General features: G+C 38.7%; 5 protein-coding genes and 1 pseudogene across 9 annotated transcripts; 3 read left to right on the forward strand and 3 right to left on the reverse strand.

Annotated features, from left to right (window-relative positions):
• The first annotated feature begins 1112 nt into the window (after positions 1–1112).
• tspan13b (tetraspanin 13b) lies at positions 1113–11525 on the forward strand. Its single transcript, XM_068704417.1, has 6 exons — positions 1113–1298; positions 2584–2751; positions 3179–3259; positions 9242–9355; positions 9587–9697; positions 10763–11525. Exons 1-6 carry the CDS (start codon positions 1236–1238, stop codon positions 10835–10837), a joined length of 612 nt encoding a protein of 203 aa, XP_068560518.1. The 5' UTR covers positions 1113–1235; the 3' UTR covers positions 10838–11525.
• A 2682-nt stretch (positions 11526–14207) lies between these two features.
• Positions 14208–16259, reverse strand: agr2 (anterior gradient 2). Its single transcript, XM_068704397.1, has 8 exons — positions 16151–16259; positions 15700–15820; positions 15546–15609; positions 15408–15460; positions 15152–15228; positions 14768–14831; positions 14522–14605; positions 14208–14422 (listed from the first exon to the last, which is right to left on the reverse strand). Exons 2-8 carry the CDS (start codon positions 15806–15808, stop codon positions 14373–14375), a joined length of 501 nt encoding a protein of 166 aa, XP_068560498.1. The 5' UTR covers positions 15809–15820; positions 16151–16259; the 3' UTR covers positions 14208–14372.
• A 3776-nt stretch (positions 16260–20035) lies between these two features.
• On the reverse strand, positions 20036–31214 carry ppp1r10 (protein phosphatase 1, regulatory subunit 10). Of its 2 annotated transcripts, XM_068704384.1 has the most exons (19): positions 31195–31214; positions 30746–31024; positions 27575–27683; positions 27399–27485; positions 26582–26717; positions 26437–26488; positions 26255–26350; positions 26034–26162; positions 25644–25749; positions 25414–25517; positions 25193–25320; positions 24004–24163; positions 23757–23900; positions 23089–23335; positions 22831–22906; positions 22530–22748; positions 22225–22348; positions 21774–22139; positions 20036–21491 (listed from the first exon to the last, which is right to left on the reverse strand). In XM_068704384.1, exons 3-19 carry the CDS (start codon positions 27679–27681, stop codon positions 21331–21333), a joined length of 2442 nt encoding a protein of 813 aa, XP_068560485.1. In that variant the 5' UTR covers positions 27682–27683; positions 30746–31024; positions 31195–31214; the 3' UTR covers positions 20036–21330. The 2 variants fall into 2 exon arrangements, with proteins under 2 accessions (XP_068560485.1, XP_068560486.1); XM_068704385.1 differs by lacking the exon at positions 31195–31214 and having other exon boundaries at positions 30947–31026.
• A 539-nt stretch (positions 31215–31753) lies between these two features.
• On the forward strand, positions 31754–37570 carry mrps18b (mitochondrial ribosomal protein S18B). Its single transcript, XM_068704382.1, has 7 exons — positions 31754–31842; positions 34478–34637; positions 34712–34809; positions 34898–34966; positions 36502–36568; positions 36644–36703; positions 37221–37570. Exons 1-7 carry the CDS (start codon positions 31762–31764, stop codon positions 37415–37417), a joined length of 732 nt encoding a protein of 243 aa, XP_068560483.1. The 5' UTR covers positions 31754–31761; the 3' UTR covers positions 37418–37570.
• Positions 37561–59251, reverse strand: abcf1 (ATP-binding cassette, sub-family F (GCN20), member 1). 4 transcript variants are annotated; one of them, XM_068704378.1, is made up of 24 exons: positions 59038–59251; positions 57971–58017; positions 57775–57861; positions 55921–56047; positions 55791–55825; positions 55626–55715; positions 54666–54761; positions 54481–54576; positions 50102–50224; positions 49849–49949; positions 48006–48091; positions 47785–47924; positions 46560–46708; positions 46385–46468; positions 45457–45581; positions 44141–44253; positions 43740–43914; positions 40770–40844; positions 39497–39567; positions 39384–39416; positions 39099–39267; positions 38939–39003; positions 38782–38854; positions 37561–37890 (listed from the first exon to the last, which is right to left on the reverse strand). In XM_068704378.1, exons 1-24 carry the CDS (start codon positions 59096–59098, stop codon positions 37724–37726), a joined length of 2388 nt encoding a protein of 795 aa, XP_068560479.1. In that variant the 5' UTR covers positions 59099–59251; the 3' UTR covers positions 37561–37723. The 4 variants fall into 4 exon arrangements, with proteins under 4 accessions (XP_068560479.1, XP_068560482.1, XP_068560481.1 ...); XM_068704381.1 differs by having other exon boundaries at positions 57787–57861; positions 59038–59250; XM_068704380.1 differs by having other exon boundaries at positions 57787–57861; positions 57971–58020; positions 59038–59250.
• Positions 59252–126679: 67428 nt separating this feature from the next.
• On the forward strand, positions 126680–128378 carry LOC137867921 (putative nuclease HARBI1; annotated as a pseudogene).
• Positions 128379–132923: the final 4545 nt, after the last annotated feature.

Here is a 132923-nt window from a genome sequence, read left to right on the forward strand (position 1 = left end):
AAAATAAGAGCATAGAAATAACATGAATTCACCAAAGCCCAAAGAGACGCAAATACCCTGCTTTTTATACAAATATATATATATATATATATATATATATATATATATATATATATATATATATATATATATATATATTTAATTTATGCCAGTCATTTACTGAAGACGGACACATAATACGATTTTTTTTATTTAAATAATGACCTGTATTGTTGAAACCTCAGAAGTCATTGGTAAACACATTCCGCCAGCATGAAGAAAATAATCTGCTCTATGTCTCTTTATGAATTTTGACTTTTTAATCAAATCTCTTTCTTGCTATAACAAGACACTGTCCAAGCATCCACAATTATGATGACTTCTGTACAGTCCACATTATCATCTACTCGGCTGAACAGCATAGCCCCATGATCTCACCAAATGGATCATCCAAAGCATGAAATGAGACATAAGCAAGTCTGGTAGACGAGTTATTGTCTGCAATATCTTTTCTACAGGCTTTACTGGATCCTATTCTTGCTATAATAGCATATTTAAGCTTCTTGTCATAACAACATATCCCCATATCTTATTTTTAGTGGCATATTTACTGGAATCAGATCAATAGATATGCCATAATAATGAGAAACACTTTCCCTTGTAAAGCCATAAGTTGTTATGTCACATTGGACCTTTTTTCTTATTGTGTTAACTTTACATTTATATTTTCTGGAGAAGTACTTTCAAGGAAATTCCATGGGGAACCATTGACCTCTTATAAGCCCAATTAACTCAAATCTAAAGCTATGTGTAGGAACTAATGTCCACATAATTAGCACAGTAATACAGGTCTGGTGGATAAACACTGACTCATTTATGCATTTAACTTGACCAAACATACTAGTAAAATCTAAATGTACTGATTCTAAAAGTAGAGGAATCCACTTAAAATAACCACCATGTCTACTTCTTTAACTGTAGAATGAACGCTCAGGCTGCTGAAGCTGCTGAAGCTCAATGTGTGCCATCTCACTTTACAATTACATGATGACAAATGATATGCACTTATTTTGAAGGCTTCATCTGTAACTTCCTGTAGTCTGGTTGTAGTGTTTGGAGCTGACGCACCAAGCTCCGTTCTTTCCAGGTTCGACCTGCTGCGGAGCACCCGTCTATTCCTGCGGGCTTGTGTTTGTCTGGATCTGATCTTCTGGAGCTGAAACATTTCTTTCATTCACGTTGATTCATTGACCAAGATGGGCTGCGCTGGATTCACCTGCTCCAAACACTCCCTGTGCGCGCTCAACATCCTCTATGTTGTGAGTATCCGCAGCAGAATATGCCACCATATGGATGAATACAGCGCCGGTTCTATCATTAGACTGTTCCTTTCTATCCCGTAAACACAGCGTAGGAAACGTGCTGTAATCAGTACACTGCTGATGCCAGAACCGGTCCATCCATTATTCACTGTGGTACCAGGATCACATGCTCACTGTGTGCGCCAGAAAAAGCACTACAAGTCCCGCTTCTAAAGCGCAATGTTATTTCCTTCCGTCACATTGTATGGCATACAGAGGACGTCCTGTCTTTGCTGATGGCTCTTATCATCGCTGCTTTCTCTATGAACTGTGTGTGTGTGTGTGTGTGTGTGTGTGTGTGTGTGTGTGTGTGTGTGTGTGTGTGTGCGTGCGTGCGTGCGTGCGTGCGTGCGTGCGTGCGTGTGTGTGACCCCATCAGGTTCCAGCAGGGCTCCATTTCAGAGTCCGACAGACGGGCCATGGTCCGAGTCCTACAGTCCTCTTATAAAAAGGGCCACTCTGCCTCCAATGTGTTGTGTTGGTGTGGAGATTTGACAATAATCTGCTTTATTGTCCAAGTATACATGCACACACAAGGAATTTGACTGATGATGTCATCGGTTTTACCACTCTTGTTTAACTCCAGTAGCGCCACGTTAAAGGACAAATTCACATTGTTTCAACTTAAGGAATAAGTACATGCTCATACAGTATATTCAAAAAGTTATTGACTGCTGTAATTATTCCTCCTGTCCATCCTGGCTGTGAACAGATCCCCTCTCAATGTGATGTCTGTTGGGTTGGCTCGCTACAGTATCTGCTGGGCTGCTGTCTATCACTGTGGTGAGCCACAGGGGGGCCCCCAGGGGACGGTCCTCAGACTTCACATTCAAGTCCAAGTCCTACCACCTGCAAATTCCCCCCCTACTCCCAGGCCAACCTCACACACACCTATTCCCATCAGGGGGTGGCCATGGGAACAGGCTTATTAGCTCCTGAAGGCTGAGACATCAGTGTGTGAATGAGCATTAGATGCTGATGGGCAGGTGGCACCTTGTATCTGTCGTCACTGGATGAATGTGTGAGTGATGTCTTGGAGTGTGAAGCGCATTTTCCATTTTGAATTCTTGTTTCTGTACTTTTAACTTAAATGCTGGACTTTTAGGGTTCCATCCTTGCAGGATTTTTTAAATTCAAACAGCCTGCAGCTCATATTTTCATTTGATATTGAAATTAACTTGATCCTATGAAACTATTTTATATATATTGTAGCATTCTCTCAGTCTGTGGGTCTGTCCTGCAGATGGTGAGCCTGCTGATGATCGGCATCGCAGCATGGGGGAAGTGGTTCGGTCTGGTCTCCAGTTTCCAGGTGGTGGGGGGCATCATCGGTGTGGGCGTCTTCCTCTTCTTTGTGGCCCTGGCTGGCCTCATCGGGGCCATGAAGCATCACCAGGTCCTGCTCTTCTTCGTATCCTTCACACTGCTCGTGCTGTGGCTGATATAGAATGCTCATATATCATAGCTTTGACATCATTTATGATCTTACCAGCCAGGAAAATGACCACAGCGTGTGTGGTTGAACTGGATCGGTATTTCAAAAAAAGTTCATCACTTAATTATACAGAAAGCACTGCTGCTACTCCTTCTGTAGGTTCAAATACGTGTTTGATCAGCTGTACAGATGGTATCCAGTATGAATCTGTGAACAGTCTGTTTTTAATCTACTACAGGATTCTCTCTTCATCTCAATGTTTATCAAATTCATCGTATTTTCCCACTCAGTCGTGCAGAGACGGAGCATGCAGCTCTATTTCCAGCCTTACACACTCGCCTGTGGTAAATGCACTGCTTTAGTGACACTGGGTGTGAGCAGAATCCTTAACAGTGAACCTCAGTACATGGTTGTTCTGTGCATGGTGTTTATTGTGCAGTTCTCTGTCTCCAGTGCCTGCTTGGCTATCAACAGAGAGCAGCAGGTAAGATGAATCCTACTTTCCTCTTGTTTGATGTGAATCGGTAACTGGCCACCTTGGTGTTTTGTACCAGAAATACAAACATTTACACCTGCAGCAGCTTTAAGAGACTGCGGTGTAATGCAGCAGTGTGTTCATACCGAGCGCTGAGGGGATTTTCACTTTACTTTGTCACACAAATTTGGCCCCCAAATGTTTTTTGCGGTCAATATTTATTGGCCTCAAACAGCATGTACCAACTTTAAAAATGTTCGCTATGAACGAGCTAGCTGCACTCACCGATTGTGTGTTTGTGTTGACACAGTCTCTGCCTCTGAGTGATCTCAAAACTCACCAGCAACTCCTCTCCTATATTTCCAGCCTCCATATATTCATGTCTGAAGTCATAAAGCCTCAGGATAGGCGCAAACATGTTCAACTTCCTCACCTCAGATTCTTCCTTCATTCCTTGATTTTACATGCAATTATGCCACCTCTAAAATGTGCTTTGTGTTAAGGATTATCACACATTGGCAGTGAGTGCAATTTCCTTGTCTCCCATAGATAATGACAGATAATGTTTGCAGCAAGAACGATCAGTCACAAGTCACCTCAGCACCCTCAGGGAAGATCCGCCATTACTACTAATTGTCAGTGATGAATATCCTCTTCTCTTCTCAGAAGGTGGCTTTGCTTTTGATTTGTGGGCCACTGTTAAAGCTTTTATAACCCAGTACAAAACACCTCTCCAATGCGACTGATTAGCAAGTAATGAGATCATCACACACACTGTATATAGAATGATCCATATTCAAAAGTATGTGTAAGGCAGCTGTTTAGCAGACAGCTCTGCAAATGGGACACAGTCCAACAATTGCAGCACAGTTTTGCGCTTGACTGACTTCACCATTAATATTCTAATAATTCTGCTATATGTAATTTATTATTTCTAAATTAAAACATCCAGATAATCATTAGGACATATAAAAAATGTGTCCGACATGAAGTTATATTAACTCTTAAAACATTCTTGAAATCACATCTACTTCTACTCCCTTGTTGAAAAATTGAGGTTATGAATATGTTCAAGTTTCTACATCATACTTGTGTAAGTTGTATACTGGACCATGATTGGCTTCCAAATTACTGTGACACTATCACTTATGGGCACTGTAAAAACGGCATAACTAAAATAACACCATAACACTTTTCACACTGATCACATCTAAACCACCGTTCAGAGCTCTAGATTCAGTCTTCACTCTTCTACTGGAGAAACATTACGGCCGCCAGCCTAGATCTCCCTCCCTCAACCTCACAATTAGTTAAATGGTGAATGGACTGTACTTGTATAGTTCTTTTCTAGTCTTCTGACCACTCTAACACACTTAAACACTACACGTCATCATTCACCCATTCACATTCATTCATATACTGATGACAGGACTACCATGCAAGGTACCACCTGCCCATCAGAACTGTAACTAACCATTCATACCCATGTATGCATGTATTTATGTATGTATGTATGTATATCATGCATACACACATACATACATGCATACATACACTCTAAACAATTTCACTGTAAAATAACAGTAAAATACTGGCAGAGACACCAGTATCTTACAGTGCAGCTACTGTAATGTATTTTAACATTATATTGGATTACAGTATGTGATAACAGAATAGCTGGGCTTTATGGTGATTGTACAGTATATACTAGCATGTTACCGTTTGTTTACAAAGTGTGACGGCCTACAGGTCTGGTGTTTGGAGTCACTTTGGTTTCTCTGTGAATGATGAGGGCGATGGCGAGAAAGTGGTGGATAAAAAACCGTCTGTATGTTGCATTTGCTACACGAGTGTAGGTTACATCAGAGGCAATACCAATGTTAACTCATTTACGCCGACGTCACCCCAGTGTGGCAGTGGGTGGAACTAAACGAAAACCTGGAGCAGCACACTCTCAATCAAACTCTCCCCGAAGCATTTAGGCAGCCATTCCCTACCGAGTCGAACAGGGCTAAAGCGATCACCACGGCAATTGGTACATTCATAGCCGCAGACATGAGACCCTACTCTGTAGTGGAAAACGCAGGCTTTGTGAACATGCTGAATGTTATTGAGCCCCGTTACACAATTCCTTCACGAGCCCATTTCAGCCTAACGGTAATTCCTGGTTTGTACAAGAAAGCACAAGTGGAGAATAAAATGTCTGAAGCACCCGCTTTTGCTCTGACAACAGATGCCTGGACGTCAAGGGCTACACAAAGCTACCTGACTGTAACGGCACATTACCTCACCACTGAATGGGAGATGAAAAGCCACGGCCACGCGAGAGTCACACTAGCGAAGATTTGGCCCAAGAGATGACAGAAGCAGTGGAAGTGTGGAAGTTGGAGCGGGCTAATGTAACTATTCCTGTGACTACTGACAATGCCAGGAATATAGTTAATGCTGTTGGAGCTGCTGGAATAGGACCACAAATAGGATGCTTTGCCCATGTCGTTAATCTAGCATCTCGCAAAGCAACGGCAGTGCAGCAGATCTCTCGCCTCCTAGCAAAGAGCAGAAAGATTGTGACCTTCTTTCACAGAAGCACAACGGCGGCACATGGTTTGAAGACAAAACAGGAGTTGCTGCAGCTTCCTGCACACAAACTAATCCAAGATGTACAAACTAGATGGAATTCCAGCCATGATATGATTGAAAGATATCTTGAGCAGCGGACTACAGTGTACTCTGCAATGACAGACAAAAGAAAAGAAAGAACAGAAAACTGTTAAAGTGACTTTGACTGAAAACAACCTGAGACTGGCTGAGGATGTCATCACAGGTTTAAAACCCCTGAAAACTGTGACAACCTTTATGTGCACTGAGTCCCCTCCATCCGCATCCATGGTCCTCCCTATGAAAATGATGATCCTGAAAACTATGGTACTGATGATGACAGCCCAGCAGTGAGGGACATCAAAACAGCCATCAGGAATGACCTGGAGAACACAGACCCTGGTCTTCAGGATTACCTTCACAACAGCACTGCTTTGGATCCCCCATTCAAGTCACTGCTGCACTTGGATGCTGCCACTCGCCTGAGAGTCTATGATGAGATGCTCACAGAGATTGTGAGCATTGAACAACAGGTATTATATATCATTCTGCTGCTTACTATATTTTTTATCAATTTATTTGCATACCATGTCATTTTATTTTATTAGTGTAAGATGTTTTTCATCAAATAATGTAACAAATGTATTATTATTCATATTTCTTCAGGGCCATACCTCTGCAGAGACTCAGACAGTAGACTTGGAGCCCTCAACATCACCTCAATATCACCTTCACCAGAGAAAAAGCCAGCAATGACTGAGCGGTTCATGACCCAGGAGGACCAAAGCACCAAGTCTGTAGCCAAACTGGCTAAGAAAGAGGTGAACTCGTTCAGGGCAGCAGACCTCATTCCCCTGGATGCTGATCCACTGAAATGGTGGAAAACCCATGAGCACTTTTACCCTCATGTTGCCATGTTGGCACGCCGTTACTTGGCTGGGCCCAGAGATGGGCAAAAATACATCAAAATGTATTTTGATACAAAATACCCCTCAAATAAATTTATTAAAATAAAATACAAAATACTGGTGCCAGAAAATGTAACAAAATACAATACATGTATTTTTTATTTAAAATATAGGAAATACTTTTTTCTGGATTTTCCATTTTCTCACAATTTGGTATAGCAGAGCATTCAGCATTTGGGCTATATATACATATATATATATATATATATATATATATATATATATATATATATATATATATATATATATATAATGTACACAAAGCTCTGGTGAACCCCACAAAAAGGAAGAGCAGTCACAGAATGTCAGTGTCACTAAGCAAAGCTATTAAAAGACAACAACTATAAAAATATATATATATATATATATTTTTTTATTAATGGGACTTAACAGCCCATAAACTTTGGCTTTGTATCAACAAGAACATATTCATCACATATGAATAGCATCACACATTAGGCCTATATATACTATAAAAGCAAAATATAGAATTAAAACCAGTTGAAGGTAAAGAGCCTAAATAAATGACTGTACCGAGACATGTTGTCCACCTGGCCAACTGTAGAATGTGTGAAATAATAAAACTAAGAATACTTTCATAATATGCCTTTTAAATAAAATAAATTGGATATTTAATGTTTTTTTAGTTTTTTTTAACAAATGGACATACTGTCATAGCCTGGCTAACTGAACTATATTATCTGCCAGTAATTGATATGGCATTATGACATTCACATTGAGAAGCAGCATCACTTGTAATACAGTGAGATTAGATGGTCAGACGTCTCTTGATGAGGTTATCATGAACATACAAGCTCCCAATCTCACTCTTCCTATAGCTAGCTACTCCACTGATAAGTTCACTTGCTAAACACTGGCTATGCACTAGCCTAGACAGCATGCTAGCGTCATTAGCATGTTAGCATTGATCGCTAGCTTGATATTATAACCGTCACCATGTAGGCTATGTAGCCAGAGCCAGACATAAATTATACATCAAGCTAGTTGACATCTGTCACACTCAGATAAAATATTTACCTTGACAGACAATCCGTTGAACTTGAAGATCTGAAGAATGAACTCGTGAACAGTTTTTGGATTCGTGGAGAAAGTATTTTGAGTATTTTTAATACAAAATTACTCCACTCTAAAGTATTTTGTTACAAATTACGTTAGATGTTTTATCTGCCGTATCAAATACAAATTACAAAATACTCAAAAGTATTTGAAATACGTATTTTATTTTGAAATACGTATTTCAAATACAAGTAATAGAAATACTGCAAAATACTTTTGTATTACATTTTCTGGCACCAGTATTTTGTATTTTATTTTAATACATTTATTTGAGGGGTATTTTGTATCAAAATACATTTTGATGTGTTTTTGCCCATCTCTGCATAAAAACATACATACATACATACATACACACATACATACATAGATACACACTATACATACATACATACATACATACATACATACATACACACTATAAATAGATACACACCATACATACATAGATACACAGATACAGACAGACAAACATGTCCTTTGCTTTATAGTTAGATCAGGATTATATAATATAATGTATGTTATTTGCTCTTTTTATCAACTTATTGATTTCCTTTTCTTTACCTTAGTTCAGATACACACACATGACCTTGTTCTCTCATCCCCTGACAACATGTTGTTAACTGGGCTGTATTCACTGTTCTTGTTGCCCTTTTGTTGTTCTGTTTGTGTATTGTGTTTTGTCTTGTAAAAAAAGAAATGCTTGTAATATCATAAATCCTGTAACCCCAAATAGCTCCTGAAGGCTTTTCCATCAGTGTGTGTGTGTGTGTGTGTGTGTGTGTGTGTGTGTGTGTGTGTGTGTGTGTGTGTGTGTGTGTGTGTGTGTGTGTGTAAATGTGTATCGCTCCTTGTATGGTAGTCTCTGCCACAAGTGTAAGAATGGGTGAATGCTGGCTTGAGTTGTAAAGCGATTTGAGTGATTTGTGAAAAGCACAATAATAGTCTATTTACTGCTCCAAGAGTGAGACACTTTCGCTTCCCCCACAGCGTGTGTTGGCTGTTGCATCACAATAACCGGGATACGGTGTATATATGTATCCAGTATCCCGGTTTCTTTCGGAGTACTCCAGCTAGCATATGCGGGTTTCTCACAAATAAAGATATGGGCTTATGAAATCGTGATACGGTGATTACACATGAACGGGATTCTTAAAAAACCTCAAAAACAGGATATTTGTGTATGTGAACACACTCAATGACTACTACTACTGTTACTACTACTGATACTACTTCCACTACTAATACTTCTGATACTACTGTAATTCAGTAATTTACACACAGCCCTAAATGTGAACATGCTATCAAAGGAACAGTAAAGCGTGGTGTTGCTCCTGTCTGTGTGCTGCAGGATCACCTGCTGGAGGTGGGCTGGAATAACTCTCAGAGCACTCAGAGGGACGTGGAGAAGAGCCTCAACTGCTGTGGCTTCAAACAGGTGGACCCCAACCTCACTTGTGACGCTGTGAGTTTGGATTAATGAAATGTTTCCAGGCCCTTGCTACATTTCAATTCAATTCAATTTATTTTTGTATAGCCCAAAATCACAAATCACAAATTTGCCCCAGAGGGCTTTACAATTTCAGCGTGTTAAAATTGTTGGTCAAATTCTCTAGACGCCTCTAACCATGCTGTGTGAAGTATTTGCTTTGTATTTGTCTGAAGCAGGTTGTGTGTGTCTCCTGTTCTCCTGCAGGCTTGTTTCCCCAACCGCTCCTGTCTGCCCTGTGCAGATAAGATCCAGGAACATGCTGGGGAGGTTCTTCACTTTGTAGGAGGGATTGGACTCTTCTTCAGCTTTACTGAAGTGAGCTATCACAACTATAACACTGCTGAGTTGCTTGATGCTGTGCACAGTTTAATGATAAAAAAAACAAAAAACGTATACAATATTTGCGTTGACGCACTAGTACCCAGGCTGTCTCCACATTCAGACACACACAATGGTTACACTGGCACCAACAGTAAATGAGAAAAAGGGATACAGTCCTACCTTCATCGGAATTGTCGAGAGATTGTGGGTATCGAAAAGGGAAACTATGAGGGAGAAAACAGGACGCAGCCAGGTGCACTGAAATAACATATATTATATGCAGGTGGGCAGTCAATGTGCTCGTCAAAAGGCTACATTCACCAACATAATTTAATGGTTACATCTTAAAGGAAGCAATATACGACATTAAGAGCATTAATATCTCATCAAACGTGACATAGCCACGTCTGAGATTACATCTGCCATTGTCTGAGCTGTTCTCTCGCCTCTACCCCACACACACACACACACACACACACACACACACACACACAACTACATGCACAACACACTCTCTCTCACCAGTTTGTTTGTTGATTTTAGATAGCGTGCTCATGAATGTATAGTTTTGTTGTTAGTTTAGATATTAGTTGATTAGATCATGATTATTGGAACTTAAATACTCTGTTATATTTTAAAGGCAGCTCTCTGTGATGACTTTGTGCATGTGTATTGTGATAATAGCTGATATGTGGTCTGTTGCTCGTACTCTAAACCTTCACTGTTAACTCTGAATGTGGAATAGTACTTTGACTATTGACATTATGAGTGAATACTAATTATGAGACTTAGTTTATAGTTTGGTTATTGGTCCCTGTCCTCAGGATGGTGCCCCATTAGTATTAATAATTGTTAATAATTTTACTGACATTAATAATTCTATTAATGCCAATAATTTAGTTTTCCATATTTGCTGATAACTCAAACACGCTCCTTTTGGTTCCCAACACTAGTAGATTAGTAGATACATTCATTGTGGGTTTGAAAGTTAAACACATACATAAGCAGCTGTTTATGTGTGTCTCACAGTATCTAACGGTTATTGTGTTTTTATGTCAGATTCTGGGGGTGTGGCTCACATATCGCTACAGGAACCAGAAGGACCCCCGAGCGAACCCCAGTGCATTCCTGTGAGACAGCACCAGCTTCAGCCCATCTGCACTGTCACCTCACCACCTCTATGGACCTTCTCTGGGCTTTAACTGTAGATACAACACTGTTCTGTGTGTTTCCACTGATTGTTGCAGTGATGCTCTCTTGACATGATGTGTTTGGTTTGTCAAGAGTGAGATGTGTTCTTAAAACAAGTGGTTGTGTGTGAAGGAACAGCACACATGTTGCCTCCAGTGTGACAGCTCTGCCTAAGAAAGTGTCTGAACATATGCAGGTAGCACACTGAGAAGTTGTGGGTGTAAAAGAGGCAACATTGTTCCAGCAGTCTGCTGTATATTCCAAAAGTATTCATGCAGCCTGCCTGATGTTGACCTGAACACTGTTTTTTTTCCCTTTGTTGCTGTTGTTTGTCTGCCTCACTGAATGCAATAATGTCAACTGCTACTCTGCATATTGATATGACTACGTTATTTTGACTATGTGTGAAAGTATGAATATTGTGTGAGGATGTGTGTGTGTGTGTGTGTGTGTGTGTGTGTGTGTGTGTGTGTGTGTGTGTCTTGCTCCTGGCTGCGTGTGGTATATTTGGCCTTTTGCATGACTCTTTTGCAAATATGAGCTACTATGAGAGCTGCAATGATGTTTCTGTAAACAACCCGTTTGAGCCTTTGTACTGTACACCACAATAAAACACTGATGGATAAAAATACATATTTTTCCCTGGCTATTTGTCTTTTGCTATCATTTGTGTTTTAAGTGTCTAAAATGTTTGAATTCAATAGTGCAAAAAAAAACATGTTTGTCTGTTATTCAGTCCTAAAGATCTTATTTTCTTTAAAAAAAAGAAGTGAAGAAATATGTCAGCACAGTAAGATTATTTCAAGTTTTTTAAAATGCAAGCTCCATAAGGTTCTTATTGAGCTGAGTCAATATCTTGACAATTCAATCAGGAGAGACGAGTAAGATGAAGGAAACATTCAGTCCAGACACTGGTGGTGGTGGCTAAGGAGGATGATGAAGATGATGAAGCTGATGGTAAATGGACTGCACATGTATAGTACTTTTCTAGTCTTTTGACCACTCAAAGCGCTATGAATGGGTATGAATGGTTAGTTAGTCCTGATGGTCAGGGGGCTCCTTACATGGTAGCCCCTGTCATCAGTGTGTGAATGGGTGAATGATGACATGTGATGACCTTATGAATGTTGATGCATAGACATAAGCCTGCTGAAAAACAGAAGGAGAAACGTATTGTAGAACCATAGACTGTATGCGTAGAACAGATTGAGAAACGTATTGTAGAACCTTAGACTGTATGCATAGAACAGATTGAGAAACATATTGTAGAACCATAGATAGACTGTATGCGTAGAACAGATTGAGAAACGTATTGTAGAGCCTTAGACTGCATGCGTAGAACATATTGAGAAACGTATTGTAGAACTATAGACTCTATGCGTAGAACAGATTGAGAAACGTATTGTAGAACCTTAGACTGTATGTGTAGAACATATTGAGAAACGTATTGTAGAACCTTAGACTGTATGCGTAGAACAGATTGAGAAACGTATTGTAGAACCTTAGACTGTATGCGTAGAACAGATTGAGAAACATATTGTAGAACTATAGACTCTATGCGTAGAACAGATTGAGAAATGTATTGTAGAACCTTAGACTGTATGCGTAGAACATATTGAGAAACGTATTGTAGAACCTTAGACTGTATGCGTAGAACAGATTGAGAAACGTATTGTAGAACCTTAGACTGTATGCGTAGAACATATTGAGAAACGTATTGTAGAACTATAGACTCTATGCGTAGAACAGATTGAGAAACGTATTGTAGAACCTTAGACTGTATGCGTAGAACAGATTGAGAAACATATTGTAGAACTATAGACTCTATGCGTAGAACAGATTGAGAAATGTATTGTAGAACCTTAGACTGCATGCGTAGAACAGATTGAGAAACATATTGTAGAACTATAGACTCTATGCGTAGAACAGATTGAGAAACATATTGTTTGCTATTTGCCGTTCCTCCCAGCACAGCTTTTGTTCCCTTAGTGTTGTCTTGAATGACTAAAGTAACACTTTAAACTGTGAAAACCTCTGATTTAAAGCATCAATCTTTTAGTATCAACAATGGATCACAAAAAGGTCTAAGCTCCGTACAATAGCAGACCAGCTGGTGAACATTAAGCTCCAGTGCTAATGTTGCTCTGTGTCAGCTGGATGTTTGAACATGCCACTCCTTCCTTAATGCTAATGCATTAGAAGGTGATAATGTCAGTTCTGGTGTTTACTGCCCCCATGTGGCCAAAAGAATGAAAAGGCTATTTTACCATTTTAGATCTCATTTACTGTCATATAACAATATCTGCTAAAAAACACTATTTCTTCATATTTCCATTTCAAAATCCAGTCATCTTTTCTGCCCCCTTTAAGCGGTCCAATCAAATGCGAAGGATTTTATGTAAATCCCTCTTGGAGCTGTACACCTCTCAACTATTCGGTTTCACTGGGGGATACGTCACAGCACAGACGATAAAGGGACTTTAGAAAGAAAGCGGGTCGTCCGTCAATCAGAGGGTCAACGGTTTGATCCCCGGCTCCACTAGTCCATGTCGACGTGGCCTTGGGCGAGACACTCAACTGCAAATTGTTCCTGCAGGCTGTTCCTGCAGCGTATGAATGGGTATGACTGATTCGTTATTGATTGATTAGACTCCTTATGGGCAGTTGGTACCTTGCATCATAGCCCCTGCCATCAGAATATGAATGGGTGAATGATGACATGTAGTGTTAAAGAGCTTTGAGTGGTCGGATGATTAGAAAAGCGCTATATAGAACATATATATATATATATATATATATATATATATATATATATATGTAGAACATATATAGTACAGTCCTTTTTTTAATGTAGACACTTGGAGGGTGATGATATGGATGAATGGTACAGTATTTTACAAGTTAGAAGGTCCTTACTGTTAATATAGGCTGAATGCAGTACAATACTCTGCTGTTGCTCTAATGTTCAGAGATATTGACACTACAATTGTTTAAAAGCACGTTGATTTTCAGTAACCCTTCCAAATCTTAGGCTCACAAGCTAAGTGGCTGGCAACCTGGCAGGAGGCTATGTGCCCTGCAGGCCTTACTGAGGGAATATAGATGCCTGAGCTCTCTAACACCTATTACTATTTTAAAAAAGCTCTATACTGAGGCTCAAAACGTATTTCCTTCATTTCATCCAGTCCATAATTTACATGTATTAGTATGTAGTAGCAGCAGCAGCATGAGAGCTACCATTAATATGCTGTGTAATATTCATGAGTCGTTGAGTTATATATCTCTTGGCAAATAAAACGGCACACTCTCCATCTTGTGCGTAGGAACAGTTTCATATTTATTCAAAAGACATTCTGGATGTACATCAATAATAACAAAGGTAAGAATCAGAAGGAGACCTTCCCAGTGCTTCGTTTTCCACATGTTAACTGTAGTGACAGCATGTGACTGGCATCATGTCGGTTCCTCGTCCTCATGCTCACAGCTCAGACTTCAGGAGCTTCTTAGCCTTTACCATGTTGCTCTTCACTGAGGGAGAAGAAGGAAACATTTACATTGAATCAGTCTGTGTTTCATGGGCTCAAACAGACACCGCTGGCCAGCCTCAGAGTTAGCTGTGGCACTTACAGAGTGGGACGTCCGTAGGTTCGTAGGCATACAGGCGGTTGGAGTAGCGACCCCCGATGTCAGCCCTCACCGTCATCGAGGGATCTGTAAGGACATTATTGCTACTGGCTGAGCAGGAGTTTTGCTTGTATCAAAGATATCAAAGGTGAAAATGTCTTCTCAGACATTTGCAGCTAATGCCTTGTATGAAAAGTGAATATTAGACAGGATTTGTTAACAGGAAATATGTTACAAGATATCTCTTACCAACAAAAATGATTCTGGGGACATACTGTCCATCAGGAGACAGATGTCTGTCTGTGGTTTCATACTGTAAGGGAGAGAAGGAATAACAGCTCACAAACATACTGAACCATGCCAGAGCATTGGCCCTAAAGTATTACTATGAACGATGGGGTCCAACAGTTATTAGTTATTATTTGACGAGACAGATTCCAGTATTTTGTGGTCCGAGCTCAGATTGAAAACGGTGACAAATCTCTATGCACCAATCCTAGTTTAGCAATATGAAAATGACAATGGGGTCACAGTTCATGTTGACTATTCATGAATAGTTAAGCTAAACTTTTACTTTAATCATTGCTAGTTTAATGGTGAACACTACTAATCTAATGGTAAGTTAGTACTTACCATTAGATTGAGGACGACGAAGTCCTCGTCAAGCATTCTCTGGAACGCGGTGTCCTCAGATAAAGTCTTCTTGAGCTCTGCAGGAGAAACCGGATTTTAATTCAACAACTCAGCCCAGGCAGCTTATTTTTTTTTAAAAGGAAGTCGTGTCACATGGGCAAACAAATGACTGCTTGCCCTTCCAACAGGTTGGGCAAGTTTGGTACATTTATTTCTCTGCATGAGTGAATGAACAGAAACTTGGAGTTGGACTTACCCTTACTGTGTGGACAGTCCTCAAGGTGAAAGAGGACCATCAGAGGCTTGTTTCTAAAACACAAATCAGCTTCACTTACAGTACATTTAATCATCAACTTCAATGAAAGTCAGTGTCAGAGCTGGAATTATTTGTTACCTTGACCTGGACCAGTAGAGAGCCTCCTCATACGTCTGAGCCCAGATCAGCTGATCACCCCAACCTGGACAGACATGGACATTTCCTCAATATTCATCATACTATACTTTAATCTCAGCCATTTAGCCTAAAGAGGTAGATGATGCTCACAGACCTCTGGACAGAGTCTGAGGGATCCTTTTGCCAGATTTAGGGATGTATTTCCCGGAGGTGGAGGACATGGCCACCAGGACCAAGAGGACAGACAACGCCGCTTTGATCATCTTTAAGCTTTACTGGAACACGAGGAGCAGACAAAGGGTGAACAAACAGTGTGATGAATGAAGAAACAGCATCAAAATGACAGAAAAGTAAACTCCCCCTCGTCTCGTCTCGTTCCTATTACAGAACAATCTGCAGCGTTATTCAATTGAATATTTTATTAAACTGGAAGCCAGTGAAGCGAGAGAAGGATATGACAATCTACATGTGGGTGTAGTTGTTATGTGGTATGCAGTGTTCCGTAATTCAATTGCAAAATAAATGTAATTGTAATCAGTAACAGTTACTGAGAAAAAAGTATCATATCCGAATCACATTGTTGGATACAGAAATAAAAGCCTTACCTGTTCCTGAGTGGCCAGGTGAGAATGTAGGTAGACCGCCGCTCCAGGATCTGCTGTGCCTCCACTCTCATCTGTCCCTATTTAAACACCCGTTTACCTGGGGGCCCGCCCTCTTCCCATCCCCCACCTTCTGCTCTGCCGGAGTACCACGGTGATTCATATTTCATTTGGTTTACAAACCAAACTCCCTCGAGGAAGTTGGTAAAGGTTTCCATGTATGTTGCCAAATGCATCAAGGTGTAAGATAATGAGCACGTGACATTTTAAGTTAGGCTAGATTAAACCTTGAAAGCATCACAAGTCAGCACCTGTCCCACTTAACATCAATATCATAAGTTTTATCATAAGTCTCTTATTTTGTTCCTCTTCTTCCTCTGAAATGTAGAAGTGCTGGTGGAGGGAGAACATTAGTATTTATTTATTTATTAGTATAACATTTCTAAATTTAGATTCTGACTATATGGCGAACGTAGCACACTATTGTGAGTTAGAACCTGTGTTAGGCTACGTGTAGGCTATTCTACCTCTGGACGATAAACTGCGCACTCTTATACGATCAGACTTCTTCATGGGATTTGGCATTCCGTTCTGCCCACTTGAAAGAACTGCTCGTGTACAAGAGACACGTATCCCATTGTATAATTCATCTGAAGCAGTTTGGACACTGTGGTGGATATGTATTGGTTTTAGTCATTCATGTGTGACAGGCGCGGCTGGACGACAATGATGATGATGACGATTGGTCTTTATGTGAATGGCTCGAGACACAACGTTGACACTGAATGCGTCTTTTTGACAAAGTCAATACACATTGATCCAGACACGAAGATGCACAGTAAATGATTTGCATCCAGGTTTCCTAACCGTAGCAGTGAGACGGTGATTACTCCTGGTTCTTCTCCCCATACTCACATGTTGGTGTGTGTGTGTGTGTCAACAGTCTCATGCTACGTATCCATATTCATGTAGTATTTCTTTAAGCATGCTTTTCTGTGTCAGTTGGGATTTCATTGTTATATTATTATATTATTGGGCTATGCATCTTCTGTCGGAATATTCCACCGGACACATCATAGGATTAAGGTGGTGTGTTTAATACTTAAAGTGCTTTTCTGTGTTACTTGTAGCCTATGTTGTCACTCTATAATATATTATGGGATGTCTACAGCCTGGAATCGACACCAGTCAGAGGAAGTGTGAGCTCTTCAGGTGTTGCAGCAGGATAAAGAGACACATAGTGAATGTCCACAGCATTAATGTGCCTTAATGATTAAGCATTAATGATACTCAGAGATACTAGGTCTGTCTGTCCTCCTCCTAGAAAATGTGAAGATTTGTGACTGAAAACGAATCTAATTCTAGGTTATTTTGAATCATTATTGTTACTATAGAAACGACCCAAAAAGCTAAAACAACAGAACTTGCTGTGGTTATATATGTAATTATTGCACGTCACAGCCTGGGTCAGAACATTGAATTCTTCAGGAAATGTTGTAAAATCACATTCTGTTAATCAAAAGAGAAGATTGATAAAACGTTGAAGCAATGTCCCCCCCGGTGCCGTGCGTCAGCTCTTCTGATGCTCTCCACATTGTCTTTATGTTCATACGGGTTATAAATCACCCAGAGAACCTGACATGGAGAGGACAAAGAACTGAACCGGCAGCTTGTGAGAAGTGCCAGTGCACAAAAAGTCACGGAACGTTGAAGAGTGACACGTGTAGGAGCACTGAGAGCATCTGGAGTTGTGCAATCTCTCAACATGAACGGACATTGAAACGTAAAGGAGTCCGAGGTTTATCATGAAGCATCTCAACGGTGTCCCGTATCCTGCAGCAGGGCGCTCGGCGAGACCTGCTGCTATGAATGGCAGCTTTGTTTAATGACTCAATGAGTCCTGCATCCTGGAACAGCAGATCCTCTGTCTCTAATCGTCCACACCAGATCCACCTGCAGACTGCTGCTGCTGTAAGCACATCTCTCCTCTCCTAAAGAGCTTCGTCTGTCACAAACATTACAGTTTCACAAGGCAAAGAAGGAGCATGACATCATGAAACACAAGGACAATAAAATTATATCAAATGCGAGTATGCAGGTGTTGACTAATGTGTTGTGAATTGTTATTTGCATTCATATTTGTCAATTAAACTTAGGTTAAAAGAGCCACCCACATCTGTGTTTTTGTTCAAAGATCCAAGCTTTTAGTGGTATTCCTCAAACCAAATGGCCACTAGTTTTATTAATTAACCGCTTATTGCATTTAGAACTGCAGATTTTATGGATTGTTGTTAATGACTGGAACATGTTTGTGTTTTGAGGTTTTCTACTCCAGTTAAGTTACTCTTTTTACAAAATCATGAAATAATCATGGAGGACTATATAACCATGGCACCCTACAGCAATTTCAGTGATTAACAAATATTGTAACAAACGCCACGCTTTGGGTGAAAATGAAAGCAGTGTAGATGAAAGTTTAATGGATATATTCCACATAACCAAAGTGACACCTGTTAGACAGAACAGCCCAGTCACATACTCAAGAATCACACTTACAGGACGTGTTGTTTCAGCAAATCAAAAAATGAAAAGACCAAAACCGGCATGCAAAACCTTCCTGACTTCCTGTCCACAGCTAGGGACTATTTTCAGTGGTGGATTAATCTAGAGTTGGTGCTGTAGTGAGTATTTGTGGCAGCAGTTACAGTGCATGTTGGGTTGAGTCAACCCTAATCCTGTAGAATCTGTTGGCACTGGGACACTATTTTTAGTATGGGAAGCTTTCTGGTTTTCTGTCCAGTCTGAGCGGTATTGAGCAGGCTTTGGTTGAATGCAGGTAAACATTCCGTGTAGAGAGCTAAAGAGGCGCGTTGGCCAAAATGCAATCTTGGAACCCATCGGCTATCATCCGACGATGATTTAGCTTATTACTGGTTTAAAATCACTGTGGAAGTGAATGGCTAAATGCGGACATGTAGTGAACAGCTCTTTGAGCGGTCAGAAGACTAGAAATTCCTACACCATTCAGTCAAATAGGAATCCAATCAGAAAGAGACAATGTTTCTGTTTTATTCCTAAGTGAAGCTGCTTGCTCGTTCTGTTCCCTGTATTACACTCATTGCATTCTTCTAGTCAAAAGCTTGACAAACCAAATGTCCCAACGGACTAAACAAATAATTGTTTTGGATGCTGAGTGCTTGTAACCAGGATGTTGGAGCAGTTTAGTGCTGAGGTGTCCTTAACTCGCTCTTTCACTGCGTGTCTCTGTCTCTCCGTGTGTTGTCACAGCACCAGGGTCAATATTTGAACTACAGGGCAGCGTTAAAGGGCGCTCCTATTAACACTTCTCATTCAGCAGCTGTACTCAGCCCTGCCCTGATAACACACACACACTGCTATTGGCCCGGCCCACTCGAATAGGATGCGACTTCCTGGTTTGTAGTGAAACACAACGCACCTGAGCTCACTGCAGATAAAGCTAAGACGTACCGACGCACATGTTGTGTTAACCAACTGAAGACTTCACTAAACACACAGATCCTCGGCCTTCCCTTAGATCACTTTCCCTTTTCATTATTTCATTTCTGCTTTTGTGACACAATGATGTTGATCAGGTAGAGCGTGGTGAGCACATCACACAGCCTGCTGCTGTGGCCTTGCATGACACACTACTACTACTACTACTGGTATTATTAGTCACATTTCTATTACTATCACTGCTTTTACTATCATTATATCTACTACTGCAGTTACTACTCTGATTATATGAAACATGTATATCACATGGATTGACTATGTTGTAATTCTGTTATGTTGTTCATTCTGTACACATGACATCTATCACACTTCTACAACGTATTTGCAGGAAACAAGAAGGCTGAGGGACAGTTCATTGAATCGTTGGTATATTTCAGTCTTTTACAGATGGACAGACTTCCTCATGGCGAGAGACGTTAAGGAAGCAGTTAACGGCATCTCAGGGAGGAAGTCTAAATGACCTGCAACATGATGACAGGGCGCCTTTACAGCACTTCTCATTTCACTTCATGTTAGAATGATAATCACACAGTACAGCTGAGGGGTTCATGAGATGTGTCAGCAGGGGGGGGGGGCATTCAGTCTGTCCATATAAGCATTTATAGTACAAGATTCTCACAGAACAAATTAAATGGACAAACCCTCTTCAGCACATTCAGTTTCCCCACAGGATGACACAGGTGTAGGTGTGTGTGTGTGTGTGTGTGTGTGTGTGTCTGAAAGTGGTGTACGCATAGCAACGTCCCACTTTTAAATTAAACACAGCGCATTTATGTTTGGACATTTATTCAATACACTGTGTACAAAAAAAACAGAAAATATGACTGTATGAATGTGTATTCTGTATTCATACAAACATTTCATACTGACAAAAAATTGACCCATCTTAAAAAAAGGGCCAACATTCCGATGATCGCATGAAAACAAAATAAAAAAAACCAAACAACCAATACATTCTCACAGTCCCACAAGAGACACAACGGTCATCGTTTTCACAGAAAACAGTCATATGGCTGCCCCCCCCCCCCAGACGGACTACAGAAGACACAGCAGCTCTGGACTGGGACAGCACCACGCCATGGAGAAGCTAATGATTGTCACGCCACACACTCCGAGCTACTCACTGAGATGCACAGAGGCAAGCTTACACATGGTGAGACACGCGGCTGTGGCTTCTTCATCACCTCCTCACATTCAATAGCAGCTGCTGGAAGAACCCAACGTCTGAACACCATGCACCTTTAACAAATCATGGCCGTGTTGGCCTTTTGCTTCATAAAGTGCTTCCTAAATGTTTGTTTCACTTTTCTGACTCTCCTGAAGGAGCCCAACTAAAGGGAATATGAGACATGTACACAGGACAACAGCCACAATCAGAAGGAATTCAGTGCTGTCTGCTGAGTAGGAGACGTCCGTTTGGTCGACCGTGTTAATGGAGTGGAAAGAAACGGATGAGACGGCAGCTAGCTGCAGCAGCTCAGACATAGTGGTTCAGTGTCACTGTTAAAAATGATCCCAATAAAAACACACAGTGGCATTAGTGATCGTGTCCCAGCCGTCACTCTCCTCTCAGGTGAGAGCACAGCTGGCTGCTTCAGGCAACGTTAGAGCACAGCTCTGAGGTGTTCCGCTCGGCAGCAGTGCCACTAGTGTCCGTGCTGTGGGTGCTGGTTGTGTTGGTTGTTAGCGGGGTGGTTGGGGGGCAGCGGGGGTCCGTTCACACCCGGATGGTAGAAAGCACAGTTACTCTCGTACCTGCAGCTTCCCTTCATCATGAAGTGACGACACACGGGCCTCTTGGACATGTCTGACAGGAGGAGACACAGCAGCGTTACAATCACACCAAACAGTTTTGACATTGAACAATTCAATAGTGGATTTCTGATGAATCTTCAAACACATCTAATGATGTCATCTCCCTAAAAACATCAGCGTTTCATTTGAACAGTGGGTGGAGTTAAGCGGCATCTACTGGAGGACATGAGTGGAGCTTGATCACGACTGTGCCAGAGGTGAGAGCCTCTGGTGTTGTGATGGACATTAAGCTCAATATACCATGTGACTCGTTTCCACCCTTTGTCCCACATACCATTCATGTTGTTGTGTCCTCCTCTGGGCCCCCCTCGTCCTCTGCCCCTGAAGCCCGGCTCTCCTCCTCGGCCTCGTCCTCCTCGGTGGAAGTGGCCCCCTCTGTGAGGCCCTCCTCTCATGGAGTCATCTCCCCAGTAGTTGCCATTGTCTCCTCGGCCCTGGCCCGGCGGCGGCCCCATCATGCGCGGGCCTCCGCCGCTGTTGAAAGGTGGGCCGTGGTTGTGAGGGGGTGGAGGGTGGTTGAAGCGAGGACCGCCGGGCGGGTTGTTGGGTGGGTAGCCGCCATTCATGGGCATCTGCATGTGCATGTTCATGTTGTTCATGTTGTTCATGCCTGGACCGTGGCCAAGCAAACCCGGGTTAACTAGATAGAAAAACAAGCAGGTTACATAACGATGAGTAACGGGACCACCGCAGGTGGACATGGTGCTGCGACAGATGGAGTTTACCTGGTGGAGGTCCACCCTGGTTCTGGTTCTGGGTCTGCTGCAGAGAGCCCAGTAGTTGTTTGATCTTGTCTGAGAAGTTAGGCTGCTTGATCAAGTCTTCAGTCGACTGGTTACCAGAAGCACCCTGATGACAGACAGCTACACGTTAGCTTCACAATACAACTAGCACAACGGTCTGACATCCACTGCTCACATACTTCAATCTAGATAGACTTCTCATGAAAAACTAAATGTGAATTTGGTGAACTTTGATAAGCGAGTTTAAAATAGTAAACCAGGATCCAGAGTATCCACTACATACGTACCATGATGGATGAGAGCAGCTCCTGTACGTTGACAGTGGGAGCCACAGGGTTGGTGACTGTGGGTGTGGCCTGCGGGCTGCGAGAGCTGTTGCTCAGGTTGCCCATGAGGTTGGCCAGGACCGGGGGCAGCTTGGAGCTCTCGGTCTGGGCCAGGGCAGAGCCCTGCTGCGACGCCGTGTCCATGGGCTCCACGTAACCGTCCTCCATGCTGGTGGAGTCCTGCGGGGACACAACGTGTTCATTAGGAGGAAGACATATTAGAGACCAAACGTGTGTAAGGGAGTGTTCTGAGGGTACTCACCTCGTCCAGAGGGATGAGACGGGGGGGCATGGGTTCATACGGCTCCGGGTCCGGTTCATGTGGACATTCGGGCACACTAGTGACAAGACAAGATGGGAAATCGTTAGCATACATTGCAGGCCCTCTTCTATGAAGAACTCCGAGTAGAATAAACATAGAAAGGGTCAACGGCTCAGATTCCTGATGAACGCTGTCTTTCCATATATTTGATATTTTCCAACCTGCTCTAGAAACAGCAGGCTGTGTCTGAAGTCCTACCTCTCTTTGCTGAGGAAGATCTCCTGCAGGATGCCCATCTCACGGTCTCTCTGGGTGAGTTTCTCTGTGCTGTTGGCCCCGGAGATGACCAGGCTGCCGGTCAGCGTCAGGGGCCTCGGGGGGGTCCAGGGGACCCTCTCTTCCATGGTGTCATGGGAGATCCGGCGGGCCATCTCAAACGTCTGCCTGTCCATCATCAGCTCTCGTTTAGCGGCCTCACCGAAGTCCTTGATCTTGTTGACGTTGACTGTGAAATATTTGTAATAATATGAGTCAGAACTCAGCTCTAGTGGTGGAACAGATCGTTGTTGATTTGTGATCCGTATGGATCCCCCCTCACGGGTCAACCCGCATGTGATCCGCAAATGAATGACACAGTTTACCTTCACCATCAGTGTGAAATACAGTTTTACTGACTATCGTTATCCACCAGTGTTCAGTAAAATATGCTATCAGGACATCATGAATGCTTTTATAGTCTCTGATCTGATAAATGTTACGTTGTTGACAGAGGCCAAAAAGTCTGGATCCTTGTAGACCAGCTGCTATAATCAAACAAAGGGATCTGTATCTGCCAATATGGATCATCAGTGATCACTATCATTACCTCTACTTAGCTCTGAAATCAGACAGCTGGGGTCTCAGAACAGCTGAGACATTGGCCTTACCTCTCTCTGTCTCATCCAGGTCAAAGTAGAAGTAGTGTTTGAGCTGCTCCTCCTCCGCCCAGTGAACCGTCTTCTTCTTCTTGCCTTTCTTGGTCAAGCTCTCTTCTTCTCCTCGTGGTTCTGCCAGAGCGTTAGGCTTCTCACCTACAAACAACACAAGCGAAGAGAAAGGAGGTGGTCATTTTCAATAGACGGAAAATATAATGTCAAAGAAGTTCATTAAGCTCATCATCATCAAGGACCTTACCGTTGTCCGAGACCTCGGTCTCCTCAGAGGGAACGGGGGTCCCAGGCCGCTCGGGCTCCTGGTTTTCATCAGCAGGAGTGATGGAAGCAGCTGTTTCTGGAGATGACGGTTTAGCAGAAGATGAAGAATACGCAGAGGGTTTGCTGTCAAATGGACTCCCCTGAGGATAAAAAAGGAATGACAATTATTTTACGTGTAAAAAGACAAAGATGTTTACAGCTAAAAGTTCTTGGAAAGTCTGACTCAGCTATTTGCTCACTTATCTCCACCAGCTGTCTACATCAGAGACTGTAAATGATTACGCAGGAGAATACCCTCATTTTCAGAGAAAAACCTCTCCGCCAATACAGAGGGTCATCGCGCACAGCCGGAGTCTAACCAAGAGACTGTGAAGGAGCACGTCGGCCATTAAAAAGCCACCTCACAGTAAGATCACTGTGTGTCATTACCTTGTTTGCTTTGCTTAAGTTACTGTATTGTTGTAACTGTGACTTTATCATTGAAAAGACCAGAACCACCGCTTTCTGTGTGATGAGTTAACGTATTCCACGGCTGCAGTGAGGCTCCGCCTTGCTTTGAGTGAAACTACCCCAACCCTCACACACACACACACACACACACACACACACACACACACACACACACACTCTACAGGTTGTTTGTTGATTTTAGATAGCGTGCTCATGAATGTATAGTTTTGTTGTTAGTTTAGATATTAGTTGACTAGATCATTATTATTGGAACTTAATAAACTCTGTTATACTGTAAAGAGCAGCTGTCTGTGATGACTTTGTGCATGTGTATTGTGATAATAGCTGATATGTGGTCTGTACTCTAAACCTTCACTGTTCACTCTGAATGTGGAATATTGACATTGTGAGTGAACACTAATTATTAGACTTAGTTTGTCGTTTGGTTATTGGTTCCTGTTCGCAGGGTGGTGCCCCGTTATTATTAATAATCATTCATAATCTTACTGACATTAATAATTATATTAATGTCAATAATTTAGTTTTTCATATTTGCTGATAACTTAAACACGCTCAGTACAGCAAAGTCTATTCAAACAACAGCAATCACATATGTTCTGAAGACATGAAAAGAATTAGAATTCAACTCAAATATTGGGAGGCTGCTTTGGACTGACAATGACCATAATACATACGGTCATAATGAGATGAGTGTGTACCTTGTTAGACGTGGGGGAGACAGCCTTGGTGTTAGGGGGAGTACAAGCACTGGCTTTCTTCTTCTTGATCTTGATCCCGGGCACTGGAGCAGAGTTCAGAGCATCCAGGAACCCTGTGCACTCCATCGCTGAAGTGAGGACACAAGAGAGCAGTGAACACCACACTCCACCACCATCTCTCTCACATGCAGGCCAGATATGACCGTGTGCTTCAAACCTACGTTGTGCTGGAATGATCTTGACTTTGATCTCTTTGGCAGAGTTGGAGGGGGTGTTCAGAGGTTTGTATTTTTTCTCCAGAGGTGGCACATCTGATGGACCAGAGCTATTGTGGGGGGGAACACAAAAGGAAAACATGTAAGCACTGTTATCAGCCACCAGAGGGCAGCACTGAGCCAGTGGCCTGAATCCACATTAGGACATGTTCCCTCAGACAGTGAGGCTCCAGTACCTTGGCCTCTTGAGGACTGGAGGCTTGATGTTGTACTTGTCGCCCAGCTGTGGGGCGGTGGGCGTCTTCTTAGCAGGGGCCATGCTGGGAGTGTCCATCTCCAATCCTACACAACGCAGAACATATCCATTATTCACAGTGTGCAAAACACGGGCGTCTCAAGCAAACAGGAATAGTGAGTGTGAGAGACGACGTAAATGTTTGCGTTGTGTAGTTGTTGTCTTTTTGGTAACGACATTAACCTCTGTGATGTCGGTGCAAAGTGTGTACAGCCCGGTTGCGGCAACTTTGATCCATGAAACCAGGTATACTGGGCATTTATGTAAATTATGCATTCAGCATTACGCTGGAGCACATGTGAACACGATCAGATGTAACATTAACGTTTACCTATGGAGCGAATCTTTGCGTGGCTGGGTGCATGAGCTTTAGGTTTCTCCTTCTTCTTCTCCTCATCCACACTCTTCTCCTTCACGTCCCGCACCAGAGCCTTGCCCTCCTCTTTCTTCTTTTTCTTATCTGGAGGAGAGATGGAGTGTGTTACTATGTGTTGCAGGTAGGAGTCACAGGGAAACAGGCAGAACGGGGGGGGGGGGGGGGGGGATGCATACCAGCAGGAGAGCTACCACTGCCGCTGCTCGACACACTCTGGGAGCGGATTGTAGCCATCCAGCCTTCTACCAGCACAGACGCCAACTTCCTCAGCTCTGAAAGTAAAACACAAGTACATGAGTGTGATACACACTTTCTCTCTACTACAGTGATTTCATGGTTGATGTACAAGCTCACTGACCTTCGGTGTCTGCACTCTTGCTCAGCTGCTTCACCAGCTTGGCTGTGTTGTTCTGAGGGCACATAAAGGCAGAGACAGGTTAGATGCTACAGTTGGCTGTGCAGTTCACTGGTGGAGTGTTCTGGCGGATGGAGGGAGACAGTACCTGTTTGAGGTGGTCCACTTTGAGAGGCAGCTTCTGCAGTGTGAGCAGGATGAGCTGCAATAGGGGGGTGTTGTTGGTGGTTTTGGAGTAGGTGAGCCAGGAGTTGAGCATCCTGTAGCCACCAACTCTGATAAACCTGGATGAAAGAGGGAACAGTTGAGTATAATGAAGGATGCACATGCTCATGGATTACACTTGCTGATCAACAAAGACATGGAAACCTGCTAATAATTACTCAGAGTATCAGAAGTGCTTCTCACTATCTCTCCATTCTCTCTGACGCTGGTGGATTAACATTCGCTTTAGGGACTATTTCTAACAAACACCTAATAAACAATGAACACAATACTTGTTTGTGGGATCCATTCATTGCTGGTTTGTGTTTGTCTGCACCAGAGTTCAGTTATGTTCTCAGAGAGAACTGCATCACAACTGACATGTTCTGTCAGAAGTCTGGAAGATGTGAGAATAAATATGAATTGACTGCAATTGATGTACTATTGTAACAATGTGCATGAATTTAAAAGATAATTTCCCCCCAAAAAATACCAGCATGAGAAACGGTGGTAAAGGAACAGACGTAATTGTAACATGATACAACGCATGTTGAAATGGTTTCAGCCCTAACTAGAAGTTTTATTCATGCATTTAATTGTGTTCTTTAAGAATTTCATGCAAAATAAATGTATGTTTCAGTAGTAACTTTGATTTCAGTTTACAGTTCTTCCAATTGAATGGAATATTTCCATCCCTGTGTTCATATGAATTAAGAAGCAGACCTGCAGCACACAGCATATGAAGTAGAAGTAAGGCCTACCTGTTGAGCACATCATGGGATTTGGTCTGCAGCAGGATGCTCAGGTACATACATCTACTGACCATCTTGGTAGAGGCTTTCATAAGGCTGCATTAAAAAGCAAAGCAGAAGTATGAAGATGGTGCAGTGGAGAAGTTAAAGGTCCAACAGTTAGGGCGCAGACATCGAGTCCTCACCTGAACACCTTTGGGACTCCCTCTAGGCTGCGCAGCTCTCCATCTTTCCCCAGCAGAGCCTCCACACCCTTCAGAATCTCTCTGGGGTCCACCGGTCCTCCTGCCATATCTGAAACACACACACACCGCAAACAATGAGTGCACACGGCAACAGGACATTCTCTGTTATGTATAGGAAATATTTGGTCTTTAGTAAAAAGTATTCAAGTGCTGTTCAGTGGGGACTGTTTGCCTGCCAGATAGAAAAGAGAGCTCCACGCTTGTCTTTAGAAATTAGGACTCGACAGCTCCGATCTGTTCCGTTTCTAAAATGTCCCATCAAGGCTCAAAAGCCGCTCCACATGTGACACACACAAACTAAAGTGTATCAGGCTGACATGGTCACAGCAGCCGGATTCACCTCACTTCTGACAACTGGTCTAAAGACTGACTCAACAACCAAATCAGGAGATCAGCACCACAAGCTGGCCAACAAGATGTCATCAGAGGAGCCACACAGGCCATCCTCCAGAGGGACTCCGAAGCAGAGCAGCCTGAGCTACTAGCCAGTAAAAGCAGCTGAACATCATCGGGCCGAGAGAGGAAAAGTAACAGCAGGTCAGCTGAGGATCTGGCTGACCTGCTCACATACACACCACTAGTCACACAGCTGTGCGAGGCTCTGACAGCCAGTCATCCCCAGTGCAGCGTGACTTCAGTGTGCCGCCTCATTCTTCAGATGTTTGGAGGCGTTCGCGTGACATCAGTTCAGCAGGATAGTGCAACTTACTCCTCGGTGTCTCCAGAGTGTCTCCTCTCTGGGACGTCGACTTGCAGGACAGACTGATAGGACGTTCATTTTGGAGTGAGAGGCAACGCTAGTAATTACACTTCAGGCTATGAATGAAGAAGCAGCAGCGACGCAGAAACAAAACTACACGTTATTAACTGAGCAACACAATACAACAAATCAACTTGTTTTATTGACCTACCTTTTTATTTAATTGAATGGTTTCCCTAAATATATCTAAATGAACTATTGATATAAATTCAATAGCTATAACTATGATATATTACTACAAATAAATGTATTATATTAATATGTATCAGAGACAAGAGGAAAGGTCAAAGTCTTGTTAGAACAAGAATAGCCAAAGGGATGAGTTCTTAAAAGAAATGTTATTGGTAATGATGTATCACAATTTTAATGCCACATGTCTATCACAATCATTCACATAAAAATCAACTCAAACCAGAAGAACGGTAACAGAATCAACAGTCAATGAAAACCCTATTGTCACTTTTCATGTGGTATCTGATGAAATGGTCAAAATGCAGAAAACGACACATTAAAATGTGTCTGTATGAAGTATGAAATGCTTGAAAACGGTGGAATTACTAAGTTAAATACTCAGTGGTGTGGACTGTTCCAGCCGCGGTACATGAGGCCACTACCTGCCACCTACAGGCTCCTTTATGCCTACACACGCCACTCTACTGCCTGGGGAGAAAGCCCCTACAGAGGCATAACATAGGGTAACATCACATGACAACGTCATGTCTGAACTGTCATTACCGACTGTAAAACCAAGTTATTAACGAAAGGTGTTGGACGTCTACTTGTTAACTTCAAAAAGTCCAATGTGATCCAAACAAAGACAGCCGACACTAAGTCACCGGGCCTTTATGCACGTCTTCACGATTACAGATTACAAGAAACTACCAAGACAAAAGGTCTTATGAAGAACCCGCGGATGGTTCTTGATGTAACACTGGGGTTGCATCTTTTAATCATGCAAATATTTTTCCATGTTTATACACTTCATAATGGAACCGTTCTAACGCAAGAGCAGAACCCGCTATTCTGGTGGAAGTCAATTCATTGGAAATGTCATGTGAGGAATCAGTTAGGTCTTACCCGGATAACTGTTGTAGTTGAAGTTATATATAGTCTCAGACCTCCACAACACTGCAAATAACCCACTTCCTGTAAATGTCACAATCGTTACACATATACACAAAGTCAGTGTTAACCATGGCCCTGGATCAGTGGTGGAAAGAGCATTATTGGTGCATTGCCATACTGTGGTGTTACTACATATATATATCACTGGTACATTATGGACAACAAACTAGGACTATACTCAAATGACCAAGCCGTCTAAAAGAATATCGTTTACTGAAATTTTGTTTGTGAAACAGTAGACTTAACAAGGTGAAACTGAATGAATCAAATAAAACGGTTATATAAGGGCAGCTCAGCTGAAGCCGACATCTGTCCTATACAGTCACTGGTCATAGCTGAGAACAGGCAGTCAGAGGGAGGAGCTGGAGCCCGCTAATCAGAGCCCTTCCTCCGTTAACCACTTCGACGACGGCCAACGAAAGCAATCCCACACGAGCAACAATGGCTCCCCGAGCAAAGACCGTGCTGCTCGATAGGAAAACAAGTCACCGAGCACACCATATCTACCGAACCATACGCGCGCGGCAGTCTGTACTTTTCGGCTTGTCAGTTTTGTAAAAACTCCCAAATGTTGCTCCGAGAACACGGCGAGCCCCCGGAGCTGTCCGACGACGAAAAGCAAACCACAACCAGTCCGCCATTTTTGACAATCCCGACTGTTTGTGTTTCGAAAGAGCACTTCGCTTGAGTCATCCTGCAATCTTTATCCACAGATTGCCGAGTACGTGCTGCGGGCTTTCGGGAAGTCCCTGTGTTTAATTATCGACATTTCAGTATACACAGTACTTCATAAAATCTGTCCACAATCCTCAAGCTAACGCAATCTTTATGTATAGATTGCGGTGAGTGTTCGTTCCGTGAAGCAGCCCCTATAAAACAAATCTGGCAGGCAAAAAGTCCGACTTCATGAGCTGGAATTTGTTTTTTGTGCCTACGGCAATCTTTATGAATAGATTGCTTATTGATAAATTACGAATTTACTGACTATATTAACTTTTGTTTATACAACTCGCCCATTCCGTCTCACACACAAAGAAACGGAGCCTAGTGCCTCCGTCCACTTTCCTGTGTGAGCTCATACTATAACATTGTCTCTATTCAAATGGTTTGAAAAGAACCACGCTATCTTACGGTGCCGGCTAACCAGCTACCGCTAACTAGCCTATCGTCTACGACCATTTTTACTTGATTGATCTCGATTCAATTTAACTTCAAAATCAACTTACTATTGACACTATAGATCCTCAGCGTCTCGGGTGTATTAGAGTGTGCTTTTCAGGCACTTATATCTCTTATTTCATCAATTTTATATCGTCAACCTTCATGGTTTTAATATCAACTGAAATACTTCTTATGGGTGGGGCTGAAAGCTAGCCTTTCCTTCAGGAACAAACTGGAGGCAAAAATAGTAATCAAATGTCCATTACTTGAAGAAAAAAATATGAATTTGAGTAGAGTTGTTCAAAGTCCTCGACGGGTCAGTCTTCGGCAAAGCGAATTCATACCTGCAAAACACACAAAAAACACACATTTTAATTTAGAGTCTGAGAAATTCCGTCGTCTACCGTTATATCAAAGTCATTTGTTGGTTCTTGAAAACATTCCGTAGGAATTTCGCATTTTAGACGGACAAAATGTTGAAAATAAGCCTCGCTGTCTTTCTGACTTCACTTACCTTTGACCAAATCCAGGAATGACTCCGAAGAGGAGGGACTTGGGCTTTATACTAAGTGACGATTTTTACGTCACGGGCAACGTCTTTTTCGTTTTTGCTGAAACAAAATGGTGGGTAGCCAACCTTCCCTGGTCCTGTCAAGGGCATAATGGCGTGTCACACATTTGGGAAGCTGTTATTAAGAATTACTGCCCGGATTTACCTTGAAAGTATTGTGTATTTGCGTCATAAAGTAGACAATAAAGCATACCAACCAATGTAGTTGATTTGGCTGGATTGTAGTTATTATTTAATATATAAATTTAGTTAACAGTATTGCTTCAAAATGGCGATTAGTTTGTCTGTGGGGGTTGTGTCGTCACCATGGTTATGAAGAGTTGACAACAACGCAACATTTTTAATAATCATCTACACCAACAAATTCAAATAAAACGGTCATAATATGGCTTCACACACAATATAGAGGGATTATTTATGGTACACGATTGATAAAAAATGTAACTTGATATTTCTACATTATTGCTTGATATTTCACCTTTCACCTACAACCCCACTGGGACAGAAAACATGGCTGCCTCCATTCAAAGGATCGCGAAGGTTCTGGGCCGTCTCTCGCCTTCCCTTTTACATCCATTACGACAGTATCAGGTAACTAGTTAATGTCCCTTTGCTGTTGCCATACCGATCATCCGATGAGTTTATTTGTGATCAGTTAATACAGAGGTTTTGAAATGTTGAGGTGATATGACAAGCCGGGCGCTTCCAAAATCCTACGGTGTGCTGCAACGTAACTATCTACCAGCGACTCGTAGCCTCCGGTAAAATGCCCGTTGGTTTGACTTTATTTAGTGTTAATTAGAGTTTGAGAACCTCTCGGCAACAACACAGACACTACTGTAGGACACAGGGACATTGTGTGATTCTAGAAGGAAGTAATATGCATGTGTATGGGTTGTTTAGCTACGGTGTCCGAAAGGCAAGTCCCTTTTGTACGTTTGGATTTTTGCACCTCACTGATAAAATAGATTTTTGTGTACTCTAGTTTAATTTGCACTCTCTAATACGTTTGTACTCTTTCCCACTTTACACTGCAGCTACCGTTGACAATCTCTCCTTGGGATGAATTCAGTTTAATCTTATCTTATTTAGACTGACCGAAATACACAATTTGATTTATTTTGTGTAGCCCCAAATCACAAATTTGCCTCAGTAGGCTTTAGGATCTGTTCACATGCGACATCCTCTGTCCCAGGACCCTCACACCAGAACGGGAAACACTCCCCCAAAAACATCTTAATATGGGGGGGGGTCTTCCTCTAACAGGATGGACAGAAGTGTGATAGATGTCATGTGGACAGAATGAACAACATTACAGAGTACACATTCAATGCATATGACATAAATGATTCACATAGTGAAAGAAGTTAGCAGAATAATGATGGAAAAATTATGAATACTAATATTAACAGCAGCAGTGTACATAGTAGAATGGTAATAAAAGCATTAATGGTATCGGTAATAGCAATGTGACTAATAATAATAATGATAGTAGCAGTGGGTCTCAGGCAGGACCAGGGTTCAGATAAAACCACGATCCACGGAAACCTGTGAGGAGAGAAAGCACAAAGACTCCGGGGAAGAAGCAACGTTAGTAATGAGCAATAATGGGACATGAATTCATACAGAAGGAGGGAGAGAGGAGCTCAGTGTATCCTAGGAAGCCCCCCGGCAGTCTAGGAAAGACAAGGCAAGTTTATTTGTATAGCACATTTCAACAACAAGGTAATTCAAAGTGCTTCACATAAAATCATTAAAAGCATCAAAACATAAGGCAAAAAAGGAGATTTAAGAACATTCATTGAAACACTAAAAAGCAGTGTAAGAAATAAGATACAGTAGTAAAATGCAGAAATGCAGGAAATTGATTAATATCCTTGAATGTGGTTCAATTAAAGGCAGCAGCAAACAGAAAAGTCTTCAGTCTTGATTTAAAGGAGCTGAGGGTCTCAGCAGACCTGCAGCTTTCTGGGACTTTGTTCCAGATATGTGGAGCAGAAGAACTGAACGCTGCTTCTCCATGTTTAGTTCTGACTATGGGAACAGAAAGTAGACCGGTCCCAGACGACCTAAGGGGTCGGGATGGTTCATAAGGTAGCAGCAGATCAGAGATGTATTTTGGCCCTAAACCATTCAGTACTTTATAAACCAACAGCAGGATTTTAAGGCCTATAGCAGCATATCTAGGGGCTGGTCCAAGGCAAACAGCCCTAACTATAAACCTGAGCCAGCCCTAACTATAAACCTGAGCCAGCCCTAACTATAAACCTGAGCCAGCCCTAACTATAGACTTGAACCAGTCCTAACTATAAACCTGAGTCAGTCCTAACTATAAACCTGAACCAGTCCTAACTATAAACCTGAACCAGTCCTAACTATAGACCTGAGCCAGCCCTAACTATAAACCTGAACCAGTCCTAACTATAAACCTGAACCAGTCCTAACTATAAACCTGAACCAGTCCTAACTATAAACCTGAACCAGTCCTAACTATAGACCTGAGCCAGCCCTAACTATAAACCTGAACCAGTCCTAACTATAAACCTGAGTCAGTCCTAACTATAAACCTGAACCAGTCCTAACTATAAACCTGAACCAGTCCTAACTATAGACCTGAGCCAGCCCTAACTATAAACCTGAACCAGTCCTAACTATAAACCTGAGCCAGCCTTAACTATAAACCTGAACCAGTCCTAACTATAAACCTGAGCCAGCCCTAACTATAAACCTGAGCCAGCCCTAACTATAAACCTGAGCCAGCCCTAACTATAAACCTGAACCAGCCCTAACTATAAACCTGAGCCAGCCCTAACTATAAACCTGAGCCAGCCCTAACTATAAACCTGAGCCAGCCCTAACTATAAGCGTTATCAAAGAGTAAAGTCTTCAGCCTACTCTTAAATGTGGTGAGTGTGTCTGCCCCCCGGACTGAAACTGGAAGCTGGTTCCACAGAAGAGGATCTTGATAACTGAAGGCTCTGGCTCCCATCCTACTTTTTGAGACTCTAGAACCACAAGTAACCCTGAATTTAGGGAGCACAGCTCTCTAGTAGGATAATCCGGTACTATAAGCTCATTAAGATATGATGGTGCCTGACCAATTAAGGCTTTAGAAGGATTTTAAATTTGATTCTAGATTTTACAGGGAGCCAGTGCAGAAGCTAATACATCCATTTACTCATGTTGTGATGATGGCAATGGTGAGATCATTTTCTTTTGCGTTCAGTCGTATCTGCAGAGGCTGCCTGTAGGATCCTGCCCGGGTCTCTCTCCATTTGTATCTCCGAGTCGCTTGTTCTGCAGAGCAGCGTTGCTCCAGGGTGAGGATGCTGCTGAGGCTCTCCTCCGCTACAAGGACAGACCCTGGGATTATCTGGAGAGTGAAGGTACCTAAAAGAAACTCAAGTCTCATCTCCTGTCCTTGTACTTTGTTTTATAATATATTCCTTTCCCCTGACAGAGTATATTGAGAGGTATGGGACCAATCCAGTATGGGCAGGCTACAGGAGGAACCACAAAGGTGGCATTCCCCCACAGAAGACACGCAAGACTTGCATTGTAAAATTTCTATTTGAATCCATTGGTTCCATGCATCACATCTGTCATGTTAAGGGAAGTCACCTAAACACTGATTCTGTTTCTGTAGAGAGGAGACAAGATATGTGGAAACCCCTGTCCAGTTTGTCGGGATCCAAACGTTCTAATCCACCATCAGGTGGGTCAGCATCTCAGTCACACTGGTTCTGTCACCACACATCAGACACGTTGTGCTGTTCTTGATCTTTCGCTGCTGAAGTCTGTCTGGAGGCTTTTATTCTAACTGGAGCTGCTCATTTTACTGATTTATTTCCAAAGAAATAAATACATGTTTGATTTGTCTGTAGCCTTTGAATAAGGAGCATCTGGCTGCATAACTGGACAGTTTATAACAAGTAGCGGCCTGGAGGAGCGCTATATGTTGTTAGACAGCACACAGAGGGAGCCTCAGCCTCAGGCCATCCTGGTCCATCCTGGTCCATCCTGGTCCATCCAAACAGATGTTGCATCAAAGTGCTTCACAAAGACAGACATATATGTGCTGTGTGTAAATTAAGTCAGCTTTAAAAACAGGTTAAACACAGTTAACAGACTCTAACAGCAGGCAAACTGTTCCAAAATGGAGAAGCCGCTACAGAAAAAAACGATTCAACCAATCGACTCAATTCTTTCTCCATTTATGGTCAAGTCAGATAATTGTGAAAAATCCAAAGTGATGTCTTAAAACTAAATATTTTCAATTGACGTCATAGAAGAGTAGAGAAATCGGATGTGATTTATTTTTTATTATTCAATCATCAAAATTGTTGGCAATTATATTTCTGTTAACCAACTGATGGATTAATCATGGGATGGTGTCGGCTCTAAAGCTGTGTGATCAGTCGGGCTCTGCCCTGTATTCTTTGGTCCAGTATCACTTGAAACCAATTCTAATGTTTCCAGTATCTACATACATTTACTCAAGTACTGTACTTTAGTGCAGTTTCCACTGACTTGTACTCTACTTCCATTTGATGCTGAATACTTCTACCCCAGTGCTTTCAAGAGAGACATATTGTACTTTTTACCCCACTACATTTATTTGACAACTGTTGGATGCAGTAGTCACTTTTCAGATTTATATTTTACATGCAAATCATACGCTAATCTCCTAAATACAGTTCATTGTTCAAATGAAACCAGCTGTTCCCCTCCGCTTTGCTTTGTGAGCTGTTCTAAAAGTCGGGGCCTGTTAACATGTTTCAATGGCTGAGTTATTTGTTAGTGACTGACCGTCCAAACTTCAACTATAGCCAGCTAACATGTTAGCCACTTTCACAGCTGTGTGCTTTATGTCTGATTTGAATTGGCAGGAAGCAGAGGGCTAAAGCTGATATCTATAATCTCTGAATCTTCACAGCACAATGTTGAAACAAACAGAACCACATTCCACACCACTGGCTGATAGCTGACTTCAATAACTTTATTTAAAAAATAAAAAAAAACATGGCAACATGCACATCCCGGCAGGCTTCACTTTTTAGTGAGCTGTGTGCTTCTTACAGCACCGTCCTGCAGGTGGCAGCGTTTTCTCAAATTGGGGATGTTGGTGCAGTGAGAGCTCCCAGGGCTTCCGTAATATTGGCAGCAATGAATTAGCTTTCTTTCTTGTTGAGTCCATTGATCAATAATCAATCATATCAACAGCTAACCTAAATGTATCCTCTTCTGCAGAATGTGAAATTGTTGCAGCAGTTCATTAGTCCCCACACTGGATTGGTGTATGATCCCACTCGAACCGGTAGGTCCTAAACATGAGCACATGAACCTGATGCATCAGGGGGTCCAGTGGATCATGGGTTTGTTCTGTCTCCAGGTGTGTGTATGAAACAGCAGAAGAAGCTGCATGAGGCAATCAACACAGCAAGAGATCACGGTACGTAGGGCGACACGAGACCTGGAAGGACAGTTGGATGTTTTGAGGTACAGCTGTGGACGTGTTTAAGTGTACGTTGTATTTAGAATATGCTGTCAGACAGCTCCCTCCGACGGAGAAATAGAGTAGTTCTATCCATCTCTTTAAAGCCACAGGACTCCATTGACGAGTCATTTTACCTGGAGTTGCTGGTGTATTGTTTGTGGTTATTGTGCGACTTTGGTGAACCAAACTAACCCTTTAAAACACCAAAGTCACACACTAACACTAACGGTTTAAAGCTGTGAGAATCTATCGATTCTTTGAAACAGTACTCCTGTAGTAATACAGTGATGGTGAAGATCACACAACACCTCTAAACATCACAACTGTCCCTTTAAGGACTTCTGGGTTCTCTTTTTTGAACACTGTTTAAATTGGATATAAAATGACAGTGATATAATAAGAGGAAAGAATTTAGCAAGTCACCAGTACAACCCGATGTGATTTTTCATAAACACCCTGTGTCCTCTTCCAGGCCTTCTTCCCTTTCAGATTCCATATGTGGAATTTTCAGGAGAGGACTACTCCAATTCCCATGATGCCGTGGGCTCAACACCACCTCCCCAGTCGTTGACCTCTGGTGAAACCTGGTATAAGTGGTACAGTGAAATAACGCCTGATGAGAATGAAGTGGCTAAAGTGAAGAAGACATACAAGGCTTACTTAAAGTGATGAAGACTACAGAACCCATCCAGTTGATCATGATGTAATGACTGTAACTACGTTACTTTAGTTTGCTGAACACACGCACCTCTGTTGGACCAATGTAAATGTCCTACTGGTATGCAAATACAAATGGCACAATAAAACCGGAATGAAAATGGATTTATTTTATTGTTTGGCTTTAGATCATAACCACAGATATTTAGTAGACCTCCCTCTATATTTCTAGAAATGAACAGTAGGAACTCCAGGAAGAGGCTTTTATTATCAGCGTTGCTCTGAGACGCATGCTGGGGTGTACGCAGCATACAGTGATCACGGGTTGACCTTGTTGACCATGGTCTCTCCCAGAGACTCCAGCACCTCCCGCTTGTAATCGTCAAAGTCTCCATCGATCTGGTTGACCGAACTGTCTTCCACTACCCACATCTGGCACTGAGTCTCCGTGATGAGCCGGGCGTCGTGACTCACGATGATCACAGCTGGACAACAAGAGACAGATCGTTAGGAGAAAGAACACGGACAGCTTTCCCTTCATCACTTGAATGTAGTCTTAGTCTTTCTTCAATCTCTGGAGTTTTTACACACTCTTAACATCAATAAAGTCTACACTTCAGCTTATTCCAGATAGTGTGCGCTTTATTTCCACCAGGAACAGAAATGGTTGAGATGTTGGGAATGACAAATGACTAATGGAACTGACACTCAGTCAAAATAAGGCATTTTTGATTGACCTACATTTTGGCTTACTATTGCAAAACTTTGTCACAGTATATCATTCTTCTGACTTAACGGGAGTACTTTTTATTGTTTGTTTTTTCTGTTAAGGCTTCCATAAGTAACAGCTGATCAGTAACAGGACGTGTCTCCATTATTGAGTTAGTCCATCCGAGCACACTGTCCCTTTAACAACCTCATGTAAGGGACCCCAATCACAAATATGTGTCAATGTACATCGGACCATATTATCGTCAGTCAGGCTCTGAATTCAAGCGCCTACATTGTTAATCAAGCCATCACTCAACCTAACAATAAATGAGCATTGTGGTCTGACAAACATTACATTTAGTTTTTGAATGGAAGTAAGAATCTTGCATGCTGTAATGATAAGTGTCAGGTGTTGTGATGTTTTGTGTCTCCCACCCTTGAGGCCACTTTTCTTTCAGAAACTAAATGAAGTCAGTGTTGCACGCGAGCATCTTGGTTGCACGTCGAACCTTTAATTTGTGTTTCCTCCTACTTTCCAGGCAGCCATTAGTTCCCATACATTTCACTACAATATGATAATCCACTTGTACATCAGCCAATCTGGGGAATGTTATGATCATTAGAGTTGATCCTTGCTGGTGGAAACCCCACGTGTCTCCTCTTACCTCCTTTATATTCATTGATGGCCTCTGATAAGGCATCGATTGACTCGATGTCCAAATTGTTGGTGGGTTCATCCTAGGAGAGAAGAAGAAGCAGCTGGTCAGTTGGTCAGTCAGGTAGAACATCAGCAGTGTGTACAGAAGGCTCAGTGATCCTCACCAGGATCAGCACGTCGGGCTGACGACAGGACAGTTCAGCAAACACTACTCTGGCTTTCTGCCCACCTGTTTGGAGAGAATTCCAGAAAACTATGTTAGAAAATGTCTCCTTCCTGTCAAGCCGACAGAAAATGTCCTGTCGTGACGCTCCATGTACGTACCGGACAGTTTAGAGATCTGAATGGTGTGGGCGTGGCTCTCCAGGCCAAAGCGTCCCAGGCACTTCCTGCCGTCCTGGTAGGGAAGGTTGAAGTTCCTCATTAGGTACTCTGTGGCGGTCTCCTCCATGTTCAGCTGATCAGCATACTGCTGGTTAAAGAAGCCCACTTTCTGCAAGCAGACAATAGACCAGAGTTACAACTCTGATCATTTCCCAGAATCACAGTGTGAGCGTGTGGAAATACGCACTGTATCCAAAAGACATACTTTAACAGGAAGTTACTTACCAAGCGATGATTCTTCCTCATCTCACCTTTAGACTAAAAAGAAGAAACATCCAGTTACCTCACTGGTACATATAGTTGAGTCAAATTCAAATGTTTGCATATCCAATACTTACAGGATTTAATTTCCCAGTGAGCAGCAGCAGCAGGGTACTCTTTCCAACACCATTGGGTCCAACTATACAAACTGAAGGAAGGAGGTCAGGTCAGCAGAAGATTGGAAGATCAACTAATCATGATCTCTATAGTAACTACCCGAGTGCCTCCATGTTTATTTCTGTTTAACCCTTGAGCCTCACTCTGAAGAAAGATCCTCTGGTGTAACTAACAAATGTTCAGTCAGTCTTTGGAAGTTTAACCCTTTAAATGCCAGGTTTTGAGGTGACGCCATTATGTTCACAGACACACTGGTGAAAATGACTAATGAGCTTCTAATTGCACCAGACAAAGGACTTGTCTCTGTTCTTGTCTCGTAAGACCTTAGTGCTGCGTTCGACACCATTGACCATTACATCCTATTACAGGGATTAGAACATTTGATTGGCATAAAAGAACCGCACTAATTAGGCCGTGTCCACATTACTACGTTTCCATTTGAAAACGTTTACACTGAGCCCACACACACACACACACACACACACACACACACACACACACACACACACACACACACACACACACACACACACACTGAAGCCAGGGCTCTAGAATGCCTGACGTCATAGAATGATGTCAGGCTGTAATGGCTCACGGTTTTCTCTTTAGGTCAAAGACGCATGAATCAGAGCAAACAAAGAAGATAGGAGCCACCTGCCCATCAGGATTGACGACATGTAGTGTTAAAGCGCTTTGAGTGGTTGGAAGACTAGAAAGGCGCTATACAAGTACAGTCCATCATTTCTGCTGCATATATTTGCTGCGGGGCTCCATAACACAGCAGCAATGCCCCTAGTGGAAACCAGGAAAATAGCATGTATTTGCCTCATAGGGCAAACATGAGAAAATGACTCAATCTGGAAGAAAATAGAAAAAGAAATATTTCGAAGCCAGGCCCTACATTGAAAGCAATAATATAATAGAATGTATGCTTTTATATTGTGATGACAGTGGGATCAAAATTATAGATTTAAAATGATTCAATGGGGACATTTTTGTGTCTATATTTTGGCTACACAGTTCATCATAGACTTTTTATAGTAGCGGATGTTGAACTTAAAAAATTCAGAAAAACACTCAACTTTACCAAACTTCATGAAATGAAAAATCTTAAAGCCAAAAAGGTTCCTAGTGAGGCACAACGTGTTAAGCTACTAAATCAACTTCTTAACCCTCCACCAACACATAAGTACACAGAAACACGTTCTCAACATTAACAATGATGGTACTTACTCCTGGACTCCATGTCGATTCCAAAGTCCACGTTTTTGAAGAGAGGCTTCTGACCCCCGTAGCCAAAGTCCACACCTGTAGTAGAAAGAGAGAGAGAGAGAGAGAGACAGCATTCACTTCACTGCAGGGTTTCACTCTTATGTTGCTGTGTGTCACTGATTCTCATCATGTGTGTGTGTCACTGATTCTCATCATGTGTGTGTCACTGATTCTTATCATGTGTGTTTGTCACTGATTCTCATCATGTGTCACTGATTCTCATCATGTGTGTGTGTCACTGATTCTTATCATGTGTGTGTCACTGATTCTTATCATGTGTGTTTGTCACTGATTCTCATCATGTGTGTATCACTGATTCTCATCATGTGTGTGTCACTGATTCTCATCGTGTGTGTCACTGATTCTTATGTGTGTGTCACTGATTCTAATCATGTGTCACTGATTCTTATCATGTGTGTCACTGATTCTTATGTGCGTCACTGATTCTCATCATGTGTGTCACTGATTCTTATCATGTGTGTCACTGATTCTTATCATGTGTGTCACTGATTCTTATCATGTGTGTCACTGATTCTTATGTGTGTCACTGATTCTCATCATGTGTGTCACTGATTCTTATCATGTGTGTCACTGATTCTCATCATGTGTGTGTCACTGATTCTTATCATGTGTGTGTCACTGATTCTCACCATGTGTGTGTGTCACTGATTCTCATCATGTGTGTGTCACTGATTCTCATCATGTGTGTGTGTCACTGATTCTTATCATGTGTGTGTCACTGATTCTCATCATGTGTGTGTGTCACTGATTCTTATCATGTGTGTTTGTCACTGATTCTCATCATGTGTGTGTATCACTGATTCTCATCATGTGTGTGTCACTGATTCTCATCATGTGTGTGTCACTGATTCTCATCATGTGTGTGTCACTGATTCTTATGTGTGTGTCACTGATTCTAATCATGTGTCACTGATTCTTATCATGTGTGTCACTGATTCTTATGTGTCACTGATTCTCATCATGTGTGTCACTGATTCTTATCATGTGTGTCACTGATTCTTATCATGTGTCACTGATTCTTATCATGTGTGTCACTGATTCTTATCTGTGTCACTGATTCTCATCATGCGTGTCACTGATTCTCATGTGTGTCACTGATTCTTATCATGTGTGTCACTGATTCTTATGTGTGTCACTGATTCTTATGTGTCACTGATTCTCATCATGTGTGTCACTGATTCTCATCATGTGTGTCACTGATTCTTATGTGTGTCACTGATTCTCATCATGTGTGTGTCACTGATTCTCATCATGTGTGTGTCACTGATTCTTATGTGTGTCACTGATTCTTATCATGTGTGTCACTGATTCTTATGTGTGTGTCACTGATTCTAATCATGTGTCACTGATTCTTATCATGTGTCACTGATTCTTATCATGTGTGTCACTGATTCTTATGTGTGTGTCACTGATTCTTATGTGTGTGTCACTGATTCTCATCATGTGTGTCACTGATTCTTATCATGTGTGTGTCACTGATTCTCATCATGTGTGTGTCACTGATTCTCATCATGTGTGTGTCACTGATTCTTATCATGTGTGTCACTGATTCTAATCATGTGTGTGTGTGTCACTGATTCTAATCATGTGTCACTGATTCTTATCATGTGTCACTGATTCTTATCGTGTGTGTCACTGATTCTTATGTGTGTGTCACTGATTCTCATCATGTGTGTCACTGATTCTTATCATGTGTGTGTCACTGATTCTCATCATGTGTGTGTCACTGATTCTCATCATGTGTGTGTCACTGATTCTTATCATGTGTGTCACTGATTCTAATCATGTGTGTCACTGATTCTCATCATGTGTGTGTCACTGATTCTCATCATGTGTGTCACTGATTCTTATCATGTGTGTGTCACTGATTCTCATCATGTGTGTGTCCTGTCTTGTTCTCCGAGGTCAGCATCAAAATATATTTCCAATTCTTGATTATGTCTTCGTCTGTGATATCGTCATAGCAATATGAACATGCGTGATGAGTTGAAGTAGACCTGTATGGAGCCAAATCCAGGCCAATAGTTTTGAACATTCCAAAACAAAAATAAGTGAAGGTAATTTTTGGGTTGAATATAATTTGTATTCAGTTCTGGAATTGTTTTGAATAAAATATTTATTTTCATTTTTCACTTTCATATATATTTTGATCTTTGAGGTCAGATTTTATATTTTCAGACTCAAATCTTATTTTTCGGTTTCACTGTGAGAATTATAATTCAACACTTTCTATACACCATATTCACGTGAATGCAGTGGGGATTGAGTGGGAAACTGAGCCCAGCTATCCAGAAGGAAACTTCGGAGTCGAACTGTCGCCAGGGCAGGATCGGCTCACGTAAAAGGCGTCAGAGGTCTGCGGCGATGTCGGCAACTCACCCGACTCGTCTTGAAACACGGACCAAGGGTGAAGCAAACCCTGTGACAGACTAATCGAACCAGTAGCTGGTTCTCTCCGTATTCAGGATAGCTGACGCTCAGAGTTTTCCCCCACTGCATTCACGTGAATATGGTGAATAGAAAGTGTTGAATCATAATTCTCACAGTGCCCACGTTGGAGGAAGGTCTTCAGCCTTCTTTGTTATGCTGTCACTCATGATTACACGGTTGCCGTTCTAGAGCCTAGTTATGTTGAAAATATTCCATTTTAATCCTGTTCTGAATTGACAGACAGCCAGGTTGATGGAGGAAATGTACAGCTCATATGCACACTTCAATATTTGTTTATTCATGGCAAGTCATACTGTCATCACAATATTATCGCACATCTCAGATTGACCTAATTCCTCCATCATGACAGAAGGTTCATGTAACCGAACCATGTCGTCAGCCCTCACCTGTGTGTTAGCTCACTGGTCACCTGCTCTACTGAAACACGTGCAGCATTGAGCTGGTGTTCATAGTTCTTACTGTGTAGTCCCAGTATGGGCGGTGAGAGAGGAGGTGGGTTGGGGAAGGTGAACTTGACGGTGTACTCTTTAGGCCTCTTCAGCAGCTCTGTGGCATCCTGGCTCTCCTCCTCCTGACCTCCCTTCTTCTTGCCTTTCTGCTGCTTCCTGGTCAGGGCCTCCTTAGTTTGTTTCTCCTGAGAGGAAACATTGAGACAAACTGCTGTTAGTCGTACAAAACAACATGAGACCGGATGGATGGATAAAGCACTGGTCTAACTGATCTTGATGTGAGTCCACAGTTTTATGTTGTACATTTGCTTAAGACATGAAGACCTTCTAAGCATGTTTCAACAGTGACTACTGTAACAGAGAGAAAAGTCAAGTTCACTTTGTCTCAGCTTTAGGAAACTGAATACTTACAGCCTGTTTGGTGGACTTGCCACCAGCCTTCAGATCTTTCAGTTTCTTCTCCTGCTTGTCATACTGTTTCTGCAGTTCTTTCTGCTTCTGCACGTACATCTTCTTGAAGGTCACTTTAAAAAAAGCAAAGTAAACCAAAAAACACAGTGAGTAATGTGTGCGTCTCACTCTGTCAAACCACAACGCTAACCCGGTCCTGTCCTAACCCGGTCGTGTCCTGTCCTAACCCGGTACAAGAAGACAGATTTCAACACAGATATAGAAAATGAAGTTGCTCAACAGATTGCATTTCAGATCCATTAGATCTGAAGGTAGACATTAACTATGAAGTCAGATCAGTCATTAATGAAAGCACACAGAAGGATTCACATCATATAAACAAATGACTCTCCAAAAAATATCTATCAATGAACACAAAAATAGTTATCAATATATATATAAATGTAAACAGATCCACAAATCAATTATAATGTCATTTTCAACCAATCACATGAGCCCTTATGACCGTACATCATGCACAGGGTGGACAGGACAGAACTCTTCAGACAGCAGTGTCAATGGTACAGTTAACTCTTGGATCAGAGGAGTTCAGCCTGTATTAGTTTGATAGACTAGTAATACGACAGCTGAGTATTATAGCCTGCAGCATTAGCAAATATTGGCTAATGCTAACACTAGCGTAGCTTTACGTTTGTGTGCCAGATGATGGGCTTTCCTTCAACATTGTGGGTGTGACCTTCGATCCGGTAGCTGTATCACTTTGTTTGGAGGATCCTTACAGACTAACACGTCCACGTTTGGTTGTTTCAACACTTGTTGTCAGATGTTTGGACCTTTTCCCTGAAGCTAGCTGTCTGAGCTGTTTCCAGGAGATTCCTTTCCATCACGCTCCCTACATGAGTATGATGTAAGAGGATATCCTCATTGGTTGAAAATAGAGGAGAAATCTGATTGGCTACAAACAATTCCCAGCAACTGACTTCAGGAGAGTCTAAAAAAATCATGTGTGAAGTTCACACATGACAAGGAGTTTGTAAATGCAGCTTCAACTGTTTGTATATAAATGCAAATCCATTCATATACATCCATTTGTATTACATATATTTAAAACAAGAAACGTGTGTGTATATCAGAAATATATTTGTGAATGTTATTATTTTTATATGTGGAATTTCTTTATATTTATACATAATATATATTTTTGTGTACATTGAAAAAAAAATTTGTGGTGAATGTCAATTATATAGAAATACATTTTGTGAATTGAGACACATCTCATCCCCGAGGTATAAGTTCTTGCTCTACATTGCACTTACAGTAGTTCCCTCTGTAATAGTAGAGCTTCTCATTGTCTAAGTGGATGATATCTGTACACACTTCATCAAGGAAACTCTGGTCGTGGGAAACTATGAGCAGAGTCTTCTTCCAGCCTTGAAGATAGCTGTGGAAAAGAGTACACAAACAAACAACTTGAATATAATGAAAAGCAGCAGACATCATTTACAAATATTCAAGTTAAAAGTCACCTAATGTAAGAGTGAGAGTTAATGCTCGATCAGGTCTATCTGACATATTTACTGAAAGCTAATTATATTTTCTTATACTAAAAAAACAACAGAGGGTATAGTTTATATTTCCATTATCACGGCAAGGTGGCCTCCTGTTATTCTGAGCTGCAGTGATGGAATAAGAGTGAGAGAGCTCTCTATACGGTCAACAATCCTGTTGGGACAGAACACAACTATGTCCAAAAGAAACTGATAAATACCGTTGAGAGGTTATAACATATGCTCCCAATCTTGTATCAAGTCTCTTTAAGGAAACTTTTAAGTGTTCAATTTGAGAGTGGTCCTCTGCCACCCCAAAGCAGTCAACCTAGTGGAAACACTGAGCCTTTCTTTCCACTGAAGCCAAGCAGCATCCCACACTTTGCTGCTTGTATTATTTCAACTGGCAGACACAATAATATAAGCAAACAATATGTCCTGAGTGACATGTCTGTCTCACTCTGCCTCAAACAGGTAGGACATTGAGTCAAAGTTCATTCAGAATGTGCTTCGAGTGGTCAGAAGACTAATCTATCTATCTAGTCCATCTACCAATCAGATGCAACTCTGCTTAACCAAGTTAACTTCCCTCATCAACATCATTTCTTCCCACTTAATACTAATTAAAATCTACTACTATTAAATAATCTTTCATATCACCTAGGAAAAGACACTAGATTAAAAAGCTGCTTTGTACTTGTTGAGCCAGATGACGGCGTTCAGGTCCAGGTGGTTGGTGGGTTCGTCCAGCATCAGCAGAGTGGGTTCCATGAACAGAGCTCTGTGGACACAGATGGTTAGAGTGAATGAAAAAGAACGTCTAACAGGTCAACGTTGGACCAGTTCCACCCATGAGGTTTGTAATGGTGTACCTGGCGAGGGACACCCTCATTCTCCACCCTCCAGAGAACCTCTTAGTGGGTCTGTTCTGCATCTCAGGGGTAAATGACAGACCGGCCAGGATCCTTCTGGCCTTGGCCTCAGCTGCTGCAGCTCCTATAGCCCTGAGCTCTTCATAGACCTGTGATGGAGGAGAAACACGGAGACAGGTCACATGATCAGGCAGGCTGTAAACAAGCCAACAGATTGTTTAAACTACTTTGTTTGGAAGTGAAACTGAAGGCGAGTGCACCTGAAATGTCACTAATAATCCCTCACTGCACAATGACTGCTAGTACAACGAATCATTGTGCTGTTTGCTTTGTCCTGTTGTGGCAATGTGTTCCCAGATTTCAGCAATTCATGATTTCATTACTGATAGGAATGAGGAATAACCCTAATCCAGAAATCCAAAAAGTGTTCATTGTAGTCCACTGGAAGTATTCTTAAAAGCTGAAATACAGTTCTTTGGCCACTTGGGGGCAGTAGAGATAACTGTGAACACAACGCTGACATTCTATCACCTTGTAAAGATGATAATGTGAACAGTTGCCAGTAGACAAAGAGCAGCACCATCATTCATTTGGATTAATGTACAGCTGCATGTTTCATCACGTTACGTTTTTTTTCCTCCTAAATCACGATACTGACGAACGTTAACGGTCGACACAGTTTCACATGCAGTGGACGTTAGCCTTAACCCAGCAAGTCTGACCTGTAACGGAACATAACGGAACTTAAACTTTAATGCCAACACAATCCACTAACGTTAGCTAACGTGATATCAAGCCGACTAGGGACATGACTATGAAATGAAGACGCTGTAGACATCTTAACGCTGACTGGCCAAGACTCGACACGTCGCGTCAAAGATGTTTTATTGTGAAGATCACGACATCACCTTTTCTCCTCGTCTCACTACAATCTGGAAAATGCTGGCTGGCTGGCCTTCGGGGGGGGGGGGGGGGGGGTCAACTGGCCAGCGAAGCGACAAGTTTGCAGGTATGAATGTAAGGCACATATTCTCTCTCTCTATGCTCTGGTTTGGGTCTCCACCCTCTCCTGATAGAAAGCTCTGCCTCTTATGCTGCTAAATGCTCCACTGTGTTCTAATGCTGGACCCACTGGTCCTAATGCTTAGCATGGGTTAAATGCCTGTTAAAAAGCAGAGCAAATACATAAATATTCTAAAGACAAGCCTGGTAAACTGGCACTCACCTTCTCCAGCCTCTCAGCCACACTGTCCTCTCCCTTCTCCAGACGAGCCTGGAGCTGTCTCTCCTCCTCCAGAAGCTTCAGACGGCGGGTGTCTGCCTTCAGCACTGCCTGCACCGCCGGCGTGTCATCAGCTACCACCTCTAACACAAAAACAGGTACATGACAGAGTCAGTGGGCGGCGCCAACATGGACAGACAAGGGATTTGTGACAGGTCACTTACCCTGTTCACACAGCAGCACATCAATGTTGGGGGGAATGCTGAGAGCTCTGTTGGCTATGTGTTTCAGTAACGTGGTCTTTCCTTTGCTGAAAGATGAGACGGAGACAAGTGAATACTGGATCAGTGTACAACAGGAAATACATTGGCAACTATTACAAGCCATAGTAACCCGGCTACTGGCCACACCTCCAGGAAACCTGCAGTGAGCGCTTCATTAGGGAAGCAAAAGATCACCCAGCTCAAGGTTCAGATGGAGTCTCGGATCGGATCACTTTTAGAGATGCCCCAATCACGTTCTTTGGAATCGGCAATATTGATTGCCGATGAGCCAAACCGTCAGATACAGATGTTTTTTGTTGGTTTTCTTTTGTTATAGCAGCTAGTATTCACTAATGACAGGGGCGACCATGCAAGGTACCACCTGTCTATCACGAATAACATTCACACTACACTAGTCATACACCGTAGGCACAGCTACGAGAGCCCCCCCCCCCTCCCATATGGAAATTCTATCATCACAAACAACCTGACACGGTCCTTACACGTCATCATCCTGGTGAAGAAAGCTGATAAACGACTGTTCTTGGCAAACCAAATTCTTGGCACAAAAACTTTTGCAGAGAGAGGGAGAGAGCGAGCGCTCATGTGGATAAGCGAGAGACGGAGTGTGAGTTTAGTGAAGTGTGTACTATGAAGTCCTACTAACATGTAGGCAGTGTGTCGGCTGTCTCTTATGAACAGGTCCTGTGCAGGTTGGATGCCCATCGGCAGGTTTGCGTTGTTTACCTCTGGTGTATGAAATGTCATGGGTCACATCTCTCCCCTACATCCAGGCAGCGTCTCACTCCCTCTTCCTCTCCACTCTCATACTCACAGACCAGGTCCAGTACTACTATTCTTCTTTTGCGATTTGCTTTTATCAGTGGAAACACTGGTTTAACTTATTCTTCTTCAGCCGGTTGTCTTTGTTTTGCCTGTATGTCACATGTGTGTGTGTACATTGAGAGCCCTAGCAACCAGTGCAGGGCTACAGCTGTCAGCCATTTTACTACTCTACTTCTACCGATTATGTCCAATAATTCTTATTGCTTAAATAGCATACGAATATACTATCTGTCAAAACTAAACCCATTTAGTTAATTTTCGTGCCATATTCCGTTCTGGGATTCAAAGCTCCTCGCTAACTTTTTTCACCCTGTCCTAAAAAATGATTTCAGCTGTCCTGAAGTGAAACTATCAACAATTGTAAAAGTTGTCTGTTTACCTTGTTATTGTCATCTATAGTGGTTATTTCCATAAAAAAACAATTCAAATGATTAGGACATAAATCATCAAGAACTATTCTTGTCATTTGTAGTTTTAACGATGTATTATAAGCTTCTTAGAGCTAGAGTTAGGAAGTTAAACTGGTCATAACATTCATCTCTAATATCTATTTAATATTGCTGTGAAAACATCTCCTTCAAACCACTGGATTTATTCAAATTTCTCACTAAAACTACATTTGAACACATCCTAATAATGTTAGAATTTACCTTCACCCGACAGTCATTTTTACTAAATAGAGATTAAACGCATCATAATGTCACTTAATGCTACTTCAATGAACGTTAGCTTGTTTTTTTTAGCCAGCAGGAGAGCTAACGGCTACATTAACTCGCTCTCCTCCTGCTGATTTCAACTCAAATCGATTTAATCCGCGCACCATTGATTAGCAGCATGCTTTGTAGTAATGGAGTTCCTTTAGTTTCAGCCCTATTACAAATTTAACCCAACACCCGGTCCTCTGAGTAACACCGTTAGCGGTAGACGTCTGTATCCACAGCCAGTAGAAGATACTTACCCATTTGGTCCAACCAAACCATATCTTCTTCCTGCCACAATGAGAAGGTCAGCGTTGATGAAAAGCTCCTTGCCATGAGCAGAGATGCTGAACCTCTCCAGCTAAAGGGCACAAAACGAATCTTCACCAACACATAGTTCTGCTGCACATGCAGCATCTCCACACTAGTTGTCATTGTTAAAAACATCTAAAGAGCTTCATTAATTAGATCAATTCTTTCATCATGGGTCACATGTCAAGAGAAGTTTCCCACCTTGATATCAGAGGCGTTCTCTAGCATGGCCTGTCTGGAGGACATCTCTGCCTGGGAAATGGAGAAATCTCCCTCCAAGGCGTTCTGAGCACGGATACTGGCCACCTGACGCTCATACTCCATCTGTAAGCAAACAGACCAACACACAGAGATGAGAACCTAAGACCACAACAGTAAATAAGTCTACAGCTCACATCATCAGGGTTACTTCTGCAGACTAAACACAAGACATTAGTCCAGTCTTCTGACCACTCAACTACATGTCAGCATTCAGCCATTCTCTCTCACACACACACACACACACACACACACACACACACACACACACACACACACACACACACAGCCTTCCAGAGCTATGTGGGGTTCAGTATCTTACCAAAGGACACTTGGACCTGCCAAAGTGGGATGCCTCGAAGATGGGCCTTATATTTGTTTCCATTTTATATTGTACATTTTAAATAGTATAATATACATTAAAGGTGACATTTAGATGACCTATATTTTGTATAGGGCTGATTAATCTGCTTTTTAAAAATTCAGTTACCATATTAATATGTTGTTATGCCACAGCTAAGATGTGTTACCAGTGATACCGGTGATAACAGTGTTTCCACAGTAACCGGTGATACAGGTGTTATACACACTGGCATATCAGATCACATTACTTTCACCCCCCACCATCATTTTGCTTTTTTTCAATAGAAAAAAGAATCATTAGGTAAATGTTTGCATACCAGCACCCATGTTCATCAGAAGAAAAAAAACAATTAGTAAAATACTGAGTGTGTTTTTAATGCAGTTTGCTGGCTGATGCTACAATTATAAAGCAAATAAGTTCCACTCCGTAGAGCAGCAGCAACAGAGTTGCAGCACAAGGTAAGGGGAGTCAGATTTCACTTGTCATGTGACGAGATTTGGCAATATTTGAGAACAGAGACCTGATGTTGTTAATAAGGAAAATCTGTAAACTTTGTCTAATGAAGGTGGAGCATCTGGAGGCAACAGCTCAAATTCACACCCACCCAACCTGAAACAGTCTTCTCCTTTCTTCTGTTGGATGTGTGCCACGGAGCTGTCACCAGAGGAATCAAGTCTGGTGGAGGCCGAAAATGCAAAACATCCTCACAGATGTAATGTTGCAGCACATTTCTGAATGCACCATGGCTGAGGGCACAGAGCGGGAGAAGAGAGAACCAATTTTGATGCGTCTCTGGTGGAGCTGAAGGCATTGCTTCTGCGTCTGAACGTGAGAAGCAACTCCTGGAAAAACAGACTTTGAACATTTCTGAGCAGAGCAACGGGGCAATGCATCAGAACTCTGCAGATGAACTGGTTTCAAGAAATCATGCGCTACCTGCGCTTTGATCAGAAGGAGACCCACCGTTGCCAGTTGACCACCAACAAAACTACACACAAAGAAAGTGACGGATAAGTTGGAAAAGAAGACGTCAGACACAACGGTGGATGAGCAACCGTTCCCAACAAAGCATGACGCCACTTCATACAGTATATGACAAACAAGCTGACAAGTTTGGGATCAAGTTTTGGCTGGCTGCTGATGTTGACAGTAGGAACATGGAGGACGGCTTCCCATTCCTGGAAAGAAATGACAGCAGTGGAGTGAGTGTGGCGCTGAAGCTGGTGGAGCCCTGTACTAATAAGGGAAGCAGCAACAAACCGAAGCTCCCACCTTCTGTGCCAAGGAGAACAGAGAGTCGTTCAGTACGACGGTGCTGAAACGCGACACAATGCTGCTGTCCGTATATCAGTGTAAGCCTGAGACAAACACCCTCAGCACACAACAGCAGCACGTGGTCATCACCACGGACATGAAGAGGTAGCCAGAGACAACCACAGAGGGGCTGCAAGCTCCACCACATGGCTCCTCTGTGCTCAGTGAAAGATTATTACTGTATATTGTTCTATCATCATCATCATCATCATTATTATTGTTGGGTATTCATATTTTGTAATTGTTTAGTATGTTGAAGAGAGGGGAAAGCTGTCTGATTGCCAGTGGCATAGATGTAAAACAGAAGAGGTGACACTAGGTCATAACTCATCTTACCTGGGTATTGTTTACAGTCATCACTATTGGACAGCTACTGGTCGTTCGTTGTTCAGCACCAACTAGCTTCACCAAGAAGACCCAAGAGCCCAGAGAGACTGGTACCACTTTCACGAGTCAGTATAGAAAAGATGAGATGGATTTTTTACATAAAACTACAAAAAGTTAGTGGACTAAGTAACTTTACCGTTAGCTAGCAGGTAACGGACTAGCTGACTTCTAAGTTACTGCTGATTGCTAGCTCTCAACAGTATTGCTCTGTTAGCTAAACAAATCATTTATAACCAGCAAACAGGGTTTTAATGCTAGCAATGCTAATGTAGCTAAAAAGTAACATTTACTAACGTTACCAAGAGACAAAGGTAACATTTACTAACGTTACCAAGAAACAAAGGTAACATTTACTAACGTTATTTGACTGCTAAGCAGCTTTAACGTGTGAAATAAACACGTGACCGAGAAGTGTGGCTTAAGTTAACATCACATGTTCACCACATCTAACCCAGAACGATCAGTCATCATATATTAACACCACTTGTTGTCAGATCACCTCATGCCTTCACAAGATTGTCCTTTCAAATAAAATAATCAGAATGTCTTGATCAGGTTACGTAATCCAGTCAGAGAAAGGAGATTTGTTCTTCAGGAGTTCAGGTCAGTTCTCTGATCACCATCATAAAGTTATTGCCCATAAGGTTACCTTGTGATGAGAAGAAAAGACAACGAGTCCATCAAGAGTTCTGCTGAAGACATTAACTCCTCCCTTACAGCTAGCGAGGCTCATCAACCTCTCCTGCTCATCAAAACAAACCCGGAAAAATGATGACATGAATGTATTCATGTATTACAGTAAGTGCGTTTCTCTCCTGTGGGCGGTACCTGCAGTCCATTCAGGTTGCAGTCCAGCTCCTTCAGGATGGCACATTCACATGAGCCATCGCAAGAAGATTTGCTGTGTCTCCCAGCACCGTCTCAAGAGCCTGGAGGAGATACCAGGAGTTTGGCCATTACATGAGGAGAACTGGCAACAGCAGCAGGACCGGTATCTGCTCCTTTGTGTGAGGAGAAGGAGAAGGAGGAGCACTACTAGGAGGGCTACTCGTGTGCATATTTCTGACCAGACTGTCAGAAACAGACTCCATGAGGGTGGAATGAGGGCCTGGCGTCCTCTAGTGGGACCTGTGCTCACAGCCCAGCACAGTGCAGCTCCATTGGCATTTGCCATAGAACATCAAAATTGGCAGGTCCTTCATTGGCAGGTCCTTCACTGATGCCTCGTAGTCTTCACTGATGAGAGCAGGTTCACAATAAGGCTCATGTGACCGACGTGAGAGTCTGGAGACGACGTGACGAACGTTATGCTGCCTGCAACATCATCCAGTGATGGTCTGGGGAGGCATATCCTTGGAGGGTCGCACAAACCTCCATGCGCTAGCCAACGGTGCCCTAACTGCTGTTAGCTACCGAGATGAAGTCCTCGGACCCATTGTCAGACCTTAGGCTGGTGTAAGTGGGCCCCGAGTTCCTCCTGGTGCAAGACAATGCCCGGCCTCATGTGGTCAGTGTGTAGACAGTTCCTGGAAGATGAAGGTGTTGATGCCATTGACTGGCCTTCACGTTCCCCAGAACCTGACGCCGCCAAGTACCACCACAGACTGTATAGCAGCTCACTGATCACCTGATCCAGGTCTGGGAGGAGATCCCCCAGGACACCACTTGTCGGCCCCCAATTACCTGTCCACACAGGTAATTGGGGGCCAAACACACTACTGAGCCACATTATGAGGTGAAAGTGGGATCAGCTATGATTTTGACATTTCACTTTGATTTTGTGTGATTTTTAATCTAGCTCACAATGGGTTAATGATTTTGGTTTCCATTGACCGTTCCTATGTAATTTTGTTCTCGACGAATAGAAACAATGATATCAATATATCAATAGAGATTTTCAAAATGAATATTTAGTTAATTGAGATCTGGTGCGATTAAATTCTATAAAAACAAAGTTCACTATGATTTTATTGAATATTATCATTTTGTGAGTAGCTTGCAGGGACTATAACTAGAGCATTTGCTTATACAACCCTGTATAGTAGAATGATAATTAAAGGAACCGTGTGCTCTCGAGTAGAGGGTCAATTTGGCTGTTGGCGGTTTTAGGAGTACAGCGACCTGACCGCGTCTAGGAACCCTCTACATTACACAACTCTTCCCACTGGTTGAGCAGCAGTTCATGCTTTTAACATTTAAAATAAATAAGAGGAGGTTTATATAATCAAAGCATCATAACAGCATACATAATGATCACCTGTTTCTTTTTCTTCTTCTTTTCCTTTTTACTGAGGTTAGCAAAGGGGTCGTCTTCCTGCTGCTTGGCCTGCTCTGCGATGACATCCTCAGCACTCTGAGGGGCACAAACAGAAAAGAGAAGTGCTGCCACACCGATCCACAGCAGGACAGGAGAAGAGACAGCTCTGTGGAGGACAAACTTACCATCATCATGTCACCCGCGTCACTGTCGTCGTCGTCGTCATCCTCCTCCTCCTCATCTTCATCCTTACTGTGTGATCGTACAGCAGGTTTCCCTCTCTGCATGGACAGAGTTAAATCACATCACGGTTACCTGGAGGAGGCTAACAATTAGATGAAAAGGAAAAAAGGAAGCCTTGTGTTGGCTTCTTGTCCTCATCATTTTCTGGTGACAAAAAAAAAAAAAAAAAAAATACATATATATATATATATATATATATATATATATATATATATATATATATATATATAAAAAATGGTTAATGGTGTCTAGAGCAAGATCGACACATGTTAAAGAAACAGCGTGTAAGATGTAAGATTTAGTGGCATCTAATGGTGAGTTACAGACTGCAAACTCACGCCTCACTTTAATGGTGAGTTACAGACTGCAAACTCACGCCTCACTTTCCAAGTGTATACACACACACACACAAATATATATATACTTTTTTTTTCCATGTCACATCTAACTATCAAGCAAGTGTGTGTGTGTATGTATATGTGTGCATGTATATGTGTGTGTGTGTGTGTGTGTGTGTGTGTGTGTGTGTGTGTGTGTACACACACACACACACACACACACACACACACATTTGCTTGATAGTTAGATGTGACATGGAAAATTCAAGTCGGAATGAAAAACTTTTTATTCAGTTATTAAAGACAAAATACTTAACTTTGTAGTTTTAACATGTTTTCTATTATTACATGGTAAACACATACATAAGAAGGAAATACAGAGAACTATGGTCACTGCATTTCAATTGATCTCTTAATTTGATTGATTTTCATGTCGGCATCTTAGATCTTTCATACTTGAGGGGCCTTTTGGGGATCAGCTCCAGGTAGCGGCTCTAAAAGGTAGCATCACACACTTAAGCTGCATTTGTTTGTGGTCATTTTAAGCCAAAGAAAGAACTGTACCTTTTTTGCTGGTGTATCTTCTTCATCCAAATTACTGTCCTCACCCTCATCACTCTGACCCTGGCTGAGAGCAGCAAAGATGTTTCCGACCTGAAAGGACACCAGAGATGCTTTACACTGCCGACATGTTCGTCGGCAGTGTGTTAGTGCAGACTTAAGACAAACCTTATTCTTCTTGTTCCCTTTACTGCGGGCGATGACTGTGGGAAGGAAAGGCAAGAGCACTGAACTATGAATGTACAAGTGTGAGGATAAGAACAATTTCATTGCAAGCATCATTCTTGAAACGTCATACCTGGCTCATCTTCCTCGTCACTTGCTTGCACTGAAAGCTTTTTCAGCTTCAGCATGACATCCTCATCGTCATCCTCATCTGCATCTCCACTTTTTCCTTTCCGACGGTCTTTTTTCTTTTTCTGAGACTGAAAAGAGGAGTTTGAAATTCAATTATCAATTTGAAAATTCAGTGGAAACGCCAAAAGACAGAAAAAGAATTTACACAAAAACTTTGCCTCAAAGTGCTCATCATTAAATAAAGGAATGATGATATAGTCATATGAATAAATAGTGCACAATACATAAATGAAGCAATAATTTGTGAGTTTTAGTAATATTTAAATGTCATTACTTATTACAAGGTTAGTAGTAACCTCAAACTTTCCCAGCTGATTACTGACCTGTTGTCTATTGTATCGCTGGCTCTGTGCAATGAGTCATTGAGAATCTGCAACTCTCCTTTAATCCCTTTTAAGTTGCACTTTTTAGTCCGATACTGGTATTTCATACAAATAAAACAAAAGTCATGCTCTTCTCTGTTGACCAGCAATTTACGTTTAAATTTCATACAGATGCAGATACAGATGTCAGTAAACATAAAAAAAAAAAAATGGCTTCTTGTACATGAACAGAACCAGCTTCCCAGTGATTAGCAGAAAGGCCGTTGTTGAATCAGTCTCGGATTATGGAGCTGTGGTCTATAGACGTATTGGCTGCGTCCTTTCTTAAACCCAGAGATTCTGAATATCACTCCGTCCTCCCTGGGGATAAGTGGTGTGGTACTCACCATTGTATCAGAGAAGCGTGATATGCACTGTCATCTCTTTCCGTATTAAGCCATTGTTGGTGATCTGCCACCTTATCTCACTTCATTAATGGTCTGAATCTCTAGATCTAATCAAACTCGTTCAAATGATTGGCTTACACTTGAAGCATCCACAGTTATCACTGAACTTGGAAAATCTACCTTTGTCCTACAGTATGCTTTAAAACTCAATGCTTTAGTATCCATTGGTCAGTTAATAACCAAACATTTCACCTAATCTAAAGATGCTTTTAATTGTTTCCTTGATGACCTCTATCTTCACATCTATTATGTGTATATTCCAGACATTATTAAAATGAGAGCTTATTCTCAATTATCTATAAAGATTGAATGAAATAATGTAATAAACCATTAAAACTCATAACATGAAGTCATTTCACTCTTCGTATTTTAATATGTTTTATAAGAGCTCATTTTTATTTCATATAGATTTTCAAATGCCTTTATTTCATCATGGCATTTTTCTAACTGACACCAATTCATTTGTTCATATATTTATCACAAATTGTTGACTTGTCTACATATTTCACACAATTTATTCATATAATTATTTCATAATTGCTTTTTGATTCATTCTATATTGAACACTTTGGATTTCTATATCTACTGAGATGCAGAAAAAAGAAAAGCGCTGCACTGAAGAGTTGGCTATCGATCAGGAGAGCAACACTAGCAGGCTGAGGTAACAAACCACAGTACAGGCAGAATCGAACTTTGATCAGCTATATTTTAGCTGATATCTATCGTTTTAAAAAAAAGGGCCCAGATCAGTCCTGATACTGATCTGGAAAAATGTAAAAAATATCCTAAAAAAATACTAAAAGTGCCGGCACAACTACATGTACAAGCAGTGCATGTCTGAAATGGGCTATAATAATAATAATAATAATAATAATAATGATGATAATAATAAGGAGGCTGAAAAGCAGACTTTGGTTTGTTACTACAGAATTGGACCTCTGACATTCTGCAAGCCTAAAAAGTCACGTTAGCCAGCAAATTGTATACATAGTTGTTTTTAAGAGTCATCAGTTATTGAATACATACTTTCAGACTCACCTGTTTTCCTTGCGCGTCTTTCACAGCCACCTCATCTACTTCAGGTTTGCCATCCGTGGCGAGTTCATCAAAGAACTGGAGAAAAACATTCACACAACAAATCCAATGAGATGTACTGCAGAGATAAAACTGCAGCTATGAAGCCTTTTAATACTCTACTTACAAACTACAAATGAGTACTCACACTTTTTTTCCCCTTTTTATCTTTCTTCCCCTTTTTCACCGTTTTATCTGCTGGAAGAATAACAGATTTTTTATTTGACAATATCAGTGGGGCGCTATCAGACATTATACGTGTCAGGTGTGACTGCAGCAAACTGCCTGAAAATAAACTAAATGAACTGTTTTGGAGGCTTACTAACACACTTCATCCTTTCCCTTGTATGGAGAGCTCATGGCTGTAACGTTACACTGTGAACATCCTCAAACCCCTTTAACCTGAGTCAGCATTTTTAACCTCATAGTCATCGTTTCATTTCTGTTTTAGTTTATCCGTTTACTGTAATGAAGAAAATCTAAACAATGAAGTCATGACTGGAGTCCTGACTGTTTCTGATTGTACTGTCACGACTAAACTGCCTCTTTATTTCACATGTCAATGCCGACAGTAGAATTGCATCACCTGATGATGTCATGAATGGACAGACGCGTCACAGCTAGCTGAAAGCTACATTTGTTTATCACTTAGCGTTAGTTATTAAAAGTGATATCATTTATAATATGATATTCATTCATGCTGACATAGTAGCATTTGCTGACCAAATGAGCCCGGTGTATGTGTCGTTCTGTTAGACCAAACTTAACTACATCCACCATTTGTTTAGATTCACGTTAGCATTAGATGCTAATCAACGGTTAGATCGCCGATCAAAACACGTTGGCCATTTTAACGATTTCACTATTACATGTAATTGTTAGCTCTGTCTAGCTTAACGTTGTCTAATTATTGAGCAATTGACTTCAATTATAAGTTGGAATGTATTACAATGAACCCCTCTAGGTGAACTCTTTTGTATCCGAATCGACCAGAAGATGCTCTAGATCACGAAAGAAATGACGTGGTTTATGACCAGATATCCACCGTTTCTAATCACCAGGTCAGAGCGAAAATTGAAGATTTTCAACGCAGATTGGCGTTCGTGACACTTCATCTGGACTAACATTACTGCTTGATTAGCATTCACGCTAGCCTAGCTGTGACACTAGTTAGCCTGCTGGCTAGCTTCTCACTACACGTTAACCTAATCTCACCAGCTGCCGGGGCGACTTCATCGCCCACCCACACTGCTTCTTCTTTCACCTTCTTGGGCATTCTGTTGCTCTAACTTCGACTTCCTGAAAATAACGTAGCTTAGCTTAAACGATGTCCTTTTTCTATCCAGTAGAATGAATAGCATCACACGTCATGCGGCCCAACGTCGGCAGGCACATGCCGGGTCATCAACAAAGTTTTGTTCTGCTTCGTCTGGCACTTTGCTCGGTTGACAAACCGGTCGAGGGGAGATACCACCACCTCTAGGCTGGAGGACTGGGACAATCTGAAGTTTACGCCAGTGTTGCATTACTGCCATCTTCTGGAGATAGTTTGATTTTACAGTCATTTCCTGTAAACCATAATCCGTCGGTACAGACGGAACTTGACAGGGCCCAATTCTGTTCCCAGTTCGACCGTGCAACAACGCTTCTAGTAATCACACAGGAATTGTAGCAAAGTTACAAAAGTATACTTTGGAGCCTACTCCCAAATCTCTTGCATCTCCTGTCCAGTCTAACTTGTTTTCTGGGTGCCCAGAAAAAAGTGCCCTCTTCCATAACCCAGTTGAAATGTTTGTGTAATATTACTGTAATTGATCAGCAACCCCTCTCTCCACATGTCATTATGCTTTTTCAACATAAAGAAAACACCACTCTATTTATAGGTTTAGTTCTCAGAATAGTTTTCACTTCCATGGGACATTCAGTGGGATCTACCTTCTTCCCATACTTTATTAAATAATAGCAACAACTTCATCAACCCCCTCATACTTACATTTTTCAACATTATGGAAAATCATTTTTTGCAGTCTTTAATTTATTCAGTGTTTTCAATAATTCTCCCATGCTACATGGGACATTTTTTTTTATTTTTTTGTGACAAAAAAAATCATGTCAATTTCACTTTTGGGGGGTTTTGATTTCAAAAGACGACCTGTCTGAATGAACACTGACTCTGTTCCTGATATGTTCAGAGACTTTGAACATATCAAGTTCAGAGAACTTGAACATGAAAACATTGAACAGGTTGCCGAGAGCTCGACGAGCAAGGACCAAGGACCAAGGACCCCCGGCCAATCCTAGCACTTGAAAGCTACATTGGGTGGGTCTTGCCAAGAAAAGCAGTGGGATCATTATAATGCCTCAGTGGCAGGTGAAGCAACAAAAGGTTTGATTTGAAGCATTAAACAAGGGGATGTCATGAATCATATTATCTGGTTACACCACATGCTTAGTAAAATCTGATGTGCACTTGTTGAAACGCTCACTAGCTGGCGCAAGAACGTACCCAGGCCGAGCTCAACCAAAGAGCACATGACCCCGTCCCTTCATTTCCAGCACTCTCTGCTGTAACCTGCAACTCTATGGCGCTGCTAGTATTTTCTGCCCACTTCCAGAGACTATTGAGAGGCTCCACAATCCGCCATTGCTATCAAATTTGGATAATTGTAGGGAACAAAACTCATTATACGTTTCTGGTAAACAGTATATAGCAACCTGTTATCCATGATGTTATTAGTGCAGACATGCACTATCACTTTTGAATGGAGGGATGCATGTCCTGGAGAGCTGGATTTAGTTCTATAAAATCAGCTGTCTGACCTCCTGAAAGGCAGTAAGTCATTGAAGGAGAATCTGTTTGTTTTGGTTTTTACATGAATGAATGGCTGAGTGGTTTGTATTTACGAGTACATTGTTTGCATCTTTGTAATATACATTGATACAGACTTTTGTGGGTTTTGAGGCACTGATGGCCTTTCAATGTCATTTATAAATGCTTTGTAAGACATATATAGTCCACACTTTAGATGAGGTAACACAGAATACTTCACTAACGACTAGTAACTACCTGAATTTATCATGAATTGCAGTATTAATACGCGTTTATATAGCATATATTAACATAGTCCCTATCCATCATCTAAAGCAGGGGTTCTTAACCTTTTTGACCTCGGGGCCCAACTTTTCAAGTACAAAGTGACCCGGGGCCCATTAAAATATGAACACTGTATTGGTTTAACTAATTGATCTCACTCTAGGTTTGATTTGTATTCAATAACAAAATCAAATTCACTTACAGTTTAACAAGCAAAAACATTGTCAAATAAATTACATGATACAATGTGATCATCACATTTATTTATCAAGTGTAAACCTGTAAACCTGCATACAAATACAACAAGATGCCCAACAGGCTAACAACTCCTGGAACAAATCAAGGTAATACAAGAACAAATTTAAAGGCTCAAGTCAGGCTTATTAACACAAAAATAACTAATAATTAGGTTTTACTACAGAAAACATGGAGGGACTCTCAAAAAAACTGAGAAAAAAATGGAAATTTGATAAATATGTGGTAATAAAATACATTAAAAATAATAAGTTTCAAATTAAATAAACTGTATATAGAATTTAAATAAAGTGCAAATGAAAATATAGCCTTAAAATATGCGAATGATATGCTTCAGCAGTCTTCATTTTTGCATGGCAGAACCAGAAGTTGAACAACAACAAATGAACAATAACAAGTCACAACAGTTTACACACTGGGCTCTCGGCTCTGCCTCGTTACCTCCGTTCACTGCCAGCCACTTAATGAAGTCAGGATTGTAAATTTAGACTTTTCGGGGGGTTTGGCACCACTTTTGTCTTAATTTTTTTGTTTTAAATTAGTGCTGGGCAACGCTTACATTTTTTAATCGCAATTAATCGCATGATTTTCTGCGATTAATCGCATTGTTATACGCAATGTTTAATAATGAATTCAAAAGTAGTGTATTGTGCACTTTTATTTTTAAAAGTACTGCTATATGAACAAAAGTACAATAACATTTGGTTTGCACACTTTAAACAAATCAGGTTATTTTTAACAGCAGTATTCTTTTACACAGTAGCAGTTAAAATAGTTATGATTCTGATAATAGATGTTCACAACTTTATTTTCATGTGTGTAATAGATGTAATTTGAAATATACACCTTAAAACTGCAAACCTATCTACGTCATGTTTTTATGTTTGTCAAATTCTCAGTAGGATAACTAAATGATATGCTTATTATACATATTCCAAACAAAACAACTTAAAACAAAATTTTTTTTTTTTTTTTTTTTTTAAACAAATCATTTCTTTTTTGCTTTTTTTGGTCAGACACATATGCAACGCTGAGTACCGTGTAATATGTGTGGTATTTGTTATGAATGTACATTGGTACATAGAGTGATAAGAAGCTTTACAAGGAGAGACTTAGGACCCAGGGGAATGTAGGTGAAGCATGGAACGTGAGGGAGTCTGTACCGTGGCAGTAACGTGCATGTGAAGTTATGCTAATAAAGAGTTATTAAGAGCAGTTTGTTCTCACGTGCTTCTATGTTTATTTGAAAACACAACAATATGTATTTTGATATTGTCACGTTTGATCCTGTAACGAGACGTGTCACCCGGGGGGCGGCAGGAAGAGACGCCACACAAACACACAAACAGCTGTTCACCGCTCGCTGCCTGGTTCTTGTGTTAAAAATGTCCGCTTAATAATATAAAAAAAAACTGTGTCGATGCGCGATAAAATAATTGTCGGCATTACTTAATTAATGCGATAATAACGCGTTAACTTACCCAGCACTATTTTAAATACTTCTCCATAACTTTCGCTACAGGCTAGCGGCTAGCTGAGTGTCTTCTTCTGCTTATTGGAGCTTGTTAAACAACTGACTGACGCATTACCGCCACCAAGTGGTGGGAAGCTATATTGTAACTGAGCGTCTCATGGATAACAGTAATATCTCTGCTGTCTTCAATTGATAACCTATGCGGTCCCGCGGCCCCATGGTTAAGAATCACTGGTCTATGACATCCTGTAGCTGCCGACTCATACATGTAACCACAGGTGTCCTCAGTGTTAGCCAATTCATAAACAAACAAACAAACCAAAACACTCAAACAAAAACACTCAAACAAAATACTCCTACACAGAAATTATATGTATCCATGGAGATGGAATGTTTGGCTTCAAACGAAGAGGCATTTCTTCACAGCTATCCAGCCACCAGACAGCATTTAGCAGAGAGCAGTTAGCAGAGAGCATTTACTGTCTTTTTAAAGACACGTCTTTAACAGACAACAACCGTCTTTTTAAAGACTCAGATTCAAGAAAAACCATCAGTCTTTTTAAAAGACACGTCTGTTGGTGCCATGGATATCCGAAAAAACGGCGAGCGCAGAATCACTCGTAAGGACACAAGCATTCTAATACCGGCTACCACCGAAACCACCGTTGTTTCCTCACCACTGCAGGCCGCTACACCTAGTGCCGTGGACGACATCAGCGTCTCCTCGCCACCGCAGGACGCTCCACCCGGCGGCGTGGCCGGCATCAGCGAGTCCTCGCCACCACAGGACGCTCCACCTAGTGCCGTGGCCGGCATCAGCGAGTCCTTACCACCGCAGGCCGCTAGACCTCCTCTGAAGACTAACCGTCTTGAGATGGACTTCGTCAGTGCAAACAAGGAGATCCACCGCCTAAAGCAGCGGATCAGAGACCTGGAGGCAGCTCACCAGAAGTCTGACTCAGCAAAGTGGGATTTCTTCTGTCGGCGGGTGCATGACGGTGTGCTTAAAGCTACCCGTCTACACTGGAGTCTGACGGTCGCTGACAGCTGGATAAAAACACTGACAACCACGCCCAGAACCTTAAGGCCTGGAAGATTAATTATGACATCCAGAGCAATAAGGTCCTGGACCGAAGAGACGACACATGGAGAGCCATCGTGACCGAGTTGGAATCGGTCAACCAAGATCTCACTGAGCAACTGAGCACAGAGATGGCTAAGAGCCACCTGTTGGCCGAGATATATCAGAGCCAGGAGGCTGACATCCAGGAGCTGACAGAGGTCAATAAGGACCTGCTAGCCATCTGTCAACCAGCAGAGGAGGAGAACAAGAAGAAGAGATGGTTCTTCTCCAGAAGGTCGGAAAACCCAAAGAAAGTGGAGGAGAAGGAAAAGAAGGAAGCGACAGGGTGCTTCAGCATTCCGTCACGAAAAAGACATGACAGAAATGTGGACGGGGCTCAATAGTAACACCTTCCTCTTCGCTTCACCTCTCCACCCTCCCTCTACCCCCACCTCCCTGCTCCATCTCCCCTACCTTCATCCAACCTCTGCCCCATCTCTCATGTCTCTCCATTGCTGCCGCCGCCATCGACTCCGGGCTCGGAGCGACCGGCCGTCGTCGCCGCAGGACTGCCAGCCGCAAGACTGCCAGCCGCAAGACTGCCAGCCGCAAGACAGACCATTGCCACCGCCCACTGGAGGTCGCTGCGTCTCGACAGCGTGGTGTCCCGTGGATCGACACCAGAGGGCAGGCAGATCGACGGCGTGATGTCCTGTGGATCAACACCGGAGGGCAGGCAGATCGACGGCGTAATGTCCCGTGGATCGACACCGGAGGGCAGGCAGATCGACGGTGTGATGTCCCGTGGATCGACACCGGAGGGCAGAAGGGCTACAGATACCGGTGCTTCGGCGGATGGCCGGACTGCCAAACCTGCTCCGGACACAGGTGCTCAGGCGGACCAGACTCGGAGTCGGGGCTCCGGGGAACAGGATGCTGGCCCAGCGGCGGGAACTGGAGGTCGCTGCCTGCCCTCCGGTGTCGATCCACAGGACACCACGGAAGATTAATTATGACACCCAGAGCAATAAGGTCCTGGACCAAAGAGACGACACATGGAGAGCCATCGTGACCGACTTGGAATTGGTCAACCAAGATCTCACTGAGCAACTGAGCACGGAGATGGCTAAGAGCCACCTGGTGGCCGAGATACATCGGAGCCAGGAGGCTGACATCCAGGAGCTGACAGAGGTCAATAAGGACCTGCTAGCCATCTGTCAACCAGCAGAGGAGGAGAACAAGAAGAAGAGATGGTTCTTCTCCAGAAGGTCGGAAAACCCAAAGAAAGTGGAGGAGAAGGAAAAGAAGGAAGCGACAGGGTGCTTCAGCATTGTCACAAAAAAGACGTGACAGAAATGTGGACAGGGCTCAATAGCAACACCTTCCTCTCTGCTTCACCTCTCCACCCCCACCTCCCCTACCTTCATCCAACCTCTGCCCCATCTCTCCTGTCTCTCCATTGCTGCCGCCGCCATCGACTCCGGGCTCGGAGCATCCGGCCGCCACCGCCGCAGAACTACCAGCCGCCAGACAGACCATTGCCACCGCCCACTGGAGGTCGCTGCGTCTCGACAGCGTGGTGTCCCGTGGATCGACACCAGAGGGCAGGCAGATCGACGGTGTGATGTCCCGTGGATCGACACCGGAGGGCAGAAGGGCTCCAGACAGGTGCTTCGGTGGATGGCCGGACTGCCGAACATGCTCCAGACACAGGTGCTCAGGCGGACTCTCTGGTGTCGATCCACACATGGAGAGCCATCATGACCGAGTTGGAATCGGTCAACCAAGATCTCACTGAGCAACTGAGCACGAAGATGGCTAAGAGCCACCTGGTGGCCGAGATACATCGGAGCCAGGAGGCTGACATCCAGGAGCTGACAGAGGTCAATAAGGACCTGCTAGCCATCTGTCAACCAGCAGAGGAGGAGAACAAGAAGAAGAAGAAGAGATGGTTCTTCTCCAGAAGGTCGGAAAACCCAAAGAAAGTGGAGGAGAAGGAAAAGAAGGAACCCTCCTTTCCAGCACCTTGGAGTAGACTTTACCAGGGAGGCTGAGTAATGTGATACCGCGGTAATTGGCACACACCCTCTGCCACCGTCCCAGACCTCCACACAATGTTAGATACGTTTTGTTATTGAAAAGGCACTGTTTGGTAAATATATTACACACATTATTCTTGCATAAAACACAACATTTAAAAACACTTTGAATACACTCAACCAAATGCAAAAATGGTGCCAAACTAATTAATTCCCCTGAAATCCACCGATCTTACTAAACATTAAGATTGTAGGGGAATTGCCATAGTAAGAAGGGGCCAATAAACTAAGTGCTGTGACACAGTTAATATGTACTCTACAGGAGGAACTTGAGGTAGATAGCTTAAAAAGTAATTCTAGTTTTCTCTCAGCTTTTAAGTATTAAATCTCTTTTTGAGAGCTTTTGAGTCTTTAGTGCATTTACTTCTGGGTAGATATAATACACAAATATCACACAAAAAAGTATTACATCTTCATGAAAACCTCAATGTACTATACACATTAGTATGTGTATAGTGGTCTGTGGCTCCTTGCCTCTTAGTGAGTCCATCACTATTCAGTCCATCAGCTCCACAGTGCAAAATGAATAGCAGATCCCTGGAAAAAAAAAAGAAAAAAAAAAAAGCAATAGCAAATAAGAAATGAAATTAATTTGAGTGGATGAAGACCAGGGATTAAGGAATATTCTTTGACCTGTGGGAGATCAATGTCCCACATATATCTTTAGCGGTGTGTAGGCAATCTGGCATTCTTGGGGTGGAGTCACAAGTACAGGCTTATAATTTTTTCCTTTCTTTCTCAACTCAAGAAGCAGGATCGGAAACATACTTTATGAATAAAATGCCACACCGTTGTGTTGCAGATGAGCATGGAATAACTAACCGTTTCTGAGAATTTAGACAAATAGCCTATACAGTGGCAAGTTTTTTTATATATTTTTTTTTACGTACACCTAGGCCAACGTCCACGCTACTACGTTTCCATTTGAAAACGCATACGTTTTGCTACGTTTACACTGAGCGTCCACACTACGCCGGCGTTTTCGAGCACCGAAAACAGAGGAGTTTGAAAACTCCGGGTTGCGTAATCGTGCGGATGGTCGAAAACGGATACGTTTGGAAAAGATGACGTGAGTGTTCACTCACACGCTCAATCTGGCCTCACAACGGGCGTTAAATCTGCCAACAGTAGCCAGGCTCATGGGGAGAGAGCTCCGCATAACTGGCTCTCTGCCCTTGACGTCCACGCATCGTTATACCGAGTTATATAACTCAAGGTCAAGAAAAAAGGTCATAAATCGCAATATATGTTATCGCAATAGCATATTGCAGTATCGTGATAATATCGTATCATGACCTAAGTATCGTGATAATATCGAATCACAGGACCTCTGGTGATTCCCACCCCTAGAGCGCACGGTGTATGAAAGCAATACAATGGTTTTCCTGGTGACGCGTTTTTAGCCGTCTTGGTGTAGTCGGTGTAAAAATTTGATGTTTAGTAAAACTCACACATTGTTGTGAGGAGGAACTCTGCTTTGTCTGTGTGCGTGCCTGTTCTCTCACTGCCGCCACTTCATCAATTTTAAGTTATCTAAATATTTTAAGTTGAAGTCCGCTCAAACAGACACACGAATAAAATAACACAAAACAAAAAAAACAAGGCCGCAGCATCTTTTATCTGTAGAGCTAAAATCAGTAAGCCAGGCTTGCTCTGGTTACTGATATGCTACATCTATATATGCAAATATACAGTGCACTTTCCAATTTCATAGTTTTAGTTAGCATTCAGAGTATTTGCTGGTTTTAGCTTAGTTTTAGTTTGTCAAAAATGATTAGTTTTAGTTTTTGTATTTAGTTGTTATAGTTTGTTTTTGTTAGGGCCAGGTATAATGTCTCTACATATACATACAAAATACATGGTTAAAAACTGTGTACGAATTGCCATAATTTTGAAAGCTTTTGATTTGGGAATCAACTTGTGTATTTTCAGAACCACACTCAAAAACCAACCTGCAATTTCAAACCTACCCCAGCTGGTCAACATCAGACCTGAATAGATTGGTTAAATGTTATTAGTTCTAATAATTCATATTGTTGTTGTTCAATTCTTCAAGACTAGACTGCATGTGAAAAACAAGAGCGATTTATAGCCCCATCCCGTGGAATGTCATGTCCATTTAGTTTACATTGAAAGCAGATTTAACATTAACATTATCTAAGAGACTAATATTTCAAAACTTTGACAAATAAATACCAAACCTTCATGGATAAATACCACAAGAGGGAACTCTTTAAAAGCCACGTTATTATAAGAGCCTCACCTCCATCTGGTTATTTTGCCAGTCAAATGCAGTGAAGTCTCTCATGAAGGATGTGACACGTTGGTTCATATCTGATGTTTTGCGCTTTACTGGTCTTCCACTTTCCATTCTTTTCTTGACCTTGGCACTGCATTTGATGGAGTCTGGATTTACCCTGACAAGCAACCAAATACAAATGGAAGTTAATATTTAGAACCACCAAGCACATCAGTCTTATCAGGGCATATCAACAAGGTAACACAATTATCAAACTCTTTTTAGATAATAATTGGGCAAACTGTTTTTACAGCAAAATCAAATAGATGCCGATAGTAAGAAGTCCTATTCTTGTATTGTCCGCAAATGCCACCTAAATGCAAGTACGGTGATTTTTATCTGGTCAATGCTACAAGCAGACTTTAATGGAGAAATCCAGGTAATGCAAATGCAAAGAAACGTGATGTACATACGATTTTTTAACAATACCTTTGTATACATTGTGGCTGCTTCCACCTGATACTCAAGGGCCAGGGCAGTTGTGAAGTCTGGCATGGGAGGTAAATATATGATTACCACATGGCCTTCTATGGACAGCATCCACCTATTCGCAGATATACATACAATAAACGTATGCTGTACATGATTTAAAAAGTACAATCATGGCAAGTGAGCAAATTTGTTTAATCACTCTTATTATAAACTGCAAAACTTACAATCCGTGCCTCTCCACCAAGTCAGAGACGCAAACTTTGACGAGTTTCAGCCTGTTTTTTTCTGTAACAATGCCCTGAGTTTGGAGTTCCTCAAATATTTCAGGAACTTTCTTTTCGAGGAGAGGCCTCAATCCATCCTGTACATCCGGCTCCTTTTTAGGCTGAAAAGAGAATTAAGAGCAAAGCCGAACAAAGCAGAAATTTAGACTAATTTCCATGAGATTCTTTGGAACAAAATTTTACAAGATGTACACATAACTCAAAAGAATACAAATGAAAATGTACCTAAGTTAGACAGACTTCTCTTGCAAAAGGTTGAAAATGGGCACTTGGAATCTGTCAAGGTTCCTTATCTGTACACTACTATCAGTAGTTTACAATCAGTAAACTCTTGGAAATCTGTGTTAAATTTTAAAATCCTTTCAAGGACAAATCCCAATTCGTTTGTCTTTTCCAGAAGTTGGTTTGTGCTTTGGACACTGTACATTTTTCTTTTCATTTATTTACCATCCTTAAAAGTGGTTGCGAGGACTTTCACAGATTCCTGCTGCTCATGTGTCCCTTCCTGTAAACAACAAACAAAGAAACAAAGTTAAGTACCAATCTAATTTATTGTGATATTGACTAAATGTATTAATTTATCCCATGTTTCCCCCTTTTAGAGGGTAAGGGTGCTGCACACATTCCCAGAAAGGGAGAGGTCACCTAAAGACACTTAAAGTATCTTTAGGCAAATAATCACAACCCACTACAGGGACATTGTTTATTTGAAAAAAAACATATCTACAAAAAGGGAAGGAGACAAATTTGCTGAATTATATTAAATAGAAAAATTGAAATGGCATGAGAGCTATTGCGCTTATACTACAGTGCACCATTTCAATGCAATAAAGTTTCAGACTAAGTGTCAAATGAATTATAGAAACTCACTACAGCTGAACTCCCACTCATGCAGGCAGCATCTACTCCTGCCTGCAGCACATGAGAGGAGAGGGAGAGACAACGCCCGACACACGGCCCTGAAGCTCTCCACATTGAATTTATATTCATGTGCAGAAAGGTCCTTCGCCCTATAGCCATATAACGGCAGGGAAAGCCCTGCTATCAAAGTCAACTGTGATTAAAGAACCTGTTCTAGTCCCTGTTCAAGCCAATTATAAACAGCTAGCTAATATTAGTTCAATGTAGATTAATGGCACACTTAGTTTCTTTAACAAATCAAAACAGTTAAGCCAAACTTTACATTTAATAACGTTACCGCTTAACCACTTAACGATACTTACTTATCCTCTGCCCAATCGCTAACACCGGTCTGCTCTAAGCGCATCTCTCTCTCTGTCTCTCTCTGTCTCTCTGTCTCTGTCTCTCTCTCTCTCTCAACACGTACAAACTAACGTTAACGTTACGCACTTTCGCGCCACTTCTGACGGAACAATGAATTCAATATGACAAAGACAGCTAGCTAGACTTGCTCAACCGAGTGTTTGCTAGCTCACAAATGCTAACATGAACCAACTTTACATCACATAACGCTCATCATGATGGCCAGAACATCATTTAAGAACCCAACAAAGAAGCTAGCTAGCTATCCAACATCAGCTAGCAGACTCATTCATTCAACGTTAGCCACCAACTCAGCGAACTAGCTTAATATGAGCTGATAGCTCATGTTAGCCAGATGGCTAGATACTGTTGACAAACTATTTTAAGATATCTAATGTTTACGTTACTCACTTAAATTAATCTTTGCCGATATCCAACCAGCTATGCATCATCACAGTGTGTGCAGACGTTCGGTCCCTACAGCAGCGCTCGGAGCTCCCCGCCCATCAGCCGGCAAGCGGGCAGGGAGCTCCGAGCGCTGCAGCACGGGGCGAAGAGTTTGGCCGGGACTGCACACACTAAGTTACACACACTGCCATTAAAATATTGAGCCACTGTTATTGTAATATAACCAACGCCAACAACTCACCGCTAGTGTTGGAATGTCCTCCTCTGAGACGTTAATGTTCTTTGACAGCCAGCAGCAAAACGGGCAGTGTGACCGTTGCAACTTCAAACGTTTGAAATAGCTCAACCGTGATTGGTCAAGGCAGTCCACTGTACCGCTTTACCAGGTCTCAGGAGAATCCACATTTTATATTTACGTTTATTTGGAAAGCAATAATTTGATTTCAAGTCCATTTTCAGATTACTTATTTATACATCAAATATTTTAAATTGTAGAAACTGAATTGTCAAAAAACATATTTTGCCACGCTCAACAACACACTCATGTGTGGGCTGATCCATTGTCATACTACAGGTGTGTGTTAAAAGGATACAGAAATGACACAAAATGTGTTAAAGTGACCTTGACAGAGCAGATGTGTGATATATATTAATTCAGATTAATGTTGTTCTGCTGGATGGCACCATCCCTGAACATGTTCCAGTCTGTATTCCAAACAGTCCTGTAGAGCAGATATACTGTAGAGGCCACACCTCCTGAACCCAGCCACCACCAGTCTCCGATCCTTCACCCTCTGGTAGGAGTCTCTTAGGACCCTTGAAAACTCCTTCTTATAAACCAAGAAGGAGTGGCTCACTGCCGACAGATCTCCTGTAACACCAGAGAAATCTGCCTTCAAGAGTCCGAAGGAACTCACATCCAGAGGTTGAAGGATGTGAGACGTATGTGGTGGCAGGCACAGGAGAATGACCCCCTCCCTCTGTGCCGCCCGTACCAGCTCTGGATCCAGGTGGGATTGGTGTCCATCCATTATGAGCAGCAGCGGGCACTCCTGCACTTCAGGAAGTGCCCGACAAACCACTTCCTAAACAGCTCACTATCCATGTACCCTGCTGGCGACTTCCCGTAGAGAGCATCGGGAACCCCTTCCTTATTATAGGGGCCCCCTGGATATCCCCCCTTGTAGATGATGAAAGGGGGGACATCCTCCCCAGCCGCGTTGAGGCAGGCCAGGACGGTGATGTGTTCTCTGGTTCCCTGGGCCTGCCTGTAAGCATGTTTAGTCCCCCGGGGCACGATCACCTTTCTTCTCGTAGAGTCCAGCTGAAACCCTGTCTTGTCGCAATTGTATATCTGACAGGGTTTCTCCCTCAACCCGTGCTCCTCCAGGGTGGTGGTGAGGAGCCCGAAATACTCCTCAATTGGCCCCCTCTTGGCGCAGGATGCCCTCCCACGGTCAATTATGTCTGGGGTCCAGGCAGTAAGGCAATGGTGTTGCCGCTTCCTAAAATGAATACACCACGTCTGGCCAAGCACGGTTCTCGGTGCTTCCTGGTGGCGGAGGTTGTAGATGGCCAGAGCGTGGGCTAGGACCTGAGGCTTCGTCAGTGGAAACCCGTGACTGGCAGAATACAAACAGTACTCCACCAGGGAATCCTCATCTTCAGGGGTGAGGAGAGTCCTCTGACCATAGACACAGTCAGAGGACACCCTTCCACTGACTCGGTCACCCAGGCTGGACTTCGGGACCCCAAACTGCTGGGCTGCCTGCCGTAGAGTGAGCCTGCCTGCTTTCATCTCCTGTAGGGCCTGTGCCATGGCCTCCTGGGTCCACTTCCTCATCTTCCTCTCCCTCTTCCTGACTTGCCTAATGTTTGGCACAGTAAGAAATTAAATTGAAAATTAGTTTTAAAGCCACATTATTTGTCTCAATAAGTTGAATAATTCTATAAATTGCCAGATTACCATGCATATTTAACACATGCATAGACATAAATATATTTACCTTAAACCATTGCAGATTTACAATTTCTATATCCATCTTTTCTTTTCTTGATCCTCCTCTAATGGAAAAAACTCTCACACAGACACACGGTACCTACCTTTCTTACTTTAACAGCTTCTTCCTGTCTTTTCTACTGCTTCCTGATGTATCCTTTCTACTCTTTTCTGCTCCCTGATGTCTCCTTTTTGCTTCCTGGTGTCTCCTTTCTACTCTTTTCTGCTCTCTGATGTGTCCGTTCTGCTTCCTGATGTCTCCTTTCTACTCTTTTTTGCTTCTTGATGTCTTCTTTCTGTTCTTTTGTGCTTCTTTAAGTCTGCTTTCTACTCTTTTTCTGCTTCAGGCAGGAACATAAACCACAAGAGAGAAATTTGTGTCAAAAACATTACATTTTGGTTAACCTTATATATAACCTAGCAATGTATTATATTGGAGGTTTATCTACATAAACAATATTTCTAATCATAAGAGCCGGCTTTCAATAAATGTACTGTACATTTATTGAAAGCCAGCAGTGTCTCTCTCTCTCAAACACTGCAGCTAAAGAAGTCCTTCAGATACCTCAGACTTGCATGTATGTGAGCATTTCTTTATGCCCGCCTGCATGCATTACATTACAGTCATTTAGCAGACACTTTTATCCAAAGCGACTTACAATTCAGTATCTATCTACTCACCGTAGGCGCAGCTACGGGAGCAATTTTGGGGTTAAGTGTTAAGTGTCTTGCTCAAGGACACATTGACATGAGACTAGCAGAGCAGGAGCTGGTAATCGAACCACTGACCCTCTGATTGAAAGGCGGCCCTGCTCTCCACTTAGCCACGGTCACCCATGCAATGCCTTTGTGACTGTGTCTGTGTGCGAGAGCAGCAGGGTGTATGGTAGATACAGTACTGGGGTTGCTGTTTTGTCTACACCTCGCCACCTCCAGTTGCAATATGGCTCATGTTATTACCGTGCTGAGCTCCAGCTTGTCTTAACATCGAGTGGCACAGACTGGAGAGCTCTCTTTCACAAACACTGTGCCCAGAGTGGGCTTGTAATAAAAGACCAACCCCCACCCCCACCGCACTGCTGCCTCGTGACCTCCTGTGGCTGTGGACAGACAGTGTAACAGTGGTGTGTGAGTGTAGCGTGATTCTGCTTCCCCACAGTTACAACCCGTGGCTTCATCGCTACCAGGGCCTTGAGCAGCTCACAAATTCACTTATGGTGCTGGATGCCTGGGCTCGGCCTCCCAGCATGCAGCAGTGCTGCGCTCAAATATTTACATTCATCCAATCAAGCAGCAGACACATATAAATATATATATATATATATATATATATATATATATATATATATATATATATTTCAGTGAGGTAATGAGCTGCCATCCATTACCACCTCCACTGGGTGGAGATCAAGGACTAGCTCCTGCCTCCAGAATAGACCAGATTAGAGATGCAAAAACTGTTCAGGATGTTCCTCTGTTTCTATCCATTTCTGGTCCGACTCGCTCACTGTCTTGTAGAGATAACCAATATCTGTAACATAAATATCAAGCCATAACCAATAACCAAATAGCTTAGCTTCGTATAGCGACTGGAAAAATAGGGAAACATCTATTCGACATGATACAATACTATTGCAGCACCACATTCATTGGACACACTTAGACCTTCTTCACGTGTCCACATACTTGTCAGATGAAGTGGATAGTGATTCTGGTTACATTGATTGTACTGAACCCATCTGTGATATTACATGCTGCTTTTGAAGAGTTTCCAGCAGCTAGAAGGAGACACTGGCAGCACTCGAGGCTTGTGTCTGTTACGTGTATGTGTGCTTTACAAACTGACCATGTTGACACATCCTTGGCAAACATAACCACTATTATTGAAAACAAGTACTTTAACATGCGCAGACATGCCACTAATATGCACACTATCAATTAGTAAAGTTACATCCTTTAAAAACATCAAATTTCTAATTTAACAAAACAAAATGGAACAAAGAGAGTAATACAGGTGTGATGCAGCGGTGTTTACATTTAATGTCCCTGGAGAGACATTTGTCCAACTATGGCCCAAAGACAGACAGGATGTGGACCAGAAAACAAACCTCAGAAAATATGTTTTCATTTTATTTCAAACTGATGTCACTTATTTTGAAAATCTGGCTTCCTGTCTCTCAAAATATATCACAACAATGTAGGAAACCTGTCAATCTGCAGGTCCACGTGCTGTCCATCTGTGGACACTGGAGGACCACATAGAACCAAGGACAGGGTCCAGCCTGATACCCTCAAAGCTCCATGCAAACATGCATTTCTATATTATTGGACATTATATAAAGACCGTGTTTTTTAATAGGCCTGAGTGGAGAATTAATTTGTGGTTAACCAGTGGGCAGGTCACGTGACTCTCAAACACGACAGGAGAGTCACAATGTAGTTGTATTATTTTAGCTCATGTCCACATGGATATAATCCTCATAAAGTTGTATTAAATGTCTGTTTGTGCAGCGGAGGACTGTTGAGGACCTGATGGAGACTCTGAGGTAAGACCTGTTCTCAGCAGGGACCTGAGCGTCATCATGCACATTTTGGTAAACATGGCAACGACGTTGCCATGTTTACCAAAATGTGCATTTTTTCTAAATTCTCTCCAGAACCAAGCTGTCAATCAAACTGTCAGTCAGAAAAGCAGAAATATCGACTTTCACTAGATCTCCGAAAAAACGCCTTCAAACCAGGATTCTTTGCATCAGGAACTCTACTAGTGACCTACCGTCAACGTTATGAGAACTTCTTGCTGGAAAGAGGTGAGATTTATACACTTTCTCAACCACTGTTGTTTTCAATGTATTTTACCATAGACACTTTCCGAATTCTCCAAACACACCGATGTTTATGCTAACATTGATACTATTTTCACAAATCAGTGTATATGAATCCACTAGGACTGACTTTTGAGTGTTGAGAACAAGTTTAAACAAGTTTATCTGAACCAAAGCTGCTTTCTTGGTTAGCTAACGTTAGCTTTATAGACCCGACCGCTAACGTTAGCTTTATAGACCCGACCGCTAACGTTAGCTTTATAGATACGACCGCTAACGTTAGCTTTATAGACCCGACCGTCCAGCTTTAGCTTAAACTGAGAAATGCTAATACAAATATTGTTTCTATATAGTTATCTAACTTTTATGTGATACAGATCATAATTGATGCACACATGATAATATATGTAATCCCTATTAACTCACAATTCACACGTTTCCTACATACTTGTGTGATATTTTTCATATATGAGGCTATTTTACACATAAAGTCGTTCATAAATGTGTCACTTGTATGTGCCCTGAACATTAACACGATGAACAGCAGAGAGTGAAACGACCACTAAAAGATATTCTTTATAGAAAAGGCGCTGATATGTTTCTGACTTTTAGTCAATCAACAAGACAGCTTTAAATTGACCTTTTTTTAATGTAGTCTGGTGTAAATCGCTCTGTGTAAAATGTATCTGAGTGTAGATGTACACTGTGTAAACTGTAATAAAGCTTCCAGACTGATAGTAATTATCTGTTGCATGTACATGCATGAGACAGTTCACTGCAGGCATATATTAATGTTTAAAATAAACAGCTGACAAAAACTCTGTATATTTTACAGTCTAATCCTTCATGTGCTCATGAATTATGAAAACACAATGGTATTGTGAATAAAATTTGAATCATGTGACAGTAAACTGTGTTGTGTACATTGAAACTGTATCAGTGGTGACTGTGTGTTCATTGGTTTGATAGCAGCAGCATGTAGACATAATGAAGGCCTCCTGCAGTAACAACACTGTGAATCAAATAGAAACATGTTGCACTGTACTGGGTTTGTTTTTGCTAATACTTTTGCTAGCGTATCATTTATTGTATGACATTTACTTTCTATGTAGTCATACTGCTTTGTGCTACTGATCCTTTTCATGTGATAAGTGATGTGAGAAGGTACCATGATGTGCATCAGTGGTCTGAGGGTTGTGTGTGTTTTTACCCTCAGATGGCCCGACGGTGCACTAGCGTCCAGGTCCCAGACCCTTACCGGCTCGGCGTTCCTACGGACCATCCTCAGGATCAAAGGACCACCCTCCCTGATGGGCTCCTCACCTGGACCCTCACCTGGACCCCCACCGGACTACAACCCTGGCAGCACGGATTCAGTCCCTCCAACCAGGATCACGGTAAGAACACCAAGAACGTGAACGTCACACAGTTATTTGAACTCTTTATTGATAAGTTCCTTTCATCATCTCCCAGACAATTGTTTACTTCAGAGTCTATTGCACGTTTTTTGTACTTTTCTACAAGTTACATTTACAAATAGCAGAAAATAGCTAAGAGACACAAAACTCAACCCAACCAAAAACAATCCTAAAAGACACAAGGGTGAGGTTTGGAGCAGTGCGGTGAGGGAGGAGTACCTGTTTATTGCAAGTCTTGGACTAGATTGAAGTATTATGTTATTTTACAGAGTCTGTCTTTGGGGTGAATCTTATTCCATGTTTTAAGTGATCTCTAACTGTAAATCTTAATTTCTCAATGTTAAACATTAGTTCTATTGTTAAAAGAATGAATATAGTTTGGTGTATTTCACCATTTCCTTGTCATCTGCTTCATGTCCCTCAAACACAATGTTAAAGAGATGCACGTCTGCTGATTTGATCTTTTACTGTAAAGTAATACCCAAAGTATTTAGGGAGAAATATCCATTGTTGGTTATGCCTGGGATTTGAACCCATGCAGGTTAAGAATCAAACATGGTTTAAAGTCTGACACTCTACCAGTTGAGCTATGAAAAACCTATGATATAGTGATTTTTCCGACGTACAATACTATTTTTTTTCCCAACATACTATGACTTTTTTCAATTATTTCTACATCCTTTACTATGATTTGTTTTCACCTTTTTCTTCCTAAAACACTATGCCTTTTTTCGATATTCTACCTATATCATGAGTTTCTTTTTGTTTTATTTTGACATATTATACTATGACCTTTTCTAACATAATATTATGACCTTTTTAGTTGGTAACCAAGATTCTAGAGAGAAATATCCATTGTCAGTTTTGCCTGGAATTTGAACCAATACAGGTTAAGAATCAAACATGGTTTAAAGCCTGACACTCTACCAGTTGAGCTCTGAAAAACCTATGATATACAGATTTTTCCGACAAACAATACTATTTGTTTTTCCGACATACTATGACTTTTTTCAATTATTTCTACATCCTTTACTATGATTTGTTTTCACCTTTTTCTTCCTAAAACACTCTGCCTTTTTTCGATATTCTACCTATATCATGAGTTTCTTTTTATTTTATTTTGTTGTATTTTGACATATATGATCTTTTCTAACATATTATCATGACCTTTTTCGTTGGGAACCAAGATAGTAGAGAGAAATATCCATTGTCGGTTATGGATGGAATTTGAACCCATGCAGGTTAAGAATCAAACATGGTTTAAAGCCTGACACTCTACCAGTTGAGCTATGAAAAACCTATGATATACTGATTTTTCCGACGTACAGTACTATTTTTTTTCTCGACATACTATGACTTTTTTCAATTATTTCTACATCCTCTACTATGATTTGTTTTTACCTTTTTCTTCCGAAAACACTATGCCTTTTTTCGATATTCTATCTCTATCATGAGTTTCTTTTTGTTTCTTTTTGTTTTATTTTGACATATTATACTATGACCTTTTCTAACATATTATTATGACCTTTTTAGTTGGTAACCAAGATTCTAGAGAGAAATATCCATTGTCGTTTATGCCTGGAATTTGAACCAATGCAGGTTAAGACTCAAACATGGTTTAAAGCCTGACACTCTACCAGTTGAGCTATGAAAAACCTATGATATACTGATTTTTCCGACTTACAATACTATTCTTTTTTCCCGACTTACTATGACTTTTTTCAATTATTTCTACATCCTCTACTATGATTTGTTTTCACCTTTTTCTTCCTAAAACACTATGCCTTTTTTTTTCGATATTCTACCTATATCATGAGTTTCTTTTTATTTATTTTTGTTTTATTTTGACATATATGACCTTTTCTAACATATTATCATGACCTTTTTCGTTGGGAACCAAGATAGTAGAGAGAAATATCCATTGTCGGTTATGGCTGGAATTTGAACCCATGCAGGTTAAGAATCAAACATGGTTTAAATCCTGACACTCTACCAGTTGAGCTATGAAAAACCTATGATATACTGATTTTTCCAACAAACAATACTATTTGTTTTTCCGACATACTATGACTTTTTTCAATTATTTCTACATCCTTTACTATGATTTGTTTTCACCTTTTTCTTCCTAAAACACTATGCCTTTTTTCGATATTCTACCTATATCATGAGTTTCTTTTTGTTTCTTTTTGTTTTATTTTGACATATTATACTATGACCTTTTCTAACATAATATTATGACCTTTTTCGTTGGGAACCAAGATAGTAGAGAGAAATATCCATTGTCGGTTATGGATGGAATTTGAACCAATACAGGTTAAGAATCAAACATGGTTTAAAGCCTGACACTCTACCAGTTGAGCTCTGAAAAACCTATCATATACTGATTTTTCCGACGTTCAATACTATTTTTTTTTCCGACATACTATGACTTTTTTCAATTATTTCTACATCCTTTACTATGATTTGTTTTCACCTTTTTCTTCCTAAAACACTATGCCTTTTTTCGATATTCTACCTATATCATGAGTTTCTATTTATTTTATTTTGTTTTATTTTGACATATATGATCTTTTCTAACATATTATCATGACCTTTTTCGTTGGGAACCAAGATAGTAGAGAGAAATATCCATTGTCGGTTATGGATGGAATTTGAACCCATGCAGGTTAAGAATCAAACATGGTTTAAAGCCTGACACTCTACCAGTTGAGCTATGAAAAACCTATGATATACTGATTTTTCCGACGTACAGTACTATTTTTTTTCTCGACATACTATGACTCTTTTCAATTATTTCTACATCCTTTACTATGATTTGTTTTCACCTTTTTCTTCCTAAAACACTATGCCTTTTTTCGATATTCTACCTATATCATGAGTTTCTTTTTGTTTCTTTTTGTTTTATTTTGACATATTATACTATGACCTTTTCTAACATAATATTATGACCTTTTTAGTTCGTAACCAAGATTCTAGAGAGAAATATCCATTGTCGGTTATGCCTGGAATTTGAACCATTACAGGTTAAGACTCAAACATGGTTTAAAGCCTGACACTCTACCAGTTGAGCTATGAAAAACCTATGATATACTGATTTTTCCGACTTACAATACAACTTTTTTTTCCCGACATACTATGACTTTTTTCAATTATTTCTACATCCTCTACTATGATTTGTTTTCACCTTTTTCTTCCTAAAACACTATGCCTTTTTTCGATATTCTACCTATATCATGAGTTTCTTTTTGTTTCATTTTGACATATTATACTATGACCTTTTCTAACATAATATTATGACCTTTTTAGTTGGTAACCAAGATTCTAGAGAGAAATATCCATTGTCGGTTATGCCTGGAATTTGAACCAATACAGGTTAAGAATCAAACATGGTTTAAAGCCTGACACTCTACCAGTTTAGCTATGAAAAACCTATGATATACTGATTTTTCCGACATACAATTATTTTTTTTCTTCCAACATACTATGACTTTTTTCATTTATTTCTACATCCTTTACTATGATTTGTTTTCACCTTTTTCTTCCTAAAACACTATGCCTTTTTTCGATATTCTACCTATATCATGAGTTTCTTTTTATTTTATTTTGTTTTATTTTGACATATATGATCTTTTCTAACATATTATCATGACCTTTTTCGTTGGGAACCAAGATAGTAGAGAGAAATATCCATTGTCGGTTATGGATGGAATTTGAACCGATGCAGGTTAAGAATCAAACATGGTTTAAAGCCTGACACTCTACCAGTTGAGCTATGAAAAACCTATGATATACTGATTTTTCCGACGTTCAATACTATTTTTTTTCCCAACATACTATGACTTTTTTCAATAATTTTACATCCTTTACTATGATTTGTTTTCACCTTTTTCTTCCTAAAACCTTATGCCTTTTTTCGATATTCTACCTATATCATGAGTTTCTTTTTATTTTATTTTGTTTTATTTTGACATATATGATCTTTTCTAACATATTATCATGACCTTTTTCGTTGGGAACCAAGATAGTAGAGAGAAATATCCATTGTCGGTTATGGATGGAATTTGAACCCGTTCAGGTTAAGAATCAAACATGGTTTAAAGCCTGACACTCTACCAGTTGAGCTCTGAAAAACCTATCATATACTGATTTTTCCGACAAACAATACTATTTGTTTTTCCGACATACTATGACTTTTTTCAATTATTTCTACATCCTTTACTATGATTTGTTTTCACCTTTTTCTTCCTAAAACACTATGCCTTTTTTCGATATTCTACCTATATCATGAGTTTCTTTTTGTTTCATTTTGACATATTATACTATGACCTTTTCTAAAATAATATTATGACGTTTTTAGTTGGTAACCAAGATTCTAGAGAGAAATATCCATTGTCGGTTATGCCTGGAATTTGAACCAATGCAGGTTAAGAATCAAACATGGTTTAAAGTCTGACACTCTAACAGTTGAGCTATGAAAAACCTATGATATAGTGATTTTTCCGACGTACAATACTATTTTTTTTCCCGACATACTATGACTTTTTTCAATTATTTCTACATCCTTTACTATGATTTGTTTTCACCTTTTTCTTCCTAAAACACTATGCCTTTTTTCGATATTCTACCTATATCATGAGTTTCTTTTTGTTTCTTTTTGTTTTATTTTGACATATTATACTATGACCTTTTCTAACATAATATTATGACCTTTTTCGTTGGGAACCAAGATAGTAGAGAGAAATATCCATTGTCGGTTATGGATGGAATTTGAACCCATGCAGGTTAAGAATCAAACATGGTTTAAAGCCTGACACTCTACCAGTTGAGCTCTGAAAAACCTATCATATACTGATTTTTCCGACGTTCAATACTATTTTTTTTCCGACATACTATGACTTTTTTCAATTATTTCTACATCCTTTACTATGATTTGTTTTCACCTTTTTCTTCCTAAAACACTATGCCTTTTTTCGATATTCTACCTATATCATGAGTTTCTTTTTATTTCATTTTGTTTTATTTTGACATATATGATCTTTTCTAACATATTATCATGACCTTTTTCGTTGGGAACCAAGATAGTAGAGAGAAATATCCATTGTCGGTTATGGATGGAATTTGAACCCATGCAGGTTAAGAATCAAACATGGTTTAAAGCCTGACACTCTACCAGTTGAGCTATGAAAAACCTATGATATACTGATTTTTCCGACATACAGTACTATTTTTTTTCTCGACATACTATGACTCTTTTCAATTATTTCTACATCCTTTACTATGATTTGTTTTCACCTTTTTCTTCCTAAAACACTATGCCTTTTTTCGATATTCTACCTATATCATGAGTTTCTTTTTGTTTCTTTTTGTTTTATTTTGACATATTATACTATGACCTTTTCTAACATAATATTATGACCTTTTTAGTTCGTAACCAAGATTCTAGAGAGAAATATCCATTGTCGGTTATGCCTGGAATTTGAACCATTACAGGTTAAGACTCAAACATGGTTTAAAGCCTGACACTCTACCAGTTGAGCTATGAAAAACCTATGATATACTGATTTTTCCGACTTACAATACAACTTTTTTTTCCCGACATACTATGACTTTTTTCAATTATTTCTACATCCTCTACTATGATTTGTTTTCACCTTTTTCTTCCTAAAACACCATGCCTTTTTTCGATATTCTACCTATATCATGAGTTTCTTTTTGTTTCATTTTGACATATTATACTATGACCTTTTCTAACATAATATTATGACCTTTTTAGTTGGTAACCAAGATTCTAGAGAGAAATATCCATTGTCGGTTATGCCTGGAATTTGAACCAATACAGGTTAAGAATCAAACATGGTTTAAAGCCTGACACTCTACCAGTTTAGCTATGAAAAACCTATGATATACTGATTTTTCCGACGTTCAATACTATTTTTTTTCTTCCAACATACTATGACTTTTTTCATTTATTTCTACATCCTTTACTATGATTTGTTTTCACCTTTTTCTTCCTAAAACACTATGCCTTTTTTCGATATTCTACCTATATCATGAGTTTCTTTTTATTTTATTTTGTTTTATTTTGACATATATGATCTTTTCTAACATATTATCATGACCTTTTTCGTTGGGAACCAAGATAGTAGAGAGAAATATCCATTGTCGGTTATGGATGGAATTTGAACCCATGCAGGTTAAGAATCAAACATGGTTTAAAGCCTGACACTCTACCAGTTGAGCTATGAAAAACCTATGATATACTGATTTTTCCGACGTTCAATACTATTTTTTTTTCCGACATACTATGACTTTTTTCAATTATTTCTACATCCTTTACTATGATTTGTTTTCACCTTTTTCTTCCTAAAACACTATGCCTTTTTTCGATATTCTACCTATATCATGAGTTTCTATTTATTTTATTTTGTTTTATTTTGACATATATGATCTTTTCTAACATATTATCATGACCTTTTTCGTTGGGAACCAAGATAGTAGAGAGAAATATCCATTGTCGGTTATGGATGGAATTTGAACCCATGCAGGTTAAGAATCAAACATGGTTTAAAGCCTGACACTCTACCAGTTGAGCTATGAAAAACCTATGATATACTGATTTTTCCGACGTACAGTACTATTTTTTTTCTCGACATACTATGACTCTTTTCAATTATTTCTACATCCTTTACTATGATTTGTTTTCACCTTTTTCTTCCTAAAACACTATGCCTTTTTTCGATATTCTACCTATATCATGAGTTTCTTTTTGTTTCTTTTTGTTTTATTTTGACATATTATACTATGACCTTTTCTAACATAATATTATGACCTTTTTAGTTCGTAACCAAGATTCTAGAGAGAAATATCCATTGTCGGTTATGCCTGGAATTTGAACCATTACAGGTTAAGACTCAAACATGGTTTAAAGCCTGACACTCTACCAGTTGAGCTATGAAAAACCTATGATATACTGATTTTTCCGACTTACAATACAACTTTTTTTTCCCGACATACTATGACTTTTTTCAATTATTTCTACATCCTCTACTATGATTTGTTTTCACCTTTTTCTTCCTAAAACACTATGCCTTTTTTCGATATTCTACCTATATCATGAGTTTCTTTTTGTTTCATTTTGACATATTATACTATGACCTTTTCTAACATAATATTATGACCTTTTTAGTTGGTAACCAAGATTCTAGAGAGAAATATCCATTGTCGGTTATGCCTGGAATTTGAACCAATACAGGTTAAGAATCAAACATGGTTTAAAGCCTGACACTCTACCAGTTTAGCTATGAAAAACCTATGATATACTGATTTTTCCGACATACAATTATTTTTTTTCTTCCAACATACTATGACTTTTTTCATTTATTTCTACATCCTTTACTATGATTTGTTTTCACCTTTTTCTTCCTAAAACACTATGCCTTTTTTCGATATTCTACCTATATCATGAGTTTCTTTTTATTTTATTTTGTTTTATTTTGACATATATGATCTTTTCTAACATATTATCATGACCTTTTTCGTTGGGAACCAAGATAGTAGAGAGAAATATCCATTGTCGGTTATGGATGGAATTTGAACCGATGCAGGTTAAGAATCAAACATGGTTTAAAGCCTGACACTCTACCAGTTGAGCTATGAAAAACCTATGATATACTGATTTTTCCGACGTTCAATACTATTTTTTTTCCCAACATACTATGACTTTTTTCAATAATTTTACATCCTTTACTATGATTTGTTTTCACCTTTTTCTTCCTAAAACCTTATGCCTTTTTTCGATATTCTACCTATATCATGAGTTTCTTTTTATTTTATTTTGTTTTATTTTGACATATATGATCTTTTCTAACATATTATCATGACCTTTTTCGTTGGGAACCAAGATAGTAGAGAGAAATATCCATTGTCGGTTATGGATGGAATTTGAACCCGTTCAGGTTAAGAATCAAACATGGTTTAAAGCCTGACACTCTACCAGTTGAGCTCTGAAAAACCTATCATATACTGATTTTTCCGACAAAACAATACTATTTGTTTTTCCGACATACTATGACTTTTTTCAATTATTTCTACATCCTTTACTATGATTTGTTTTCACCTTTTTCTTCCTAAAACACTATGCCTTTTTTCGATATTCTACCTATATCATGAGTTTCTTTTTGTTTCATTTTGACATATTATACTATGACCTTTTCTAAAATAATATTATGACGTTTTTAGTTGGTAACCAAGATTCTAGAGAGAAATATCCATTGTCGGTTATGCCTGGAATTTGAACCAATGCAGGTTAAGAATCAAACATGGTTTAAAGTCTGACACTCTAACAGTTGAGCTATGAAAAACCTATGATATAGTGATTTTTCCGACGTACAATACTATTTTTTTTCCCGACATACTATGACTTTTTTCAATTATTTCTACATCCTTTACTATGATTTGTTTTCACCTTTTTCTTCCTAAAACACTATGCCTTTTTTCGATATTCTACCTATATCATGAGTTTCTTTTTGTTTCTTTTTGTTTTATTTTGACATATTATACTATGACCTTTTCTAACATAATATTATGACCTTTTTCGTTGGGAACCAAGATAGTAGAGAGAAATATCCATTGTCGGTTATGGATGGAATTTGAACCCATGCAGGTTAAGAATCAAACATGGTTTAAAGCCTGACACTCTACCAGTTGAGCTCTGAAAAACCTATCATATACTGATTTTTCCGACGTTCAATACTATTTTTTTTCCGACATACTATGACTTTTTTCAATTATTTCTACATCCTTTACTATGATTTGTTTTCACCTTTTTCTTCCTAAAACACTATGCCTTTTTTCGATATTCTACCTATATCATGAGTTTCTTTTTATTTCATTTTGTTTTATTTTGACATATATGATCTTTTCTAACATATTATCATGACCTTTTTCGTTGGGAACCAAGATAGTAGAGAGAAATATCCATTGTCGGTTATGGATGGAATTTGAACCCATGCAGGTTAAGAATCAAACATGGTTTAAAGCCTGACACTCTACCAGTTGAGCTATGAAAAACCTATGATATACTGATTTTTCCGACATACAGTACTATTTTTTTTCTCGACATACTATGACTCTTTTCAATTATTTCTACATCCTTTACTATGATTTGTTTTCACCTTTTTCTTCCTAAAACACTATGCCTTTTTTCGATATTCTACCTATATCATGAGTTTCTTTTTGTTTCTTTTTGTTTTATTTTGACATATTATACTATGACCTTTTCTAACATAATATTATGACCTTTTTAGTTCGTAACCAAGATTCTAGAGAGAAATATCCATTGTCGGTTATGCCTGGAATTTGAACCATTACAGGTTAAGACTCAAACATGGTTTAAAGCCTGACACTCTACCAGTTGAGCTATGAAAAACCTATGATATACTGATTTTTCCGACTTACAATACAACTTTTTTTTCCCGACATACTATGACTTTTTTCAATTATTTCTACATCCTCTACTATGATTTGTTTTCACCTTTTTCTTCCTAAAACACCATGCCTTTTTTCGATATTCTACCTATATCATGAGTTTCTTTTTGTTTCATTTTGACATATTATACTATGACCTTTTCTAACATAATATTATGACCTTTTTAGTTGGTAACCAAGATTCTAGAGAGAAATATCCATTGTCGGTTATGCCTGGAATTTGAACCAATACAGGTTAAGAATCAAACATGGTTTAAAGCCTGACACTCTACCAGTTTAGCTATGAAAAACCTATGATATACTGATTTTTCCGACGTTCAATACTATTTTTTTTCTTCCAACATACTATGACTTTTTTCATTTATTTCTACATCCTTTACTATGATTTGTTTTCACCTTTTTCTTCCTAAAACACTATGCCTTTTTTCGATATTCTACTATATCATGAGTTTCTTTTTATTTTATTTTGTTTTATTTTGACATATATGATCTTTTCTACATATTATCATGACCTTTTTCGTTGGGAACCAAGATAGTAGAGAGAAATATCCATTGTCGGTTATGGATGGAATTTGAACCCATGCAGGTTAAGAATCAAACATGGTTTAAAGCCTGACACTCTACCAGTTGAGCTATGAAAAACCTATGATATACTGATTTTTCCGACGTTCAATACTATTTTTTTTCCCAACATACTATGACTTTTTTCAATAATTTTACATCCTTTACTATGATTTGTTTTCACCTTTTTCTTCCTAAAACCTTATGCCTTTTTTCGATATTCTACCTATATCATGAGTTTCTTTTTATTTTATTTTGTTTTATTTTGACATATATGATCTTTTCTAACATATTATCATGACCTTTTCGTTGGGAACCAAGATAGTAGAGAGAAATATCCATTGTCGGTTATGGATGGAATTTGAACCCATTCAGGTTAAGAATCAAACATGGTTTAAAGCCTGACACTCTACCAGTTGAGCTATGAAAAACCTATGATATAGTGATTTTTCCGACGTACAATACTATTTTTTTTCCCGACATACTATGACTTTTTTCAATTATTTCTACATCCTTTACTATGATTTGTTTTCACCTTTTTCTTCCTAAAACACTATGCCTTTTTTCGATATTCTACCTATATCATGAGTTTCTTTTTGTTTCTTTTTGTTTTATTTTGACATATTATACTATGACCTTTTCTAACATAATATTATGACCTTTTTAGTTGGTAACCAAGATTCTAGAGAGAAATATCCATTGTCGATTATGCCTGGAATTTGAACCATTACAGGTTAAGAATCAAACATGGTTTAAAGCCTGACACTCTACCAGTTGAGCTATGAAAAACCTATGATATACTGATTTTTCCGACGTACAATACTTTTTTTTTCCTGACATACTATGACTTTTTTCAATTATTTCTACATCCTTTACTATGATTTGTTTTCACCTTTTTCTTCCTAAAACACTATGCCTTTTTTCGATATTCTACCTATATCATGAGTTTCTTTTTGTTTCTTTTTGTTTTATTTTGACATATTATACTATGACCTTTTCTAACATAATATTATGACCTTTTTAGTTGGTAACCAAGATTCTAGAGAGAAATATCCATTGTCGGTTTTGCCTGGAATTTGAACCAATACAGGTTAAGAATCAAACATGGTTTAAAGCCTGACACTCTACCAGTTGAGCTCTGAAAAACCTATGATATACTGATTTTTCCGACGTACAATCCTATTTTTTTTTCCCGACATACTATGACTTTTTTCAATTATTTCTACATCCTTTACTATGATTTCTTTTCACCTTTTTCTTCCTAAAACACTATGCCTTTTTTCGATATTCTACCTATATCATGAGTTTCTTTTTGTTTCTTTTTGTTTTATTTTGACATATTATACTATGACCTTTTCTAACATAATATTATGACCTTTTTAGTTGGTAACCAAGATTCTAGAGAGAAATATCCATTGTCGATTATGCCTGGAATTTGAACCATTACAGGTTAAGAATCAAACATGGTTTAAAGCCTGACACTCTACCAGTTGAGCTATGAAAAACCTATGATATACTGATTTTTCCGACGTACAATACTTTTTTTTTCCTGACATACTATGACTTTTTTCAATTATTTCTACATCCTTTACTATGATTTGTTTTCACCTTTTTCTTCCTAAAACACTATGCCTTTTTTCGATATTCTACCTATATCATGAGTTTCTTTTTGTTTCTTTTTGTTTTATTTTGACATATTATACTATGACCTTTTCTAACATAATATTATGACCTTTTTAGTTGGTAACCAAGATTCTAGAGAGAAGCCTGGAATTTGAACCAATACAGGTTAAGAATCAAACATGGTTTAAAGCCTGAAGACACTCTACCAGTTGAGCTCTGAAAAACCTATGATATACTGATTTTTCCGACGTACAATCCTATTTTTTTTCCCAACATACTATGACTTTTTTCAATTATTTCTACATCGTTTACTATGATTTGTTTTCACCTTTTTCTTCCTAAAACACTATGCCTATTTTCGATATTCTACCTATATCATGAGTTTCTATTTATTTTATTTTGTTTTATTTTGACATATATGTCCTTTTCTAACACATTATCATGACCTTTTTTAGTTGGGAACCAAGATAGTAGAGAGAAATATCCATTGTCGGTTATGGATGGAATTTGAACCCATGCAGGTTAAGAATCAAACATGGTTTAAAGCCTGACACTCTACCAGTTTAGCTATGAAAAACCTATGATATACTGATTTTTCCGACATACAATTATTTTTTTTTCTTCCAACATACTATGACTTTTTTCATTTATTTCTACATCCTTTACTATGATTTGTTTTTCACCTTTTTCTTCCTAAAACACTATGCCTTTTTTCGATATTCTACCTATATCATGAGTTTCTTTTTGTTCTTTTTGTTTTATTTTGACATATTATACTATGACCTTTTCTAACATAATATTATGACCTTTTTAGTTCGTAACCAAGATTCTAGAGAGAAATATCCATTGTCGGTTATGCCTGGAATTTGAAACCATTACAGGTTAAGACTCAAACATGGTTTAAAGCCTGACACTCTACCAGTTGAGCTATGAAAAACCCTATGATATACTGATTTTTCCGACTTACAATACAACTTTTTTTTTCCCGACATACTATGACTTTTTTCAATTATTTCTACATCCTCTACTATGATTTGTTTTTCACCTTTTTCTTCCTAAAACACCATGCCTTTTTTTCGATATTCTACCTATATCATGAGTTTCTTTTTGTTTCATTTTGACATATTATACTATGACCTTTTCTAACATAATATTATGACCTTTTTAGTTGGTAACCAAGATTCTAGAGAGAAATATCCATTGTCGGTTATGCCTGGAATTTGAACCAATACAGGTTAAGAATCAAACATGGTTTAAAGCCTGACACTCTACCAGTTTAGCTATGAAAAACCTATGATATACTGATTTTTCCGACGTTCAATACTATTTTTTTTCTTCCAACATACTATGACTTTTTTCATTTATTTCTACATCCTTTACTATGATTTGTTTTCACCTTTTTCTTCCTAAAACACTATGCCCTTTTTTCGATATTCTACCTTATATCATGAGTTTCTTTTTATTTTATTTTGTTTTATTTTGACATATATGATCTTTTCTAACATATTATCATGACCTTTTTCGTTGGGAACCAAGATAGTAGAGAGAAATATCCATTGTCGGTTATGGATGGAATTTGAACCCATGCAGGTTAAGAATCAAACATGGTTTAAAGCCTGACACTCTACCAGTTGAGCTATGAAAAACCTATGATATACTGATTTTTCGACGTTCAATACTATTTTTTTTCCCAACATACTATGACTTTTTTCAATAATTTTACATCCTTTACTATGATTTGTTTTCACCTTTTTCTTCCTAAAACCTTATGCCTTTTTTCGATATTCTACCTATATCATGAGTTTCTTTTTATTTTATTTTGTTTTATTTTGACATATATGATCTTTTCTAACATATTATCATGACCTTTTTCGTTGGGAACCAAGATAGTAGAGAGAAATATCCATTGTCGGTTATGGATGGAATTTGAACCCATTCAGGTTAAGAATCAAACATGGTTTAAAGCCTGACACTCTACCAGTTGAGCTATGAAAAACCTATGATATAGTGATTTTTCCGACGTACAATACTATTTTTTTTCCCGACATACTATGACTTTTTTCAATTATTTCTACATCCTTTACTATGATTTGTTTTCACCTTTTTCTTCCTAAAACACTATGCCTTTTTTCGATATTCTACCTATATCATGAGTTTCTTTTTGTTTCTTTTTGTTTTATTTTGACATATTATACTATGACCTTTTCTAACATAATATTATGACCTTTTTAGTTGGTAACCAAGATTCTAGAGAGAAATATCCATTGTCGATTATGCCTGGAATTTGAACCATTACAGGTTAAGAATCAAACATGGTTTAAAGCCTGACACTCTACCAGTTGAGCTATGAAAAACCTATGATATACTGATTTTTCCGACGTACAATACTTTTTTTTTCCTGACATACTATGACTTTTTTCAATTATTTCTACATCCTTTACTATGATTTGTTTTTCACCTTTTTCTTCCTAAAACACTATGCCTTTTTTTCGATATTCTACCTATATCATGAGTTTCTTTTTGTTTCTTTTTGTTTTATTTTGACATATTATACTATGACCTTTTCTAACATAATATTATGACCTTTTTAGTTGGTAACCAAGATTCTAGAGAGAAATATCCATTGTCGGTTTTGCCTGGAATTTGAACCAATACAGGTTAAGAATCAAACATGGTTTAAAGCCTGACACTCTACCAGTTGAGCTCTGAAAAACCTATGATATACTGATTTTTCCGACGTACAATCCTATTTTTTTTCCCGACATACTATGACTTTTTTCAATTATTTCTACATCCTTTACTATGATTTGTTTTCACCTTTTTCTTCCTAAAACACTATGCCTTTTTTCGATATTCTACCTATATCATGAGTTTCTTTTTGTTTCTTTTTGTTTTATTTTGACATATTATACTATGACCTTTTCTAACATAATATTATGACCTTTTTAGTTGGTAACCAAGATTCTAGAGAGAAATATCCATTGTCGATTATGCCTGGAATTTGAACCATTACAGGTTAAGAATCAAACATGGTTTAAAGCCTGACACTCTACCAGTTGAGCTATGAAAAACCTATGATATACTGATTTTTCCGACGTACAATACTTTTTTTTTCCTGACATACTATGACTTCTTTTCAATTATTTCTACATCCTTTACTATGATTTGTTTTCACCTTTTTCTTCCTAAAACACTATGCCTTTTTTCGATATTCTACCTATATCATGAGTTTCTTTTTGTTTCTTTTTGTTTTATTTTGACATATTATACTATGACCTTTTCTAACATAATATTATGACCTTTTTAGTTGGTAACCAAGATTCTAGAGAGAAATATCCATTGTCGGTTTTGCCTGGAATTTGAACCAATACAGGTTAAGAATCAAACATGGTTTAAAGCCTGACACTCTACCAGTTGAGCTCTGAAAAACCTATGATATACTGATTTTTCCGACGTACAATCCTATTTTTTTTCCCAACATACTATGACTTTTTTCAATTATTTCTACATCCTTTACTATGATTTGTTTTCACCTTTTTCTTCCTAAAACACTATGCCTATTTTCGATATTCTACCTATATCATGAGTTTCTATTTATTTTATTTTGTTTTATTTTGACATATATGTCCTTTTCTAACACATTATCATGACCTTTTTAGTTGGGAACCAAGATAGTAGAGAGAAATATCCATTGTCGGTTATGGATGGAATTTGAACCCATGCAGGTTAAGAATCAAACATGGTTTAAAGCCTGACACTCTACCAGTTTAGCTATGAAAAACCTATGATATACTGATTTTTCCGACATACAATTATTTTTTTTCTTCCAACATACTATGACTTTTTTCATTTATTTCTACATCCTTTACTATGATTTGTTTTCACCTTTTTCTTCCTAAAACACTATGCCTTTTTTCGATATTCTACCTATATCATGAGTTTCTTTTTATTTTATTTTGACATATATGATCTTTTCTAACATATTATCATGACCTTTTTCGTTGGGAACCAAGATAGTAGAGAGAAATATCCATTGTCGGTTATGGATGGAATTTGAACCCATGCAGGTTAAGAATCAAACATGGTTTAAAGCCTGACACTCTACCAGTTGAGCTATGAAAAACCTATGATATACTGATTTTTCCGACGTTCAATACTATTTTTTTTCCCAACATACTATGACTTTTTTCAATAATTTTACATCCTTTACTATGATTTGTTTTCACCTTTTTCTTCCTAAAACCTTATGCCTTTTTTCGATATTCTACCTATATCATGAGTTTCTTTTTATTTTATTTTGTTTTATTTTGACATATATGATCTTTTCTAACATATTATCATGACCTTTTTCGTTGGGAACCAAGATAGTAGAGAGAAATATCCATTGTCGGTTATGGATGGAATTTGAACCCATTCAGGTTAAGAATCAAACATGGTTTAAAGCCTGACACTCTACCAGTTGAGCTATGAAAAACCTATGATATAGTGATTTTTCCGACGTACAATACTATTTTTTTTCCCGACATACTATGACTTTTTTCAATTATTTCTACATCCTTTACTATGATTTGTTTTCACCTTTTTCTTCCTAAAACACTATGCCTTTTTTCGATATTCTACCTATATCATGAGTTTCTTTTTGTTTCTTTTTGTTTTATTTTGACATATTATACTATGACCTTTTCTAACATAATATTATGACCTTTTTAGTTGGTAACCAAGATTCTAGAGAGAAATATCCATTGTCGATTATGCCTGGAATTTGAACCATTACAGGTGAAGAATCAAACATGGTTTAAAGCCTGACACTCTACCAGTTGAGCTATGAAAAACCTATGATATACTGATTTTTCCGACGTACAATACTTTTTTTTTCATGACATACTATGACTTTTTTCAATTATTTCTACATCCTTTACTATGATTTGTTTTCACCTTTTTCTTCCTAAAACACTATGCCTTTTTTCGATATTCTACCTATATCATGAGTTTCTTTTTGTTTCTTTTTGTTTTATTTTGACATATTATACTATGACCTTTTCTAACATAATATTATGACCTTTTTAGTTGGTAACCAAGATTCTAGAGAGAAATATCCATTGTCGGTTTTGCCTGGAATTTGAACCAATACAGGTTAAGAATCAAACATGGTTTAAAGCCTGACACTCTACCAGTTGAGCTCTGAAAAACCTATGATATACTGATTTTTCCGACGTACAATCCTATTTTTTTTCCCGACATACTATGACTTTTTTCAATTATTTCTACATCCTTTACTATGATTTGTTTTCACCTTTTTCTTCCTAAAACACTATGCCTTTTTTCGATATTCTACCTATATCATGAGTTTCTTTTTGTTTCTTTTTGTTTTATTTTGACATATTATACTATGACCTTTTCTAACATAATATTATGACCTTTTTAGTTGGTAACCAAGATTCTAGAGAGAAATATCCATTGTCGATTATGCCTGGAATTTGAACCATTACAGGTTAAGAATCAAACATGGTTTAAAGCCTGACACTCTACCAGTTGAGCTATGAAAAACCTATGATATACTGATTTTTCCGACGTACAATACTTTTTTTTTTCCTGACATACTATGACTTTTTTCAATTATTTCTACATCCTTTACTATGATTTGTTTTCACCTTTTTCTTCCTAAAACACTATGCCTTTTTTCGATATTCTACCTATATCATGAGTTTCTATTTATTTTATTTTGTTTTATTTTGACATATATGTCCTTTTCTAACACATTATCATGACCTTTTTAGTTGGGAACCAAGATAGTAGAGAGAAATATCCATTGTCGGTTATGGATGGAATTTGAACCCATGCAGGTTAAGAATCAAACATGGTTTAAAGCCTGACACTCTACCAGTTTAGCTATGAAAAACCTATGATATACTGATTTTTCCGACATACAATTATTTTTTTTCTTCCAACATACTATGACTTTTTTCATTTATTTCTACATCCTTTACTATGATTTGTTTTCACCTTTTTCTTCCTAAAACACTATGCCTTTTTTCGATATTCTACCTATATCATGAGTTTCTTTTTATTTTATTTTGTTTTATTTTGACATATATGATCTTTTCTAACATATTATCATGACCTTTTTCGTTGGGAACCAAGATAGTAGAGAGAAATATCCATTGTCGGTTATGGATGGAATTTGAACCCATGCAGGTTAAGAATCAAACATGGTTTAAAGCCTGACACTCTACCAGTTGAGCTATGAAAAACCTATGATATACTGATTTTTCCGACGTTCAATACTATTTTTTTTCCCAACATACTATGACTTTTTTCAATAATTTTACATCCTTTACTATGATTTGTTTTCACCTTTTTCTTCCTAAAACCTTATGCCTTTTTTCGATATTCTACCTATATCATGAGTTTCTTTTTATTTTATTTTGTTTTATTTTGACATATATGATCTTTTCTAACATATTATCATGACCTTTTTCGTTGGGAACCAAGATAGTAGAGAGAAATATCCATTGTCGGTTATGGATGGAATTTGAACCCATTCAGGTTAAGAATCAAACATGGTTTAAAGCCTGACACTCTACCAGTTGAGCTATGAAAAACCTATGATATAGTGATTTTTCCGACGTACAATACTATTTTTTTTCCCGACATACTATGACTTTTTTCAATTATTTCTACATCCTTTACTATGATTTGTTTTCACCTTTTTCTTCCTAAAACACTATGCCTTTTTTCGATATTCTACCTATATCATGAGTTTCTTTTTGTTTCTTTTTGTTTTATTTTGACATATTATACTATGACCTTTTCTAACATAATATTATGACCTTTTTAGTTGGTAACCAAGATTCTAGAGAGAAATATCCATTGTCGATTATGCCTGGAATTTGAACCATTACAGGTTAAGAATCAAACATGGTTTAAAGCCTGACACTCTACCAGTTGAGCTATGAAAAACCTATGATATACTGATTTTTCCGACGTACAATACTTTTTTTTTCCTGACATACTATGACTTTTTTCAATTATTTCTACATCCTTTACTATGATTTGTTTTCACCTTTTTCTTCCTAAAACACTATGCCTTTTTTCGATATTCTACCTATATCATGAGTTTCTTTTTGTTTCTTTTTGTTTTATTTTGACATATTATACTATGACCTTTTCTAACATAATATTATGACCTTTTTAGTTGGTAACCAAGATTCTAGAGAGAAATATCCATTGTCGGTTTTGCCTGGAATTTGAACCAATACAGGTTAAGAATCAAACATGGTTTAAAGCCTGACACTCTACCAGTTGAGCTCTGAAAAACCTATGATATACTGATTTTTCCGACGTACAATCCTATTTTTTTTCCCAACATACTATGACTTTTTTCAATTATTTCTACATCCTTTACTATGATTTGTTTTCACCTTTTTCTTCCTAAAACACTATGCCTATTTTCGATATTCTACCTATATCATGAGTTTCTATTTATTTTATTTTGTTTTATTTTGACATATATGTCCTTTTCTAACACATTATCATGACCTTTTTAGTTGGGAACCAAGATAGTAGAGAGAAATATCCACTGTCGGTTATGGCTGGAATTTGAACCAATGCAGGTTAAGAATCAAACATGGTTTAAAGCCTGACACTCTACCAGTTGAGCTATGAAAAACCTATGATATAGTGATTTTTCCGACGTACAATACTATTTTTTTTCCCGACATACTATGACTTTTTTCAATTATTTCTACATCCTTTACTATGATTTGTTTTCACCTTTTTCTTCCTAAAACACTATGCCTTTTTTCGATATTCTACCTATATCATGAGTTTCTTTTTGTTTCTTTTTGTTTTATTTTGACATATTATACTATGACCTTTTCTAACATAATATTATGACCTTTTTAGTTGGTAACCAAGATTCTAGAGAGAAATATCCATTGTCGATTATGCCTGGAATTTGAACCATTACAGGTTAAGAATCAAACATGGTTTAAAGCCTGACACTCTACCAGTTGAGCTATGAAAAACCTATGATATACTGATTTTTCCGACGTACAATACTTTTTTTTTCCTGACATACTATGACTTTTTTCAATTATTTCTACATCCTTTACTATGATTTGTTTTCACCTTTTTCTTCCTAAAACACTATGCCTTTTTTCGATATTCTACCTATATCATGAGTTTCTTTTTGTTTCTTTTTGTTTTATTTTGACATATTATACTATGACCTTTTCTAACATAATATTATGACCTTTTTAGTTGGTAACCAAGATTCTAGAGAGAAATATCCATTGTCGGTTTTGCCTGGAATTTGAACCAATACAGGTTAAGAATCAAACATGGTTTAAAGCCTGACACTCTACCAGTTGAGCTCTGAAAAACCTATGATATACTGATTTTTCCGACGTACAATCCTATTTTTTTTCCCAACATACTATGACTTTTTTCAATTATTTCTACATCCTTTACTATGATTTGTTTTCACCTTTTTCTTCCTAAAACACTATGCCTATTTTCGATATTCTACCTATATCATGAGTTTCTATTTATTTTATTTTGTTTTATTTTGACATATATGTCCTTTTCTAACACATTATCATGACCTTTTTAGTTGGGAACCAAGATAGTAGAGAGAAATATCCATTGTCGGTTATGGATGGAATTTGAACCCATGCAGGTTAAGAATCAAACATGGTTTAAAGCCTGACACTCTACCAGTTTAGCTATGAAAAACCTATGATATACTGATTTTTCCGACGTTCAATACTATTTTTTTTCCCAACATACTATGACTTTTTTCATTTATTTCTACATCCTTTACTATGATTTGTTTTCACCTTTTTCTTCCTAAAACCTTATGCCTTTTTTCGATATTCTACCTATATCATGAGTTTCTTTTTATTTTATTTTGTTTTATTTTGACATATATGATCTTTTCTAACATATTATCATGACCTTTTTCGTTGGGAACCAAGATAGTAGAGAGAAATATCCATTGTCGGTTATGGATGGAATTTGAACCCATTCAGGTTAAGAATCAAACATGGTTTAAAGCCTGACACTCTACCAGTTGAGCTATGAAAAACCTATGATATAGTGATTTTTCCGACGTACAATACTATTTTTTTTCCCGACATACTATGACTTTTTTCAATTATTTCTACATCCTTTACTATGATTTGTTTTCACCTTTTTCTTCCTAAAACACTATGCCTTTTTTCGATATTCTACCTATATCATGAGTTTCTTTTTGTTTCTTTTTGTTTTATTTTGACATATTATACTATGACCTTTTCTAACATAATATTATGACCTTTTTAGTTGGTAACCAAGATTCTAGAGAGAAATATCCATTGTCGATTATGCCTGGAATTTGAACCATTACAGGTTAAGAATCAAACATGGTTTAAAGCCTGACACTCTACCAGTTGAGCTATGAAAAACCTATGATATACTGATTTTTCCGACGTACAATACTTTTTTTTTCCTGACATACTATGACTTTTTTCAATTATTTCTACATCCTTTACTATGATTTGTTTTCACCTTTTTCTTCCTAAAACACTATGCCTTTTTTCGATATTCTACCTATATCATGAGTTTCTTTTTGTTTCTTTTTGTTTTATTTTGACATATTATACTATGACCTTTTCTAACATAATATTATGACCTTTTTAGTTGGTAACCAAGATTCTAGAGAGAAATATCCATTGTCGGTTTTGCCTGGAATTTGAACCAATACAGGTTAAGAATCAAACATGGTTTAAAGCCTGACACTCTACCAGTTGAGCTCTGAAAAACCTATGATATACTGATTTTTCCGACGTACAATCCTATTTTTTTTCCCAACATACTATGACTTTTTTCAATTATTTCTACATCCTTTACTATGATTTGTTTTCACCTTTTTCTTCCTAAAACACTATGCCTATTTTCGATATTCTACCTATATCATGAGTTTCTATTTATTTTATTTTGTTTTATTTTGACATATATGTCCTTTTCTAACACATTATCATGACCTTTTTAGTTGGGAACCAAGATAGTAGAGAGAAATATCCACTGTCGGTTATGGCTGGAATTTGAACCAATGCAGGTTAAGAATCAAACATGGTTTAAAGCCTGACACTCTACCAGTTGAGCTATGAAAAACCTATGATATACTGATTTTTCCGACGTACAATACTATTTTTTTTCCCGACATACTATGACTTTTTTCAATTATTTCTACATCCTTTACTATGATTTGTTTTCACCTTTTTCTTCCTAAAACACTATGCTTTTTTTTTTGGATATTCTACCTATATCATGAGTTTCTTTTTATTTTATTTTGTTTTATTTTGACATATATGACCTTTTCTAACATTATTATGACCTTTTTCGTTGTGAACCAAGATAGTAGAGAGAAATATCCATTGTCGGTTATGGATGGAATTTGAACCCATGCAGGTTAAGAATCAAACATGGTTTAAAGCCTGACACTCTACCAGTTGAGCTCTGAAAAACCTATGATATACTGATTTTTCCGACAAACAATACTATTTTTTTTCCCGACATACTATGACTTCTTTCATTTTTTTCTACATCCTTTACTATGATTTGTTTTCACCTTTTTCTTCCTAAAACACTATGCCTTTTTTCGATATTCTATCTCTATCATGAGTTTCTTTTTATTTTATTTTGTTTTATTTTGACATATTATACTATGACTTTTTCTAACATATTATCTTGACCTTTTTCGTTGGGAACCAAGATATTAGAGAGAAATATCTCTCTAATATCTTGTCTGTCAAAGACTGGGTTGATAGTCGGTTCCTCTCGTGCGTTTTAATCGAGTTCATCTTGGAGAACGCAGCCTCACAGGTGTAGGTTGAACCGAACATGGTGAGCACATACATAGCCAGCGTCTTCAATGTGCCATAGACCTCGGGACAAGATACCCAAAGCACCCAAGCAGCCTGCAAGGATGCACACGTTACTCTCTCTTGATCAGTTAAAGTTCGAGTAATAATGCCACTTGCACGGGAGTAGGCAGATTTCAATGTGGCGATTTTTCTCTGACGCGCCTCTGACTGCTCAGGATATGAAATCTTGAAATTTGAATGTTTAGTGTCGTGGTGACGGCGCAGATTGTATTCTTTTGCAACAGCAACAGTTTCGTTGCAAATTAGGTATACTGGTGAGGCATTTCGGAGGTTGGCATGATAAATGCGTACTTCTCAGTCCAGTCATCATTGAAGGACCTGTTTTCAATATCAACTTTGCGTTTCATAGCCTTTGAGAGTGCCATTTTACCTCTGTTAAGAGACCCTTTCCTGTCACTTCCTTGGTGTTTGTTTTTCAAGTGCTCTGTAAGGAACAAAAAGAGTAATACAGGTGTGATGCAGCGGTGTGTAAATTGAATGTCTCTGGAGAGACATTTGTCCAACTATGCCCCAAAGACAGACAGGATGTGGACCAGAAAACAAACCTCAGAAAATATGTTTTCATTTTATTTCAAACTGATGTTTGTGTCACTTATTTTGAAAATCTGGCTTCCTGTCTCTCAAAATATAGCACAACAATGTAGGAAACCTGTCAATCTGCAGGTCCAGTGCTGTCCATCTGTGGACACTGGAGGACCACATAGAACCAAGGACAGGGTCCAGCCTGACACCCTCAAAGCTCCATGCAAACATGCATTTCTATATTATTGGACATTATATAAAGACCGTGTTTTTTAATAGGCCTGAGTGGAGAATTCATTTGTGGTTAACCAGTGGGCAGGTCACGGGACTCTCAAACACGACAGGAGAGTCACAATGTAGTTGTATTATTTTAGCTCATGTCCACATGGATATATTCCTCATAAAGTTGTATTAAATGTCTGTTTGTGCAGCGGAGGACTGTTGAGGACCTGATGGAGACTCTGAGGTAAGACCTGTTCTCAGCAGGGACCTGAACGTCATCATGCACAATTTGGTAAACATGGCAACGACGTTGCCATGTTTACCAAAATGTGCATTTTTTCTAAATTCTCTCCAGAACCAAGCTGTCAATCAAACTGTCAGTCAGAAAAGCAGAAATATCGACTTTCACTAGATCTCCGAAAAAACACCTTCAAACCAGGATTCTTTGCATCAGGAACTCTACTAGTGACCTACCGTCAACGTTATGAGAACTTCTTGCTGGAAAGAGGTGAGATTTATACACTTTCTCAACCACTGTTGTTTTCAATGTATTTTACCATAGACACTTTCCGAATTCTCCAAACACACCGATGTTTATGCTAACATTGATACTATTTTCACTAATCAGTGTATATGAATCCACTAGGACTGACTTTTGAGTGTTGAGAACAAGTTTAAACAAGTTTATCTGAACCAAAGCTGCTTTCTTGGTTAGCTAACGTTAGCTTTATAGACCCGACCGCTAACGTTAGCTTTATAGACCCGACCGCCAACGTTAGCTTTATAGATACGACCGCTAACGTTAGCTTTATATTTACGACCGCTAACGTTAGCTTTATAGATACGACCGCTAACGTTAGCTTTATAGACCCGACCGCTAACGTTAGCTTTATAGACCCGACCGTCCAGCGTTAGCTTAAACTGAGAAATGCTAATACAAATATTGTTTCTATATAGTTATCTAACTTTTATGTGATACAGATCATAATTGATGCACACATGATAATATATGTAATCCGTATTAACTCACATTTCACACGTTTCCTACATACTTGTGATATTTTTCATATATGAGGCTATTTTACACATAAAGTCTTTCATAAATGTGTCACTTGTATGTGCCCTGAACATTAACACGATGAACAGCAGAGAGTGAAACGACCACTAAAAGATATTCTTTATAGAAAAGGCGCTGAAATGTTTCTGACTTTTAGTCAATCAACAAGACAGCTTTAAATTGACCTTTTTTTAATGTAGTCTGGTGTAAATCGCTCTGTGTAAAATGTATCTGAGTGTAGATGTACACTGTGTAAACTGTAATAAAGCTTCCAGACTGATAGTAATTATCTGTTGCATGTACATGCATGAGACAGTTCACTGCAGGCATATATTAATGTTTAAAATAAACAGCTGACAAAAACTCTGTATATTTTACAGTCTAATCCTTCATGTGCTCATGAATTATGAAAACACAATGGTATTGTGAATATAATTTGAATCATGTGACAGTAAACTGTGTTGTGTACATTGAAACTGTATCAGTGGTGACTGTGTGTTCATTGGTTTGATAGCAGCAGCATGTAGACATAATGAAGGCCTCCTGCAGTAACAACACTGTGAATCAAATAGAAACATGTTGCACTGTACTGGGTTTGTTTCTGCTAATACTTTTGCTAGCGTATCATTTATTGTATGACATTTACTTTCTATGTAGTCATACTGCTTTGTGCTACTGATCCTTTTCATGTGATAAGTGATGTGAGAAGGTACCATGATGTGCATCAGTGGTCTGAGGGTTGTGTGTGTTTTTACCCTCAGATGGCCCGACAGTGCACCAGCGTCCAGGTCCTGGACCCTTACCGGCTCGGCGTTCCTACGGACCATCCTCAGGATCAAAGGACCACCCTCCCTGATGGGCTCCTCACCTGGACCCTCACCTGGACCCCCACCGGACTACAACCCTGGCAGCACGGATTCAGTCCCTCCAACCAGGATCACGGTAAGAACACCAAGAACGTGAACGTCACACAGTTATTTGAACTCTTTATTGATAAGTTCCTTTCATCATCTCCCAGACAATTGTTTACTTCAGAGTCTATTGCACGTTTTTTGTACTTTTGTACAAGTTACATTTACAAATAGCAGAAAATAGCTAAGAGACACAAAACTCAACCCAACCAAAAACAATCCTAAAAGACACAAGGGTGAGGTTTGGAGCAGTGCGGTGAGGGAGGAGTACCTGTTTATTGCAAGTCTTAGACTAGATTGAAGTATTATGTTATTATACAGAGTCTGTCTTTGGGGTGAATCTTATTCCATGTTTTAAGTGATCTCTAACTGTAAAACTTAATTTCTCAATGTTAAACATTAGTTCTATTGTTAAAAGAATGAATATAGTTTGGTGTATTTCACCATTTTCTTGTCATCTGCTTCATGTCCCTCAAACACAATGTTAAAGAGATGCACGTCTGCTGATTTGATCTTTTACTGTAAAGTAATACCCAAAGTATTTAGAGAGAAATATCCATTGTCGGTTATGGCTGGAATTTGAACCCATGCAAGTTAAGAATCAAACATGGTTTAAAGCCTGACACTCTACCAGTTGAGCTATGAAAAACCTATGATATAGTGGTTTTTCCGACGTACAATACTATTTTTTTTCCCGACATACTATGACTTTTTTCAATTATTTCTACATCCTTTACTATGATTTGTTTTCACCTTTTTCTTCCTAAAACACTATGCCTTTTTTCGATATTCTACCTATATCATGAGTTTCTTTTTGTTTCTTTTTGTTTTATTTTGACATATTATACTATGACCTTTTCTAACATATTATTATGACCTTTTTAGTTGGTAACCAAGATTCTAGAGAGAAATATCCATTGTCGATTATGGCTGGAATTTGAACCCATGCAGGTTAAGAATCAAACTTGGTTTAAAGCCTGACACTCTACCAGTTGAGCTCTGAAAAATCTATGATATACTGATTTTTCCGACAAACAATACTATTTGTTTTTCCGACATACTATTACTTTTTTCAATTATTTCTACATCCTTTACTATGATTTGTTTTCACCTTTTTCTTCCTAAAACACTATGCCTTTTTTTCGATATTCTACCTATATCATGAGTTTCTTTTTATTTCTTTTGGTTTTATTTTGACATATATGATCTTTTCTAACATATTATCATGACCTTTTTCGTTGGGAACCAAGATAGTAGAGAGAAATATCCATTGTCGGTTATGGCTGGAATTTGAACCCATGCAGGTTAAGAATCAAACATGGTTTAAAGCCTGACACTCTACCAGTTGAGCTATGAAAAACCTATGATATACTGATTTTTCCGACTTACAATCATTTTTTTTCTTCCAACATACTATGACTTTTTTCATTTATTTCTACATCCTTTACTATGATTTGTTTTCACCTTTTTCTTCCTAAAACACTATGCCTTTTTTCGATATTCTACCTATATCATGAGTTTCTTTTTGTTTCTTTTTGTTTTATTTTGACATATTATACTATGACCTTTTCTAACATAATATTATGACCTTTTTAGTTGGTAACCAAGATTCTAGAGAGAAATATCCATTGTCGATTATGGCTGGAATTTGAACCCATGCAGGTTAAGAATCAAACTTGGTTTAAAGCCTGACACTCTACCAGTTGAGCTCTGAAAAACCTATGATATACTGATTTTTCCGACAAACAATACTATTTGTTTTTCCGACATACTATGACTTTTTTCAATTATTTCTACATCCTTTACAATGATTTGTTTTCACTTTTTTCTTCCTAAAACACTATGACTTCTTTTCGATATTCTACCTATATCATGAGTTTCTTTTTACTTTATTTTGTTTTATTTTGACATATATGACCTTTTCTAACATATTATCATGACCTTTTTAGTTCGTAACCAAGATTCTAGAGAGAAATATCCATTGTCGGTTATGCCTGGAATTTGAACCCATGCACGTTAAGAATCAAACATGGTTTAAAGTCTGACACTCTACCAGTTGAGCTATGAAAAACCTATGATATAGTGATTTTTCTGACGTACAATACAATTTTTTTTCCCGACATACTATGACTTTTTTCAATTATTTCTACATCCTTTACTATGATTTGTTTTCACCTTTTTCTTCCTAAAACACTATGCCTTTTTTCGATATTCTACCTATATCATGAGTTTCTTTTTACTTTATTTTGTTTTATTTTGACATATATGACCTTTTCTAACATATTATCATGACCTTTTTCGTTGGTAACCAAGATTCTAGAGAGAAATATCCATTGTCGGTTATGCCTGGAATTTGAACCAATGCAGGTTAAGACTCAAACATGGTTTAAAGCCTGACACTCTACCAGTTGAGCTATGAAAAACCTATAATATACTGATTTTTCCGACGTACAATGCTATTTGTTTTTCCGACTTACTATGACTTTTTTCAATTATTTCTACATCCTTTACTATGATTTGTTTTCACCTTTTTCTTCCTAAAACACTATGCCTTTTTTCGATATTTTACCTATATCATGAGTTTCTTTTTGTTTCTTTTTGTTTTATTTTGACATATTATACTATGACCTTTTCTAACATAATATTATGACCTTTTTAGTTGGTAACCAAGATTCTAGAGAGAAATATCCATTGTCGATTATGGCTGGAATTTGAACCCATGCAGGTTAAGAATCAAACTTGGTTTAAAGCCTGACACTCTACCAGTTGAGCTCTGAAAAACCTATGATATACTGATTTTTCCGACGTACAATACTATTTTTTTTCCCGACATACTATGACTTTTTTCAAGTATTTCTACATCCTTTACTATGATTTGTTTTCATTTTTTTCTTCCTAAAACACTATGCCTTTTTTCGATATTCTACCTATATCATGAGTTTGTTTTTATTTTATTTTGTTTTTTTTTGACATATATGTCTTTTTATAACATTATCATGACCTTTTTCGTTGGGAACCAAGATTCTAGAGAGAAATATCCATTGTCGGTTATGGCTGGAATTTGAACCAATACAGGTTAAGAATCAAACTTGGTTTAAAGCCTGACACTCTACCAGTTGAGCTCTGAAAAACCTATGATATACTGATTTTTCCGACAAACAATACTATTTGTTTTTCCGACATACTATGACTTTTTTCAATTATTTCTACATCCTTTACTATGATTTGTTTTCACTTTTTTCTTCCTAAACCACTATGACTTCTTTTCGATATTCTACCTATATCATGAGTTTCTTTTTACTTTATTTTGTTTTATTTTGACATATATGACATTTTCTAACATATTATCATGACCTTTTTAGTTCGTAACCAAGATTCTAGAGAGAAATATCCATTGTCGGTTATGCCTGGAATTTGAACCCATGCACGTTAAGAATCAAACATGGTTTAAAGCCTGACACTCTACCAGTTGAGCTATGAAAAACCTATGATATACTGATTTTTCTGACATACAATCATTTTTTTTCTTCCAACATACTATGACTTTCTTCATTTTTTTCTACATCCTTTACTATGATTTGTTTTCACCTTTTTCTTCCTAAAACACTATGCCTTTTTTCAATATTCTACCTATATCATGAGTTTCTTTTTGTTTCTTTTTGTTTTATTTTGACATATTATACTATGACCTTTTCTGACATATTATTATGACCTTTTTAGTTCGTAACCAAGATTCTAGAGAGAAATATCCATTGTCGATTATGGCTGGAATTTGAACCAATGCAGGTTAAGACTCAAACATGGTTTAAAGCCTGACACTCTACCAGTTGAGCTCTGAAAAACCTATGATATAATGATTTTTGCGACGTACAATACTATTTTTTTTCCCGACATACTATGACTTTTTTCAATTATTTCTACATCCTTTACTATGATTTGTTTTCACCTTTTTCTTCCTAAAACACTATGCCTTTTTTCGATATTCTACCTATATCATGAGTTTGTTTTTATTTTATTTTGTTTTTTTTTGACATATATGTCTTTTTATAACATATTATCATGACCTTTTTCGTTGGGAACCAAGATTCTAGAGAGAAATATCCATTGTCGGTTATGGCTGGAATTTGAACCAATACAGGTTAAGAATCAAACTTGGTTTAAAGCCTGACACTCTACCAGTTGAGCTCTGAAAAACCTATGATATACTGATTTTTCCGACAAACAATACTATTTGTTTTTCCGACATACTATGACTTTTTTCAATTATTTCTACATCCTTTACTATGATTTGTTTTCACTTTTTTCTTCCTAAACCACTATGACTTCTTTTCGATATTCTACCTATATCATGAGTTTCTTTTTACTTTATTTTGTTTTATTTTGACATATATGACGTTTTCTAACATATTATCATGACCTTTTTCGTTGGGAACCAAGATAGTAGAGAGAAATATCCATTGTCGGTTATGGCTGGAATTTGAACCCATGCAGGTTAAGAATCAAACATGGTTTAAAGCCTGACACTCTACCAGTTGAGCTATGAAAAACCTATGATATACTGATTTTTCCGACTTACAATCATTTTTTTTCTTCCAACATACTATGACTTTTTTCATTTATTTCTACATCCTTTACTATGATTTGTTTTCACCTTTTTCTTCCTAAAACACTATGCCTTTTTTCAATATTCTACCTATATCATGAGTTTCTTTTTGTTTCTTTTTGTTTTATTTTGACATATTATACTATGACCTTTTCTAACATAATATTATGACCTTTTTAGTTGGTAACCAAGATTCTAGAGAGAAATATCCATTGTCGATTATGGCTGGAATTTGAACCCATGCAGGTTAAGAATCAAACTTGGTTTAAAGCCTGACACTCTACCAGTTGAGCTCTGAAAAACCTATGATATACTGATTTTTCCGACAAACAATACTATTTGTTTTTCCGACATACTATGACTTTTTTCAATTATTTCTACATCCTTTACAATGATTTGTTTTCACTTTTTTCTTCCTAAAACACTATGACTTCTTTTCGATATTCTACCTATATCATGAGTTTCTTTTTACTTTATTTTGTTTTATTTTGACATATATGACCTTTTCTAACATATTATCATGACCTTTTTAGTTCGTAACCAAGATTCTAGAGAGAAATATCCATTGTCGGTTATGGCTGGAATTTGAACCCATGCAGGTTAAGAATCAAACATGGTTTAAAGCCTGACACTCTACCAGTTGAGCTATGAAAAACCTATGATATACTGATTTTTCTGACGTACAATACAATTTTTTTTCCCGACATACTATGACTTTTTTCAATTATTTCTACATCCTTTACTATGATTTGTTTTCACCTTTTTCTTCCTAAAACACTATGCCTTTTTTCGATATTCTACCTATATCATGAGTTTCTTTTTACTTTATTTTGTTTTATTTTGACATATATGACCTTTTCTAACATATTATCATGACCTTTTTCGTTGGTAACCAAGATTCTAGAGAGAAATATCCATTGTCGGTTATGCCTGGAATTTGAACCAATGCAGGTTAAGACTCAAACATGGTTTAAAGCCTGACACTCTACCAGTTGAGCTATGAAAAACCTATAATATACTGATTTTTCCGACGTACAATGCTATTTGTTTTTCCGACTTACTATGACTTTTTTCAATTATTTCTACATCCTTTACTATGATTTGTTTTCACCTTTTTCTTCCTAAAACACTATGCCTTTTTTCGATATTTTACCTATATCATGAGTTTCTTTTTGTTTCTTTTTGTTTTATTTTGACATATTATACTATGACCTTTTCTAACATAATATTATGACCTTTTTAGTTGGTAACCAAGATTCTAGAGAGAAATATCCATTGTCGATTATGGCTGGAATTTGAACCCATGCAGGTTAAGAATCAAACTTGGTTTAAAGCCTGACACTCTACCAGTTGAGCTCTGAAAAACCTATGATATACTGATTTTTCCGACGTACAATACTATTTTTTTTCCCGACATACTATGACTTTTTTCAAGTATTTCTACATCCTTTACTATGATTTGTTTTCATTTTTTTCTTCCTAAAACACTATGCCTTTTTTCGATATTCTACCTATATCATGAGTTTGTTTTTATTTTATTTTGTTTTTTTTTGACATATATGTCTTTTTATAACATATTATCATGACCTTTTTCGTTGGGAACCAAGATTCTAGAGAGAAATATCCATTGTCGGTTATGGCTGGAATTTGAACCAATACAGGTTAAGAATCAAACTTGGTTTAAAGCCTGACACTCTACCAGTTGAGCTCTGAAAAACCTATGATATACTGATTTTTCCGACAAACAATACTATTTGTTTTTCCGACATACTATGACTTTTTTCAATTATTTCTACATCCTTTACTATGATTTGTTTTCACTTTTTTCTTCCTAAACCACTATGACTTCTTTTCGATATTCTACCTATATCATGAGTTTCTTTTTACTTTATTTTGTTTTATTTTGACATATATGACGTTTTCTAACATATTATCATGACCTTTTTAGTTCGTAACCAAGATTCTAGAGAGAAATATCCATTGTCGGTTATGCCTGGAATTTGAACCCATGCACGTTAAGAATCAAACATGGTTTAAAGCCTGACACTCTACCAGTTGAGCTATGAAAAACCTATGATATACTGATTTTTCTGACATACAATCATTTTTTTTCTTCCAACATACTATGACTTTCTTCATTTATTTCTACATCCTTTACTATGATTTGTTTTCACCTTTTTCTTCCTAAAACACTATGCCTTTTTTCAATATTCTACCTATATCATGAGTTTCTTTTTGTTTCTTTTTGTTTTATTTTGACATATTATACTATGACCTTTTCTGACATATTATTATGACCTTTTTAGTTCGTAACCAAGATTCTAGAGAGAAATATCCATTGTCGATTATGGCTGGAATTTGAACCAATGCAGGTTAAGACTCAAACATGGTTTAAAGCCTGACACTCTACCAGTTGAGCTATGAAAAACCTATGATATAATGATTTTTGCGACGTACAATACTATTTTTTTTCCCGACATACTATGACTTTTTTCAATTATTTCTACATCCTTTACTATGATTTGTTTTCACCTTTTTCTTCCCAAAACACTATGCCTTTTTTCGATATTCTACCTATATCATGAGTTTCTTTTTATTTTATTTTGTTTTATTTTGACATATATGACCTTTTCTAACATATTATCATGACCTTTTTCGTTGGGAACCAAGATAGTAGAGAGAAATATCCATTGTCGGTTATGGCTGGAATTTGAACCAATGCAGGTTAAAAATCAAACATGGTTTAAAGCCTGACACTCTACCAGTTGAGCTATGAAAAACCTATGATATACTGATTTTTCCGACTTACAATCATTTTTTTTCTTCCAACATACTATGACTTTTTTCATTTATTTCTATATCCTTTACTATGATTTGTTTTCACCTTTTTCTTCCTAAAACACTATGCCTTTTTTCGATATTCTACTTATATCATGAGTTTCTTTTTGTTTCTTTTTGTTTTATTTTGACATATTATACTATGACCTTTTCTAACATAATATTATGACCTTTTTAGTTGGTAACCAAGATTCTAGAGAGAAATATCCATTGTCGATTATGGCTGGAATTTGAACCCATGCAGGTTAAGAATCAAACTTGGTTTAAAGCCTGACACTCTACCAGTTGAGCTATGAAAAACCTATGATATACTGATTTTTCCGACAAACAATACTATTTGTTTTTCCGACATACTATTACTTTTTTCAATTATTTCTACATCCTTTACTATGATTTGTTTTCACCTTTTTCTTCCTAAAACACTATGCCTTTTTTTCGATATTCTACCTATATCATGAGTTTCTTTTTATTTCTTTTGGTTTTATTTTGACATATATGATCTTTTCTAACATATTATCATGACCTTTTTCGTTGGGAACCAAGATAGTAGAGAGAAATATCCATTGTCGGTTATGGCTGGAATTTGAACCCATGCAGGTTAAGAATCAAACATGGTTTAAAGCCTGACACTCTACCAGTTGAGCTATGAAAAACTTATGATATACTGATTTTTCCGACTTACAATCATTTTTTGTCTTCCAACATACTATGACTTTTTTCATTTATTTCTACATCCTTTACTATGATTTGTTTTCACCTTTTTCTTCCTAAAACACTATGCCTTTTTTCGATATTCTACCTATACCATGAGTTTCTTTTTGTTTCTTTTTGTTTTATTTTGACATATTATACTATGACCTTTTCTAACATAATATTATGACCTTTTTAGTTGGTAACCAAGATTCTAGAGAGAAATATCCATTGTCGATTATGGCTGGAATTTGAACCCATGCAGGTTAAGAATCAAACTTGGTTTAAAGCCTGACACTCTACCAGTTGAGCTCTGAAAAACCTATGATATACTGATTTTTCCGACAAACAATACTATTTGTTTTTCCGACATACTATGACTTTTTTCAATTATTTCTACATCCTTTACTATGATTTGTTTTCACTTTTTTCTTCCTAAAACACTATGACTTCTTTTCGATATTCTACCTATATCATGAGTTTCTTTTTACTTTATTTTGTTTTATTTTGACATATATGACCTTTTCTAACATATTATCATGACCTTTTTAGTTCGTAACCAAGATTCTAGAGAGAAATATCCATTGTCGGTTATGCCTGGAATTTGAACCCATGCACGTTAAGAATCAAACATGGTTTAAAGTCTGACACTCTACCAGTTGAGCTATGAAAAACCTATGATATAGTGATTTTTCTGACGTACAATACAATTTTTTTTCCCGACATACTATGACTTTTTTCAATTATTTCTACATCCTTTACTATGATTTGTTTTCACCTTTTTCTTCCTAAAACACTATGCCTTTTTTCGATATTCTACCTATATCATGAGTTTCTTTTTACTTTATTTTGTTTTATTTTGACATATATGACCTTTTCTAACATATTATCATGACCTTTTTCGTTGGTAACCAAGATTCTAGAGAGAAATATCCATTGTCGGTTATGCCTGGAATTTGAACCAATGCAGGTTAAGACTCAAACATGGTTTAAAGCCTGACACTCTACCAGTTGAGCTATGAAAAACCTATAATATACTGATTTTTCCGACGTACAATGCTATTTGTTTTTCCGACTTACTATGACTTTTTTCAATTATTTCTACATCCTTTACTATGATTTGTTTTCACCTTTTTCTTCCTAAAACACTATGCCTTTTTTCGATATTTTACCTATATCATGAGTTTCTTTTTGTTTCTTTTTGTTTTATTTTGACATATTATACTATGACCTTTTCTAACATAATATTATGACCTTTTTAGTTGGTAACCAAGATTCTAGAGAGAAATATCCATTGTCGATTATGGCTGGAATTTGAACCCATGCAGGTTAAGAATCAAACTTGGTTTAAAGCCTGACACTCTACCAGTTGAGCTCTGAAAAACCTATGATATACTGATTTTTCCGACGTACAATACTATTTTTTTTCCCGACATACTATGACTTTTTTCAAGTATTTCTACATCCTTTACTATGATTTGTTTTCATTTTTTTCTTCCTAAAACACTATGCCTTTTTTCGATATTCTACCTATATCATGAGTTTGTTTTTATTTTATTTTGTTTTTTTTTGACATATATGTCTTTTTATAACATATTATCATGACCTTTTTCGTTGGGAACCAAGATTCTAGAGAGAAATATCCATTGTCGGTTATGGCTGGAATTTGAACCAATACAGGTTAAGAATCAAACTTGGTTTAAAGCCTGACACTCTACCAGTTGAGCTCTGAAAAACCTATGATATACTGATTTTTCCAACAAACAATACTATTTGTTTTTCCGACATACTATGACTTTTTTCAATTATTTCTACATCCTTTACTATGATTTGTTTTCACTTTTTTGTTCCTAAACCACTATGACTTCTTTTCGATATTCTACCTATATCATGAGTTTCTTTTTACTTTATTTTGTTTTATTTTGACATATATGACGTTTTCTAACATATTATCATGACCTTTTTAGTTCGTAACCAAGATTCTAGAGAGAAATATCCATTGTCGGTTATGCCTGGAATTTGAACCCATGCACGTTAAGAATCAAACATGGTTTAAAGCCTGACACTCTACCAGTTGAGCTATGAAAAACCTATGATATACTGATTTTTCTGACATACAATCATTTTTTTTCTTCCAACATACTATGACTTTCTTCATTTATTTCTACATCCTTTACTATGATTTGTTTTCACCTTTTTCTTCCTAAAACACTATGCCTTTTTTCAATATTCTACCTATATCATGAGTTTCTTTTTGTTTCTTTTTGTTTTATTTTGACATATTATACTTTGACCTTTTCTGACATATTATTATGACCTTTTTAGTTCGTAACCAAGATTCTAGAGAGAAATATCCATTGTCGATTATGGCTGGAATTTGAACCAATGCAGGTTAAGACTCAAACATGGTTTAAAGCCTGACACTCTACCAGTTGAGCTATGAAAAACCTATGATATAATGATTTTTGCGACGTACAATACTATTTTTTTTCCCGACATACTATGACTTTTTTCAATTATTTCTACATCCTTTACTATGATTTGTTTTCACCTTTTTCTTCCCAAAACACTATGCCTTTTTTCGATATTCTACCTATATCATGAGTTTCTTTTTATTTTATTTTGTTTTATTTTGACATATATGACCTTTTCTAACATATTATCATGACCTTTTTCGTTGGGAACCAAGATAGTAGAGAGAAATATCCATTGTCGGTTATGGCTGGAATTTGAACCAATGCAGGTTAAAAATCAAACATGGTTTAAAGCCTGACACTCTACCAGTTGAGCTATGAAAAACCTATAATATACTGATTTTTCCGACGTACAATGCTATTTGTTTTTCCGACTTACTATGACTTTTTTCAATTATTTCTACATCCTTTACTATGATTTGTTTTCACCTTTTTCTTCCTAAAACACTATGCCTTTTTTCGATATTTTACCTATATCATGAGTTTCTTTTTGTTTCTTTTTGTTTTATTTTGACATATTATACTATGACCTTTTCTAACATAATATTATGACCTTTTTAGTTGGTAACCAAGATTCTAGAGAGAAATATCCATTGTCGATTATGGCTGGAATTTGAACCCATGTAGGTTAAGAATCAAACTTGGTTTAAAGCCTGACACTCTACCAGTTGAGCTCTGAAAATCCTATGATATACTGATTTTTCCGACGTACAATACTATTTTTTTTCCCGACATACTATGACTTTTTTCAAGTATTTCTACATCCTTTACTATGATTTGTTTTCATTTTTTTCTTCCTAAAACACTATGCCTTTTTTCGATATTCTACCTATATCATGAGTTTCTTTTTATTTTATTTTGTTTTTTTTTGACATATATGTCTTTTTATAACATATTATCATGACCTTTTTCGTTGGGAACCAAGATTCTAGAGAGAAATATCCATTGTCGGTTATGGCTGGAATTTGAACCAATACAGGTTAAGAATCAAACTTGGTTTAAAGCCTGACACTCTACCAGTTGAGCTCTGAAAAACCTATGATATACAGATTTTTCCAACAAACAATACTATTTGTTTTTCCGACATACTATGACTTTTTTCAATTATTTCTACATCCTTTACTATGATTTGTTTTCACTTTTTTCTTCCTAAAACACTATGACTTCTTTTCGATATTCTACCTATATCATGAGTTTCTTTTTACTTTATTTTGTTTTATTTTGACATATATGACCTTTTCTAACATATTATCATGACCTTTTTAGTTCGTAACCAAGATTCTAGAGAGAAATATCCATTGTCGGTTATGCCTGGAATTTGAACCCATGCACGTTAAGAATCAAACATGGTTTAAAGCCTGACACTCTACTAGTTGAGCTATGAAAAACCTATGATATACTGATTTTTCCGACTTACAATCATTTTTTTTCTTCCAACATACTATGACTTTTTTCAATTATTTCTACATGCTTTACTATGATTTGTTTTCACCTTTTTCTTCCTAAAACACTCTGCCTTTTTTCGATATTCTACCTATATCATGAGTTTCTTTTTATTTCTTTTTGTTTTATTTTGACATATTATACTATGACCTTTTCTAACATAACATTATGACCTTTTTAGTTGGTAACCAAGATTCTAGAGAGAAATATCCATTGTCGATTATGCCTGGAATTTGAACCAATACAGGTTAAGTATCAAACATGGTTTAAAGCCTGACACTCTGCCAGTTGAGCTATGAAAAACCTATGATATACTGATTTTTCCGACATACAATCATTTTTTTTCTTCCAACATACTATGACTTTTTTCAATTATTTCTACATCCTTTACTATGATTTGTTTTCACCTTTTTCTTCCTAAAACACTATGCCTTTTTTCGATATTCTACCTATATCATGAGTTTCTTTTTATTTTATTTTGTTTTATTTTGACATATATGTCCTTTTCTAACATATTATTATGACCTTTTTGTTGGAAACCAAGATTCTAGAGAGAAATATCCCTTGTCGGTTATGCCTGGAATTTGAACCAATGCAGGTTAAGACTCAAACATGGTTTAAAGCCTGACACTCTACCAGTTGAGCTATGAAAAACTTATGATATATTGATTTTTCCGACATAAAATCATTTTTTTTCCCGACATACTATGACTTTTTTCAATTATTTCTACATCCTTTAGTATGATTTGTTTTCACCTTTTTCTTCCTAAAACACTATGCCTTTTTTCGATATTCTACCTATATCATGAGTTTCTTTTTATTTTATTTTGTTTTATTTTGACATATATGACCTTTTCTAACATATTATCATGACCTTTTTCGTTGGGAACCAAGATAGTAGAGAGAAATATCCATTGTCGGTTATGCCTGGAATTTGAACCCATGCAGGTTAAGAATCAAACATGGTTTAAAGCCTGACACTCTACCAGTTGAGCTCTGAAAAACCTATGATATACTGATTTTTCCGACATACAATAATTTTTTTTTTTTCGACATACTATGACTTTTTTCAATTATTTCTACATCCTTTACTATGATTTGTTTTCACCTTTTTCTTCCTAAAACACTATGCCTTTTTTCGATATTCTACCTATATCATGAGTTTCTTTTTATTTTATTTTGTTTTATTTTGACATATATGTCCTTTTCTAACATATTATCATGACCTTTTTGTTGGAAACCAAGATTCTAGAGAGAAATATCCATTGTCGGTTATGCCTGGAATTTGAACCAATGCAGGTTAAGTATCAAACATGGTTTAAAGCCTGACACTCTGCCAGTTGAGCTATGAAAAACCTATGATATACTGATTTTTCCGACATACAATCATTTTTTTTCTTCCAACATACTATGACTTTTTTCAATTATTTCTACATCCTTTACTATGATTTGTTTTCACCTTTTTCTTCCTAAAACACTATGCCTTTTTTCGATATTCTACCTATATCATGAGTTTCTTTTTATTTTATTTTGTTTTATTTTGACATATATGTCCTTTTCTAACATATTATTATGACCTTTTTGTTGGAAACCAAGATTCTAGAGAGAAACATCCCTTGTCGGTTATGCCTGGAATTTGAACCCATGCAGGTTAAGAATCAAACATGGTTTAAAGCCTGACACTCTACTAGTTGAGCTATGAAAAACCTATGATTTACTGATTTTTCCGACATACAATACTTTTTTTATTTCCGACATACTATGACTTTTTTCAATTATTTCTACATCCTTTACTATGATTTGTTTTCACCTTTTTCTACCTAAAATACTATGTCTTTTTTTCAACATTCTATCTATATCATGAGTTTCTTTTTGTTTTATTTTGACGTACTTTGAAAAAAATGAAAGCATTGATAAGCAGGTGTTGGAAAGGAGAGGATGTGGAGAAAATGGGGTGGAAGGAACTGTGGTTGTTTGGTGTAGTTGCTAAAGTGTAAGGATGTATTGTCAACTTGTTGAATTACACACTAAGCCACGTAAGGTTTGCGGTCAAGCTCAGGAGGAATTTAGCGCATTACGAGAACAGGAGAGTAGAAGTATGGAGTGTGTTTAAAAATATCATGAAAAGAGATGTAAATATGTTACATAGCTATGTCGAGGAGGAAGAGTTTCAGAGGGGGTTTATTGAAGGTAGCACCTTTATTATGATTAAAGAGAATGGAGATGTTTTGTTAGATTTTGGATAGATTAGGTGCTATTCCTGAAAGTTTGGTACTAAGCAAATGATGAATTTGCAATGATGTGACATGTATAATTAGTGTTTTCTTATTAAGATGGTTATGTAAGGCGATTGAGTTTAATTGATTTAACTAATGAATATTAACAATTTATTCAATTATTATAAATATTTTCTTTTCTTTCCCTGTTATGTATGTATATTGTTTTATTACAATATTTTATATTTTTTTATTATGATTATTATTCTTTTTTTCAGAATGTATTTTCAGTTTTGAGGAAATGGTGAGATGTGATGTGTTCAAGATTGGTTGCATATTGAACTAAATAGCAGATTCATGTGTTTGTGTTTAAATACTGTACAGTACTGCAGAAGTGTAAAAATTGTGTTTTTGATATATAAAAAAATAAAAAAATTGCGTCCGATCTCGGAAGCTAAGCAGAGTCGGGCCTGGTTAGTACTTGGATGGGAGACCGCCTGGGAATACCAGGTGCTGTAAGCTTTTTCACTTTTCTCTCCTTAAGGCAGAGGACACTGCTGCTTTTTCATTTGACAAATATGTGAGAAAGAGGCAAGATTGAAGAAGAGATGCATGAAAAGAGGTGGGTAACAGTAAAAAGGGAAAAGAGAATCAATCAATATCATATCAATATTTTCTTCATTTTGGAATGTTAATCAATGAACTGGTTTAGGTTCGTTAACATTTTGCAATTGACCTACTGTTGTTGGTATTTGAGTCTTTTCAAGCCGGTTCCAACCAACAGGTCAGAGTTCTCTGTGAAGAAAAGTAACGTTTAATTCACCATTCACCCTACTCTCTTGACCATTCAAAGAACTGCTTCATTTTTAAAAACGGGGTCCCTTTGAACATAAAATGAGATTTCTTAAACATGTCCTAAATGTACTATAAATGACTGCAATTTGTAACAGCTTTTAAAGGACTACGTGTTGGAGACGACTTCTTCTTCTTCTTCTGTGGTGTTTAACGGCAGCTTGCATCCGTTTTGTTGCATTACTACCATCTTCCGGTTTCAATCAGTTCGTATGTTCACAACTACTAAACTTTCCCCATCAGTCCCGTTGCTCGCAAAAAGTTTGTAAAGCACCTTCTTCTTAGATTACTAGATCCCCACTCCAGTATATCATTCAGCTCTCTTCCTCTCATCCCTAGTCTTTGCATTTCTCCCAGCATGCCCCTCCTTTCTGAGCTGTGTCTACTACAGGAGGTGATGACATGTTGCACAGTTTCTGGTGCCTGACAGTGCTCACAGAGACCGGTTGGATGTTTCCCTATCATGTGTAGTGTGCTGCGTAGATTGCTGTGTCCTATTCTTAATCTTGATATTGTAACTTCTTCTCTCCTGTTTCCTCCCCTATATCTTACACTGCTCACTTTACTCTGAATTGAATGTAGGTGTCTTTTCTCCTGGTCCCAGTGTTGTTGCCATACTTTGTTGATATTTTTCCTGATGATGCTCTTTCCCTCTGCTTTGGATAACTTGATACAGATGTCTACTTTGTTTTCCTTCAGCGCTTGTTTGGCTAATTTGTCTACTTTTTCATTTCCTCTGATACCTACATGGGCCGGTATCCATATAAATACAACTTCAGTGCCTCGTTCTATTGCTCTAGAGTGAATTGACATTATTTTGAATAGCAGATCTTGTCGAGCATTGGACATACCTGACTTCAGACTAACGAGTGCAGACATGGAGTCACTGCAAATAAGGACTTTGCCTGGTCTGTGTTGTTCAACCCACCCTAGGGCCAAACAGATGGCATGCAACTCAACTGCATACACAGCTACAAAATTTGAAGTGCGCTTCAATATTTCAACTTTGTGACTAGGAATTGCAACAGCAGATCCTGTACTGTCTGTAGCTGGATCTTTTGATCCATCAGTAAAAACATGCACATGTTCTGAGTATTTTTTATCTGTGTATTCATAGAACTCACTCACTAAATTTGTATTTCTTTGTCTTACCTTAATTTGCATCAACTCCATGTCCACCTCTGGTTCTTTAAGCAGCCACACAGGAGTTACTGGCCACATGACAGTAGGGCAAAGCTCTATATCAGAGACTCCTAGGCTTCTTGCTGTTGCTTCTCCAACCCAGCCAAAACTTGTCTTTGGTACTTTATGTCTTTCCCAACACGCCTGTAATACTTTTTTAGTTGGATGAGTATCTTCATGACCTCTCAGATTTATCCAATAATTAACCAACAGTTGTTTTCTGCGAAGACACAAAGGCATTTCTCCTGTCTCTACTTGGATGGCGCACACAGGTAATGTTCTTACTGCCCCTATACAGATTCTAAGGGCCCTGGTCTGGATAACATCTAGCTGTTTAAGTGCAGTTTCTGATGCTGAACCATATGCTATACTACTGTAATCTAATCTGGATTTAATTAGAGCCTTGTAAATGTGTATCAGGGATGCAACCTCTGCTCCCCAGTCCAACCCTACCAGACATCTCACTACATTTATAACTTTTTTACATTTATCACGAACGTTTTTTATGCGGTCTTTCCATGTTAATCTGCTGTCAAAGTGTACCCCAAAAAACCGAAATGACTCTACTATTTCTAAATTGTTTTCATACAGACTCAGCTGAAAGATTCCCCTAGTTCTCCGTCTCGTAAAGAACATTACTTTAGTTTTTTCCGATGAGAATTTAAGTCCCCATTTCTTCCCCCATATTTCAACTTGTTTCATCCCTTCTTGCAGTTTTTGAACAATATGTTCCAAGTTTCTTCCTTTTTTCCATAAAGCCCCATCATCTGCAAATAATGACCTTCCCATATCTGGTGAGACCGTTCCAAAGATGTCATTTATTGCAATTGAAAATAGTACAGGACTTACCACACTCCCTTGTGGAGTCCCATTTTCTACCTCATATTTCCTTGACCTTTCAGCTCCTACTTTTACCTGGATAGTTCTGTTATTTAAAAAGTCCATTATCCAATTAAACAGTTTTCCCCTGATTCCCATTAAATGCATTTTTATCAATAGGCCTTCCCTCCATAGCATATCATAAGTCTTTTCTACATCAAAAAACACTGCTGCCACAGTTTCTTTATTAACCTGTGCCTTTCTTACCTCATCTTCTAAACATAAAATTGAATCCAAGGTTCCCCTACCTTTCCTAAATCCACTCTGACACCCTATTAATATCTGTTGTTTTTCTAAATACTACATTAATCTTTCGTTTACTATGCGTTCCATGAGTTTACATATATGTGATGTTAGGGCAATTGGTCTATAATTTGATGGGTTACTTGCATCTTTCCCTGGCTTCCTTATGGGGACAATAACGGCCTCCTTCCACCTTGCTGGTATGTTACCTTCCTCCCACACTTTATTATACAAGGTTAGTAACTTATTCAGCCCATCTCCACTTAATTGCTTTACCATAATATAACATATTTCATCATTTCCTGGGGCAGTCATTCCAGCTTTAGCAACTGCTCTTTTTAACTCCCCCATTGTAAATGGCACACTCAATTCGTCTTCAGTATTCTCCTTCTTCCTCAAGGCCTCCCTGTTTTCAAATCTTGTTTGCTCTCTAATTCGTTTTCCTTCGTCAGATACATTGTCAGTGCTGTGTATCTTTACAAAAGTATTAACCAATATCTCAGCTTTCTCTTTATTAGTCACCGCTACTTCTTTCCCAGTTGTTAGCACAGGATAACTCCACTCTCTTCTGTCCCCTCCCATCTTTCTAATCATCCCCCACACTTCTCCTACTGGGGTTGTATTTCCAACTGTGTCACAAAACTTCCTCCAATATGTCCTTTTTGCCTGCCTTATTGTCTTTCTCACTAATGCCTGAGCCTTTTTGAACTGTATCATATACTGAACGTTATGAGTTATTTTCATTCATTTAAATGCCCTGTTTCTATTTCTAATTGCCTCTTTACAAGTATTGTTCCACCATGGAACTGCTTTTCTGCTTGTTTTTCCTTTACTTTTTGGGATAGATTCTAGAGCAGCTGTCATAATGCCTTCTGTTATCATATCATTTAGAGTTTCTATAGGCATATCGTCATTAATCTTACTCAGATGACCATCACTCTCTTCCTTAAATCTCTTCCAGTTGGCTTTCCCAAAAACCCATTTTCCACCCCTGTCGTCTTCCGTTACTGATGTATGAATATTTATTTTACAGAATATCGGGTAGTGATCACTGCCTATGGTTCCTTTGTGATACGCTTTCCAATCACACACTGCAGCAATGTTATTAGAAGCTAGTGTTAGGTCTAGTACAGACTCCTTTCCTGTATTGATATTAATCCTTGTTTTACTTCCATCATTTAGGCAGACTAAATTCCTTTCATCTAGTAGTTCTTCTATGGTTTGACCATTGCCATCAGTAATCCCACTCCCCCATAATGTGTTATGTGCGTTGAAGTCTCCACACCATACTATGCTTGCCCTATCTTGCCCTTCTATTTCTTCCAATTTTCTTAGTTCTATTTTCAGACATGGATTATAATAATTCACTACCACAAATTCCTTCCTTTCAACCCACACCTCCACTACCACGTACTCCATTTCTTGCCCTATACCCAGTACTCTATGGGGAATCCCTTGTTTTATAAAAGTAACACAACCCCCCCCCCCCCCACCCCCCTTGTCCTTCTTTCCTATCTCGTCTAATTGCTACATATCCATACATTACAAAGTCCAATTTTGGCTTTAACCATGATTCTTGTATGCACAAAACATCTGGTTTCTCCCTTCTGCTATCTATACATTTCTTAAACCATCCATCCGTCCATTGGCAATCAAACTTCTAGCATTCCATTGAAGTATTAACATTATTATTAACCAATACATGTTTCTTGGCTTGCCTGTAAACTAAGATTGTCTCTTATTTCCTCCCATTTTAAACCTATCATATCAAGATGATGTATTGCTGCTTTAACGATTATTTGAATCCTTTCAGTTTTAGATTTGATCTCAGAAGTTGCGTTTATCACCCCTGCTATGAAAGTCACCAGTTTCTCCTTTTCTGCCCATACCCTGATTTTATCATTTCTTTTTGCCTCCACTGTTATTTGCTCTTTGTGAATAAGCTCCCCTGACTGCCTCACCAGCTTAACTGCTTCTGCATAAGATACATTTCCTTTCCTTCTTGTTTGTTGGACTTCCACCTCTCGCCTCATTGCTTCACATCCCCAATATGCAACGCTATGTTTCCCCCCACAGTTGCAGCACTTTGGCTGGACTCCTTCTCCACACTTTCCATACTCATGTTCTCCTCCACACCTAGCACACCTTCTCTTTCCTTTGCACACTTTTGATATCAATTTAGATATCACTCCCCTGCTGCCATTGGGCCTCTGCTCTCCCACTTTTATAACTTTAAGCACCTTGATTTTTCCAACCATGGCAAGTGTCTTTGCCTTATTTACTTGTGCATCACTGTTGCATCCAATTAAAAGATTTCCATCTCCCAAGATCCTTGCATACTTCACTTCTCCGATTTGTGCTCTAATTATTTTGGTCAGTTTTAATGGGTCTATTTTCTTTACTCTTCCTTCTCCTTCGAATCGTATCACTACATTTAACATTTTCACCTTTGGCTCTCCAACTTCCTCTTCCTTTTCTTCACTCTCAGTTTCACCCAAACTTATTTCATTCTTTTTCTTTCTCTTGCGATTCGCCGACTTCTACCCTGCTAATTTCCACTCACTCTCCTTCCCACTTCTTGTCTCTTCCTCATTTAACTCCATGCTATCACTGTACCCTTCTTTCCCTGCCATCCTGATCGGCATGAAATACGTTTTAAGAATACCGTTCCGGACCTATACAGGCCGTCGGTCGGTATTCTCGCAAAGTATTCCCACAGCCAAGACCCGATGTCTGCAAATCCTAAAGTCAGACTCCTTTATCTTAATTGTTTGTCCAAAACAACCTCTCCGCTCAGTACTCAAACTCAAGCCACGTCTCCACCGGAAATCCCTCCTCCGTCTCCTGTCGACCTTCTCTCTCTTCCTCTCCTGCACTCCCTTTCCTCTCTTAATCATGTGTTGGAGACAAACTTGCTTATGGCCATACCTCTCTGATCGCCAAACGATCGTCAGGTGTGGAGTTTTTTTTCTCAGAGTGCGTGATTGCATGCTGCAGTAGCAGCAGCCTTGTTCTTCTCCTCTCAATTCTTTCTACTTTTTGCCTTTTAAATCCCTATCATAGGTGCATTTTGGTTCACTTTTTGTTTGGATTGATCGTTTAGTACCCCCGTCAGTTTCACACTGAATGGGGGGAAGCTTCATTTTTGGTACCTTTGCCTGTTTTTGGTGGAGGTGCACAGTGTTTGGTGAGAAAAAAAAAATAAAAGAAAAAAAAAGATGACGACACACGTGAATCAGACCAGGACCGGCTCGACAACCTCCCTAATGGACAACCCCCAAAAGAACGGCAGACAGACGAATGAAAAGGATCATCCCCTAACGATATGGAACGGCAGATCGACGACCAATCCAAACCCGACATTGAACTGAATAATGACACCCCACATGGACAATCCTGAGGGCAGGTTGGTGCCTGCTGAGATAGAGAGCGGCGAAGCCGCAGAAGGAAGAGAAGAGTTAGACCCCCGGAGGTTAACAGTAAATGTGGAATTGGAGGGAGGAGAGGCGATGAGCCCGGTTCAGCTCATTAGCCACGTGAAGCAGCTATGCGGTGCTTTGCTGGCGTGCAGAGTACTCGGGCCGAGAAAGTTTGAAGTCACGATGAGCGATTTAAAAGGTAAAGACAGACTCATGGAGGGGTTTAAAGTCGGGGATACAAGAGCACACGCAAAAGAAATCTCTAATGATGAACTTATTGTCTCATTCCTGAACCTGCCGTACTATGTGAGTGACAACGAAATCATACTGAAGTTAACGAGCTGGGGGGTAACGGCAGTTTCTCCAATTAGAAGAAGATTGTGGCCGGGGTCTAAAGTGACAGATGGCACCCGTTTCCTGAGAGTTAAGTTTAACAACAATGTACAATCTCTACCTTACTCGACGAAATTCAACACTGTGATGAGGTCGGAGTACTTCAGGGTAATACACGACCGACAAGTTAGGATATGCAGAATATGCATGCAGCCGGGGCACATACAACGGGAGTGCCCGGAGTTTGCCTGCCACAATTGCAGTAAGGCCGAGATCCTCTTTGTGGCACCGGCACCTCAGTGGCTAGTCTGTGGCAAGCGTCAGTCAGGCGTCAGTCAGGCGTCAGGACTGTGGCACCTCAGTGACTAGTCTGTGGCACCTTGTGGCACCTGAGCGGCAACTCAGCGGCAAGCGTCAGTCAGATGTCACAACAGCGGCACTCGTTCGGCACCCGTCATGAAGCTGCCGGACTGAGTGGGCGGAGCCACATTTCCTGAGAACACCCATTGTTGTTACGACAGGTCAGCTGCCGTAAATCAGTTTTATGGTCACAGTATGGATTTTAGTTGAGTCAGATGAGCTGCGTTTTTTTCTTTTGTCATTTGTAGACTTAATAATTACAATATGCAATGCTGCTGTACTATACTGAATATTGTTTTGCTACTACTACATTTCACTTCATAATATATTACTCTTATATACCATAATATGTATAATGTACATACTTTTTTTAAATTTAATACAAAAATATTTTTTTTTACAATTTTTAATATATGATATACTGTTATACCACCACTATGTTACTTTACTTTGAGGAAACTGCACTGTTGGACTATGTAATGGTAATTTTTTACGTAGTATATATTTCTACTCAGTATATTGTATTCATGCATAAGTCATTTTGCTCTGGACTTTGTTGAACTTCACCGTGTCTCTGTTGTGCAGTAGAATACTTCTCCCTCTCTGTTCACATAGATAACTAACTGTGTTGTATGACAATGTTCCTGCCAAGGCCTTTGGGCCGCTTGTTTTGGTTGCTGGCTGTTTGTTTTCACTTGTTGTTCCATCAGTCTGAAACCAAAAGTCTGAGACCGAGATGTCTGTAACGTCGGCCATCGGCCCCCACCTTTGCTCATTCTGTATAAAGAAAGCTTGTTCACTTTTTTCGAGGTTCTTCCTCACTGAGACTGTACGCATTCTGTTGTGATGATTGAACCTTCTCTGCGCAGAGAATAAATACTTAAAAGACAACCTGGTTTTTGGTATTATGTATTTCAGCATTAGAAGACTCGCGCAAAGCGGGTATAGGTTTTTTTTTTCCACCACAATTGGCGTCACGAACAGGATCCCTTGCAAGATCGTCAGGAGCCAACAGGGATCGGTGAACTGGCCCTTCTGCCTCTGCGTACCTCCAGACAAAATTAAGAGAGAGAGGCCCGATCCCTGTCCTGGTCGTCTTCACTGGGATCCTGAAGGACCCGTTGAGTCCAAATAACTACAAATTCTCATTTGGTGAGTCGCTGAAATTATTAAAAATAATCGTATGAGTGAAATTAATCCTGGAAGACCATATCGTGAGACTGAAAAGCAAATATGTCTATTATTGTTCACAGTGGGGTTTTTAATTTTGTTTTGTGGGTTTTATTGAGGATGTTGGCGCAACTCTTATTTTAGTAATTTAGCATTTTTCTGAGCAGTGACGATTGGGTAGCTGGAAAACAAGGGTGAGTGTTTGGGATATAGAGCTAAACACTGAAGTCCTTTGACCCGTAGATAACAAGGCAGGGATGAGTGTCTAGTGTTGCATGTTGCAGACCTTCAAGGAGGTAGACGTTGAGCACTGCAGTCCTTGGACCTGTGAGACGAAAGTCTGTAAGTAAATGTTGTCTAAAAAAGGAGGGCTGGAAAACAAGGATGGGTGTTTAGTGTTGCATGTCGCAGACCTTACCTTATAGGGGAGGTACGCTAAGCGCTGAAGTCCTTCGACCTATGCTGGGAAACAGAGGTGCGCATCTGGCACCTGTTCTATCTTGGGGTTAGGCGCTAAATGCTGAAGTCGCTTGACCAAAGAGACAAAGAGTCCGTAAGGACGGCTGCGTCTATATAACGGCTTAGACAGTGAGTCTAGAGCAACGGCTTTTATTCAGATTGTGCCAGAAACGAATCTTGAAACTCACGGTGACGACTGTGTTTATATTGTTTAAAGAGATAGATACATATAGATAGACCCATATAAGTGAAAAGGTTAGCATATGGGGGCTAGTAAGAGTAAATGCCAGGTTACACTCCGCCTGATGGGCCCAATGTCATGTTCATGAAAAACAAATATGGGGAGGTGAGTTGCCGGCATCCAAACAAATAAGTAAACGAAAATGGTTTTCCTGCGGGAGGTTTATTCAGTCTCAATCTGATACAGAAATTATACACAGAGTTGGAAAAAAAAGAGAGAATGATATGAAAAAAATATATATAATAAAAATAAAAGATAAAGGTGAAACATTTGGAAATGATAAAAAGTCATATAATGAGCCTGAGCAGCCCGATGCCAAGGTCTTACCTCCAATAATAAAATACATGTGGGACAAAGATAATCAGACGGCCTAACAATTGGCAGAATGGATAAAATTGGTGTTCCCTTGAAAAGGCAACTTCAGCCTACGACAAAAATGTGATCAACTCAAACCGTGTCTGGAGGAGAGAGGAAAAGGCAAAGCAGAAACAGATGAAGTAATGTCCAAGAGGTAAAGAAAGAAACAGATGTATTTGAATAAGACACATACAACTGATAGAAAAGGAAAATATACTGCTGAACTTTGTTTTGTTTTTGTTTTGTATTTGTTTTACATGGTCGAGTGGATCCTGATCCAGGGCCTGTTGTTCGAAACCTAGATAAGGGATTAAGCCGGGATATGTTGGCTATCCTGGCTGAATTTAGCCTGCAGTCAGTTGTTCGAAAGCTGGATAACTTTATCCTGGTCCAGTTACCATGGTGATTTATTCTCTGCAGCTAGCCTGCTCCAGACCAGGCTAAATGCCAAGCTTAGTTGATTCTGTTGTCTTATCTTTGGAGTCAGCGGCTGCGCTGATCAGAAATGAATGTGTTTTATACAGTCATTCCATGTTCTGATGAAGGCTACACATTGGCCTCATTTTTAAACAAACAAACACGTAGGCTAAATTATTATTTTAAAAAAAGAAATAAAACAAAACATAATCAAATTAAAAAAATAAATAGAGTTAGCCTATTACGATAGTTCTTTTTCATAATTGGGGCCTATTCGTGTGTTCGTCATTGAAAATAAACACCCTTCATATTGTTTGCCAGCTCAAATCTGATTTTATTGCAGTCATTATAGTAATTAGAAATGGCTGCACTTGCAAAGGTGCTTGCAATTAAGTCAGCAATTAGGGTAATAGCCTACACTATATTAAGTCCCATGAACATGTGTCCTTTCCTTCACAATGGCGTGTCCTATTTTGGAGGACATTGTGGATGATGAGGTAGCCATTGTTCGGTGGGCATTTCGACCTCAGAGGGTGGTCAGAGACAGGTCAGATCCACTGGCGTTCAGTGACGACTATCTAATAGAAAGATACAGATTTTCAGGAGAGGGCATCCGCTATCTGTGTGGAATACTGGGTCCCAAAATCCAGCGGCGCACAGCCCGGAGCCGCGCAATGACGGTTCCACAGATGGTCTGTGTTGCGCTCCGTTTTTTTGCAAGCGGCTCGTTTCTCTACTCCATCGGGGATGCTGAGAACTTCAATAAAGGAGCTGTGTGCCGGGCCATCCGCGACGTGTATTTGGCACTTAAATCAGTCGTGCACATTTTTGTTACATTCCCTGGCCACAGACGACTGTGTTACATCAAGGAGGGTTTTTACAAAATCGCAGGTAATATGAAATACTCACACGAAGAAAAATGTGTAGGTAAAATGGTATGGGCTGCACATTATGTTTTTCACAAGGGTTTATTTTTATAATAGCTTTCCCTAATGTCATTGGTGCATTGGACTGCACTCATGTGAGTATAAAGCGCCCCTCGGGTGTTAATGAGGGCGATTTTGTAAATCGTTCCACAGCATCAACGTTCAGGTAGGAATGACCTATGGTTACTGTTAAATAAATTAGTCATGTGCTTCAAATTGTGTTAATAGCTTTCATCTTATTCTTTCAGATGATCTGTGATGCTGACTGCATTTTCAGCAATGTGGAGGCAAAGTGGCCAGGCTCTGTCCATGACGCACGAGTCCTTCGGGCCTCTTTGATTCACCAGAAGCTGTCTCAAGGTAAGCCATGCATTTGTTAAGCAACTTCAACATCAGAATGTGTCAAAGGTGTATAACGGTTACATCTTGCACCCTCAGGCGAATTTGCTGGCATAATCTTGGGCGATAAGGGCTACGCATGCCAGCCGTTTCTGCTTACACCCTTTGCAGACCCCCAGGGGGGGGCCCAGATGAATTTCAACCTGGCCCATGCAAGGACAAGGGGCAGAATTGAGATGGCATTTGGCCTTCTGAAAACCCGTTTCCAATGCCTCCGTCATTTGAGGGTCAAGCCAGACAGAGCCTGTGACATCATAGTCACGTGCACAGTACTCCACAACATCGCCATCATCAGGAGGGAAAGAGCTCCTAGAGTGGCCCTCCAAATGGACGGGGATAATCCTGCTATTTTTCCAGACAATGTGAATGGTAGAGCTGTCAGAGATCAGTATGTTGCTAGTTATTTTAGTTAACTGTATTTCTCTTTTGTTGAAATAGCTGCTTAGAGCAGGATTTTTTTTATTTAGTTAGACAAGGCAACTTTATTTGTTTAGCCCATTTTTACAAAAAGTTGGTCACAAAGAGCTTTACACAACATTCTCTGCCATTAGACCCTCGCATCAGTTGAGAAAAAACTGCTTAGAGCAGGATTTAATGACTGAAACAAGGAAATGACTCCACAGTATTCATTAAATTATTTTATTCACTGTCTGTTTGGAGCTGTGGAGGAAATGAGAAACAACATTGAATACCTTGTATCATTGTCATGCTTACAATGTGCATTAAACATACTTCTTTCTCTAGTTTTTTGATCTCAAGTTCCAACTTCCTCAAGTTTTTTTTATTTGTCTGTCCAGATCCAGATCCTCAAGCTTCCGCTTTTCAAGCTTGATTTTTGCATCTGCCAGCTCCGTTTGCTTCAGAAGATTAATTGCATAGAGGCGTCTGACAGTTTGGGGATTCTGTAAAAAACACATCAGTTACTAGTACAGGAATCGTGGACACTGGATTTCATTCATGCGATAGGCTACTTACTATTTCTGCAGGCAGGCCATCATTTTGTTCAGCATCTGTGTCCTGTTCCATACGATGTCCTCCATGAGCACCACATCACTGACTTCTTACACAGACAAATTCCACAAGATTGACAGGTTACCTCAAACCTCCTTGAATCCAGGGACAGAGTCTCATCATCAGCTTGGGCAGATGTGCCTTCACCCTGACACCATCAAATAAAACTCATGTTAACCAAGTGTAAACTTGCAAGACATGTTGAGCCTTTAATAACACTTACTGGATCTTCTGCTTGAACGAGGAGTGTGATATCATTGCCAGACACTGCAAGACAAGCTAAAGTCAGTCTACAGAACACCATAAACGTATTGATTCCTTCAACTATGTACCTCGTATGAAGGGCGCAGTCTGCAATTCAGTTGCAGAGCCTGTAGCTGACCCTCCCTCTAATCCCTCCATCATCGGCCTGCCTCGATTCTGGTCTAGGGCAACTGATTCTGCAGGTGTGGATTCCGCAGACGGTGGGCCACCCCCCGTGCCAGACATGTGTGCCTTCTTCTTGACTGCTGAAATCAGTGCATACATGAAAATCTGAATGAGACACGGTTTATTGAAGAAAGTTTACACAAACAAGGAATTTGCTGTGGCAAAAGGCATGCAAAAGGACAAAAATGGCATGCAGAAAAATACACATAGGCTTTTATATAAATGCTGGTAGAAGTAATGATATAATACAATTAAAAAAGTGTTAGCCAGGACCTTCCAAATAATCTATACACCTCGTTTGTGCATAGTTATCAGCTATTTATTGAAGCACTTACCAGACTGCAGAATATTCTTATATTTAATTTTCACCTGTTGCCAGGTGCGTGTTTGGCCACTTGTATTTGTGCTGTATGAACGTTACATGAGAAAGAAAAGATTTGCACAGTGAATCAATTCCCACTGCTCATAAGGCTACAGCATTTGCAAAAAGAACTTGAATTACAATGATGATAATTCATTAAAGTGTATCGTTTTAGATTACTTACGCATTTAGTCTGTCTGCAATCGTCTGCCACGCGTGCTCTCGTATTTTTATGGTGGCAGCTGTGTTACCCTTTTTGTTAATCCGATGTTTCACCTCCTCATACGTATCCATTAAGAGCTGCTGCTCATTTGGGGAAAAGTAGGCAGCTCGCGTCCTCTCCATTTGACCTGTTAAGACTAAATGTTTAATGTGTAACCCTTCCAAAAAATTCACACACCTCATTTAAACATTATCAGAGAATTATTCAAGCACCAACAATGTTCTTATATTCACCACTTGTTATCAATTTCCACTGCTTATCATTAAGGCAACACTTTTTAATTTGTGAAAGGAACTTAAATTGTGATTAAGGATTTTAGTTTTGGATTACTTACCTACTCATTTAATCAGTCCGTCTCCAAACTTCAAGACAGCAGCGGTGCTTCATTTTATGAGAGGTGTGTCACCTTACGTCAATTCAGATCCGCTGTTCATTGGAGGAAAGTGTCCACACCTGTCGTCTCATCAGTGAATCTGTGGTCAATCTCTGTGGTCTACCGAAGTAAGCCGTGGCCGCGCACTTACTCAAATTAGTTAGACCTGGCTTGACAAAGCCGCCCCTCCTCAGCCTGGCTCGCAGTTCGAATAACCAATTAAGCCAGGATGAACTTATGAGACTTTGTCCAACCTGGCTTTCCCACTTCGAACAACAGGCCCCTGGTCTCCGCAACGCCGCTGCCGTATGCTCCCCAGGCACAAACAACATTACAGCCAAACCCACCACTCAACACTCCAAGGATGAAGACGGACAAGACTCATCAAAATCTACAGGCACCATGTCAACGCTCACAGCTACAAGCCCGTCAATGAACACTGGTGACAATATGAACCTGGATCATCTGAACGCGAGAAAATGAGGACATTACAACAGAGACAGAAGACATGAAGAAGAAGCCATGACTCATGTGGAGAGTTCAAAGAGCAACTTCACAGCATTCAAGAGAACTATGACCTCCTTTGTGCGTTGTCATAAAAGATGTGCGGCATTCACACCAGCCGTAATCAACCTGGAATATGTTATATACGACAGAGCTTTGTAAGAAGGCTTTCCTGCCATCTATGAATCTGAAAAACATCACACTAAAGAGAATTGTGTGATATAAAATTGACTTTGGAAAACAGACACCAGCTGAAAACTTTGTGGCAACTTGGACATTGTCTAAGGGACGGCCCACAATCTCTATGGAGGCAGGACTGGTGGGAGGGCTCAACATCAGCAGTCAAGAGGAGAGGAGCAGGCGGCGGGGCGGACCTCAGAGATGGACCATTCGACGCACACACATTACAACAGAGGGTGAGTTAACTTTAGATTCTGACTATGACAAACTTGTACATCAATACACACATTAGAAACCATACAAACACCACTCAACCCACATACCAAATGTACTCGAACAAAAATTAAGTTTTTAGAAAGTTACCACAAGACACATTAACTATTAAAGGTAAATATGTTACATTTTTGATTGGCTCAGGGGAATACCAATTAGTGAAATGTACACAAAGCCCTTATCCTATATATTAGATAAACATCACAGACAAACATTCATTTCTACTGTCTGATCACTGCCCTATACATTTAGTAGGTAGAGAAATTATGTATGATGGAAAATGCAGAAAATGCTGCTGCTGTCTCTGTTTCTCTGTCTCCCACACAATCTGAGTTGTTTAAGAGGGAGTTCACACGTGTGTCCTATGCATGAGGCCCATTATTGGAGATGGAAGGACATGTCTGACTGGCTGCACAGTAAGACTCAACTCACATCAGTAATATGTATACAGAATAGAATATGATGTACATCAATGTTAACAGTAAAAGAGTAACTCAACTTATGTTTGATAAGAACACACACACACACACACACACACACACACACACACACACACACACACACACACACACACACACACACACACACACACACACACACACACACACACACACACACACACACACACACACACACACACACACCATGGTTTGAAATGTTCCGTCTGTAAACATGGCTGAGCTGTCTGAGGTGCCTTCCTCTCTATGGTCTGCACACAAATATGACGTAGGACTGGTGAGGGGTGTGACACCTTTGGTGGTTCACCCAAAATCTGATTTGTGATGATTCTCTGGTGGTGCGCACACCAACCGTTCAGGTAAAGAAAATTCGAGACCTGGGGGAACCGACTGAGTGACGATTTGTTTAAGATTTACCAGCAGTTAATGCTTCGGTGCACCGCGAGAATTGCGAAATTTGCTCTGGATAAAGTTTCATATCTGGGACATGTGATCACAGCAGAGGGCAAAACCCTCTCTCCCAAGAGAATACAGGTTATTCAAAATGTGCCTAAAACACAACTAAGAAACAAATGATGAGCTTTATATGAATGACGTCATATTAGATCAGTGGATCCTAAACTACTCAGAAAGAGAGGCACTCCTCTCTTCCATGATTCATGGTGAACATCTTTCTGCGCAGAACAAACTGACCTGGACTGACTCCTCGACTGCTGCCTTTAATGACATAAAGGACGCTTTACTGTCAGCTCTGACACTTGGACTACCTAAACTAGACACACCATTCACACAGTACGTTGACCAAAGAGACGGTTACATGACATCAGTTTAGACTCAGGAACATGGGGAGCTCATGGTTCCTTTCTGCCGTTTCACACATTAGATTAGATTAATACATTAGATGTGCCTAACATTACTGTGGAACAATGTATTATCCATTACTGTATTAATATGTTCAGCTCTATTAATCTTGAATACAGAACTCATGTAACTCTGTAACTCATGTTGCTTTAAAAATAAGAGGGAAAAGGTAACTAAAGTAAAGACAAACTTTTGAATTCATAGTCACCACGAATAAATCAGAGATACTCCACCTCCAGATCCATCCTCTCTTGCATGGTGAACTGAACTGTATTTTGTTATTTTAAAAATGTATCTAGAGTCCTCAGTAAACCATGTTTCTGATAGGGCAATACATGCAAATTCATGCTTAAGTAAAGACAAATAATGAATTAATTTGTCATAGTTGCTCGGAAAACTTTGTATATTCAGATGACAAGTAAAGAATGTATTCCCTAAAACTGTCTGTGTTATGAAATGTGATGCTCACACTAACGCTTCTGATCCCATTTCAACAGGAAATGCTGCAGCTGATGCTACGACTAAGCAAGCGTTTTTTTTATTTTTTTTTATTATCAGGTTACTCTTTTTAGCTCACAACACTCATGCTAGGTGAGCCTACAGAAATATCCCTCACTTATGATATTCAATTATTGCAGACATTTGCCACATGCTCTCTTCTAGTAGTACGCTAAATTAGCTCACAGCAGAGATAACTTGGTACA

Source organism: Cebidichthys violaceus, unplaced genomic scaffold, assembly GCF_023349555.1.
Source record: "Cebidichthys violaceus isolate CVI_PGR_0920_01 unplaced genomic scaffold, fCebVio1.0.p SCAF_91, whole genome shotgun sequence".
Taxonomy (NCBI): domain Eukaryota; kingdom Metazoa; phylum Chordata; class Actinopteri; order Perciformes; family Stichaeidae; genus Cebidichthys; species Cebidichthys violaceus.

What these genes read in the sequence shown, in the direction of transcription:
- tspan13b (XM_068704417.1), top strand. Translation starts at nt 1,236, where the DNA reads ATGGGCTGCGCTGGATTCACCTGCTCCAAACACTCCCTGTGCGCGCTC. An exon ending in CTATCAACAGAGAGCAGCAG is followed by an intron (nt 3,260 to 9,241) that starts GTAAGATGAATC and finishes TGTGTGCTGCAG; the next exon opens with GATCACCTGCTGGAGGTGGG. An exon ending in TCTTCTTCAGCTTTACTGAA is followed by an intron (nt 9,698 to 10,762) that starts GTGAGCTATCAC and finishes TTTTTATGTCAG; the next exon opens with ATTCTGGGGGTGTGGCTCAC.
- agr2 (XM_068704397.1), bottom strand. Translation starts at nt 15,808, where the DNA reads ATGATCAAAGCGGCGTTGTCTGTCCTCTTGGTCCTGGTGGCCATGTCC. An exon ending in CCCTCAGACTCTGTCCAGAG is followed by an intron (nt 15,610 to 15,699) that starts GTCTGTGAGCAT and finishes ATGTCTGTCCAG; the next exon opens with GTTGGGGTGATCAGCTGATC. An exon ending in CCCCAGAATCATTTTTGTTG is followed by an intron (nt 14,606 to 14,767) that starts GTAAGAGATATC and finishes ATGTCCTTACAG; the next exon opens with ATCCCTCGATGACGGTGAGG.
- ppp1r10 (XM_068704384.1), bottom strand. Translation starts at nt 27,681, where the DNA reads ATGGCAGGAGGACCGGTGGACCCCAGAGAGATTCTGAAGGGTGTGGAG. An exon ending in CAAGAGTGCAGACACCGAAG is followed by an intron (nt 26,351 to 26,436) that starts GTCAGTGAGCTT and finishes TTTTACTTTCAG; the next exon opens with AGCTGAGGAAGTTGGCGTCT. An exon ending in CCTGGATGAGACAGAGAGAG is followed by an intron (nt 23,336 to 23,756) that starts GTAAGGCCAATG and finishes AATATTTCACAG; the next exon opens with TCAACGTCAACAAGATCAAG.
- mrps18b (XM_068704382.1), top strand. Translation starts at nt 31,762, where the DNA reads ATGGCTGCCTCCATTCAAAGGATCGCGAAGGTTCTGGGCCGTCTCTCG. An exon ending in ACGTTCTAATCCACCATCAG is followed by an intron (nt 34,967 to 36,501) that starts GTGGGTCAGCAT and finishes CCTCTTCTGCAG; the next exon opens with AATGTGAAATTGTTGCAGCA. An exon ending in GTATGATCCCACTCGAACCG is followed by an intron (nt 36,569 to 36,643) that starts GTAGGTCCTAAA and finishes TTCTGTCTCCAG; the next exon opens with GTGTGTGTATGAAACAGCAG.
- abcf1 (XM_068704377.1), bottom strand. Translation starts at nt 59,098, where the DNA reads ATGCCCAAGAAGGTGAAAGAAGAAGCAGTGTGGGTGGGCGATGAAGTC. An exon ending in ATAAAAAGGGGAAAAAAAGT is followed by an intron (nt 57,862 to 57,970) that starts GTGAGTACTCAT and finishes GTTTTTCTCCAG; the next exon opens with TTCTTTGATGAACTCGCCAC. An exon ending in AAGATACACCAGCAAAAAAG is followed by an intron (nt 54,762 to 55,625) that starts GTACAGTTCTTT and finishes CTGTCCATGCAG; the next exon opens with AGAGGGAAACCTGCTGTACG.